The following is a 144,179-nucleotide window of genomic DNA, read 5'->3' on the forward strand; positions in this document are numbered from 1 at the left end:
GCATACATGGCAGCCCCCGGTTGCTCAGACCCACAACCGCCTGTCGGTTAGCGGGGCGCCGTAGGTCTTCCAGTGGACACGCTAAAGATCCCTGGGTATCCTGGCTTAGCACCACACGGTGCTGCTGCATGCTATACCCCTTGGTATGTGCAGACCCTGGATCGCCCTGTAACTCCTCCACAGCCTTGGGAGTGGCCACCGTCACTACCAGGGCCCCCCACCAAGGTAGACCTATGTACTTACAACCTGCTGCAGCCAAAGCTTCCCCTAGGTCCAGGCGGAAAACATCCATACCTAAACTAGAAAGGTGCACTTCATCTCCCTCCAGGCACCCTGTGGACTTGGCGTGTATAAGACCATGCCTGATGAAGCCAAGACCTCTTTGCTCTGCGCCACTGCGCATGGCTCCCGGTAGGCCTTTATACCTACAGCATACCGGTACCGGGCTTCTCCCAGGTCCAGCCAAACAAGTCTACGCCCAACCGGGCCGGCGGCCAGCGAGTACCAACAGGACGAATTCCCCAGTCCTTTTAAACTCTCCCATGGATTTGACTGAAATGACCTACACCAAAATGAGCGATGGTCCAAGGTTGCCTTTGCATGGCTACTGAACAATCCCTTTGACAAGACACTCCTGCCTGGCAGTGCCCATGCGGGAGGTGGTAAGAGATGACAAGCCCGCCTTGCTTCCTCTTTCACTCCGTTGGAGTACGCCCATCGCATTCCATCAGTCACCATCAACTGTAAGCCTTGCCCTCCCAAAAATTGCTAGTATACCAGGGAGGGACAGGTCAGGGTGACCACAGAGGAGAAAAACTTGTAAAATGCTTCTCTAATTGAATACTGGGAAAGCCAAATGTTCTCCTGCGGAATGGAGCCCAAAAGTGTTCCCCCGGTGTTTCCCTCGATCATATGGACCACACGCCCCTGTTGGAAGGCCACTTCCACCACCTGCATAGCTGCCAGCCAGTGCTGGAGGGCGGGAGAAGTTAACCGGAAACGATACTCGCATCAGGTGCATGTTTTGTCAAACTCAGGGGCGGGCTACTAAGTGAGCAACCATGCTCCGCCCTAGTATCCGGTGCTATAGACGGTCCCCGTACCCTGATGGAACAAAATGCAATTCCCTTGCTCCTTTTGAGTACGAACCCAGAAGCAATTGCTCACCATGGTTCAATACCTTCCTGCTGCTAATCATTTCCTAGCTGAATGTTGACAAATCCATGTTCTGTAATGGCACTTCTTCGCTGCCTGCACCCTTCTGTCAGTGCCTAAAAGACCTTTGTCAGGCTGCCTGGCCTAATCAAACTTGCCCTGTTCTAGAAGCACCCGCTTCCGCCGTAGAGCAAACAACTCGCCAGTAACCCCAAACTGGCCCTGATGCGAGACAAACCGAGCCAGGCACGACAGTGAGTGTACTAGCTAATAGCAGGTCTAACAGCGTCAACCGCTACAATCTTGCCTGGCGTTCCTTCATGCCCAGATATACCACGCGATGATTGCTCTCCTCCGTCCCTGACCCGACCACACCTAGAAGAACAAACACAGCGAGAGGAAGCAGCCTGTGACCTGCCCCACAACTCTACGAAATCCTCCTACCGAATGATGTGGGAGCCGTATATGGACCCCTAAGCTCCAAGGATTGGAGGGGGGGGGGACGGGCAGTCCTGACTGGAGATGTGAGTAAAGGAGGACATGCGTCCTGGGGTACCTATTGTTAGGGTGAAATGAGAGTACCTCTAGTACCTGACGCGTTTAGTACTAATACAGTAGTAACAACTCAAGTTGCCCCCCGACTTCGAACAGCAGGGAGATTAAGGAAGGCTAAGCCCAGACAGACACAGCAAGACCCACCACGTGGCTGCTGTGCCCAAAAACACCATCCTGCATCAAACCGACCCGCTGGAACGACAACAAGAGCCTAACGCTCTACACCCGCGGATGACCCAGGAGGTAACCAATCGGATAACAATCGAGTAACTAACAACGGACATTCTTTCAGCATCTGAAGGGCTAGCCATTTCAGAAGTAAACTGGGACCCCAATGCCAGGCATCAGTGCAGGCCTCGGCCCCCGTGGTGCCTGTGATCTTTGCCCACTTCCGTGTAAGCCATGGCCTGTAATGCATACTTTCTCCATGATCGCTGAAGCACCCACAAACCACCCTAGCTGTTCCTTGCCGTACATCCTACTCCGAAAATAATGCCAATGTGCGGCCAAATGCGGCCTCTCACTGCCTCACGCTACGTACTACCAAAGGACACTACCCAGAGGAGCACTCGAAGGCCAATCATAAATAATGTTGCCAGTGCTCCACAACCAGCAGTTAATAACAGCCAGATAGAGAGCGCTACCTCTCGGTCACCTACAACCTGTGGCACCAGTCCTATGTTCGACCCACGGGAAAGGAGACAGAAATAGTGCTGTTCATGTGCTGAAGGATCATGGCGAGGGCGGGCGACTCCGCGAGCTGGAGCTCGACACGCCATGTATTAAACCATAATAGCTCTAGCGGACTTACCACGTCCGAGCGCCGCGCTTACATAGGCAAACTTACATTACTTACTAATGCTCGGAGTGTTAGTGGACTCCTCTGAGTCTCTCTCTCTCTCTCTCTCTCGCTTCAATGGGGCCCGGCCCAAACTGGATGTGCGGCCACAGCAATACAGCTACCCAGAGTTGCCGGGCGGGCCGTCAGAAGACCAATTACTACCAAGAAACAGGAGGAGCCTGAAAGCACTGCACCTGAACCAGTGCTGTGCCTGAAAATTACACCGAGATTAGAACCGATGCTACCTCCCTGCTTACGAAAACATAACAGAGGGGCCTAAGAACCAAATCACCAGTCCCTCGCTACACGCCTGGTATTCCCCTCGCAGCATTTTTCAAGCAGTAACCATTCTGTAATTACAGTGGCACGCCGACCCCCCACTGCCATCACCCAGAGGGGTATGGGAACAACACTTAGGCCTAGTCCTCATTTTTTTTTTTTTTTTTTAAAAACCTTTATTGGTGCACAGTAAAAGAACAAATACGGGCCTACAACCATCAGGCCGGCCACAATACGGTTGAGCACAGAGACAAACAGTACATCCCCTGTGCGTCAAGGTCAAGATTAGCAATGATTCAGGATTCATACACTGGAGGGATCCTTGACACCAGGGGAAGGAGAAGTGAAGGTTAATTTTAAGGTTTTCAAAAAAAAATGTTTCGAGAAAGAAATCGGTAAAGGATAGAAACAAGGAGATTCGAGTCCGCGAGTCGGCTTCATACACTGGAGAGCAGCAGCATCATTAAAACAGCCATAGAAAATCTCATACAGTAAGGCGATGCAGTTAGATAACAGGATCATCACAGTAGTAAATTCGCACCCCCTAAAAGCCGCCCCCACTCAATCCACCCCACACCCGGACCCCGAATCGAAACAAGTATAGCGCAGAGACATGAAAGAAAGAGGCCCATAGAACTAAAAAGAAACAGTAAATTACCCCCCCACCCTACACCAATGCGGAGGCTATGGCCTGCCCCCCCCCCAGCATAGTGCCTGTTGCCCAATGAACCCGAAATATAGACGAGAGAGAAAGTAGGAATAGAGTAAAGAAACTAAGAGAAGAGAGAAGAAAGGAGGCGGGGAGGAGCCCACGTATCCTCGGAGCGCCCGACACCACCGGCCAACCAAGCCTCCACATACTGAAACCCCACTACACCCAAAGGCGGTCGTGTGAAGATAGCATGTAACAACAAGGAAATGAAGGCAGACAGATCGCGACGAGTGCGCACAACATATGCAAACAATTCCAGTCCCAGTCCAGCCCGTCCGTGAAACTATGATGATAGAAAGTAATCTAGCCCTGGCCCGATCGCGGGCTTACGATTAGACCCGCCCCCTCGTGAATGCCCCGCATCCCGAACAGACAAAGACAATATGGCCGCTTGGAAGAAGATGGAGAAGTAGAGTCACAAAATGGCCGCCGATCATCTATTGAGGTCCCCTTGCACACCATATAAAATCCAGACCTGGCTTGTAAAGTACATGAGTTCCACATAAAAGGAGCCGTAGGCCACCGTGAACGGTTCCTCGAGGTCGTCAGGTGTAGTTCAGCAGGAAGGTCCTGCGGGCACGATGAGGCAGGCAACAACAAAGCAGGCAGCAATGACCGGGGAAACAAAGTATCCGCCATTGAGCAGGAGAGTGATTGATCCTGAGCGCCGGGAAAGCCAAACGCAGACACCAGTGGAGCACCGCTACACCCAGTCGTTACTTCCCCGCAGGAGGACCACAGCACTGGCAGACTCACGTCTTGTTGATCACAAACGGGGCACTCACGACTCGCAGCAGACAGTGTAGAGTCGAACCGCTCACTCAGCGTTTGCAAGCCGACACACAATTGCAGACGAAAGTCCCGCAGGGCAGCCAGAACGGAGCCGTATGTCAGCGGAAGCTGCGCCCCCACAGCGGCAGCAATCCGGGACGGCACTGGGGAGCTGGAGTCTGGTAGAGGGAGGGCGAAGCGGGCAGCGGGCGAGACCGGAACATCACCCCCCAGCAGCGAGCAGGCAATCAGCGCCATGCTTTACCGCTGAACGGTACCGTGGCCAGGGGGGGGATCGTGACAAGGAGGCAATTCCCAACAGGTCTGCGCCGCAACAGGTGAAAGCCAACAGTCGCTTCCCCTCCCTCGGGCTCTCTTGCAGCCGACTAGACCATAGAAGAAGGGGGTCTGCAGCCTTCCACAGCGTGGTCCACAGAGCGGGGTAGGAGACCCGTCACGCCGGGGCTTACCCTCTAGCTCCAGCCCGTCAGGTGCAGGGTGCAGGAGGTGGCCGGGCGCCTCTCCCCCGGCTCCCCCGGCGACCGTCCGTGTCGTGAGGCGGGATCGGGACCTCGGGGCTCAGATTTGCACCAGCGGGTCCGGTGACTGCGACGCTTCCAGGGGGCCGGCCGAGGCCACAGTAGAGCAGGGGTCCAGTGCGGGGAACAAAGGCATCAAGAACTCCGGCATCCGGGCGGGCTAAGACTTCGGGAAAGCGGCGGCGCAGTCAGCGCATCGTCGCACGCGTTGGACCTCGAAAATCGGCAAGGATAGGAATCAGGATGATAGTCCGAGGCCAAGGGCCGACGGAGCCGGGCGCTCAAGCGACTGCTCCGGTCGCCATCTTGGCTCCTCCTCGGCCTAGTCCTCATTGAAAAGACAATACCGACTCTCGCACCCTGGTCCCCCGCTCCGAGGTCGGCAGCACTGTGCACGAAGCGGAGCTACCGGGGAATCGAACCTGGGGTCTCAGGCATGCACCGCATGCGCTCTACCATTGAGCTACAACCCCGCAGCATCCGGGAAAAAATTACCACAACACCTTTCCCGCCGAAGTGAGGGACCTAACTCCCCCGGGACGGCCAGCACAATGTACCCTCTCAGGTCACTTGGACCGCATTGGCAGGACTTGAACCCTGGTCTTGAGAGAACCTGTGACACCAGAGGCACGAGACTTGCCGTTGAGCTACAGCTCTTTAGAATATGTACCCCCCAACAAAACTATCCCCGGACATGGCCACGGAGAGGGGGGGGGGGGGGACCCTTCTACACTGAGCCCGCCCCAAACGAAATTGCACCTTCCCTGGCCGTGCCGAAACCGGAAAACCAGGGAGCGTGGCAGCACTGGAAACGGCAGTGGTGGCGGCCGGGGGCTTCAGCTGAAACTAAGTGACAACAGGGGACTCGGACCAATGTATTCGGAAACTGAAGATGTAAGGTCTATCGAACATACCTCCTCACCTTTGCACGAGAGGAGAGCGGCGCAACCTCGCTGCCCGCCCCACATCTTCGCACGTTCAATCCCCAGTCCTGGTCGCCCGGTGCTAGCATGTGCTTACATCATTATCTGTTTGCTTCAGGCCCTCTGCTACCCCTGGAGGATGTGGCTGTGAGGGACAATAATGCAGCTGGGTCGAGTAAAACCGCACCAAGAAAAGGCAAACCATGTGGCACCATACGGCCATCTAGTAATGGTATACTTCATTCTTTCCACATATTATTAAAAACTTGGTATACTTTCTGGGTATAGGTTGCACTTCAATATTACCATGATACCCCTAGCCATGAGTTTAGCAGCCGGGCCGTTATGCCACACCCTTTCCCTGGCGGCCTACCTAATTTGTATCAAGGGCAAACCTATTAAAGACAAGAGCCTTCAGAGTCCAGGGTCTATAGAAAGATTGCCTCATATGCTGTGGCAACTGGCGAATTTCCCCCCAAACAGTGTGCCACCCAAGGGAAACTCCAGCACCGCCCAGCAGCACTACACTCCTAGATATTGTTGGGCAATTACTCCATTATCTTTGGCTTAGTAAGGCGGTGCAAATATAAATTGAAGCTGGCCGTAATAACCGTATCACTAAGCAGGGATGACAACGGAGCGCTTTGTATAATCGTGGGTATTCCCTAATGCCCTATCCATTCTTCAATCTCCCGCTGTACTCGTTCTCTTACCGAGCGAGGTCTGCAGTATCCCCTGACCTATAACTAGGAGATGGAAAGGAAGCATGTAACACAAAGTGCACGTGCTGGCTCAGACCCAACCTACACCGGAGGTAACACAGGGGCCTTGCACCAGGTCTGCTGCTACTGAAGTTGGTGTCTTGAAGACGTCGCCATGCCTCCCGCTACGGTCTGGCCAGCTCCCCACTCCGGAAACGCCGGCTGACTTCACCGGAGCGTTCCACCCCATCTCGGCGTGAACTACATTAACCAAACATTCCTGCTTTATCCTAAGCACTCAGATGCTAGGCCGACGGTGAAGCCAACATTAACCCCGACCGTGCCCCATGCCTGTCGTACCCACCTATGGGAGCGGCCTCCTAATGCCGGAAGTTCTAATTGCATACTCCCCCCCTCATACTAAAGCGGATTCATTTCAGCGTGGCCCCATGACCGTGTAACTGCCTGAAAACCAAAACTGACTGCCATTGCCGCGGACCACCATCTAGGGAGGCGTCCTCAGTATGCCTACAATCTAAATCGCTGCACACGCCTGCTGGAGCAGCCTCAATTAGCTGGGCACGAAACCGTTGAAATAAATCCTCCCAGGGTACTTCCGCGCGGATAGCACACACACACACCTCATTGATCGCAACATGCCAGCAATCCGTGCCGCCAATACCGCTACCCCCGCCTACAGGGCTGGTGCTACCCCGTGACGTTAAGCGTGCCTGACCCAATGGTGGACTGAATACCATACCCCAGCGGCGAGACTTCCTTGCCGTGCGCTAAACCATTGGAGTAATTCGTTATATGAACGAAGTTGCAAGGGAAATCAGTTGCAACGAATTAAGTAATGCCTCTATTACAAAAGCTTTGCTGTGCACTACCTCCTGCGGCACACAAGCGCCGATCGCACCCACACATCATGGTCACTAAATGCAAGCATCAAAAGTTGTTTTGTTTCGGCACCCTTCTTGTCTGCACTAAAATCGCCATAGATTGCAGTGCTACACCCCATACAACGCCATAGGCATCACGCTATGCTCACACAACGCGTCCCCTTTCTCTCCGAAGCTCCTAATGAAAGCGACACCCCGCACCTATGATCGGTAATGGCACCGACATTCCAGGAAGATTCCCCCCACTGTCTTCGACCTACGCCCTCACGCCTACTGTGCCCCCACCGCCTTGAAAACGACACGCGGCTTCAGCTTGCTGGATGGCGTGCCCCCCGGGGCCGAAAGGGGGTCAATTGAACTTGCCCAAACTGGCAGAGTGGCAAAATATTGCGGGGGGACTAACCGCGAAAACCAAGCCGGCACCCACCAACGCGACGATGTCTGATGCACAGCGATGAATCCGACGCCAGACAACCAGGGCGAGACAAGCGGCAGTTGAAGACACCTTTGAAGCTAGCGCCCCATCCCTGAAGAGCAGCACTGTCCCATGCATGCAGTACCAGCCGCCTCACGCAATCTGCCTTAAAGACGCAAGGCCTATCACACCACGAGACTGGGGGAGGGGAGAAACCCCGCAGGGCGATCATCTCGCCCCCCCCCCCCCCAACACTGCACCAATCGAAAAGACACCAACGAAGGTGGGAATCTAGCCCATGACCAGAGCACAATGCACTATACAAAATGCCTGCTCGTTCTCCCTGAAGAAATTTAATCACACCAGATATCTTGACAATTATGTGAGGCTTGCTAATTGCCGCGGAAGGAAAGAAACGCAGCATCCGGTGCTTCAAAAGGCATAATAACTTACAAATTCGGAGCCCCCAAGAAGCCAGCACTCGGTGCGATGACCTTAAATCCGGCCCTGCCGGGGCCTCTCACGCAATCGAAGCGTTATTGGGTATTCTACCTGTGTAACCAAATAAACTCAAAGCGTACAAGCACTTGTGTAATTGTGCGAGTTAGGTCCGGTGTTATACCGTAATATTATGGCATCACTCCCTAGAATATTCGGTGAGAAGGAGTCCGCCTCCCGGACCACAGCAACCAGGAACCAGAATGAAGGGGGCCATATTACCTTCCATGAAAGGGGTAATGGTGCGCCCTTGGAGGGGCCTTGTACTAAATTAGCCATCTGCCAGGCCTTTATTGCTGTACAAAAAGGGAGCCCTCCCCTCCACTGCGCGGCCATTGTCCCTGCTGATAAACACACATCAGACGCCATTGTTCGCAGCCCATGATGCTTCACGCGATGTGGGCTGCCCCTTCAGATTAGGGCACACGTCTAGACCCAACAGCTACGCCATGCAATATTTTATTTCCAAACCACAACTGTGCGTATACAGTAATGTCAAACCACTAACAAACACACCGGCTGCCCGAGGTCCCTGAAAACACCAAAGGTGACTCCAGTCTCTGAAAGATGCCATTTGCAACAACTGCTCTTCGACGCCTCCGGAAAGCATGAAGTTAATCTAACGATATTTGCATAATTTAACACAAAAGCAATCAAAACCACAGCTGAATAAATACGTGGATGCAATGCAATTCATCAGAGGCGTCAGACAAGGCTAATTTTGATTCGAATACATTGTGTTTCAGGCCTTGAGCCCACTGCTTCAGAGATGATTTGCCCAATTGCAAGTAACAAAGGATGCCTCGTTTGAAAATAGCTACCAGCTGACCCACCTACACCCTACGCACTCTGTAATCCTCTTGGCACACGTTCTTTGCAGCAGGCACACCAACCCTCTGCACAAACCTCCCGGAAGTCAAAAACTCAACTATACAAAATCCCGCTCGCTCTCCAGGAGGATAAAGAATCACACGAATTATCTGACGTTAATGTGAGGCCCGGTAATTGTCGCGGAAGATACGCAGCCTGTGCTGAACTGCTACACCCCGCCACAAAAATCCCAGGCAGGGGCAGTGCATGCGAGACGACCATACCAATAACACAACCTCCGAGCTACAAGCTCCACGACTCACCGCACACAGAAGAGGCGCACCAGCCAGACCAGCGGGCCACCCCGTGGCACCTCGCCAGCAAACGATGGACGGCGAGCCTTGCCAAGGCGCGCGAGTCACGACCAGGCCCGGAGATACCAGCGACGAGACGACGCAAGCCCTTCAAGGCGAACGAGCGGACAAGAGGGCGAGGAGGGGGCGGGGACAGAATATGTACCCCCCCTTTGCTCCTCCCCGCCGGAAGCAGCTACCTGTCTGGGGTCTCCCTTGGTCAAACCCAGGGACACGACCTCCCACCCCTGTGCCTTCCTGTGGCACTAAAGCGGCCGCCCTCAAAGGGGCGGGCCGCTGCGCAACCCCCCCCCCCCCGGCAGCCTTACAGAGCTGATCGAGACGGCACGGCAAAACGGTCAAATAATCGGCATAAACACTGTTTGTATCTGGTCTGTAATGGTCCTAAATACGTATGCCTCAGTTGTGCCCTTCTTAGACAATACCAGAGGAATTTTCGGCTGAGGCAGTAAAAGAATCGCCAGCAGCCTCTGGCCATGCATTTGATTTTTAGAGGATTTAGAAAAGTTTGCGAACTAACCCTTTGAGCTACCGCCCGTCATTTCCATTAGGCCTAATTTCCGTACCCTCCCCTCCTCCTCACTCCGGCAGCGAAAGGTGGCCGGAGAGGGGTGTGGTTTTCAGCGGCAGAGGCACCGCCAACAAGTTATTAAATTACACTACTACCTTATGGTGCTGGGTAGGAACGCACAGAGGAAATAGTGGGCATATTTAATCCGGATATATGTCTTGGAAAGGAAAAAAGACAACTGAATTATAAAGAGGTGCAGATATTACATTTAATTGTATAAAACAGACTTCCAGGATATGAAAACTGGTCCTGGTCCCCATAGTGTTTAGTCTGAGCTTCAATCACCACGGAATATGTAAATCAATTTACTCTTGCAGTACAAGGGCGCCATCTGCTGTTCAAAAGCTTCCATCATAGATCAATTACATTTTAATCATGAGCAATGTTTCAATTTGAAACACTAACTATATCGATGACTAAGGGGTTAATTCACAAAACACTAAAACGACATTGGTATACTTCTACAAAGTCAATGACATTATTCCACAATTTTAAGGGGTATTCATATAACATTCTGGCAAATATCAGGGAAACTACAACTGTCCTAATTTCATTCTTCCAGCATGTTGTAGAGAGCCAGCCGGGCTCCCCACTACATTGTTGCCATTACATACACCAGAGGCGCAACTAGAGCCACATTTTTTTTTTGGGGGTGGGGGGTGACTTAGAAACATCTCGGGGGGGGGGGGGGGCTGAATCTTTAAGCAATAGGCAGAGTGGAGCTGCAGGGAGGGGCTCTTAGAAGGGGTGAAACAACAGCAAGGCCTTTTTAACATGCAAATGGTCTTTTAAAGACCTGTGAAGTGCTCGGGTGCGGCTGTGTGCGTGCCCGGTAAGCTGTCTCATCCTGGGCTGCCACACACGAGGGGGGGGGGAGGGAGCTGAAGCCCTTTGAGTCCAATGGGGGTGGCGCGCCTGACATACACTGCATACACCCCTCGGGGCGGGCTCGACCCGAGGGGATAAATAAACGACTTGAGACCGCTCGGGGTCTTCCCGACAGAGAATAACTGCAGAGTGTGACGCGTATTATTTGCAGCGCTATTACGGCCCTCATACCCCGGGCCCCGCCGCGCTACACATGTGACCCCTAAAGCTTGGGGTGACTAGATTTTAAGAAGCCAAAACCTGGACAGGCCAGACATAAAAGTAGGACTAATGCCATCAACCTTAAGTCTTTGTCTGGCCTGTCCCGGTTTTTGGTAGAAAAAAAACTGCACGCAAGCACGCGGTACATCAGGCAATGAATCACATCGCAGACCGATGGGGGTTAAAAGGTCGCTTTTATTTCAGCAACGACAATTCAATACAATAATACGATCAATGAATTTGCATGTAACCCCACATGAAATATCCCCACTGAAATTTCCCCATATTGATCCCCCATGAATTTTTCCCCGTATCGATCCCCCATGACTTTTTCCCCATCTGGATCCCCCATGACTTTTTCCCCATCTTGATCCCCCATGAATTTTTCCCCCATATTGATCCCCCATGAATTTTCCCCCACCTTGAACCTTGACCCCAACCCCTTAGTTTGTCCCCCTTCCTACCTCCTGCCTAATTCCTCTGTCCTCTGTTTTCCCTCTGTCCTAAGCCATTCTGCCTGCCCTAACCCTTCCTGCCTGCCTCAATCCCGTCCAAATCTGCCACCAGGAAAAAACCCTGCAAAGGTGTTTTTCCTGCCCCCCCCCCCCCCCCCACCGCTAAGGATTTAAATTGTGAAAGTTCCCCCTTTCAGCAAAGATGAAATCAAAAAATCCCAAATCAGTTCAGTATCAACAGCCAATTTAGATGAAAATGCCAGATCATAAAATCTTGTTGTCAAGACACAATAGGGGACTGTCGCCAATACAGCCCTCAACCCCAAGTTGCCATCCCAGTAGATCAAGTAACTTTCTTCAATATTCACCAAATAATTTTTTTTTTTGGTATCACCAAAAAATCAACCCCCCCCCCAAGTTTGAAAAAATCTGAAAATCAGTAACACAAATCCAGAAAGTTGTACCAAGGTATTTACCATTTATCCTAATAAACTCAAAGTTAAAAACTTAAGTTAGATCTAAGACAACACAGATCAGTCATCATGATTGCCATCTTAAGACAGGATTGTCCCACGATTCAGAAGCTTGTCATGTATGCCGGAAAAGAGATTTGACAACCTGGAAAGAAAAAAGATGTTAGCAAGACCAAAAAACTATGTCTAAAACTCATTCAAATCTCTAACATATCTTAGCAGTTTGCTATCCAACGGCCTAACCTTACGGTTGCTGCACAGAAAAACCCCCCTCTGACCGCTTCCAGAGCTATTCCTACTCTAATAGAATGGGTACCAAATTCTAAAAGATGTAAGACCTAACAAAAGCAACATTTTCTCGAGACCCCTAACAGCTGTGAACCTGTCAACGCAGACCCAACCTGATGCTGAAACAGAAAATTAGTATTTGGATAACTTTCAAATTGGTCAAATTGGAACCAAGCTGATCATGGGCATAGCGGACCGCTAAACTTCCGCAATACCACCATAGCCCCTTGTCTTCTTTGGTCTGTTTTAGATGATTCTAAAAGAATATTTAGCAAATTAGGTGTGGTTGATACATTGGAATATTTTAGCCCAGGAAAAACTGATTTTCTTAAACAACTCGGATATCCGAAAAGCTCCAAAGAATAACTATAACATGCAGACTTGAAATAATGAAGCTTCCAATGTGGAACAACAAGGTCTAGGCAGTGTTGGTACAAATGCCTCCCAGTAACAAAAAAATATGTAGGTTTGCACAGCACAGTGCCACATCCCTGTATATAAGTCCAACCTAGGAAATTTTTTTAATTCCCAAATCATCTAGAGAGGGGACATAACCCTAAAAGTACTTACCATAGAGAGAAATGCCTTAAAGCTTCCCCGCAATGGTGGTAAGGGATACATTCTTATCAATGTTGCTCAGAATAACACGCAGTATGTTGATGTTACTGAGTAAAGAGCCTGCTTGATCATTGTTACAACAAGTGGTATATGACTGGAGAAAAATCGCACAAGCCCTTATGTAAGCTAAGCATACGCTGATAACAAAAGAGAGTCCCACCAACATCTTTATCTTCATCCCGCTAGAAACCATAACTCCTGAGGAATCAAATCTTTCCTTGGTCTGCTTTGGGTGCCAAACACAAGGAATGCTATTACTGAGAACGAGATCACGCATCTCCTATAATATTGTCCAGACCAGATATATGCTGAACTGTAAACTTTTATATTAAAAGCACGCAACACAGCATGACACAGCACACAGCATGAATCTCTGCAACAAGTCAAGCAGACGTTTTGCTTTTGCCTTCTTACCAGTTACCAGATCCACTTACAGTTTGCTGTGGATATGAAAGGCACTGATTTGCTGCCAAATACTTACTCAAAACTGTCAACACTACGATCAAAGAAAGAATTCAAAGAATGAAATACTGCGATTCTCATTAATCCACGCACCCTTTCCGGCCTAAAAACCCAAAGCCAATAACTCCTAGCGCGTCATCATTTTAAATTTTTTTAAATTTATTTTACTAACCATACAACACGTTCGCCCACAGACCTGGTAGGAAAAAACGTCAAAAAACTTTAAGAAACATTATCTCAAACTCTGAATCGGATCTCGTGGACAGAGACGTTCTAAGCCTGTGATAAGGAAAAGAAACGGCAGCCATAGCAAAGCCCAACTTCTAACAGAAAGATCTCCCGGCATTTAGTACCCTGCAAGCAAAATTGAGGTGACCTAGTAACAGCTGTATTCCAAAAAAGAGTAAGTTTGGTGACATCCTAGCAGGTATCAGCAAGTGCGCAATTCCCTGCACTTTAGTAACTGGTCACCTTACATCCATTTTCACTGCAATAAACTACATACCGAAAAATATGAGGCATGTAGAAGATACTTTGACTTCTCTTTAGCCTGAGGCCCGCCTAACTCTTGCATTAAAGATTAAAAGAAATGGAGTGCCTTGACCCACTGTTGTGATCCTTGTGATCGAACAAAAAGAAAATTATCCATGTAATGGGACACTTGGGAATGAGATGATCGGAATGAGAAAATCCCTTGCAGAAAAAGAGCTTAAATCTCCGAACAGCTGACTAGAGACTGCACAACCCGTGGGCAAAACTTTGTTGACAAAGAAATGTCCTTGAAAAAGTATGTCAAGGAATTCAAAGTCTTGTGGATGAACTGGAAGTAACGTAAAAGCAGATCTAATGTCACATTTTGGCTAACTCCGCTCTTGAGCCGGCCTTCTTACCAGACCAAAAGCTACCTCCACTAAAACAAACTGCACCACAGTGTCTTCCTTGGTGATGAAATCGTTCACAGACAAAAACTTGTAGCCAGGAAAATGTTGTATCAAGTGAAAATCTCCCTAAGTCTTTCTAGGAACCATTCCCAAAGGAGAATTGATAAGGTTGTGAAGAGGCCAAGAAAAGAAAGGGGGGCCAGCCAACCTACTCTCCACAATTTCACAGTGGATTATGAGTTATGACCTGTGGGAATTGTTCGGCAGATTTTAAATTTAGAGCAAACCTGCTGTGTCTAGGACCTAATAATTTGAGCTGAAAACCTTCTTTTTAAAACTCCCCCACTCCAAATTCGAAGCTTTTTTTTTTTTTGTGAAGATAAAGAATTGAAGCTATTAACAAAGCATGGAGATATAAAGTGTTGATGGACTGAACAGTACAAAATGCCCATGTTAATGTTAACTACAATTCAAAGGCATCACTGACTATACTACAGCATAAAGACAATACCACTGCATTATATAGAAATATAAGCCTACTGCCTGACCTACGATATAAAGCTAACACCATTGACTCACCAAAGCCATTGCTGCTGATTGACCTACAGTAAGTAAACATTACAAACGCAACTGCTTTTTGACTTAAGGCTGTAATGGGGCGCCCATCCCTCAACCCGGACTAGTAGGGAAACCGGATCTTTGTTCACTAAAAACATTGCAAAAAAGGGGTGTTGACCACATTTTGAACATTCATGGCTATATTTACCTGGATCCTTTTGTCAGAAAACCTGTTAGAATTCCAGCAGGCTCCTGTAGCGAAATCTTGTGATTTTGCTGAAGTGCCCGCCCCTCTTAGGGTGGGGAGCAATAGCAAGCCCACTAGCAGTATGCATCGTAGGGAAAGGTCTCCGAGAGATACATCTATTGCACCCATTATTTGTTATCCACGTCACCCCCAAGGCTTCTCTGTAGCTAGGGCTAGACGGGCTCAAAAATCTTGTCATAATGTAGCCGGGCAAAAAAACAAAACAAATCTTGACTGAGCCTTTCTAATCGTATCCAAGTATTTAAAATTGAGAATGAACGTTCTGGAAATCTTATACCGTGAAACACTTGCAAAAAACAGAAAATTTGTGGTCCAAAAATCCATATTAATGGGAACCCTGGGTCTTTAAGGAAGCTCCCCAGCCTCCTCCCTAGAGCCTTCTTTGGATTGAATCTCCCTGTGCAGTAACATGAAACGCCACCACAAACTCTCCATCCCAAATCTTGTCTTTTGGTATGCTTGTCAAGACATGACCCCAAGAGCATCGACATCCCCGTATATGGAAAACTTTTAAGACCTATGACTCTTGTCCTTACCATCCTTCTCCTTAGCAAATTTACAAAATTAGATTCTGTAACAGTGGAGGTGCCTCATTTTGGCAACAAACCTAGCCTCCGCGGCCTTACCAGCAACTCCAGTTGCTTTACGTTTCCTAGAAACTTTTTGAGTAATGAATATCAATCAGCGGCTCACCTGCTTTACTGGGCTTGATTGATGTTGAAAGCTTTTCTTGCTGGCGCACCAGATGCCTTGGAAAAATGCTCCAACTCCTCCAAATCCCTTCAGGTTCTTGTATCTGCAAAATATTACTTGGAAAAATCTTGTTAGTAAATCCCCCCAACCCTCCCCTATTTTGAGAGAGAAAAAAGACTATTAGACAAAATCATCATCACTAGCAATCTCACCCTCTTCCAAATCAGATAATTCATCATCACCAATAGCATGAAACCCCTTGACAAGCCCCACTGCAGGCTGGTTGAGCTCCATCGCCCACGCCACCATCAAATTGTCGGCAGATCCCCGCTTTTTTAACTGCATTTTTGTGAGTGGACGAAGGCATTAGAAAAAACCCGCTCCGAGATTTTCCTTTTGCTGACGAGTAGATGAACAGGACGCTTGATACCTATTCAAAAGAGTATTTCTGCACCTATTGCGGCCCTCATACCCCGGGCCCCGCCGCGCTACACATGTGACCTCTAAAGCTTGGGGTGACTAGATTTTAAGAAGCCAAAACCTGGACAGGCCAGACATAAAAGTAGGACTAATGCCATCAACCTTAAGTCTTTGTCTGGCCTGTCCCGGTTTTTGGTAGAAAAAAAACTGCACGCAAGCACGTGGTACATCGGGCAATGAATCACATCGCAGACCGATGGGGGTTAAAAGGTCGCTTTTATTTCAGCAACGACAATTCAATACAATAATACGATCAATGAATTTGCATGTAACCCCACATGAAATATCCCCATTGAAATTTCCCTATATTGATCCCCCATGAATTTTCCCTCGTATCGATCCCCCATGACTTTTTCCCCATCTTGATCCCCCATGACTTTTTCCCCATCTTGATCCCCCATGAATTTTTCCCCCATATTGATCCCCCATGAATTTTCCCCCACCTTGAACCTCGACCCCAACCCCTTAGTTTGTCCCCCTTCCTACCTCCTGCCTCATTCCTCTGTCCTCTGTTTTCCCTCTGTCCTAAGCTATTCTGCCTGCCCTAACCCTTCCTGCCTGCCTCAATCCCGTCCAAATCTGCCACCAGGAAAAAACCCTGCAAAGGCGTTTTTCCTGTCCCCCCCACTGCTAAGGATTTAAATTGTGAAAGTTCCCCCTTTCAGCAAAGATGAAATCAAAAAATCCCAAATCAGTTCAGTATCAACAGCCAATTTAGATGAAAATGCCAGATCATAAAATCTTGTTGTCAAGACACAATAGGGGACTGTCACCAATACAGCCCTCAATCCCAAGTTGCCATCCCAGTAGAGCAAGTAACTTTCTTCAATATTCACCAAATAATTGTTTTTTTTTTGGTATCACCAAAAAATCAACCCCCCCCAGGTTTGAAAAAATCTGAAAATCAGTAAACACAAATCCAGAAAGTTGTACCAAGATATTTACCATTTATCCTAATAAACTCAAAGTTAAAAACTTAAGTTAGATCTAAGACAACACAGATCAGTCATCATGATTGCCATCTAAAGACAGGAGTGTCCCACAATTCAGAAGCTTGTCATGTATGCCGGAGAAGAGATTTGACAACCTGGAAAGAAAAAAGATGTTAGCAAGACCAAAAAACTATGTCTAAAACTCATTCAAATCCACTCACCCTTTCCGGCCTAAAAACCCAAAGCCAATACCTCCTAGCGCGTCATCATTTTTAAATTTTTTTTATTTATTTTACTAACCATACAACACGTTCGCCCAGAGACCTGGTAGGAAAAAACGTCAAAAACCTTTAAGAAACATTATCTAAAACTCTGAATCGGATCTCATGGACAGAGACGTTCTAAGCCTGTGATAAGGAAAAGAAACGGCAGCCATAGCAACGCCCAACCTCTAACAGAAAGATCTCCCGGCATTTAGTACCCTGCGAGCAAAATTGAGGTGACCTAGTAACCGCTGTATTCCAAAAAAGAGTACGTTTGGTGACATCCTAGCAGGTATCAGCAAGTGCGCAATTCCCTGCACTTTAGTAACTGGTCACCTTACCTCCATTTTCACTGCAATAAACTACATACCGAAAAATATGAGGCATGTAGAAGATACTTTGACTTCCCTTTAGCCTGAGGCCCGCCTAACTCTTACATTAAAGATTAAAAGAAATGAAGTGCCTTGACCCACTGTTGTGATCCTTGTGATCGAACAAAAAGAAAATTATCCATGTAATGGGACACTTGGGAATGAGATGATCGGAATGAGAAAATCCCTTGCAGAAAAAGAGCTTAAATCTCCAAACAGCTGACTAGAGACTGCACAACCCGTGGGCAAAACTTTGTTGACAAAGAAATGTCCTTGAAAAAGTATGTCAAGGAATTCAAAGTCTTGTGGATGAACTGGAAGTAACGTAAAAGCAGATCTAATGTCACATTTTGGCTAACTCCGCTCTTGAGCCGGCCTTCTTACCAGACCAAAAGCTACCTCCACTAAAACAAACTGCACCACAGTGTCTTCCTTGGTGATGAAATCGTTCACAGACAAAAACTTGTAGCCAGGAAAATGTTGTATCAAGTGAAAATCTCCCTAAGTCTTTCTAGGAACCATTCCCAAAGGAGAATTGATAAGGTTGTGAAGAGGCCAAGAAAAGAAAGGGGGGCCAGCCAACCTACTCTCCACAATTTCACAGTGGATTATGAGTTATGACCTGTGGGAATTGTTCGGCAGATTTTAAATTTAGAGCAAACCTGCTGTGTCTAGGACCTTAATAATTTGAGCTGAAAACCTTCTCTTTAAAACTCCCCCACTCCAAATTCGAAGCTTTTTTTTTTTTTGTGAAGATAAAGAATTGAAGCTATTAACAAAGCATGGAGATATAAAGTGTTGATGGACTGAACAGTACAAAATGCCCATGTTAATGTTAACTACAATTCAAAGGCATCACTGACTATCCTACAGCATAAAGACAATACCACTGCATTATATAGAAATATAAGCCTACTGCCTGACCTACAATATAAAGCTAACACCACTGACTCACCAAAGCCATTGCTGCTGATTGACCTACAGTAAGTAAACATTACAAACGCAACTGCTTTTTGACTTAAGGCTGTAATGGGGCGCCCATCCCTCAACCTGGACTAGTAGGGAAACCGGATCTTTGTTCACTAAAAACATTGCAAAAAAGGGGTGTTGACCACATTTTGAACATTCATGGCTATATTTACCTGGATCCTTTTGTCAGAAAACCTGTTAGAATTCCAGCAGGCTCCTGTAGCGAAATCTTGAGATTTTGCTGAAGTGCCCGCCCCTCTTAGGGTGGGGAGCAATAGCAAGCCCACTAGCAGTATGCATCGTAGGGAAAGGTCTCCGAGAGATACATCTATTGCACCCATTATTTGTTATCCACGTCACCCCCAAGGCTTCTCTGTAACTAGGGCTAGACGGGCTCAAAAATCTTGTCATAATGTAGCCGGGCAAAAAAACAAAAACAAATCTTGACTGAGCCTTTCTAATCATATCCAAGTATTTAAAATTGAGAATGAACGTTCTGGAAATCTTATACCGTGAAACACTTGCAAAAAACAGAAAATTTGTGGTCCAAAAAGCCATATTAATGGGAACCCTGGGTCTTTAAGGAAGCTCCCCAGCCTCCTCCCTAGAGCCTTCTTTGGATTGAATCTCCCTGTGCAGTAACATGAAACGCCACCACAAACTCTCCATCCCAAATCTTGTCTTTTGGTATGCTTGTCAAGACATGACCCCAAGAGCATCGACATCCCCGTATATGGAAAACTTTTAAGACCTATGACTCTTGTCCTTACCATCCTTCTCCTTAGCAAATTTACAAAATTAGATTCTGTAACAATGGAGGTGCCTCATTTTGGCAACAAACCTAGCCTCCGCGGCCTTACCAGCAACTCCAGTTGCTTTACGTTTCCTAGAAACTTTTTGAGTAATGAATATCAATCAGCGCCTCGCCTGCTTTACTGGGCTTGATTGATGTTGAAAGCTTTTCTTGCTGGCGCACCAGATGCCTTGGAAAAATGCTCCAACTCCTCCAAATCCCTTCAGGTTCTTGTATCTGCAAAATATTACTTGGAAAAATCTTGTTAGTAAATCCACCCCCCCAACCCTCCCCTATTTTGAGAGAGAAAAAAGACTATTAGACAAAATCATCATCACTAGCAATCTCACCCTCTTCCAAATCAGATAATTCATCATCACCAATAGCATGAATTCCCTTGACGAGCCCCACTGCAGGCTGGTTGAGCTCCATCGCCCACGCCACCATCAAATTGGCGGCAGATCCCCGCTTTTTTAACTGCATTTTTGTGAGTGGACGAAGGCATCAGAAAAAACCCGCTCCGAGATTTTCCTTTTGCTGACGAGTAGATGAACAGGACGCTTGATACCTGTTCAAGGCACATCACTGCACCTGATGCCCTTTTGCAGGCTTGTATTATGGTTGGCCTGCAAGACGCTAGAACTCGCAGACTAGGATGAAATAGCAATTTTCTTGTCCCTCACCGCTAACCCACATCCATTTTTTTTTTACCCTTTATGCTCGCCATTAACCCTAACTGAAAAATTCACTTACGCTGCCAGCTTCAAAGCAGTAAAAAAGATGGGGGGGGGGGGGGAATAATAGGAATATCATAATTAGTAGTTGAACTTAAGAAAGCAGTGACCAGAACAACAACAAATTTGCTATAAGTTAAAACCCCCACAGGTAGCGCCATTACCCCATTTTCTACCAAAAACACATTGTGTCAAAAACTGACCCAGCAAGCCTTGGACCAATAAACCATTCTACTCTGCGTAACAAAGCAGCTCAAAACAAAACTCCCAACGACAGTAAAAACTCAGCCATGATCCCTACACCCCATATGTAAATTACAAAATGATTAATTACATGGTATAAAGCCAATTGTATAATCACTATGTCGTAATACATTCACAAGCACTTAGAAAACCCCAAATTAACACAAGACATAACAATTTTACCTTTCCGCTAGAAAAGTTGAAAGGTTCATCGAAACAAAACCCCAGAAATAAAGATTGGGTCATCTAAAGACATTTGAAAAGCATTTCATATTACTGCTAAAATACTTTCACCATTTTAGCACAAAAAAGCTTTTAACCACTAGATGGCCCAGTTGCATTTCTCAACAGTTTACCACCAAATTGAAAACTAAATTAAAACAAGCTCCGAAAACCATTTATAACATCACAATCCAATTAAATAAACAATCTCTGAGGCACAAAAACTGCAGCGCTGTAACCTATAACCTATAACCGTCAAGCAACACCTCCTATTCATTTATAAAAACAACAAAATACTAATTCCATTAGCACAAGTTAAAGACTTGTGAGCTGCAATGGTGTGACAAACATTTACTCAATATTGCAGAAATAAGAGAGGAATATGGAAAGGAGGAATGATATAAACAGAAGTCAAGAATTTAATTTAAAGGTAGATCGTGTAGTCTGGTGACTGGACGAGAAATTCAAAATTCCTGGAGTATGGATGTTTGGGAATTGCAGAATCACAGGCTTGGTAACCACAAAATAGTGTATCATAATATGAAAATTGTACTTAATGTGTCAGAAATGTTTTTCCAGTTTGCAAAGTACAACTTTCATCCCATACCGAATCATAAAGGTGACTGCAGTCTGCTGTCAGTTGCACACTTAAATATCTCCATTACCCTCTCATCCGTCTTCCTCTCACAATCCTTACTTCACCATGCAGATAATGATCACCAAACTTGACTTTACTTTCCCAATTCAATATGGCATACAAATATGTCATATCCCGTCAAGGACTTCCTGTTTCTTTTTCTGCAACTGAATGATTGAAATCTTAACTACATGTATGAGATATGTTTTTTTTTCTTTTTATGTACTCTCCTTATTTTTTTATTAAGACCTGCTTTAGAGGCCTTTGTTCTGTACTTGTAGATCATTGGGCATATGCTGGGCATGCATGATCATGGTGCCTCTGGGGCTTCCAGGGCAGTCTTTGACAGCCTCGGAATTATTTTTTTTGTTAATTCTCTTTCATTTGTGGATGTCAACAGGGGTGCGGGGCACTCCTTACTTGATCCGCGACATTGCACAGTACAAAACAACAGTTGGATGTTGTCTGCCTGGTTTCATCACAGGATCTTTTTAGTGAGTGTGTCCTTTAACTTCTGCCTGTCCTTGGTAGGCAGCAAGCACGTTTCAGGAGAGCAGCGTCGCCTAGACAACCAGAAGGCTTCTTCAAGATATGGTTACCTGTGTAGGGCTGGTTGTTGAAACTGATGCTGTCTTGCCGCATTCAGGTCTGCAGTTCTGGTACTGGCCCTAAGATGAGCGATGTCTAGGACATTCCCTCGGTGGCTGGGCTATCTTTAGGGGTCACTGTAGCCCCAGATCTTCAGGTTCTTTTTACTGCAAATGTGGAGGCTGCGTTTTGGGCCCGTGAGGGGGCTACTACTGCTAAACTCCCTAGGTTGGATCCTTCTTCGGAGGGTGATGATCAGGACCTCATAGGAAGTTTTGTGCAGGGCGCAGTTTGGCTGCAATCATGCTGCATGTGAGTGATCATTTGGGATTTGCTTCTTCTGCTCAGGCACCAGCTGATGATGACTTTTTTTGTGTGCAATATCAGCCCTGGAGCCGGAATCTCTCTTCTTGCACGCTTCCATTCGTTGTGCGCTTACTAATGGATGGAAGGATGTTGAGGAGCAGTCTTTTCCTCGCTTTCTTTTGAAATGTTACCCTCTGGATAAGTATGAGGAGGAGTTCCCAGCCTCAGTGAAAATTGACAACGTCATGGCGGGATTGGCCGCCCAGGGTGCTTTCGTTTCAGAAGATGCATTACCATCTGCAGTTGACAAAAAAGTGGAAGGGGTTGTGAAACAAGTCTATGTGGCTTTGAACTTTGTGGTCCATTCTAATGCCTACTCCACCTAAGCCATTCTGACCTTCCTTGAGGACTTTCATTCTTTGGCGTAGAAGGTTCAGGAGGGTGCGGATTTCTCAGCCCTCTTTGCATTAATGGAGTAGCAGGTTTGTTTTCTTTCATACATCACTTTTGATAACCTGTATGCTGCAGCAGCTGCTTCAAGCGCTACCACTGCGACCCATCAGAATATCAGATGCACTTTTGTATTGCTGACGTGGCTCAGAAGGTTGTCCTTTTGAAGCTACCCTTTACTGTTGCTACGGTTTTTTGCAGTGATTTGGAAGGACAGATAAAAAAAATCAGCAGAGCATAGGGAGCTGGTCACTCATTTTTGGCTGGTCGCCAAGGGTAGAGGTTTTGGCTACAAATGGGGTTTTCCCCCTGCGGGTAAGGCTCCTCAACACCAGCTCTTTCGAGGCAAGGGTCGTGGCCGGGGTGCCCCTATGGCTGACAAATCCCGGTACCCATCAGCTGGCACATCTTTTCCCACATCCCCCAAGGCATGACTGCTCCAGATTTTGTCTTGTGGGGAGGTCATATGCGATACTTCCAAGACCTTTGGACAAGTACCATTTCAGATGCTTGGGCCTCCCATGTGGTCTGAGATCACTACAGTATAAATTTAAGCGACACTCCTCTGCGCCACTTTTTTCAAGACTCCTGCTCCTCGCTCCCCGGAAAAGTTGGATGCCCTACTCCAGGGGATTCAGTTGCTGCTACAGAAGGCTGCCATCACTCCAGTTCTTCCATGTCTATTATTTCCTACTTTTTCTGGTTCAGAAGCCATCACAGGATTTCCGCCCTGTGTTGGATCTCAAGGAGGTCAATCAGTACATTCCTCATGTGCCATTTAAGATGGTATCTCTCTAGCTGATTCTTCCTTGCATGCGAAAGGGTGATTTCCTGACCTCCATTGAGCAAATAGATGCCTACCTTCACATCCCTGTACATCCGTCTTACCAGAAGTTCCTCTGGTTCGCTATCCAGGGCAGCCACTACCAGTTTCGGGTTCTTATCTTCGGCCTTGCTTTGGCACCAAGGATGTTCACAAAGCTATTAGCACCATTGGTGGGTATTTTACATTCTGAAGGTGAATTAAATCCTACCTTCTGTACAGTATGAATGGATTTTTAAACTGACGGATCTGCTCAGCCTGCCGTAGGAAGTAAATAGCAATACAGCACAGCATGTGCTATTGTGAAGGGAAATATATGGGACAGCAAGTTCCGTCCTGCCAATACACAGACACAGTCTCTAGGAGATTGCATGGCACAGCTGACAGAACTAAAAGCCCTGATACTGACACTTCAAAATAGGGATCGGGAACTCCCCACACTCATATTGTGCGATTTGTTTTATTGTGTCCAGTCATACAATGAACATCTTCACAATAGGGGCCAGTATGTGTTTAGAGATTACAATGGTTGCAGAATAAAGCACAAGCTGCTTCGGGAACAAGTGACAAAGCTGAAAGAATGCTTGCCATGGGCTCATTTAATTCACACATTGAGTCATCAACGTGTGGGGGTACACATTGAAGGGAATTCATTGGCTGATGAAGCTGTCAAGGGGACAGTGCGAACTGCTGTCATTGCTGCAATCACTCGTTCTAGCACAAGGATAGATTGACAAATAATGATAGCTGTAAACGATACGTGCAACAGCTCAACCTTGCCAAAAGGTTTTCCACTCAAGTACTCCTACAAGTTAGATGCGCAAAACATTCTGTATGCTCAAATTCCAGGTGTGGGGGAAAGAGTAACACCAAACATGGATCTTAGATTAGGATTAATTCTAGCTGCACATGAGGGTCTGGGTTCTGCACATGCAGGGATTGCTGCTACTGATTCACTACTAAAGCAGCGTTATTGGTGGCCAGATCCTGATAAACAGACCAAGGGTTTTGTCTTCAAGTGCGACATCTGTCAGCAGATGAAAGATTCCACCATAGCATGCCCACCTCAAACATCACTACTGATATCAAACAGACCCCTCACATGTGTCTATTTGGACCACTGTGGCCCCTTACAATCTGACACAGCTTACAAGTACATCTTAGTGGCAGTGGATGCATGCTCTAGATTCCTGTGGGTTTGGCCTCAGTGCTCGGCTGACGCCCGAACTGTTATAAAGGATTTGCGAGTCTTAATAGGGACCTACGCAATTGGCACATTACATTCTGACCGTGGCCCTGTGTTTAGCTCATGGGCTTACAAAGAAGCCGCAGGAAGTTTAGATGTAGCATTGCGGTACTCCTTCCCGTATCATTCCGAGGGAAATCCGAATGTGGAGAGGAAAAAACAGGACTTTAAACAATCCTTAACTGCTAGGATATTAGGGTCGGGTGGCAGTTGGATCAATCACCTATATGGGGTCAAGAGGGCACTTAAAAACATGCCAAGAAAATCCCTGGGGACCGTACTCCATATGAAGTCCTGCTCAAGATAAGCATGTGGGTACCAGACCTCGATTGTGGCAGTACAGTGGCAGATGAAAAATCTATTGTACATCAAGGCTCGTTTGGCTGTTTTACAGGAACTCAATTAATTCCGAGCATTACAAAGCAACGTACAAGTAAAATGCACCACTACTGGAGAAGTGAAAGCTGTTCCGGTAAGACCTGCCTGGGTCCCAAAGATTAGGGAGCTGGTCAGAGAAAAGATAGTGGACAAAAAAAAATTTGGGCCATCTTACCTGTACCTGTCCTGGCTATCGAAGGAACAAGAACAGTACTTCTTCCTCCCCTTGCCGGCTGCAAAGACAAGAGATTTGTCTCAATCTGATCAACTCACACTTTGTGCCCGATACTCAACTGTAGGCCGCATGGGCTCCCGGGTAGCCACCGATCTCTTCTCACTACCATTCAGGAAGTTCAGATGGAAAGATGAATAACTTTTCAAGACTCCACTCTGCGAAGTGAAGGAGTTACCGACAATGGAATGCAACTTGTACCTGTTAAAACTGAGCAACATCAACCTACAAACGACACACAGATCTCAACTTGGCCTAGTACCGAAGTCTATGTGAACCTGTCTCGGATGGAGGTATCTGCCAGTTTCACAAAACCTGCTGAGCTACCAAAGATAGATCGGAATGCGTCTGGCTACTTCATCGATTTTGATGATTTCTCATCGGATCCAAGTGAACCCGAGTTATTGCCACCAGCGGTTCTCGCAAACAACTAATTCATGATTTCTACCTTTGGCTGAAAAAGACAAACTTTCTTTTTCCCTGGCTGCAGCTCTGGATTGCACTTGGTCTACTGTTCCTAGTTCTTTGGATTGGTATCTGACTGTCTTTTTCTTGCTCCTGAATGGACATTACCTCCTAGAAGGCACTGCAGTGCAGCATGTGAACTTGGTCCTAGAACTGCATGCATCATCACACCGTGAACAGAGGGTCCTGTCCTTAGTGAACATTACAGCAGTTCCAGTTCCTGAAGGATTAGCCTGGGACAGAGTTTCCTATTATGTGTATGGCCCTACTGAACCTTTAAGAATACCTAAATTGTTCAGAATTTCTCTTAGCAAAATCATCACCTCTAGTACTCTCTCTGATGATTGGAACATTGAAACTGTACTATGTTGTCTGATTTAGAACAATCCACTGCATTTTTAAATGATACATCTAGTTTTGGTGACATGTTTTGTTACTGACACTATCGTCAATATTTTCTGCATAAAGCAAGTATCCCATGTAATGTTTTCACTTACCATCAATGGGAAAATTGCCCAAAACCACCAAAAGGTAGTTCAACAATATTTGCACAGACGGTTGCTTATTTTTCTGGGTTACTTTTCTGGGTTTAACACTTCAGATCCAGCCTCTTAGTGCTATAGGTTTGCACCTACATCTGCAAGGAAGAATATGCTTTCTAACACTAAGCTGATATACTCTGCTTTCTTTATTTCCCAACTGTGTCTACGGGGTTTTGACTTTTGGAGGGACACTATGAACACAAAATCTGTCTGGGGGACTAAAGATTGGCAGGTTCAGGGAATTGAGGTCCTATTTAGAGCATGCCTCATACCACAGCAAATGATTTTCCTATACAGAACTATGCAACAGACTTTCTGTCTTGGCCTAGCCAAGATCAAGAATTTGAACACACCTCGGACTCCCTCACTTACACACTATGAGGGTTGGCAAAACTATACACTACACAGTGAGGATACATTAAATGCCAATCTACACAATGGTTCTTACAATTCGTCAGACCCCAATTGGAAGGAATGGTTGGTTTGGACTATCGACATAAATAGATGTCAGTCAAGATTCCAGGTATCACCGAAGGGTTTAGTATCCATAGGCCTGATCAGCACTAGGTACAATCAGAACACTCAGGGTGGTGACATCTTACAGTGCTGGGAAGTTATGCCTAGAGTGGCTAAAGACCTCGACACTGTCCCAAGTGAAACAACACTTAGCCCTTCTCTCCGATGATATGGATCTTCGGGATTTTTTGTTAGGTCCCCAGAAGCCACGTAAAAAATGCTTCTTGTATGCTATTTACAATGAGCTATGGAAAATCTTCCAACAAGAGGCTGCTGAGAGACTATGTGAAATAGATAGGGTTAACCTCGAAAAGGCTTTGGCTGTGGTCGACAATGGTATGACCACACTATCATCCAGAATGTATTAACTGGGCAACATTGTGTCTTCTGCATTAGATATAATGGAACATGATTTGTCTATTCTATGACATGGACAATTGCAATCGTGGTCCATTGTATTATTAAGCTGGACACTACAATCATTACGTTCTGGCCATATGACATGGTTATATCAACATCACGTCTTTGTTCTCTTTATACAATCTGACAGAAAGACAGATGATTATGGCACGCATAGATGCAAAATATACCATGTTGCAGATTGAAAAATTGGACCAATTACGTTTCACCGTGGCAGAGCCACTTTCCACAGAATGGTTAATCCATGGCTATATTACACTGCCAGTCATGACATTCCAATTTCAAAACTGCTTCAAATACCATCAGGTAGGAAGATATGAAGCGCTAGGGAAAGGGTATATACACAAGTACTGGGAATGTCTGTACAGTATTAAATGCAGGAATGGGGACACTGCCGTTTTTCTCAGAGGTTCAAACTGTAAAAGTGCTTTAAGGGGGTCCTTAGTTGGCAAGGACATTTCGCTTCATTGGGCCTGTAATGCTTTGGTTGCAAACTTGTCCTGTTAACTAATGGGTTCCCCAACTGCCGTACTTCATACGGTGGTCAAGCTGCTCTGTAATGGGAGCTATCTGACATTGAATGATCAAGCCTGTTGTGGGATGGTAGCAGGCATCGCAAATCTGGTCACAGTAAGTTCCAAGGTTACTTGTTGTAGGCAAGTATTGTTTCCGCCAGCCCACACAATTATGGAGGCTACGCCATGGCCTTCATTGAATGTTTCCTTTATGCAATTTGATCCTCTGAGCAGACTGAAAGCCATGCTTTTTCAGAAATATGTGGCCTTAACCTCAGCCCGAGAGACGCTTGATTTCCAGGTTGTAAAGTCTTCATTTGATATACAGGCGCTAGTCCGTATGAGCTTTGCACTCCATGTCGGAGAAATGGTTCATCACACCTTTACTATGTCTGATAGGAGGGAGATCATGCACCTATTTAAATGTATAGGTTCTGGACTATTGAGCACCTTTCAGACAATCTGCTGAGTCATTCCAGCATTCAAATACTCCGTATTCAAAAGCGTTTTTGGAGGGCTTCCGCTGGTCCCACTTGTAGTGTGCATCCTGGTTTTAGTTTTCCTGCTTCGCAATGGACATCCCTGTTCACCAAGAGATGGAATAGCACTGCTGGTGCAATGTTGTCGTGAATGCATGGTGCTCCATCTGGGCACACCTCGGCTTCGAGAACTAAGGGAGCATTGGTTCCTATCATTCAGACCAGCCTGGTTTGACTACATCTTGCCTGTATTCCGCTGCCTATTCTGCAGATACGAATGCATGTTGGACTTGTGTCTGACCCTTCCATCGGTTGTGCCACCAGACATAGAGGTACTACTGGACCCCTTAAAGGCCCATGTGTATCGGTGTCCTCAGCATAGTCCCATGATGATGATGGCATTCTTAGAGCCTCCACGGGATGCTTAAGCTCCTGTGGGAACGGACAATGGTTCTACAACAGGCTCACCGATGTCGAGTGTTTCCTCTGCAGCTGCTGTGGGAACCGGAGAAGATCACCTTTGCTCCATTGACCTGATACAAGAGGTGTTACAGGGACCGTTGTATGCGAATGCGAGCGACAATGATGTTGCGTCTCCCACCCAGGACACATAAGGTTTTGGCTCTCCGTGTGATGGGAACAATTCAGCTTTTTTTTCCAAAACAAGTCAAATTGAAATGAGAAACATTGTTGTGTTTTATTTTTCATCTGCTTCCTCTGAGGCATCATAGCTTTTGATGTGCTCATTTAATCTAATCATATATTGATTCTTTAATGGACTTATAGAGTTTTTGAAGTTTAATAGCATATTTTTTCCTTTTTTTACATATAACATGTTTTTAGATGTTTTTAGATATTGGTTTTATGACAATGTTTTTGTGCTTTTTAGCTGGCCTATTTTAGCATTAGTAGACCTTATCGACCTTCAGATGTGGAGTGGGTGTTATGTTTCCTAACCTAGGCTTAAGTAGCAAAGCGACCTTTTACCTACATTAGTCCAAACTTGCTCTGCATAATTCTGGCAATGACCATTTACTTAGTTACGTGCTGAATAAATATTGATTGGTTTCCTTGAAACTCACCTCATTTATTATGCATGAGGATTCTTAGCATCATATCTTAAAATTCCCTAATTCCCTATACATGACATACATAACATGATTAACATACTCTGTACAAAAGTAATCTCTATCGTTATCCTCTGGCGACAGGGCTACTTTGCATAGTTACGATTATTGATTTAGGCTCATCTACATAATCGTACTCACAACATATCAATTGTGGTAGAATCCCCAAGGCTACCTTTTTGGCATAAAAGAACCGCACCTTCACTAGGTAGTGAGAGGAGACGCTTCTACACTGACAATAAAATGGACATCCCTGCATGCTGAAGCTTCAACATGCAGTGGTCTGACATCCCTTGCGGAGTGTCCAACTCGTGACCAAGACGGAGTCCTTCATTCTCTCCCATCAGGTAATGGGGTTGGCTCTTCCCTAGGGGATTCTTGGCTTCACACCCACATTCATGCTAGTTAAACTTAGGTTCACTTAGGTAGGGTCCGCATCGTAGGAGAATGCGAAGAATACTGTTTTTATATGCCTGTATATATTCATTGCTTTAGCACCATGGTAGAACTGCATCTACTGTTCACTCTGTTGGTGTTTGTAATCTCTTACGTTTGCTTCTGTCTACTGATTGTTGCAGCACATATGTTTTATACTAGAATGGCGCTGGTTCAATAAATGCTTATTGAAAAACTTCCCCAATGCTTATTCTGTGTATCTCTTTGAGACTGTGTGAACACGATTGACTGAGCAAAAAGTACGGTACTGTTTCCATGATACCTGAAGGGTCAAGACTTTGTCATGTTCGATGGTTGCAAGCAACTACTCGATCCTTGGTAAGGTTAGGGGGCTTATGGTGGCACAGTGAGCTAGCTTGTATATAGGCCGACATATCCTGCGGGGGTGCCCGGAACCAGTCTAGCCACTAAGCCCTTAGATTATGTTGTCCAACAAATACGCAGATTCTATATATTTTTAGGAACTACACGACAATTGAAGGTTGTTGATTATGATATTGATCAATAATTCTTATATTAAATTGAATATGTAACATTGGCAGTATGTCTTTGTTTCCAATAATTCTGCTTTCTTCTCTTCATGGTTAGGAAATTATTAATAGTTCACAGTAATGACTTTCATTGTCATTCTTTTTGTTAAACTGCAGTAGAAGCATATACTTTTTTTCCATTGTTATGCTTCTAATTTGAATGTTTTTTACATTTGTATGGTTTGTTCCTTTTATTTGCGGTTTCCTATTTCTAGCTGTTCTTCCTTAGAGCTATAAAAAATAAATCTGGAAGTAGATTTTCTTTTTCATTTTTATTCATGTCTTTAGCATTCTTGGGCATGCTGTCAAAATAGGATGCCTGGTCTCATATTGTACATTGTTGTAATGTATTGGGTCATTCCTTTATATTTCTACAATAGTATTGTATTTTATGTTAGTTGATGAATCTAGTAAGGAATAGTGGTCTCTAAATCTCTCATTACATGTGTTGGTGTTTCTGGTGGATAAGTATTGACAAATACAAATGATGTAGAACATTTCTGTAAGGTCACTTGCAGAATAAAATAAATGACTTCTTGTGCACTGATTTCTGCTCTCTTCAAAAAATTGTTTCCAATTCATTTTAGTTGTTTGTTAATATTTGAAGTATAGTATACATCATTTGCACTTTGTGCTGTTAACTTACTAATGCCTCTTTATGATTTATTGATGTAAGATAGTATGTATGCTTCACAAACATAGACATCTAAAATAAAGAGAAGGTCAATGTTTGTTTCTCAAGCTTGTAAAAGTAAAGGACTATAATTGTTATGACAATATTTATATGGCTTTCTTTTTAGGAATGTAGTTGTTTTTCTATAATTTGTCTCATGCATGTGATATATTGATCTTTTATTCTGTTGTAATTAAGAATTGTTCATCAATTAAAGTGTTAATGTTTACATTACTTGAATTTTTTGACCATTGTACATCATTGTGCAATGGTCCAAGTATACTGGTTTAAAACATGCATTATTTTGGATAGTGAAATCTCTATGTTTTTTTCTGTAACCAGTGACAGTTTTATTATTAATGAGTGGTTTTGTGAAAGGCTTTACGTTTTCTAACTTTGGATCATGTGACTTTGAGCACATGATATATGTATTAATAAATGTTATTGTTTTATTAAGGTTTATTTTTCCATTTTAGGGAGCATGTTCAATCCATAATAATTCTTTATATGTGTGATTGTCTTTGTTGAATATTCAACAAGGTAAAAGAAGTCAATATTTTTTCCAATGGGATTACATTCATGTAGTAAAATGCAATTGAAGAATTGGCATACTAGAAAAACATAATGCCTAGCACATGTTACTGGATCTTGTTGAATTAATTTGTATTTTTCTCAAGTCACACTTTTTTCCAATTGTTCTGTAGTGTAGTCTTGCTTTTGATGTATTCTCAATAGTATTTTTAGTGAATGGTGCAATTTTGTTCCTTCTGCAGCTAAAGTTAGGAACAATGGGCCCGATTCACAGAACTAACTTAAGACAAAATCCTAAACTTACTACCATTTTTGGTATTCACAGAAGGCACATCGCACACGCCAACACAACCTCAACATAATCTCCTACGCCGACGACACCCAGCTGATCCTCTCCCTGACCAACGACCCCGCCGCCGCCAGAGCTAACCTGCACGAAGGGATGAAAGAGGTAGCCGAGTGGATGACGACCAGCCGCCTGAAACTGAACTCAGACAAGACGGAGGTCCTCATCCTGGGCTCTTCACCCTCCGCCTGGGACGACTCCTGGTGGCCTCCCGCCCTGGGCATCGCACCCAAACCGACAGACCATGCACGCAACCTGGGCTTCATCTTGGACTCCTCCCTCTCCATGACCAGGCAAGTCAACAACGTCTCCTCGGCGTGCTTCAACATCCTACGCATGCTACGGAAGATCTTCTGGTGGATCCCCACCGAGACCAGGAAGACCGTCACCCAGGCCCTCGTCACTAGCCGACTGGACTACGGCAACGCCCTCTACGCCGGTACCACCGCCAAGCTCCAGAAGAGACTCCAGCGGATCCAGAACGCCTCAGCCAGACTCATCCTCGACATCCCACGAACCAGCCACATCTCCGGACATCTGAGAGACCTTCACTGGCTCCCCGTCAACAAAAGAATCACCTTCCGCCTCCTCACCCACGCACACAAAGCCCTACACGACCAAGGCCCGAGCTACCTCAACAGCCGAATCAACTTCTACGCTCCCAAACGCCACCTTCGATCAGCCAACCACGCCCTCGCCGCCGTCCCCCGCATCCGAAGAGCGACTACAGGAGGAAGATCCTTCTCCTACCTGGCCGCCAAGACCTGGAACTCCCTCCCGACCGACCTGCGCCTGACCCAAGACCACCTCTCCTTCAGGAAGAAGCTGAAGACCTGGCTGTTCGAGCAGTAGCGGCACCCCCCCCCCACCCCCAGCGCCTTGAGACCCTACGGGTATGTAGTGCGCTCTATAAATGTCATTGATTGATTGATTGATTGATTGATTGATTGATACTCATTTTGGTATTCACAGAAGACACTTACTCATTGATGAGTTAGTGCCTTCTGTGAATACCAAAATGAGTAAGTGCCTCAGAAGGCACTTACTCATTGATGAGTAAGTGCCATCTGTGAATACCAAAATGAGTAAGTGCCTCAGAAGGCACTTACTCATTGATGAGTACGTGCCTTCTGTGAATACCAAAATGAGTAAGGGCCTTCTGCGAATACCAAAATGAGTAAGTGCCTTCTGTGAATGCCAAAATGGTAGTAAGTTTAGGATTTTGTCTTAAGTTAGTTCTGTGAATCGGGCCATAGTTGCTATTCAAGTTTGAATCGCAAAGAGATCTTTCTTGAAATTCTTCCAGTGTGGTAGAGAACTGTGGATTTCGTATCTTTTATTGTAATGGATGATACTTTGTAGATTGTATTTAGTATCGGTTGCAGTAATTCGTTTTTTTCATTGTTAAAATGCCTACGCAAGAAAAGATGCATTTTGCCTTGGACTTGCTTAATGTTTATTTTTTCAGCTTAAAGAAAATGTTAGTAATGGATTTTGCATCTCTTCGCACTTTCATAACACACATTGACATATTGCACTGTAATGTACAAGTGTATGCCTTTCTTGTTTATCAAGTGCAAATTCTTCATAAAATTTTAAAGTAAAGTCAGATATTCTGAGTCTCTGTCTTCATAGAAACCTTTTGGTGTAGTATGCTCTGCGGGTGCATAATATAAGTCACATATATTGAAGCTCTCAATATTAATTGTTTCATTTGATAACTGGTGTCTATATTTCCTGCTGTTATATTTTCTGAAGTATCAGAACTATCTGATGTTTGTGATATTTCACTATTTTTTGATAATTGTTGCATCATATAAATCCAATTTGAATTAACTGTTATTCCGTGTTCTTGAGAGAGGTTTTATATGTAATGCTAGACATTGAGTAGCATGTTTAGCTTTATTATGTCTAACATTTTGAGAGTGTATAAAGGTCTTATATGCCAATTTCTTTTTTAATGAAATAGGAAAAGTGTTTTCATCAATTATTTGTCTGGGTAACTGTTAGACCTGGCACCATTGGCGTGGGTCTCCCTTCCATTTTTTCACTGTTGCCTCCCATGTTTTGCTATGGTTTTGCTGGTCTAGATGATTTGGGCACTGTGCCACTGCTATTCAGTGCCACAGTGCAAGTGCTCCCTATGTTAAAGTGATGTAATGGATTAGTGACTCCATGATTGGCTTATTTGGTTTACTTGTCAGAACCTACTCCAGTGCATCATGTGTGCCCAGGGCCTGTAAATCAAATACTGCTGGTGGGCTTGCAGCACTGGTTGTGCTACCCACAGAAGCAGCTTATAAAGTGTGTCTAAGGCCTGCCATTGCAGAGCCTGTGTGCAGTCCAGTACTGCCATGTTGACTTAGTAAGTGTACCCACTTACCAGTCCCTAAACCTTCCCTTTTCTACATGTTAGCCACCCCTAGGGTAAGCCCAAGGACAGGGTGCATTGTCTGTGAAAGGTAGGACATGCCCTGATGTGTGTGGCATGTCCTGATAGTGAATTACAGCCAAATTTGTTTTTCACTATTGCAAGGCTACCTGTCCCCATAGGCCACAATGGGCAGTTTGATTATAACAGCTTATAATCCTAACTGACCCAGGGAACATGGTAGATAAAACGAATTTAGTATGCCTGAACTCAGAATGATAAAAGACATCTTTTAGTGAAGTTGGTTTTAACATTCTGTGTTTGAAAATACCACTTTTAGAAAGCAGGTATTGTCTTGCCTAACCATCCAGCCTGCCCCTGCTAGGTTTGTATATTTCATGTCTGGTTTGTGAGTGACAGGGGCTGGAGTGGCTCCAGGAGGCAGGGTGAGTCAGCACTAGGCTGAATAGACCTATCTGCATTGGGAGTGGTGGAAGGAGTAGCAACTGGGCCTGAATAGGGCAGTGCCGGCCTTCCTCAATGCTGGCTTCACCTCCTGTGGTGCGTCTGATAACCCTGGTCCACACTGACAAAGGAAGAAGTTGTGCACTGGCAGAATGCACCCAGAACTGGTTTGGACTAGGTACATACACTCTCTGCCTTCAGAGGCAAACGATTTGTGTGTATAAAAAGGGGGTCCCAGACCCCAGAACTTTAGATCACTTTTGGGAATCAAGACAAACCTTTGCCAAGGCGAAGAAGCAAGGAAGCTGAAGGAGGAGACTGCCCCTGTGCTGTGCTGTTGGGGTTGGCCTGCAGTGGTTACTTTATTGCCAGGGAAAGGAGAAAAGGAACTTTCTTTGTACTTTTACTATCTTGAGGAAGATCTCCAAGTGCTTGAAACTGAGTCTGCCTCCTGTTCTGAAGTCCCAGGGACACAAAGACTTCACCACTAGCTCCCACTGAATTTTCTTGCTGGGAATTCTACTTGCAGAGAAGTGCCTACTGTTGTTTGGGCCCTCTGAGAAGACTGTGTGTCGCTGGGAGCTGGAAGCGTGACGCAACGAGGAGAGGTGTGTCGCCGCCGCAGCAATTGCCGTCGCACCACCAAAGAAGAGAGCCAACGCCGCAGCTGTTCGCCATCGCATCACCGACGAAGCATGTTGCATCACCGGAAAAGCGCGTCACCGCCGCAGTGGCTGCGTCGCACCACCGTAAAAGCGTGTCACAGGGCTTGTCGCGGCTCAGAAGTTACCGAGTTCACCGCACAGTTGTTGGGCATGCACGTATCACATCCAACATTGTCGCATCGCATCAAGGGGGCCATTTTGTTGCATTGCACCAGATCGTCACATCGCATCGAGCGCCACCTTGTCGCATTGTCACCGGGACGCAGTAAGGCACGACGCATCCACTCCCCTGAGTGTAAGGAACGGCGCATCAACTTCCCTGCGACCCTTTTGCTTGTTTTGCATGACGCATCTAAGGTACTTTGAGAGTAAAGTGTCGCATTTACCATCTACATTGAACTAAGCTATTTCTACCATTTTAAAGTCTATTTTTGATTACAGTATTGAGGATTTTTGTCGTTTGGTCTTGTGTTAAGTCTAGTAAAGAATACTTATTTTTCTAAACTGGTGTGGTGTCCATTTGTAGTGTTTTCACTGTGTTACTGTATGTGTTCACAAATGCTTTACACACTGCCTCGGAGATAAGCCTGTCTGCTCGTGCCAAGCAACCAAGGGGTGAGCAGGGGTTATTTTAGAAGTGTAGCCTCTTAACCTGACTAGAAGCAAGGGTCCCTATTTGGTCAAAGGTACCTACCTCTACCAACTAGAGACCCCCATTTCTAACATTGGTGGTCAGCGGTAGGGATTTGGACTTGCATTTGTGACTCTGATACAGTGATTGGTGTACACTACTAGTGAATGCAGACCATAACGCGACCACATACATTTTGGTAGAATTTTCCTTGGAACTTCTTTTTGCTTTTTGAGAATTACCAACTGTTTTTCACCATGAGCAAAGCAGCATCCATTGCATCTGTTGACATTGATTTTGAACAAGATAGACTTGAAACTTACCTCAAAGCTTCTTGCAGGAAATTTAAAGTCTCTATGAAAGGCCTCAGAAAGAGAGAGGAATACCAGAAGATGCTGAAGGCCTGGGTAGAATCTAGGAATGCCACTGATCGTCCTGAAGTGCCTAGGGAGGAGGTAGAGAATTTAGATGGGCAGCTATAGGGGCCAGTGGGCCTGGATGGGAAGAAGGCACCTTCCAGAGCAGGCAGCAGTGTCTCTTCAAAGAACCTGTCCCCAAGAAAGTTGGAGGACAGGGAGAGAGATAGGGTGCATAGGATGGAGCTGGCCAAGCTCAAAATAGGTGGTCAGATGGAGTTGGAGAATAAGAAGTTGGCCTTGGAGGAAAAAATAATTCATTTGGAGCATGCGAGAATGTTGAGGGAATTGGAATTGAAAGCTTAGAGTTTAGAGATCTCTCCCTCTGGTGGCAGCGCTCCATAACGCCTGTAGAAACAAGAGTGTTCATTCCCAAGAATGTCATTAAGGAGTTTCATAAGAATGAAGATAGTGGGCAATGGTTCAAAGCCTATGAGGTAGCTGTGACCTCCCACCGGGTCCCTGAGAAGGATTGGGGAGCAGGGTTGTGGGGGCGGTTCCTCAGTGATGGGCAGGATACCTTATTGGAATTCCCTTCTGAGGATCAGAATTCTTCTGTACAAATGAAGGAAGCATTAATGACCAGGTATGGGTTGACCCCTGAGCTTTAGAGAGAAAGATTTAGGAATTGTAAGAAACTGGAGTCTAGCACTTGGGTAGAATATGTGACCTTTTTTGCAGAGCATTGGATGGTTGGGTGAAGGGTAGCAAAGTGAATGATTATCAGGGTCTCTATGATTTGTTGGCATGGGAGCACTTGTCTAGTAATTGTTTTCCAGAGCTACGCCAGCACCTTATTCATAGCAAGCTCACTAACCCTAGGAAGCTTGCTGAGGAGGCCGACCCCTGGGTGAGTACCCGGGTCCACAAGGGTCATGTGGGAGACTTCGTCAAAGGTGAGCAGGGTCCCCAGAAGAAGATTGGGGGGGACAAGGGTAAACAGAGGGAGTTCCAGAAAGGGCCCCAAAGTAATTCCCAAGGGAAGGGTTCCCAGCCTCCCCCTGAGAAGAAGCCAAGGCCCTCGACAGGTAAACCTGTTCATAGGGGACCCCTGAGATGTTTTACGTGTGGTGAGGTGGGCCACCCGTTCTATGATCCCCAGTGCCCACAGAAAGACAAAGCAGCACCCTCTGGTGCACCACCCCAGCTGATAGCTAGTGTAGCCCTGGGGGAGGAGATGAGTGCCCAAGGTGGGTGGGGTCCCGCAGAGATGTCCCTAGTCTCTTTAGGAGACTGTGAGGTGGGCCCCTGGACCCAGTTGCTTGATAACACTAGAAAGTACAGGCAGTGTGTGACCATCAATGGCCACAGAGTGGAGGCTCTTAGAGACACAGGAGCCAGTGTGACAGCTGTCAGTTGTCGGCTGGTGTCTGAAGAGCAGGTGGTCCCTGATGCATTTTACCCAGTTGTTGCCGCTGACAACACAGAGAGCCTCTGCAAGGTGGCTCAGGTTCCCTTTGAGTTCGGGGGGATCTCTGGTACTCTTCAAGTAGCTGTGAGGCCAGCCATCCCTGTTGACTGTCTGTTGGCTAACGATTTGGAGAGCTCATTTGAAGATGTTGGGTCTGCCTGAGTGGGCGTGTGTGACCACCCGGTCCATGGCAGCCAGTAAGGGTGTTCAAGAGGACTTGGAACCTGAAAGAGTGGCCCAGGTGCCTGCCTTAACCCCTTTGCTGCTAGGCCATTTCCCCCCCTGTGCTAATCCTTTTTTTGGCTATTTGGGGTAGTGCGCGCTTAGGCCCCTGTAACTTTTTGACCACATAAGGTATCCATGCCGAATTTTGTCCTTTTCTTCCAACTTCATGGGGTTTGTGGATTCCCCTGGAGGGGTCCTAGAAATTAGCCAAAATACAGCAACATTTTGTTTTTTTGGGGAAAAAATTGGAAAAACGGGCTGCAAATGAAAGCGTCTGGGTTTTTCTCTGCAAATGGTATCAAAAAAGGGTTTGTGGGGCTGAAATCACCACTTTCCCAGCTTTTAGGGAATGACAGAATTTTGTCAGAAAACCAACATTTTTTACACAGTTTTGGCATTTTTCTGGGACATAGCCTATTTTTGCTATTTTTTGTGCTTTCAATCTCCTTCCAGTTAATGGAAGAAATGGGTGTGAAAGCAATAATGGATCCTGGAAAGCTATACATTTTAGAAAAGTAGATAAAATTCTGAATTCTGCAAGGTGTCATTTGTGTAGATGCATCAAAGTTTCTTTATAGAACTAACAGTTAAATATAGGAAAAATTGAAAATTAGTTGAAAAAAACAACCTTTTGTGTCAATGTTTTCACCTGTAACTTCTTCTAATTATGACAGCTATTTGAAAGCAATATACCGTTACATCCGCTGGACCTTCCTGGTTGTGGGGATATATAGGACTTGTAGGTTCACCAAGAACCCGACGAACCCAGAGTCAAAAACTGAGCCGCAATTTGCAATGGTTTTTTATTATGTTCCGGGTATATAGCAATTATTGTGGGAACATGTATACATGGAAAAATCGATATGAAAGACACGTATGTATTTCTGAAATGGGAACAATTTATAGAGTTTAGAAACAGTACATATTTGCACATTTTCGAAATTGGGAATACTCATACTAGCATGAGAATTATCGATCATTTTTCAAAATGACTTCTTTTTTACACAATGTCTTTCATTTGGAAGGCAGAAATGCATCAAAAATCAATAGGTAATAACAGTTGCTTTACAAATCTGAATTACCCTAAGTCTCCCGATAAAAATGGTACCTCACTTGTGTGGGTAGGCATAGTGCCCACGACAGGAAATGGCTCAAAACCCAACGTGAACACACCACATTTTCACAATGAAAATTTACCCTTTTTTTGCGAAGTGTCTAGCTGTAGGTTTTTGAACACTAGCTCTGCCGGCACCTAGGGAAACCTAGCAAACCTATACATTTATGAAAACTAGACACCCAGGGGAATCCAGGATGGGGTGACTTCACTGCCTCCCACCAGGTTCTGTTACCTAGAATCCCTTGCAAACCTAAAAAATGTCCAAAAAAACACATTTTCTTCACATTTCTGTGGTGGAAAGTTCTGGAATCTGCGTGGATCCACAAATTTCCACCCACCCCACATTCCCCAAAGTCTTACAAGAATAATGGTACCTCACTTGTGTGGGTCGGCCTAGTGTCCGCGACAGGAAACGGTGCAAAACGCAACGTGGTCACACCTCAATTTCGCAGTGAGAAATGACCCTTTTTTGGCAAAGTGCCTAGCTGTCATTTTTTAACCATAGGTCTGCCGGGACCTAGGGTAACCTGTAGATTTTTTAAAACAAGACACCCAGGGGAATCCAGGATGGGGTGACTTAGCTGCCTCCCACCAGGTTCTGTTACCCAGAATCCCTTGCAAACCTAAAAAATTGTCCCAAAAAAACACATTTTCTCCAAATTTCTGTGGTGGAAAGTTCTGGAATCTGCGTGGATCCACAAATTTCCACCCACCCCGCGTTCCTTAAAGTCTTCCAAGAAAAATGGTACCTCACTTGTGTGGGTCGGCCTAGTGCCCGCGACAGGAAACGGTGCAAAACGCAACGTGGTCACACCTCAATTTCGCAGGGAAACGACCCTTTTTTGGCAAAGTGCCTAGCTGTAGTTTTTGAACCTTAGCTCTGCCGGCACCTAGGGAAACCTAGCAAACCTATACATTTTTGAAAACTAGACACCCAGGAGACTCCAGGATGGCGAGACTTGACTGCCTCCCAACAGGTTTTGTTACCCAGAATCCCTTGCAAACCTAAACAATTGTCCAAAAAAACACATTTTCCCCACATTTCTGTGGTGGAAAGTTCTGGAATCTGCGTGGATCCACAATTTTCCACACACCCCGCGTTCCCCAAAGTGTTCAGAGAAAAATGGTACCTCACTTGTGTGGGTCGGCCTAGTGCCCGCGACAGAAAACGGCGCAAAACGCAACGTGGACACCTCAATTTCGCAGTGAAAAATGACCCTTTTTTGGCAAAGTGCCTAGTTGCACTTTTTGAACCCTAGCTCTGCCGGCACCTACGGAAACCTAGCAAACCTATACATTTTTAAAAATTAGACACCCAGAGAAATCCAGGATGGGGTGACGTGACTGCCTCCCACCAGAGTCTGTTACCCAGAATCCCTCGCAAACCTAATAAATTGTCCAAAAAACCACAATTTCCCCACATTTCTGTGGTGGAGAGTTCTAGAATCTGCGTGAATCCACAAATTTCCACCCACCCCCATTCCCCAAAGCTTTACAAGAAAAATGGTACCTTACTTGTGTGGGTCGGCCTAGTGCACGCGACAGGAAACGGCGCAAAACGCAACATGGTCACACCTCAATTTCGCAGTGAAAAATTTGCCTTTTTTGGCAAAGTGCCTAGCTGTAGTTTTTGAACCCTAGCTCTGCCGGCACCTTGGGAAACCTAGCAAACCTATACATTTTTGAAAACTAGACACCTGAGGGAATCCAGGATGGGGTGACTTGACTTCCTCCCACCAGGGTCTGTCACCCAGAACCCCTCGCAAACCTAACAAATTGTCAAAAAACCCACATTTCCCCACATTTCTGTGGTGGAAAGTTCTGGAATCTGTGTGGATCCACAAATGTCCACCCACCCCTGTTCCACAAAGTCTTACAAGAAAAATGGTACCTCACTTGTGCGGGTCGGCCTAGTGCCCGTGACAGGAAACGGCACAAAATACAACGTGGTCACACCTCAATTTCGCAGCGAAAAATGACCCTTTTTTGGCAAAGTGCCTAGCTGTAGTTTGTGAACCCTAACTCTGCCGGCACCTAGGGAAACCTAGCAAACCTATACATTTGTGAAAACTAGACACCCAGGGGAATCCAGGATGGGGTGACTTGACTGCCTCCCACCAGGGTCCGTTACCCAGAATCCCTTGCAAACCAAACAAATTGTCCAAAAAAAACACATTTTCCCCACATTTCTGTGGTGGAAAGTTCTGGATTCTATGTGGATCCACAAATTTCCACCCACCCCGCGTTCCTCAAAGTCTTATGAGAAAAATGGTACCTCACTTGTGTGGGTCGGCCTAGTGCCCGCGACAGGAAACGGCGCAAAACGCAACGTGGTCACACCTCAATTTCGCAGTGAAAAATGACTCTTTTTTGGCAAAGTACATAGCTGCAGTTTGTGACCCCTAGCTCTGCCGGCACCTAGGGAAAGCTACCAAACCCACACATATCTGAAAATTAGACACCCGGTGGCTTCCAGGGAGGTATGGCTTGCGTGGATCCCCCAAAGTTTCCTTACCCAGAATCCCCTGCAAACCTCAATTTTAGATGAAAAAAATCACTTTTTTCACACATTTTTGTGTGGGAAAGTTGTGGCATCACCGGGCTCACACACATTTCCCACCACCCAGCGTTCCCCCAGGTCTCCCGATAAAAATGGTGCCTCACTTGTGTTGGAGGCCCAAGTACCCGCGACAGGCAGGGGCCCAAAACGTAGTGAGGCGACATCAAAATTGCCTATCTCAAAACCACCTGGTTTTGCAAGGGGGGTCACCTGGGTTTTTGGCCCCGTGTTTGGCGGCCATCTATGGAAACCTACCAAACCCACACATTTCTGAAAACTAGACACCTGGGGGCTTCCAGGGAGGTATGGCTTGCGTGGATCCCCCAATGTTTCCTTGCCCAGAATCCCCTACAAACCTCAATTTTAGCTGAAAAAATTACTTTTTTCACACATTTTTGTGTGGGAAAGTTGTGGCATCACTGGGCTCACACAAATTTCCCACCACCCAGCGTTCCCCCAGGTCTCCCGATAAAAATGGTGCCTCACTTGTGTGGGAGGCCCAAGTACCCGCGACAGGCAAGGGCCCAAAACATTTTTAGTGTTGTCTCAATACGTTTTGGGCCCCTGCCTGTCGCGGGTACTTGGGTCTCCCACACGAGTGAGGCACCATTTTTATCGGAAGGTTTTGGGAAACGTGGGGTGGGTGGAATTTTGTGGATACACGCAGATTCCAGAACTTTCCACTACAGAAATGTGAGGAAAATATGTTTTTTTTTGGCAAATGTTTAGGTTTTCAAGGGATTCTGGGTAACAGAACCTGGGGAGAGACAGTCAAGTCACCCCATCCTGGATTCCCCTGGGTGTCTAGTTTTTAAAAGTGTACAGGTTTGCTAGGTTTCCCTATGTGCCGGCTGCGCTAGGGCCCAAAATCGACAGGTAGGCATATTGCTAAAAACAAATCTGTGCCTAGTCTGCTTTCTGCTGCCCTGGTGCGATATCGGTGGGGTTGCCCTGATATGCCCCCAAGGGGGGCAGAAACACTGTGGCTATTTGTTTAGGGGGTTGGGGCATGGGCATGCACGTTTTGGGCAGCCCCACTCTAATTCAAATTTGCCCCCCAAAAAACCTGGCGTCTATGTGGGCTTTTTGCCCCCCTAGGTGAGGCACATTGGGGGCTAATGCCCCCATCTGCCCCCCAGGGGTGGGCTGAAAGTCCAATAGAAGCCAGGGAGTTTTTTGGGCAAATTTTAATTAAAGTGGGGGCTGCCCAAAATGGGCACGTCAATGCCCCCACTCTAATTAAAATGTGCCCAAAAAATCCCTGGCGTCTACTGGGATTTTTGCTCCACGGGGGAGGGGGCAGGAAGGCTGTCATTTCTGCAGGGGAGGGGGTGGGCGCATGGGCATGCCTGTTTTGGGCAGCCCCCACCCTAATTTAAATTTGCCTAAAAAAATCCCTGATGACTAATGGGCTTTTTGCCCCCCCGAGGGGGCAGATTGGGGACTAACGCCCCCATCTGCCCCCCAAGGGGACTAGAATGCCTACTAGACACCACAGATTTTTTGGGCAAATTTTAATTAGGGTGAGGGTTGCCAAAAACGGGCATGCCAATGCCCCCACCCATATAAAAATTTGCCCAAAAAAATCCCTGGCGTCAAGTGGGCTTTTTCCCCCCCCGGGGGGCAGATTGGGGGCTGCTGCCCCATCTGCCCCCCAGGGGGGCAGAAAGGCTGTAATGGTGGTGGGGGTGGGGGCATCGGCATGCTGTTTTGGACAGCCCCCACCCCTAATTAATACCCCATAAGAAAATCGCTGGAGTCTAGTGGGCTTTCTACTCTCCCGGGGGGGCAGATTGGGGGCTACTGCCCCATCTACCCCCCAGGGGGGGCAAAAATGCTGTAATGGTGGTGGGGTAGGGGCATTGGCGTGCCCGTTTCGGGCAGCCCCCATCCCCCCCAAAAATGGGGCAAAAACACAATCCCTGGTGTTTAGTGGGCTTTCTGCCCCCCTGGAAGGGCAGATTGGGGGCTACTGCCCCATCTGATCCCTGGGGGGGCAGGAAGGCTGCAATTTTTGTGGGGGAGGGGTTGGGGGCATGGACATGCCTGTTTTGGGCTTCCCCACTCTAATTCAAATTTGCCCTAAAAAAACATGGTGACTAGTGGACTTTTCGCCACCCCGGGGGTGCAGATTGGCGGCTAATGCCCTCATCTGCCCCCCAGTGGGGGCAGAAAGCCTACTAGACGCCAGGGATTTTTTTTAGGAAATTTTATTTAGGGTGGGGGGTGCTAAAAACGGGCATGCCAATGCCCCCACCCTAATAAAAATGTTCCCCAAATAATCCCTGGCATCTAGTGGGGTTTTTGCCCCCCCGGGGGGGCAGATTGGTGGCTACTGCCCCATCTGCTCCCCATGGGGGGCAGGAAGGCTGCAATTTTTGCAGGGGGGTGTGGGGGCATGGGCATGCCTGTTTTGGCCAGCCCCCACCCTAATACAAATTTGCTTAAAGAAAATCCCCGACTAATGGGCTTTTTGCCCACCCGGGGGGGAGCAGAAAGCCTACTAGACACCAGGGATTTTTTGGGGCAAATTTTAATTAGGGTGGGGGTTGCCAAAAATGGGCATTCCAATGCCCCCACCCTAATAAAAATTTGCCCCACCAAATCCCTGGCGTCTAGTCGGCATTTTGCCCCCCCCCGGGGGGCAGATTGGGGCTACTGCCCCATCTGCCCCCAGGGGGGACAGGAAGGCTGTAATTTTTGCGGGGATAGGGGTGGGGACATGGGCATGCCCATGTTGGGCTGCCCCACTCTAATTCAAATTTGCCCCCAAAAAAACCCTGGCATCTAGAGGGCATTAGGCCCCCACCCGGGCATGCTCCTGGCCACAGATGCTGTAATGGAGGAGTCTGAGCCTCTTCCTGACCTCCTGTCTGCAACAGAGGATGTGAACCTCTCTAACTCCCTGACCCCTGAGCAGCAGGAGGATTGTGCCAACTGTTGGGACAGTTTCCTGACCTGTTCTCCCTGACCCCTAGTGTCACTGATTAATGCGTCCATGATGTGGACACTGGGGACAGTCCTCCTGTTAAGCACAAAACTTACAGAGTGACTGACAGGGTGAGGGCTTGCATCAAGGAGGAGGTCTCCAAGATGTTTACATTGCGGGTGATTGAGTCCTCTAACAGCCCTTGGGCCAGCCCAGTGGTCTTGGTCCCGAAGGCTGCCGCGCCTGGTGCCACACCCGAACTCCGGTTCTGTGTGAACTACCGAGGACTCAATTCAGTCACCAGGACTGACACGCACCCCATCCCCAGAGCTGATGAGCTCAGCACGTTTGATTTAACGTCTGGGTACTGGCAGATCGCCTTAACTGATGGGACAAAAGAGAGGTCAGCATTTTCCACACCAGATGGGCACTACCAATTCCGGGTTATGCCCTTTAGGATGAAGAATGCCCCTGCCACCTTTCAGAGGTTGGTCAACCAGGTGTTGGCTGGACTGGAAGATTTCAGTGCCGCCTACCTGGATGACATTGCAGTGTTCAGCGCCAGTTGGGAAGAACATCTGCGCCACCTCGGGGAAGTGTTGATGGCACTGCAGAGAGCAGGCCTCACGATCAAGGCAAGTAAGTGCCAGATGGGGCAGGGTTCTGTGGTGTACTTGGGACACCAGGTTGGGACCGGCCAGGTGGTGCCCCTACAACCCAAGATTGAGACCATCCTGGCTTGGGAACCCCCCAAGACCCAGACAGATGTGAGAGCCTTCTTAGGACTCACTGGTACTACAGGAGATTTGTCAAGGGGTATGGCAGCATTGTTGCACCTTTGACGGAGCTGACTTCCAGGAAGCAGCCCAAGAAAGTGAACTGGACACCTGTCAGAAAGCTTTTGATGCCCTGAAGACTGCCATGTGCACAGCGCCCGAGCTTCTGGCGCCAAACTTCTCTAAAGAGTTCATTGGACAGACAGACACTTCAGAGCATGGATTGGCGGCTGTTCTTTCACAGATAAATGACGAGGGCCTAGTAGGAGGTTACTTCCACGGGAACAGAGGTGGAGTGCAATTGAGCGTGAGGCATCTGCTGTGGTCTGGGCACGGAAGAAGTTGAGACCATACTTGTTTGGGACTCACGTCCGGGTTCAGACAGACCACAGGCCCCTCAGATGGTTGATGAAGATGAGGGGTGAGAATCCAAAGCTGTTGAGGTGGTCCATTTTCCTACAGGGGATGGACTTCACGATGGAACACTGCCCTGGTACAGAACACGCCAACACTGATAGGATGTCCAGATTTTTCCACCTTAGAGAAGAGAACTCCCACGGGATGGGTAGTTCTCCCCGCATTTTAGCTGGAGGGGACACGTGTTAGACCTGGCACCATTGGCGTGGGTTTCCCTTCCATTTTTTCACTATTGCCTCCTATGTTTTGCTATGTATTTGCTGGTCTAGATGCTTTGGGCACTGTGCCACTGCTATTCAGTGTCACAGTGCAAGTGCTCCCTCTGTTAAATTGATGTAATGGATTAGTGACTTCATGATTGGCTTATTTGGTTTACTTCTCAGACCCTAGTCCAGTGCACCATGTGTGCCCAGGGCCTGTAAATCAAATACTGCTGGTGGACTTGTAGCACTGGTTGTACCACCCACAGAAGCAGCTTGTAAAGTGTGTCTCAGGCCTGCCATTGCAGAGCCTGTGTGCTGTCCAGTACTGCCATGTTGACTTGGTAAGTGCACCCACTTACCAGTCCCTAAACCTTCCCTTTTCTACATGTTAGCCACCCCTAAGGTAGGGCCAAGGGCAGGGTGCATTGTATGTGAAAGGTAGGACATGCCCTGATGTGTGTGGCATGTCCTGATAGTGAATTACAGGCAATTTCGTTTTTCACTATTGCAAGGCTATCGGTCCCCATAGGCCAGAATGGGCAGTTTGATTATAACAGCTTATAATCCTAACTGACCCAAGGAACATGGTAGATATAACAAATTTAGTATGCCTGAACTCAGAATGATAAAATACTTCTTTTAGTGAAGTTGGTTTTAACATTCTGTGTTTGAAAATACCACTTTTGGAGACCATCCAGCCTGCCTCTGCTAGGTTTGTGTATTTCATGTCTGGTTTGTGAGTGACATGGGCTGGAGTAGCTCCAGGAAGCAGGGTGAGTCAGCACTAGGCTGAATAGACCTATCTGCATTGGGAGTGGTGGAAGGAGTAGCAACTGCGCCTGAATAGGGCTGTGCCGGCCTTCCTCAATGCTGGCTTCACCTCCTGTGGTGCGTCTCATAACCTAGCCCACACTGACAAAGGAAGAAGTTGTGCGCTGGCAGAATGCACCCAGAGCTGGTTTGGACTAGGTACAGACACTCTCTGCCCTCAGAGACAAAGGATTTGTGTGTATAAAAAGGGGAACCCAGACCCCAGAACTTTAGATCACTTCTGGGAATCAAGACAAACCTTTGCCAAGGAGAAGAACCAAGGCAGCTGCAGGAGGAGACTGCCCCTGTGCTGTGCTGTTGGGGTTGGCCAGCAGTGGTTACTTTATTGCCAAGGAGAGGAGAAAAGGAACTTTGTGTATACTTTTACTATCTTGAGAAAGATCTCCAAGTGCTTGAAGCTGAGCTTACCTCCTGTTCTGAAGTCCCAGGGACACAAAGACTTCACCACCAGCTCCCCCTGAATTTCCTTGCTGGGAATTCTACTTGCAGAGAGGTGCCTACTGTTATTTGGGCCCTCTGAAAAGACTGCGGATCGATTGGAGCTGGAAGCGTGACGCAACGAGGAGAAGCGTGCCGCAGCAGTTGCCGTCACATCGCCGAAGAAGAGTGCCGCCGCTGCAGCTGTTCACAATCGCATCACCGGCAAAACGCGTCACATCACCGGAGAAGCGTGTCACCGTCGCAGTGGGCGCCGTCGCATCACCTGAGAAGTGTGTCGCAGGGCCTGTCGCGGGACAGAAGTTACCCAGTTCGCCGCACAGCTGTCAGGCGTGCACATATCACATCCAATGTTGTCACATCGCATCAAGGATGCCATTTTGTCGCATCGCTCCGGATTGTGGCATTGCATCGAGGCGCCATCTTGTCGCATCGTCACCGGGACGCAGTAAGAAATGATGCATCACCTCCCCACACAGTAAGGAAGCGAGCTTCAACTCCCCTGCGCAGCAGTAAGGAACTGACGCATCCACTCCCCTGAGTTTAAGGAACGGCACATCAACTTCCCTGCGACCCTTTTGCTTGTTTTGCGTGACATATCTAAGGTACTTTGAGAGGAAAGTGTTGCATTTACCATCTACATTGAACTAAGCTATTTCTACAATGTTAAAGTTTATTTTTGATTACAGTATTGTGGATTTTTGTCGTTTGGTCTTGTGTTAAGTCTAGTAAAGATTACTTTTTTTTCCAAACTGGTGTGGTGTCCATTTGTAGTGTTTTTACTGTGTTACTGTATGTGTTCACAAATTCTTTACACACTGCCTCGGAGATAAGCCTGTAGGCTCGTGCCAAGCTTCCAAGGGGTTGAGCAGGGGTTATTTTAGAAGTGTAGCCTCTTAACCTGACTAGAAGCAAGGGTCCCTATTTGGTCAAAGGTACCTACCTCTGCCAACTAGAGACCCCCATTTCTAACATTGGTGGTCAGTGATGGGGATTTGGACTTGCATTTGTGACTCATATACAGTGATTGGTGTACACTACTAGTGAGGGCAGACCATAACGCAACCACATACTTTTTGGTAGAATTTTCCTTGGAACTTCTTTTTGCTTTTTGAGAACTACCAACTGTTTTTCACCATGAGCAAAGCAGCATCCATTGCATCTGTTGACACTGATTTTGAACAAGATAGGATTGACACTTACCCTGTGTCTTACCTCAAAGCTGCTTGCAGGAAATTTAAAGTCTCTATGAAAGGCCTCAGCAAGAAAGAGGAATACCAGAAGGCGTTGAAGGCCTGGGTAGAATCTAGGAATGCCACTGAGCATCCTGAAGAGCCTAGGGAGGAGGTAGAGGATTTAGATGGGCAGCTAGAGGGGCCAGTGGGCCTGGATGGAAGGAAGGTGTCTTCCAGAGCAGGCAGCAGTGTCTCTTCAAAGGACCTGTCCCCAAGAGAGTTGGAGGAGAGAGAGAGAGAGATAGGGTGAATAAGATGGACCTGGCCAAGCTCAAGTGGAGTTTGAGAATAAGAAGTTGGCCTTGGAGAAAAAAATAATGCATTTGGAGCATGAGAGAATGTTGAGGGAATTGGAATTGAAAGCTAAGAGTTTAGAGATTGCTTCCTCTGGTGGCAGCGCACCATAAAGCCTGTAGAAACAAGAGTGTTCATTCCCAAGGATGTCATTAAGGAGTTTTATAAGAATGAAGATAGCAGGCAATGGTTCAAAGCCTATGAGGTAACTGTGACTTCCCACCGGGTCCCTGAGAAGGATTGGGGAGCAGGGTTGTGGGGGCGGTTCCTCAGTGATGGGCGGGATACCTTATTGGAATTGCCTTCTGAGGATCAGAATTCTTATGTACAAATGAAGGAAGCCATAATGACCAGTTATGGGTTGACCCCTGAGCTTTACAGACAAAGGTTTAGGAATTGTACGTAACTGGAGTCTAGTACTTGGGTAGAATATGTGACCTTTTTTTGCAGAGCATTGAATGGCTGGGTGAAGGGTAGCAAAGTGAATGATTATCAGGGGCTCTATGATTTGTTGGCATGGGAGCACTTGTCTAGTAATTGTTTTCCAGAGCTATGCCAGCACCTTATTGGTAGCAAGCTGACTAACCCTAGGAAGCTTGCTGAGGAGGCGGACCGCTGGGTGAGTACCTGGGTCCACAAGGGTCATGTGGGAGACTTCGCCAAAGGTGGGCAGGGTCCCCAGCAGAAGAGTGGGGGGGACAAGGGTAAACAGAGGGAGTTCCTGAAAGAGCCCCAAAGTAATTCCCAAGGGAACCAAGGGAAGGGTTCCCAGCCTCCCCCTGAGAAGAAACCAGGGCCCCGACAGGTAAACCTGTTCATAGGGGACCCCTGAGATGTTTTACGTGTGGGGAGGTGGACCACTGATTCTATAATCCCCAGTGCCTGCAGAAAGACAAAGCAGCACCCACTGGTGCACCACCCCAGCAGATAGCTAGAGTAGGTAGCCCTGGGGGAGGAGATGGGTGCCCAAGGTGGGTGGGGTCCCGCAGAGATGTCGCTAGTCTCTTTAGGACACTGTGAGGTGGTCCCCAGGACAAAGCTGCCTGATAACACTAAAAAGTACAGGCAGTGGGTGACCATCAATCGCCATAGAGTGGACGGTGCGGCAGGTCACGGTGCAAGCAGTGGCGTCGTCATTGCTGGAGCGCTGTCATCGGCTGACGAACTGGAGTCGATGGCACCGGCGTCGGTAGGCCCATGATGCGGTGCAGGATGAGGGCGGTGCATCGTGTAACTTTACGAGCTGTGCCCTCGAACCACGGTGCAAGCAGCGGCGTTGATTACGGCGTGGAGCGGCGGCGTCGGGGATACCAAGGCGTCATCGTGAAGCAAGGCGGTGCGGAGTGAGTTGCCCACAGGTCGTGGTGTGAGCAGCGGCTCGGTGGCAGCATCAGCAGGCGTCGTCGGTGAGACCAGGGTCATGGTGCGGCATTGCGGCGGTGCCCTCTGCGGTGCCTTCAGGACACGGAGTCGGCAGTGGCGTCGTAGACGGCATCGAACTTGAAATCTTTGCTGTTCCTGAGACTTCTTGAACAGGGGGCAAGCTCTACCTCAAGCACTTGGAGAAACTCACAAAAGTAGATTGCAGAAAGTTCAGTCCAGTCCTTTCACTGCCCAAGACAGAAGCAGCCACTGCAGGCCAACACAGCAAAGCACACAGCAAAGTGGTAGTTACTCCTCACAGCTTTTCCAGCTCTTCTTCTTGGCAGTCTTCTTGACCCAAAAGAGTTCTGAAATCTTGGGGTCTGGGTCCCAATATTTATACTAGGAAATCCTTTGTCCTCTGAAGGCAGAGGGTCCTGTACCTTGTTCAAACCAGTTCTGAGTGCATTCTGCCAGTGTGCACCTTCTTCCTTTGTCAGTGTGGGCCAGGGTCCTCAGACGCACTACAGGAGGTGGAGCCAGCATTGTGGAAGGCAGTCTCATCCCTATTCAGAACCAGGTGCTACTCCTCCCACCCATCTACATGCAGATAGGTCTATTCAGCCCTGTGCTGACTCACCCTGGAGTCTCCCCCAGCCCCTGTCACTCACAAACCAGATAGACAATACACAAGCTAGCAGAGGCAGGCTGGATGGTTAGGTAAGAAAATACCTACTTTATAAAAGTGTTCTAAAAGTGGTATTTTCAAACCCAGAATGTTAAAACCAGCTTCACTAAAAGATGTATTTTCAGGCATACTAAACTCGAATTTCTACCATTTTCCCTGGGTCAGTTAGGATTATAAGATGTTATAATCAAACTGCCCATTCTGGCCTATGGGGACAGGAAGCCTTGCCATAGTGAAAAACAAAATTGGCTGTAATTCACTATCAGGACATGCCACACACCTGGGCATGTTCAGGGCATGTCCTACCTTTCACATACAATGCACCCTGCCCATGAGGGGTACATTGGGCCTACCTTAGGGGTGACTAACATGTAGAAAAGGGAAGGTTTAGGGACTGGTAAATGGGTGCACTTACCAAGTCATAATGGCAGCACAAAGGCTCTGCAATGGCAGGCCAGAGTTACACTTTACGGGCTGTTCGCGTGGGTGGCGCAATCTAGTGTTGCAGCCCACCAACAGCATTTGATTTATGGGCCTTGGCACTCGCAGTGCACTTTACTAAGGACTGACACATAAATCAAATAGGCTAATCATGGAAACACCAATCCGTAACACAATTTACTACAGGAGCACTTGCACTTTACCACTGGTCAGCAGTGAGAAAAGTGCACAGAATCATTACACCAGCAAAAACAGAGTCAAAACCGGGAGGTCAGAAAGCAAAAACTCAGGGGAAACACGCCAAAGATGCCAAGTCTAACCCCCACTCTATGTGCTGTGGCTACTAAAACATAATAGAATTGGCTAACTCCTAACTGGCATATTTGATTTTCTAGTAAGTCATTGTTACACCTGGCATCCTTAGGGTGGTCTTCCCCTAATGTTTTGCCTGCTTACCGCCACTTTTTGCTGTATCTTTGTGATGGCCTTAGGACTCTGAGCACTTTACCACTGCTGACCAGTGCTAAAGTGCATGTGCTTCTCCCCTAAACATGTTGACATTGGTTTATACCTGATTGGCATATTGAGTTTACCTATAAGTCCCTTGTAAAGTGATATACCATATACCGAGGGCCTGTAATCTAAATGCAGCTAGGGGCCTGCAGCCTTGGTTGTCCCACCCACGCTAGTAGCCTTTCAAACCTATCTCAGGCCTGTCATTGCAGGGCTTGTGTGTGCAGTTTACTGCCACATCGACTTGGCATTTAAAACCATTTACCAATCCTTAAAATCCCCTTTAATTACACATAAGTCAGCCCTAAGGTAGGCCCTAGGGCAGGGTGCTGTGCAACTGAAAGGCAGGACATGTACTTGTAAGCAATTTTCTGGTAGTGATCCCCAATGCTAGCCTATGAGAGAAGTATGCCTCACAGTAGGAAAAACTGTTCCCTACTGTGAGGCATACTTCTCTCATAGGCTAGCATTGGGGATCCCTTAAAGCACAGTTTAAGCTGTAATTTCTGATCAGAGAGGAGTAGCTTCATTGTGTCTCATATCTTTGGAATGGTGGTGATAAACCCTTTTTAATGGTACAGTTGGATTTGACATTACCATTTTAGAAATGCCACTTTTAGAAAGAGAACATCTCTCAGCTCTTAACTTTGCCTGCAGCCTGTCTCCAATACACATCTGGGCTGGGTGACAGCTACACTGTGTGCATTCCCTCTATATAGGTACAAACACAGGAAGGGCTAGGTGTGACAGAGAACTCATCTGCATTCATCTGCATTCTGATAGCCTTCCTGGGCAGGAAGTGGGAGAGGTCGTTCACACTTACATTTGAATAGGCTGTGTCCTGTCCTCACACAAAGGGCTGATTACCCCCACAGATAGGTTGGCAGACAGGAGGGTTGAAAGGGATCTTTGTGCACTTCAGAGGGCTCCTTTGAAGTCACCCCCTAAATCAAAGGCACTTTTAGGCTCTGACCGCACCAAATCAGTACACTACTGTATCTGGGAAGAACTCTGCTGGAGTAAAGACTGCTGTGCTGAAAGGATTGCCACTGTGCTGTGACTGACTCTTCTGAGGAATTGATTCCATTTGAGTGAGGGGAGTTAAAGGTCTTCTGAAAGTTGCTGTGACCCCTGCCATGCCTGTGGACTCTTTGTTGTGTAATGACCTTGAGCACACTATCTGGACAGAGTTGGAGTTCAAGGCTCATGTGGAGATGTTGGGGTTACCTGGTTGATTCGTTGCCACAACAAGGTCCATGGCTGCCCTGGAAGGGAGTCAAAAAGGGCTGGAACCTAGAACAATAGCCCAGCCTGCTACTAAAAAGGGGAAGGGTGGAGGGCGTGGGATGCCCCTGAACATACTCCCAGTGAGATGGATGGGATGAGGCACCTGTGGTGACCACCCCGGAGTCCACTGAAGAGCACATTGCTCCCCTTGGTGACCTGCCTACACCTGTTGATGATCATGTAGAAGTAGGACCCACCAAGGAGATCTGTAGGGCACAGAGGGAGTGTCCATCCCTTGAGGGCATGAACCACCAGACTGAAGCCCAATTAGCAGGTGATGTCTCTGGGAGCTATTCCATTTACTGGGAGGACAACCTCCTTTTCAGTGATCCTAAGGTTTCTGGGCATGGAAAAACAAAGGCCTGGTGGCCCCCAATGTTACAGGGCCTCCCTACTGAAGCTGGCTCACTACATTCCCCTGGCAAGACACCTGGGTCAAGATAAGACCTTTGCATGGCTTGTTCCCCATTCCTTTTTGTCTAAGATCAGGGCATCTTCAGATACTTTCTCCCAGTGGAAAGACAGGGCAGAGGCTGAAAGCCCCCATTACTCCCTTGCCTGTCATTAGCACCCCCTTTGAGATGGTGGGCATCAGCATTGTTGAGCCTACGGATCCCCAGACTGCTTCAGGCAACAGATGTATCCTGGCTCTGGTGGATCATGCCACCGGTATCCAGAGGCCATCCCTTTGAGTACCAACACTGCACCAGCTGTTGCAGGGATTCTGCTCATGCACAGAACTATGCACAGGAAACCAGGACCTCAGTGAATTGTGGTGTACCAAAAACTCACCTCAGTGCCCAGAACCCCTATCCGACCAGCATCTGTGTCCCATTCGTTATCCGTATTTTCTCAGAGGTCCCAATGTATAGACAACCCAGAACAAGCAACTTAGAGTACTCTCAGGAATGGTGGGAATCAGAAATACCTGTTCGCTATTATTCTTATATCAGTCCACAACAAGAGTAATTTGAGACACGGTAAAGTTTAAAAGGTTTATTTTATAAACTACGTGTCATAAGATGCAGTACTTTGGCTAACATAAGCAGACAAATGATTATAATTCAAACCATCAGCATGTATTACAATACCATAGAAAATGAAGGGAGAAATCATATTACAAATGACAGTGGAATACAGCCACCTTCCCTTCGCTAGTAGGCTAGTATTATTATACTAAAGAAGGTCTCTAGGCTTGAATGGGGAACCCCATACCGTAAAGATCAGCTTAGGTGAATCACATCACAGGATCAGCTTTGCTCTGCGCCTGGAAATGTTCTTCTCCAGAATGTGTTTCTAACGCAGGCAAACAGTAATATTAAAGGCTCTCGACACCCAGGTATTTGCAGCTGTGTGTGTATTATGGCTAGAGAGTGGGCCGATCAACCTGAACTCAAAAACATACATTGTCTGGCGGCTCAGAATGTTTTGCACACAATGTTCAGACCAAGGTCGCAGTGCACGTCTAGGGATGTGAACAACAGACAGTTCTCATGTGAAGAAAAGGCAAGCAAGCAGTTTTCAAATAATAACATGTCTCTGCAGTGTCGTGTGCAAAAGCAGCAAAAGTGACAAGATGGCTTTTCTAACATCTAACACACTTATGCTAACATAGCAATGTATGCATCTAAATTGCTGCCTTCACTACACAGCGGTGGCCAAAGCCCTGATGGGGATTTTTGACTGAGTGGGTTTCCTATATGTAGACCATGTGGAAGGAGTGCGGAGTAACTTACAAGTTCCCCTCCCCTCACCACCCCCAAAACTATGGGCTTGCTGAGAGATTCAACAAGACCCTGAAAGGCTTGATCAGAAGTCTGCCTGAGGGCTCAAGAAAGAAGTGGGCTATCCTCTTGCCCTGCCTCTTGTTTTCCTACAGGGAGGTACCATAAGACTGCTGTGCTGAAAGGATTGTCACTTTGCTGTGACTGATTGTTCTGAGGAACTGCTTCTCTGCTTTGCGGAGCTGTTCTTATGCCTGCTGATCTCTGCCCTTTTGAGAACAATGACTGGACTCCTCTCACCTGAACCCAGAGTGACTCCAAGGGCTTGCTGGATTGCCTCCTGTTTTCTGAAATTTCAGGAACACAAATGATTTCTTACAATAGTGTTGGTGCTGCTGTGGTGCCCCCCCTACAGTCCTGGGCCTCAGAAGGGGGTTTCCCCAGCTTTTTCCCACATTGAGATCGATGCAGCGGTGACTTTGCACCGATAGGAACTGACGCATAGCCTTCAATGCCGAAGCAGCGGCCACTCAACGACAGTGATTCTACAGCTGGTGTGGTCAATGCCGATGGACAGCCCGGCTCGATATTGGTGCAGCACCTGCATCGCAAAGAGGTTTGACACTGAAGCTTCCGTCGATTACATGGATTGGCACCAACGCTTGCCTGCATCCACGGATTGACGACAACACAGTGCCTCCTCGACTCCTTGCCTCGAGCCTTTGATGTCAATGCTTTGCTCCATCCAAGGTACTTTGTTAGTGGGACCTCTCTGAGTCCTGTAGCCACCTTGCCCCGATTGCAGTTGGCCTGAACTTTGAATTTGCACCACTCCCTCGCAAGCTCAAGTAACCTTTTGACTGCTAGTGACTTCTAAGCACTGTTTTCACATTTAATCTTTAAACATTCATATCTCAAATTTTACTTATTGGATTTGTGTTGTTTTGGTCTTGTTTTACTCAAATAAATATTCTCTATTTTTCTAAACATGTGTGGAGTCTTATTGTGGTGTTTTCATTGAGTTGCTGTAATTTAAGTGTTGCACAAATACTTTACACACTGCCTCTTAAGTTAAGCCTGACTCTGTGCCAAGCCATCCACTGACTCCAGACCTGCCTCTGCAGCCTGTCTGTTGTAGCATTTAAACCTGCATGTGAACATGTCAAAATAACCAATGTTTGTCAGGAAAAATACCTTACTTTTAAATATTAATTAAGTCACCCCTCACACAAGGTAGGGTTCCTACTATTTAAAAGTAGTACATGCAATAATTTAGTGTTGGAATGTACCTAGAGTAATTAGCCCCCAAAAGCAATTTTCACTGTAAAAGGCTTGCAGCACTTCTATGAGAAAAACAAAACTCATAATAAACATTTAACTCTGCTGTCTCTGGTTTGGGACAAGCTACTGGAATAATCCAAGAACTCTTTTATTGCTAATAAAAATCCAATTCAGTGCTGAAGTCAGATTTTCAATAAATATTTAGGATAAACCTCGGGCTCCTGCCTGGATGCCCCCACAGATAAGCTGGGTCCTCACTGCCAGTCCCCCTTGGGAGAGTAACCCCCCACATGAGCCCCCGATCCCCCCGCCCAGATGTACCCACTATTGGTTATGGGGTCAGAGACACGAGATGCTGCACCACACTAAAGCCTTGCCTACATACTGAAGAAAGACACACTACTGCAACCCGGGGAGGGTCGCCCATTCCACCAGGAGCTGTCAAATAGCAATAGAAGTTTGTTGGGTGTTTTTGTTTCGTTTCCGTTTCAGAAAAATGTAAATCAAAAAAGTAGTAATGTGATTACAGGGCACAATTGCAAATAGACTATTGTGATTGTGGGATATTAAGGGTCCCTAGAATACTGTACCAGCAATATGGCCTAGGTTACATTGTAAATTTAATTCCTTTGTGGTGCCTCCTATAGCTTGCGCGCTGTGAGCTTGGAATGGCGCCAAGCTACTGTTTACAGATGAGCAACAACATACCACATTTATGCTTGTAATATGATGTCTGTATATTGATCATCCCATGCATACTACCAATAAAAAAAAATCGGAAACGATATATATATTTAGGATAACTGTAATCTTTGTCTGAATTTTGGTCGGCTAATTAGCATTGGCTTACCAGAAGCTGGCCTCTGTCTGTGCTTCCCCATAATGAGGTATGAAAACTACTCCCAGAGTAGGAACAATGGCTTAGGCTTTTGCCAGGCAGACCACAGTGTGAGGAATGCTAATCCCATCAGCTCAGAGAGGGCAGTTGGGGAGGGTTTGGTAACTTCATTAACTTGAAAGGGACCAGGGTGAGGCCTGCTCACTCATAGTTAAGTGTAAAGGAAGACCTGGGAAAGAGAAGCTTTTGTTTCCCGGGCCATCTATAGCCAGCATGGCATCAGCCCAGTAGGAGGGGGAGCTAGTCCCAGAATCAGTTTGCTGTAGTTGAGGAGGAGGGCACTGCTCATATACGAAAGCACACCCCTGATTGGCACAACAGCAGCCTTCAAAGGCAAAATGGTTCTGCTATCTTGGAATTCCTTCGGAATAGCTCACTGTAGTATAGTTTGCAGTAAGGGCTGCACCTGGGAACCTTTGTCTCATTGGTTAGGGATTGTCCTGGAATCAACCCAACCCACTGCCCAGGGAACCTTACAAAGGTGGCACACCACTCACAATTCATCAAAACACATCTGTACCTAATTAAGAACAGAAGAGAGCTGGACCAGCTGTCTGTGACCTTTGTGGAGACCTGAAGGGCTGGACTTGCTCCCACTTGTACCCCGAACTGAGAAGTGGACTCCAAGGGTCAGCTGGCTATAGGGCACACTAAGCTGGCATTTCTGCTTGAGTGCCCGGCTGAGCAATAGCAGCTGGAACCTGGCCTGAACCCTGCTAGTGGCCTCTACATCCACCACCCTGATGAACTATCTATCGCTCCCCAAATTTAAAGATCACCACTGGCCCAGCGGTGATCTCTGTACCTTCAGTGGAACTGTGTTATGGTGGTTCCCCTGAAGTTACCAAAGGTTTGGTGGACAATCACCGCCGGTTTTGATGTCCATCCATCAAACTTTTTGTTTTTCAAAACAAACTCCCACATTGTGAGTTTGTTATTGAAAATCAAAAAAAGAATGACCCCGCACCCAGAGACTTTTTACCCCAGTGTCTGGGTCATTATTTCAATTTTCATTTTTTCTGTTCATCAGCACCAGGTTTTTCTTTGCGTTGACAGACAAACAAAAAGGACATCAGACCATTAACCCTAAATAGGGCGGGCGGTCTGATGGCCTTACTTGGAAGACCTGCATAGGCCATAGGAGTAACCTTTCCCTCAATGGACACAATAGGGGCAGGACCACTGGAAAGCTGGCAGTCTGCCTGACTTTAAATAGGACAGGCAGACTGAGAGATTCTAAACTCTAAATCTAAAGAGAAAATCCCACATAAGGGTGTATAGGCAAAAAACACAAGAAAAGAGGAAATGAAAAAAACATTGATGAAGGCAATAGATCTGCATTTTAATGGTCTAGGCCATGGGGAGTTTGCACATTGGAAAGAGACACATGGGAGGGAGGCAGCAGAAGAAAAAGAGAGGGCTACAGCAACATAGACCATAAAGGGGAAATATGCTTTGGTGAGTGCGGTCAAAGAAAATGTTTTTTTTATTTAAATTTTACAGTTTGAGTAAACATAAATGAAAAATTGTTAGCAATTGTTATCTAAGTCCATGCAGAATAGACTACTGTGTCATGAATACACATTAAAGATAATCAGACGTTATTTTAAACAGTTCTGCCATTACACCTCTGACTGTCTCTGAGTCAGTCTCAGCACTCAGTAGCAAGTATTGTCGGCGCTGCACCCATATCCTTGGGGTTGTGATGCGTCTGAGATTAGCTCATTGTGGAGTTTCAGCTGTTCTCTACAATATCTTAATTCTTTCAAGCAGTGTTGTAACTTCGTCACCTGTCCATGGCTCCAATGTTGGGGTACCAGACATTTAAACAAGAGCAGTGGTAGTGCTGTAAATTTAAGGTTAGCATATGGTATTTTTGGACCCATTGAAGAAGAGCAACCTGAGGCATTTTCTGAATGAAAGATTAAATTATCTTTTCTGTAGTGTCTATCACTTTTTCCCCAAAATTCCTGAACTGTAGCACATCCTCAAGCCAGGAGTACAAATCTTGCTGCATCTAGTCTGCAGCGCTCGCATCTTGAGTTGGGTTGTAGTCACCAGTTATGTAGTGCAAGTGGAAAATGGTATACTCTATAGATGTATCTGAAATGTATTGCGTGCAGCCAGATGCTAAGTAGGTGTTTGCCCATCTGAGTGCAGCAATACGCTCACATTTGGCTGCAGACCATTCAGAATCACTCTCAACCTCCCATGCCGCACTCACATCACACCACACCTGAAGGAGGTCCATTGGCTCCCCATACACGAATGAGCACAATTCAAACTCCATACCCACACTTTCAGGGCATTATGTAACATTGGCCCAGCATACCGTAACAATTGCATCTGCATTCACAAACTTCCAGACACCTCCTCTCGTCCAGACTCCTTCTTGCAAACATCCTATGTATATGGAAAACCAAATCCAGTGGTCGAGCCTTCTCCTACATCACAACTAAAGTGTGGAGAATCCAGCTGCTATACATAAGAGCCTCCTCCTCACATCTTGAATTCCAAAAGAAGCTGAAGACCTGGCTTTGCGAGGAGTCGCGCAAGCTATAGGTTTGCTCACACCTGCAAATTATGCAGCTGAAAAAAACTAACAAAGAGAATCACACAAGGGAGAAAGAAAAATTGAGGTTCGGGAGTGGAGTTTGCAGGGGCATAGATTAACATGAGGGAGAGACTTACGTGGAACATAGAGATGTGGGTTAAGTTTTCAGGGGTGGGAACCACACAATGGGAGAGAGCAACATGGAGCTAAAGGACAGGAGGCTGGATTGGCATGTGGGAGAAGCACAAGTGGTAAAGTGCAACACTGAGAATGGGAGTGGAGCAGGTGGGTGTCAGTGGGGGAGAAGCACATAAAGAAGAAGCCAAGATGGAGACCAGGGTGTGGGGTTTGCACAGTAGAGAAGCGCACAAGGGAGAAGGTAACAAGGAATGTGGGAGTGGGAGTGGGAACGTTTGCAGGTGGAATTAAACACAAAGGCAGAGAGCAACACTGATTGCAGGGAGACAGGTAGATGCTGTTGCATGTGGGAGAAGCACAGAAGGGAAAGAGTGCTGGTAGGGACATGGAGGTTTGAAGGGTGAAGCACACAAGGGAAATAGCAATATGGTGCTGGGCAGGATGGGGTGCTTTGAGCTGGGGAAAGCATATGAAGGAGAGAGTAATTTGAAGAGCATGGAGGGGCTGGGAGCTTGTGTGGGGGAGAAGCAAACAAGGGAGAGAAGAACATGGGATGGTGATGGAGGTAGGAGTTTCGGAGTGGGGGAGAAACATACAAGAATGAGAGCGAGAGAATTCGGTTGTTGTGGAAGGAGAGAAGCATAGGAGAGGGTGAAGATGAAGAGCAGGGAGCACTGTGGGGAGTTTGGTATGGGGAAAAGCATGAGAAAGAGAGAGAGAGCACAAGAGAGCTCAGGGGTTTGCGGGGGTGTTTGTAGGGGGAAAGCAAACAAGGAATAGAGTAATATGCAACCCAAAGTGAAGCAGGGGTTGGTTTCTAGGGGGGACAGAAAGCCAACAAGGAACTTTGCATGTTATCAGTTATCTTAGTTTGTGTGCATGTTGAAGGGGTCTATACACAATGTTGAAGTCAGAATCCTAGTAGGACTGAGTCGACTTTTCATATAGCCAAGGAAGATAAAACTAGTATCCTTGAGCCTAGCATATCTAACAGAGTGAATGGCCTTAGATTTAAATGTATTTAAATGTATCTAATGCCAACAATGCTTCTGACAGTATTATACTGGAGTATATATCACATACAAAAGTATAGGAGAAGAAATGTAAGTGAGAATGCTCAGGGGGAAGAAAAACAAGGGCAAAGAAAGAGCTAAAGTAGCAGAGTAGGGTCTAAAAATCATGGAAAGACAGTGAAGCTGAAAAGTAATGTATGAGAAGCACATGAAGGAGAGAGCAGCAAAGAGCATGAGGGGGGTCCTAGAGTGGTTATGCAAAGGAGAGAATAATATGAAGAAGAGACCAAAGAGTAGCGCCAATGTTGCAGGTGTTTGCATGGGTAAGATGCACAAAAGGGAGAGAGCAACATGGAGTTGAAACTGCAGATGGATGTTTAAGCATGGGAGCGAGCAACTCGGAGCGCGGTTGTTTTGTTGGGAGAGATAGGCACACAATGAATAGCGCAATAAGGAGCACACAAGGGGATGTGGAAGGCACACAATGGACCTTTTATGTCATTAGGTAGCTCAGTTTGTTAATGTGCCTACTGAAGAGATCTGGACATAGTGTGTAAGTGGGATTCCCAGCAGGCCGCACTCTGCCTACTGTCTGCGCTAGGATGTTAAAACCAGTGTCCTTGGTTGAAGGATGTGTTACAGAAAATGACCACATCTAGGTTTACATGTATTTGATGGCAGCATTTGGAAAGAATTTCAATCAATCAATCAATCCATCAGGGATTTATGAAGCGCACTACTCACCCGTGAGGGTCTCAAGGCGCTGGGGATAGGGGGGATTCAAGCAGTTCCATCTCATCTGAACAGCCAGGTTTGAGGCTCTTCCTGAATGCTTGCAGTGTGGGGGTTCATCTGATGTCCAGGTCTTGGCCGCGATGGAGGAGAAGGCTCTTCCTCCCGTTCTGGCTCTGAGGATGCGTCGAATTTCAGCCAATAGTATGTGAAGGACCTACAGTAGTAAGCAAAAGCTCAACACGGACAAGACAGAGGTACAGATTTTTGGAAGCAAAAGCGCCCCATGGGATGCATCCTGGTGGCCCTCAAACCTACTCCTACCCCCACTGACCACGCTAGGAACCTAAGCATCATTCAGGACAATAAGCTAACCATGACTCCTGCATCTTTATCCTCCACATGCTTTGTAAGACATTCAAAAGGCTACCCCAAAGCTCAAGACGCACAATCACCCAGGCCCTCATCTCCAGCTGACTGGACTACGGCAACACTCTCAACGCAGGGATCCCATCTCACCTCCTCCGAGGACTAGAGACCATACAGAATGCCACAGCCAGGCTTGTCCTGGATCTCCCTAGACGAACCCACATCACCCCCTTCCTCAGGGAGCTCCACTGGCTCCCTGTACAGAAAAGATGGCAGTGAAAACTCTTGATCCATGCATGCAAGGCCCTACATAGCTGTGGACCAGCTATTTGAATCGATGCATGAACTTTCATCAGCCCACCAGACCTCTGTGTCCGTTGCTCTAACCCTCATACCATGCATTAGGCCTAGCAGATGTGGAGGCCGCTCCTTCTCCTTCCTAGCAGCTAAGACATGGAACGAGCTACCCTTTCATCTATGGACCTCCTGATCTCTTCCAGAGTTCTGAATGTCCCTGAAGACCTGGCTATTCGGCCGGCTAATCAACTGGACCCTGCAAATCCCTGGATACCCTCACGAGTGACAAGTAGCACTCTACAAATCTACTAATTTGATTGATTGATTGATTGATTGATTGATTGAGGAGAGGAAAAGTAACAGAGGATTGAGGAGAGGAAAATTAACAGAGAGTAGGGTTTTAAAGTAAATTGAAACACATGGTATGGCAGCAAAAAGTAATGGCGACGAAACATACAAGGGGAAGAGCAATAAGGAATATGGGGGATCTGTGTGTGTATTTTCTGAGGGAGGCTGAAAAGCACAAGGCACAGCTGTGACATATTTGGCAAGGAGTGGAAATCACTCAAAGAAGCAAGAAGCACAGAGGAGTGTGGGAATATTTTCAGGGAAATGTCACATGAGAGAGAGCAAAAAGAGTGCAATGGTGTGTTGTGGGGGCTGGAAAGCACATGACAGAGAGCAACAACGCGTGCAGAAAGCTTGTGGTGCTTTTCAGAGAAAAGCAAACAAGAGAGAAAGCAACAAAAAAGTGCGAGGGTTCAAGGGTATGTTTTGTGGAGCTAGAATAGCACACAATGTTGAGATCAACACAAAGCACAGACGGGAAGAGGAGTGAGATCAGGGGTGAAAAGCACACACAAGGGAGAGAGGAAAATGGCGGAAAGAGGGAGCGTATGGTGTTCGGTGTGAAAAAGCACACGAGAGAGAGCAAGACAGAGCACAGGGTGGGTTATATTTATTAGGGGCGTAAAAAGCACAAGGAGAGAGATCAACAATGAGCAAAGAGGGGTGCAGGGTATTTTTTGGGTTGAAAAATGAAATGGGAGAGAGAAACGAGGAGTACATAGGGGCGGATGATATGTTACAGGGTTGAAAAATACACAAGGGACACATGAATACTGAGTGCAAAGGGGGGGGTTTTGCAGGTGAAAAGCATATGGGGGAGAGAGGAACACGCAGCGCAGGGGGAAGGGGCAGGGGCCACTTTAGCGCTAGTAGCGCCTGGTGCGATAATCTACTTTTGGCACCCCCTCCATAACCTCCATCTCAGTGAATGCCCTCACTTCCACTCTTCAACAGTGCTCCTCATCTCTCCATAGCCTCTCTCTGACATACATTTCATCTTTTTATAGTGCTACTCAAAGTTCTTGGTACACGTTCTTTGCAGGAGGCACGTTAACCCTCTGCACTACTTTATGATGAGATAAAACTGCCACTGGTGCCGCCCACATTGACTACTAAGTAGTAAACTTACGTGTGTGAGGATCGCCCCATGGAAAGATAGGAGAAGAGCACGCCACACATTATTAACCATGGGCCCTGGCTGACATCTTATCACCTGGATATACAAGGCCATCCGGGAATTGGCCCCTGCCCAATCGCCCAGCTGCGGCATAAGTGGGAAGACGAATTTGATAGGCCACTTCATGACAAAGAATGGGAGTGTGCACTGGAATTCTCAAAGCAGGGGTCCCGGAACTCCTGCTTCAAAAATATACAATTCTATATGTTGTACCAAGCCTACCTGATGCCAGCACAGCTTGAGCGCCAATACCCAGAGTCACAGATTGCCTGCCCCCGCTGCCAGACCCCTAGCGCAACCTTCCTTCATATGTTCTGGGCTTGCTCTGCAGCACATACTGGAACACTATACAGACCACACTGCACAAGGTCATGGAGCTCCCCGATATTTCTTCCTGGGAAGCCTGCTCGCTGGGAATATTCAGGTCCAACCGCGTTTTCGTAGTGCTAGCCCTTCTGCTGGCCAAGCAAAGCATCACAATGCACTGGCATGTACCTGAGGGACCCCCCTGGTGGCCTGGGGAGGGGCTGTACATAAATGGGGCACTGTAGAAGAAGACGTGTTTTGATATGAGGAGGTGCGCAGGATCCGTCGCCGCCCCATCTCCCCTGAATGGGCCATGCTACTCCTGCGCTTCTGCCAATCTGTTGATCATGACACTGTGCCCCCGCAGTCACAAGGTCCCCCTGCAGCATCTCTCCAAGCAGCCTCCCTGGAGCAGTGGCGTAACGAAACTTGATGGGGCCCTCCTGCAAAGTGCATGAAGGGGGCCGCCTATGACCACACTCAGGAGCTCTGCTGATAGGGTACTGGGCTGAAGGGGCTCCCTGGAGCTCAGGGCCCCCAACACCGCAGGTGCTGCGGGGGGCTTTGTTACGCCCCTGGAGGCTGCAGACATCTTGCCTGCCTGAGACCACCCCGCACTGTGCGCAAATGCCCCTATAGCCGTAACACCCCAACGGATACACAGGTGTTCCCCCCTTGCCTAGGTTTGCAGCACCAACCACTCACTGTACACAGCTACACACACGCCTTTCCCCGCCTCCACCTCCTTCCTCAGCCACAGGCCCTGGTTTGGTGCCCTATGTTAATATCTAGATTTTCCTCTAACATTCTTCCTTTGGGTACACGTATCAGTAGACGCACCTCTCCTGGGAGCGCCCCCCCCCCCCGTGGCGCTCCATGGACATTCGTGAACTTGATTCTTGCTCAATGCATGAAAAGTTGTTTCAACGTCAGATATGTAACTGGCATATTATGTCTACACTTCTGAGAGGTGTACATGTGTGATGCTTCTCTCATTACATTCAACCCAAATGAAATGGTTTAACAAAAAAAAAGAAAGAGAGGAGAGGAGAGGAGAGGAGAGGTGCAGGTGGAGATTTAAACTCATAGGTCTGTGAATGGCATTTTCTGGTACTTTAGTAGTATTTTGCAATACTGCTAAAAATACTGCAGCTTGCAAATTTGCCCCTAGATTGGAATATTCAAGTAATACATCTCTAGTAGCTTTTAGACTCTTTCTACAGACTACACAAAAATCATTTTTGTTCGTATCTGTCTATGCCCCTTTTATACCCCATAATGACCAATCAAAAGCATACCTGGAGAATATTCTGGGAGCCATCCTCAAGGAAAGTGAGATTTTGTTCAAATTAACAGGACACTTCCTCGTTCACCAGTTTCTCGAGATTGTCTTAACCTCTTTTAAGGTTGCTAATAAAGTACTTATCAGTAGAGTACAAGACCCTTGTATGCACTATTATTATTATTTAAAGTAAAAATGAATGAAAGGGGAGTCACTTAGCTAGCAGAGCAAAATGCTTACTCCAGGAAAATTATCTCAAATGAGTAAACTTTCGGATTAGACATTTTTTTCCCAACTATGGCTCCTATTAGGAGCTTTGAGGAACTGGATTTGGAAATTCCACGTGGCTGGCATTTCTAATAACTGCTGGTTTCTCTGCATACAATTCATAGAATTGTGAGATAAATGCTTTGCAATAGGAATGATCTGTGCAGGCAAGGAAATCCAGGGCGCAATTTCCAGTGTTTAATTTGTAAAATATTAAGTGCCAGGGCTCTGACCAGGAGGCCACTGCAGCTTGCACCACCCTTCGCCCCTGTCATCGCTGCCAAAACAACTACTAACCGACAGTTCAGATTATTCCAGGTCCCCAAAGCTAAAGGAATGGCTGGGGAGGCAGGTATTAGTCATTTTTAATGTATATTGTTTTCCTAAACAACTGTTATACTGCTCATCTTTAAATTACATGAGCAGCACCACCTTGTGGCAGACCGCCCTAAGTGTGGTGTTGACAATAAGGCGCCGGTGCTGAGCACCGCAAACCAATTAAGTGCGGGTGCTCAGCACCGGAAAACTCCGCCTCAAATTAAGCACTGGCAATTTCGCACAGTATTCCCTTTTCCAAGGGGGTCTACTAACACCCACACTTACCAGCTGTTCTAAGCAGGTTGTAAATCTGTGCAAGGGCTTCAGTGCAATACAGAGAGGCAGTAAGGATGGCACAGGAGTGAAGAGGAAGAAATCGCCTATCAGAAGAGAGAATTATGTCCCTTGGCTTGGGGGTCGACCAGGGGTAGCAAAGGATCAGGGCCCACTGCAGCCCTTCCCCGATGTGATTTTAGATTTTATTATCCAGACTTTCCGACTAGTAAAATCGGGTCCTGCTTTACCCCATTCAGAAAATCCAGGTGTGGGAATACCAGACACTGTATAATTTCAGCATGCAGAATCCCACAAAGGACTTCTGTGCCACATAACTCGTAATTGGGGCAGTGCTAGTTTGTAAAAAGAATAGTTCTAGGGCACTCATCAGTAGGATACCACAGCTTGCACCACTCGTTGCCCCTTCCAGCACTGCCAATGACAATGTCAGCTCAACAACTAACCATTACACTCTTACTAGTGTGACAATTCATACTATTCCAGGCCCCCAAAGCTATAAGAGTGGCTTGGGAGTCAGGTATTAGTCATTGTAAATGTAAATTGAAATAATAAACAGCTGTTGTTGTGCGCATACCTAAATTAAGCAGACAGCCCCACCATGTGGCAGACTGTAATAAACGCCGGCGCTGGTAATTAAGTGCCGGTGCCGAGCACCGGAAAGCACCAGCTTAAATTAAGCTCTGAATTGGGGCCTATATGTTTCAATATTATCGAAATCAGCTTATAAGTCTCAGTTCTGTAGGTGACAGCATAGGTCAAAGAAGTAATTTTCCTCTACAGAGGCTCTTGTATAAAGTATAACAGATGGAACAAAGAATTTTATGTTGAACCTAATTAGATATGGTGCAAGGGAAAGATGCCTCATAATTGTTATATCTTATTAGGCTTAAACTGTCAATTATCCCAGTGAGGAGTTTCAAACTTTAAGAAGAAGAATTCTGACCGAGGTAATGATCGCTGTGGAGGTCTTCTTTATAGGAGCCTGAACCTGAAGATAGAATTTTATTTTTTTAATTACTTTTTTAACTGTTTCTATCAGTTATAAGCAACAACACCAGAGCAAGGAAACGTAAAACGTGAAAAGGGAGCAAGTAGCATGCAGCACGAGTAAGGGAACCAATAAAGCTACTCTTATCAGAATAAAAGTGTGACTTTAACATTTTTTGAGCGTTGATTTAGTGCCTGATTTAGAGTAACTTATCCGCCAAACCCTCGGTCCACTCGGCTGATTTACAGGTAGGCGAACCTTAAAGGATATGGACGATGGAGCCTACATCACAGAGATAGTGCTCCGATGGTCCGATGGACTACAAACCTTCGGAGAATAGCACATAACACGGTCCACCCTATTAAGAATGGATGGCGTTGTGCGTTTTTTGCTGGCTGTCACCACCAGGTAGAACCTAGTGTTGAGTTATATAAAAAATATGATGATTCCCAGACCATGCGAGAAAACTCAAGGTGTGGGAGATATTAGTTTTTCATTATTCAAAAACAAACTCATACTCCCACTTTGGAAGTTTGTTTTGAAAAATTAAAAACTTTGTAAAATGTTGTTGGGCTGTCATCCTGTTTGACAGAGCCGCCTGTCAAATTTTCACATCCTTGACAGGAACTGACGTGTCAGAGATTCTTGCTGATGTTAGGAGCAGGGGCAGCTCCTCTGTTTGAGCGGAGGAGTGTCACCCCACTTAAATGCCCCCCAAAACCCCAAAGATGAAAAATAAAATGGTAATTCATTACCATTTTATTTTTTATCATCCTGTCCTGAACCGAGTGTAAGGACGGGGCGAGGTCTGCTGAGAGGCAGAAGGGAGGAGTGGTGGGCAGAGGGCTGCCAGTGCACTGTTTAAAGTGTGCATGTCTCTTTGGCCAGCCGTCTTCCGACTGCCAGCCAGACATCCTCACTTTAAACCTCTCAACCCAGCTGTCTTAATATTTGATAAGATTATTGTTACCAATGAAATGCTCTTTCTTTTGAAGTGAGACACATTCATTTTATGGGCATTGGTTTTTTTTTCTGTCTGTTTTATGACCTCATAATTTTGAACCCAAATATGCTTTTGAAATGAAAATTAAATGAAATTTAAATTTATAACATGCACTAATACTCAGAGGTGTCTAGGCGCACCCAGATCAAACCCCGATCAAATCTCTATCTGTTACTTCTAGTGCAACCCTTTAGCAGCTGTAACTGTGGCTGCTCAAGGTCCAAATAACCCAGCCCACCGAGTGACACTTTCTATAAGGAAACCTTTGGCTCATTCTTGGTAGCTTGAGAAACTGCCTGTGGTGTGTATGCAACAACTACCCAAACAATGCAGTTACAATAAAAAAACTAATAATGCAATTAAAAAATATAATAAAAAGGTATGCTGTATGAAATGTAAAAAAAACAGATACAGGCCAAAAATTGTTCAAAGTTATTCTATGTTTAAGTTCAGTTTAAAAGTGCAGTTCAAATCAATTCAGTGAGTCAAACTTTCCTGTCTCACCTAGTCACAAACTCACAACAAACTGACTTTAAGACACTGAGTGTAAAGTTGGAGGTCCTGCTAAAAGAAGTCAAACAAGAAACTCAAAAGTGTTGAACGGCTTGGTGGGGAATTAAAGAACCAAGGTGGTTTACTGGTGCTGATGCTCCAATGTGAATTAACTGTAAAAGCAAAGCTGTGTCAAGTGGGGTCCTTGTACCACTTCCAGCCACAGTTCAGTGTAAGTTAGATGGTCTGGGTCTTGTAATGAAGATGGATCCTCGTAAGTTATAAAATGTAGGTTTATTTAGCTTAGTTACAGGCTACAGATAACGCCCCACCAGGAGCAGCATCCGTACTGCTCAGCCCACTTTCATCAACTGACATTCACATAGCAACCATGAAAAGTCACAACACGTCTCCCTCTCTTAAAGAAACAACTGAAAATATAAATAAACAAAGAACAAGTCCCATAAATATTCATTCTCATTAAATATCAAATCAAATGAAAAAAGATGGAAGAAAATGGTCAATCAGTCGTTTGCACATTAGACTCATAAAACAACAACAGGTAACTCCAATTCACGGCTACTATACAGAGTTCACCCATAACCTCTTGAGAAGGATACACAACATTGGGGCTTAACACTACGTCCTTAACCCCACAGGAAGGACAAACCACATCATCACTCACAAATGCATGGCAGGACCAGGGACTTCTCATACCCTCTACAGCATGCATGACAGGACCAGGGACCTCTCATACCCTCTGCTGCATCCACATAAAACACACAGCAAAACCAGGGACAGAATCACACCCTCAACTGCTCATACACTGGGGAAACCACACCTTCCAGTCAACCACATACTTTTACGGAACACACACTGTCTAGTACTAAAAACACATGGCCCGATTACAATGATGGGCTGAAAGCCTCCGACCAGATGTCGGAGGCTTTGCACCCGACATCGTAGGTTCCAGTCAAACCGCCATATTAGGATGACGGCGTTAGGAGTCAAACCTGCGGGGGATTCCGAAGCGCTTCCAACGGGCTTGATGGAGCACGGTTTTTGCGAAATAAAATCTGCTCGGATTGAACCTCTCATTTAGTGAATATTCATCTAAAATCGCTAACTGTATGATGCTAATATTGTTTGAATAAATTGTGCATGCATATGCAAGGATGGGGAGGACGTGTTAGGAGTAGGCCGCAAGCCTGTGCATAACTAATGCAGAAACTAATGACTAAAAGGCTGCAAAATATTATTTACATAATGCTTTGATTTTATGCATAACCTTAATAATACTTTGCAAAAACCCATTTAGAAATGAAGACTTGTGTGGAAACAATATTTACATTACATTTTGTCTTTCTGAAAAAGATGGAAAAGGGTTTTATTCTGAAATGAGAAAGGCCTTGGAAAGCAGTTCGAGCATTCAGAACTGTGGTGTGGGGAGAGGAATCTGACAGAGCAATGTAATATCCGGTGATGGCCAAGGTTGTGCAGAGGAAGACAAAGAATACTTTTACAGCCAAGTTCCTCTGGAAGTGGACATGAACACATTGTTACAAGGAACATGAGCGTGCTGCGGCAGAAGGAGATACTGAGGCCTGTGAATGATGTAGCTTTATGAACAATGGTGTTCTTCAAAAGTTTTGTTTTTGCCTGAGTGGTGTGACCGAGACACCACTTGTTTTAGCCAATTAGAATCGTTAGTTAGGTGGGATGGATAGAGTAGTGGGTTGGACTTGTGAGAAAATAGAGTATAACTAAACCTAGAAAGTAGGAGGAGTTGTCAGCATTTTTGTGAGAGGAGAGAGCTGTGACGCTTTTTCAAATTCTTGAGGGCTGGCTGATGAACCGCTGATCCTGACTCTTATATCTTTGCACTTTAAATCTTTTGAAGTACCTTGCTTACTCTCATGGCCAGAGGGCAGCATCTTGGGTGATAGGTAATATTCATGATTTCTGATTTGCATAATACTTTGCAAATGTTTTCTCTTCTTTTGTCTCTCTACCTATCCACTCCTTCAATGTGCTGATCTTGAGAGATTAGTATTTTGTATGTTTCTTCCTATGAATGACATGCATTTGGTCTGTATTGTATTTCTATGAGCATTTTACATTATTAGATAAAAATCATTAACTTTATCAAAGGTGTCTGTTGTTATTATGGTATTGTATTAATTCATGGAGTATTATTAATAACCAATCCCTGCCTTCTAATACCAAGATCCATAGATAGTAGAGATGAACCAAGCTATTGGTAAGTGGGATTAACTCATGCAGTGTGGAGGGAACTTATAATGAATTGGGTCCAGTTTATAAAAGGATATATTTAGGTTCTGAAATGCTGTATTAGGCTCAAGAAGCCCGTCAGAACGTTGGAAGCCTCCATAATCCCCTAATGACGGTGGAGCCAGAATTGGCTTCGGGATTATAATGGCACTTTCCGACAGCCTTTTCATGTTGGCCTTTCTGACATGGAAAGGCTGTCAGAAGGTGTCTTTGGGGACCTTAGCAGGGCCCCCTTCCCCCAGGTCCTCCACTATAGGGTCTGGGGAGCACTTATGGTCCCCTCCTAAACATCCCTACACCATGTGGCAGGCACCAAATGGTGCCTGCCACACGTTGTAGGGATGTTTGAAAACATCCATTTCCCAATGGCAGCTTCTGCTGCGGGCCTTTTCCACCCGCCACACAGGCTGCCATTCTGAAATGGATGTTTCCGACCGCATCTAAATCCGGCGGTCGAACCACCAACCTTTGGTCGATCGGTTTCAGACCATAACGTGTTGGGCAGACGCAATTCCGCTCTACATCGTAATTAGGTCCACAGTCTCACATCAGGATCAGGGATGCTCAAAACACAGTCTCACTTCAGGACCAGAGATCCACTCCCTCAAAACACGGTTTCACTACAGGACCAATCCACTTCCCCAAAACACAGTCTAACTTCAGGCACAACAGGACCAGGGGTAAGTACTGAAAACACAGGGCACTCTTCACCCCCCCTTACTGCATCCAAACAGGATCAGGGGTTAAAACTCTCCCTCAACCACATCTTCATCGCCAGTGTTGTAATATAGCTGGATCCTCGTAAGTTATAAAATCTAGGTTTATTTCGCTTAGTTACAGGTTACAGATAATGCTACACCAGGAACAGCATCCTTGCTACTCAGCCCAGTTTCACAAACTGACATTCACACCACCCAGGCACTCTTCAACATTCTGTGGCCTCTCACACACACTGGTTGAGCAGCAGGGACTTGGAACTATGGAGAGGATGCATAGCAACCATGACAAGTCACAACACTGGGGTGTGTCAAGTGTCAACATGAGGAAGAGAGTGTCGAAGGCTTTCATTTTCAAATTGCATGGATTCAAATTGCAGGTATTTTGATGTCAAATTCAGAGTATCGCTGCATGGTTACCTACACTGAACGAAGACCCTCTTCGCAATCTCTGTGAGTAGCACCATCTGCACTCCGGCTCTTCTAGGCAAGTTCTCCCCGTGCAAGGAGCACCTTCCAGAGGCATGATCTTTTCAAGTTCCCAGTACCTAAGCCTTTTGTAGCAAGTTCCTCCAGCAAGCAAGCCCTTCTCAGGACATAGGTCTAATTACAGTAAAGCACTGTTATCAGCTCAGAAGTCGCATCCTGGAAAGCTGAAGTTAGAAACAAACCTGGAGCAGGAGTCAGACATTCTTCTTTTCAAGTGAGCGGGGAGTCCTTCTGTTCCTCTTAATTTCCAAGCAGGTTCTCTCCCAGCAGTGACTAAGCATGTATTTTTAAATGGTAGACAGATTTACTATTGGAGGTGATCTATACATTAACCTAATATAACACCTGCGCTTTCCTTTTATCATAGTGTACTGCTTGTTTAGTTCTAGGAATATCTTTATGACATCAAATCTATCACATAGTTATATTCTCTGCAAGTACTAGTAAATCCAACCTCTCTTCTCGATAATCTAACACCTGGGGGTATCCAGAGCAATTGCTTGCACCACACTGACTACTTGTATAATCCATCAGTTCCTATGTGCACATTCAGGTTCATTCTTCATGTTGGAGATCAAGTTCTGGGTTCATTTGTCACGCCATTCAAAGGAGCTTCTCTCCAGGGAGATGGTTAGCTTTTTCTGAGGTTTCTCTGACTTCTGTTGTGATGATTATAGCTGGGAGTTGGCATAAAAGAACTCCAAGAAGAACTTTACAAGGAACACTTGGTGGACGATTACATATGTCACCATAAGAAGGGTTGTCCCTGGCTGAGCACATCTTTAACTGAGGCACCACCTGACATTTGGCAAAACACTCTCACGCCAAAAGTCTCCCCGCCACATACATTCTACTAGCTGGTGACAGAACACCGGCATACCAGAAAAAGAATGCAGGTCACAAGAATTTGAAAGATTCTATTCAGGAGAAAACGTACCTTTCAAAGGCTCCAGGAAACGCATCCATTCCATGCAGCGCATTCTTTTGAAGTGGGTGCAAGAAAGCAGAGAACTTATGCTGGCTAAAGTGTGCGTGTTTCCGTACATAAGGATGCATGCCATTGGAATGCCTTTTAATTGAGGATGGGCAAAATACTTCTGAACTCTCGTCACTGCTATACGAGCACAGGTAACTGGAATCCAATTATACCACACATCCTTTCAGCAGTTTAGCTGTATACTACAAGCTTGGTTGTGGTTATATATTCCAATCAAGCATTACACATGAAAAGTTGCATTATAATTTACTTAACTTGGATATACGTCTCTGGCTGCCGAGAAAAAGAAGTCTAAAACCCCACATTATAATGGGCATGAGCCACACGCGGCAAAAGACTGCCCTGCACAAGGAAAAACCTGTGCAAACTGTGGAATCCCCAACCACTTTGCGGCAGTGTGCCGGAGACGGAATCGAGGCCGTGGCACACGAGGACAAAACCCACCCTCACGGGCAGTATGATACCTGTCCACTACGGACTTCGCGCCGAAGGGAGACGCACTAAAAACAAGCCGACAATACGAAGGGCTGGAAGATTCCTCCACAGACGACGACGAAGGGGAGAAATACCTGATCTCGTTTACGCAGGAGCTCAAGCATCGCGGGAGGCTGCAGCCCACCTGTATGATTAGTATCTCTGAGTTGGAGGTGAAAACAATTATCGACACCGGGGCATCCGTCAACGTGATGGGTCTTAAGCAATACCGGCGCCTACGACCCCGTCCACCAATCACCCCGTCCCGAACCAGGATATTTGCCTATGGGAGCCAAACCCCCCCTGCCACTGAGGTGAAACATATACGTCCCAGTCAGATCCAATGACCAGGAGGTTACGACCATCATTCACGTCATAGACCGTGAAGCAGACACACTAATAAGCAGCCACACAGGGGAGGACCTTGGTTTAGTATCATTTGCCCGGAGCGTCCAAGCACACCAGGTCGATGAGATATTAGATCAGTTCCCGGAACTATTCCAAGGACTCGGACGCGTTAAATGCGACCCCATCAAACTGCACATTGATAAGTCCATCACCGTGGTCGCACTTCAACACCGGCGAATCCCTTTTCACCTGAGGCCCTTGGTGGAGAAGGAACTGGAAAACCTGGAAAGACTGGGAGTGATTGAAAAGGTCTCTGGACCGACACCCTGGGTGACGCCAATGGTTATAGCAGAAAAGCCTAAGCAGCCAGGTGCCATCCGCCTCTGCATTGATATGAGATTGCCCAACCGAGATATCAAGAGAGAGCGCCACATCACGCCAACTATGGATGACATAACTGCGGATGTCAATGGTTTGAGGTGGTTTTCCAAGATTGACCTGAATGTGGGGTACCACCAGCTGCCTTTAGCGGAGGAAAGCCGATATATTACAATGATCAGTACCCATTTAGGGTTTTGTTCTTACAAACGACTGAACTTCGGAATATCCTCAGCAGCAGAGGTGTTCCAAAACACAATTTGTGAGATGTTGTCTGGGCTGCAAGGGGTGATAAACGTCAGTGATGACATTTTGATCCACTCTATCACGGCTGCTGACCATCACCGTCACCTAAGGAATGCTCTGCGTCGCCTCAGTGAACATAGTGCGACACTCCACAGAGAGAAATGTCTATTTTTCCAACCATCGCTGGAATTTTTGGGGTATGTGTTCAATCAGCAAGGCATCCAGGTGGACCCGAAGAAGTGGCAAGCCATCCGAAGCGCTTCAGCTCAAACCACCCCCACGGAAGTGCAGAGTTTCCTTGGCATGGCTGCTTACTATGGGAAGTTCATCCCAGATCCCTCGCGGCCCGCACTGAGCCGCTAAGAGCTCTAACGAAAGCGGACGCCACCTGGCAGTGGGGACCGTGGAAGAGGAGGCCTTCCAGAGCATCAAGGATGCACTCCACCCTCGCATACTTTGACCCGGCGAGACGAACCAAACTACTGGCAGACAGCAGTCCAGTAGGGCTAGGGGCGGTACTTGCCCAGGAACAGGAGCCAGGTCGGTGGGCAGCCCTATCATTTGCCAGCAGATCCCTCACGCCCACTGAAATACGATATGCCCAGATCGAGCAAGAGGAGCTCGCCATAAAGTGGGCCTGCAACCATTTCCATCTGTACCTGACTGGCCAACCGTTCACTATGGCAACGGACCACCAGCCGCTGGTTTCCCTCTTCAAAGGGTCAGCCCCTCATCCTCCTACCCGGATTGAACGATGGGCTGTGCAGCTCCAGCCCTATCAGATGGAAGTAGTATATAGGCCTGGAGCAAAGAACCCGGCTGACTTATTGTCCAGGCACCCAACTCCTCAGGCCAAAGAGGATGACCTTGAAGGCTCGGAACAATACGTACAGATGATCTCAACGGCGGCGTGCCCCGTGGCTATGACACTCGAAATAAATTAAGAAGGCTGCGCAACATGACCCCATCTACACCCGAACTCTTCAAGCAGTTTAAGAGGGATATTGGAGGAACTACCTTCAACGGGCCTACACGAGGGCACCAGACTGGGGAGAACTGACAAAGATATGGAGGGTGAGGAGCGAACTGAGCGCCACGCCTGATGGAATACTCCTAAGAGGCTCAAGGCTATTCATACCGCAAGCTCTGAGGCAACGGACAACCCAACTAGCCCATGGGGGGCACCAAGGTGTAACCAAAATGAAGGCAAAAATGAGAGAGAAGGTCTGGTTTCCAATCAATCAATCACTTATAAAGCGCGCTACATACCCGTAGGGTCTCAAGGCGCTGGGGGGGGGGGGGGTGCCGCTACTGCTCGAACAGCCAGGTCTTCAGCTTCTTCAGCCGGCAGACGAGGCAGCAGCGAGGCAGAGGGCAGGCAAGGGGCACACGCAGCAGCTGGTGGCCGTGCGGCGCGGGGGTGTCACACAAGTGGGTCCAGAACTCGAAGCGATGGTCGAAGACTTAGTGCGCCGGTGCCCCACCTGCCAACTAACCAGTGCCCCTGAGAGGCCAAGCCCTGTGATCACAGAAGAGGCCTGCACCATTCATTGGTCGAAAGTTAGCATGGATTATGGGAGCTTCCCTGGAGGGAAACACACTCTTGTCCTCGTGGATGGATTTTCTAAATATCCTGTAGTGGAAATAGTCACATCGACCGCTTTCGCACATGTGGCCCCTGTCTTGGAAAAGGTGTTTGCCACGTTTGGTTTCCCCACGGAGATCCGGAGTGACAGTGGACCCCCATTCCATGGGGCTGAGTTTGCGAAATTCCTCGATCAGTGAGGGATAGATCACCGCCCCGTCACACCCCAATGGCCCCAAGCCCACGGTGACGTAGAACGTTTCATGAGGACATTAAACAAAATGCTACGTATTGCCCGTGTGGAACAAGCAGATCCGGAGAGGCGCCTCCATGAGTTCCTCAGGGAATACCGAAGCACATCACATTGCACCACGCTTTGGAGCCTCTGATCCCTCATGTTCAGAGGACCACGGAGAGACTTGATCCCTAAGTGTCCAGGGAGGACACCCCCACCCCAAGACATCAAGGAAACCCAGGCAAGGCGGGAGCGGCAGAATCACTGGGCAAGTGTCTGACGCCACTCTGCCCCCCGGTCACTCCACCCGGGTGCCACTGTCCTACTAAAAGACCGCCGGCCTGGGGGAAAGTTCCGGACCATCCACGAACCAGACACCTGGACAGTTGTTGCCAGCAACGGAACTATGGTGACCGCCCAAAGAGGGAGTGAGGAAATATCTCATAACATTTCCTGGTTAAAAGAAGTCCCAGCAGAGTCTGCAGAGTCTGACCCTCGACATCCGCCGAACCCGGGCGGGGACCTGCCTGACCGAGGAGAGGACAATGATGACACCCCGGGGTCTGCTTCCCCCGGACCCATGTCTCCTGACTCCCCTCCAAGTAGAACGATGCAGGCCGGGCCGTCCATTTGAGGCCAGCAACATCGTTACTGCCTCCGGCCTAACCCTCGTTCTAACTGGCGCCTTCAGGATTTCGCGTGATGAGACACATAAGAATGCTGTGTATGAACTGGTTATATTTCTGAGACTTTTTCCCCAAAGTTTTGTTTTCAAGATCCGAGTTGAAGAGGGATGTAACAGTTAGCAGTCCTGTGTTCCGGCTCGTTGGCCGGAACAGTGACCACGTCATCCGAAGGCCAGGCGTAGCCTGCGGGGATTTAATAAAAGGGGAGAGCCCGCACGTGGGTCATCTCCCGATACCATTAGCTACATCTTTGGTGTCCCTTATTGCGGTAGTGTGTTAGGCCTCACCTGGATTTAGTCCTTCCTGGACTCCACAGTTTGGACAAGTCATCCCGCACTGCCATTTCCTCTGTCTGTGCTCTTGGCAGCTGAGGAGGGGACCCGTGCAGACCACTACCTTTCAAGAGGGACAATAATGTCAACTTAGCAACCAAAAACACCTTAGTAAAAGTCAAGATATGACACAGCAAAACACTCTCCCCTTAGATCTGTTGCCTGTTTTTAGATTGCTTGCAGTGCACTGGCCTCAATACATAATTTCCATGTGGAAGTTGAGCTCCCATATACAAATGGATCAAATTTCGAGTGTAAATTCACTGCGGTTATTCACATATTTATGAACACCCACAAACTCAGCAGTTTGTACCCACAAACTCAGCAGTTTGCTGAAACTGTCAAATGTCTCCATGATCCATTCTCGCCACGGGTGGAGTCAGAAAGGTCCTCCTAGCAAGAGGAGTCAATCCATTGCCAGGGTGGGAATGAGAAGCAAATACTTGTATAATTGAGGGGGGCACAGGAACAGTGGTTTCCCAAAGGGGAAAAAGATCTTCCGTCTGGCACAACTGCACCCATGCAAAGGTATAATGTTGTTATGGAATCCGACCCATTAACTAGGCAGGCCATCCGGCATGTGCCGCAAACCTACGAAGGTGTAGATTTGCTACAGTATTGTTGGGATCATATAAAGCAGAGGCTTTTACCTGATCCTCTGTGGAAAGTAAACAGAGTTTGGGCAAGAAAACATCTCTTCTGAACTCCTTCAAGTCATGAAAGCCTTTCAAATGAAGACCCCACTCTAACAAGACGAACAGCAACACTGGTTTACGTCTGTCTTCGCAGTGAAGCTGTTGCCAGACCTTATGTGGTCAGTAAAAGAGCAAAAGGGAGCAGGTTCGACTCCAACCACGTATTGATTTCCCCCTCCACAAACCTTAGCATGGGCAGAAGAGGATTCAAAGAACCGCCTTGAGAAGGGCAGAGTGGTGGAAAGTAATATAGCATAAGGAGGAATAGGACGATGCCTGAGATATACAGGATTTCAGAAAGATGTTCGCAGAAAAAGGCTGCAAGTGTCTAACAGAGAGAGACTGTGGAGGAAAGTGGTGTGAAGGAGAGAGGCATGCCTGACACCCCACCAACCCCTGCCTCTTCCACAGACCTTACCATTGCTTAATTCAGTCTCATATTTTCAGAATGTAAACATTTTCACATTTTTATTATTCACAGCGAAATCGTTGTTGTGAATCATGTAACTCTATTGCAAAAACAAAAACACTGGCAAAGCCAATACGTTTGGCTTGTTTTGGTTAATGTTTGTTGTTGTGTTATATGTCTCGATGCATAAATTGAAAACTCACAGAGAGGCACTGGTTAGATGGGTCGTTGTGTGACGAACAGGATTTTAGTGTACATGCTTTAAGTCAAACCTATAATTACATAGGCCAAGCATGTTATAAACGTTTGCTTCATACGCAGGTTTGGCCACACCCTTTATAGACACCCAACACTTGTGGTTTATCCCAGTGAAAGCACTGCGTAAGACTTGGGGAATCAACAAAAAAGCCTCCAGCTTACCATGTATAATAATGTCATATTTTATAAACAAGTAAACAGCTATCCTTCATGAGATGAGCCCCAAGTTCAAGTTTTAATTTATTTGATTTAGCTCTGTACTGAGAACAACAATTGTCAAGCAAAACATTTGTTATAACAATATACGTAAAAACATTCGATACAAATTCTAAAATGTTTTTAAAAATGTAAACAAGATATGACACAAGTTCATCTGGAGGAGATTTGAAAAGCGAGATCAGACTATGCACAGAAGCGCTATCATATCTAAATTGGCTTGTTTTTAAGTAGCTCCTTCTAGCCTCCACCAAAGTCGAGTTCGGGCATACCGACAATACATGCTTCAGATCTTGCACTCCACCACTGCAGAGACTGCATATACCGGTAGCATTTTCTCTATGAGTCCATTTAAAAGTCAATGAAATAAAAGGGAGTATTCCAAGCAGCAATAAAATGATACAACCCCAGATTCCATGCCTTAAGGAAAAACGAACATATTGTTGAACCTGTTTGTTTTCAATTGATTCTGCGTAATGTTTATAATTATGCAATTTAGAACAGTGCAAAATGTCCAGTTCGAAGCTGATCCTCGGCATCAGATGTTTCAGGAAAAGCTTCATTTGGGCGGGAGTCCATGATTTCAAGAGAACAGTTGTGCATTTTGATAATTTAAAAACAATAATCAGGTTTTGGCTAAACATATATTTTGTGGATTCCGGCTCGGATGTCTCCATTTTTAGTAAAAATCTTAAGGTGCCTTGACCTGCGTGTAAAAGATTGTAAGCACATCTTAAAATATTGGTGATGGCTCTGGCATGGGAGCTGACTAGAGGGTACTCCAAACGCAGTGCTTGTACAGGGACAGCTTGTTGGAACTTAGCAAATTTGCAGAGGATTGTCCCTTCTTTAGTTTGTATTTGATGCCACTGGGTAATTGGAATGTATTCCAGGGCGTAGGATAAGATAGGGGGGATCATGGAACTGTAAACCTGTGGTAAGGAAAAGAAGTGCCTTGACCGGAAGAAGAATCTAATCATGAGATGAGCCCCACAAACAGAGAACGCCCTGCCCTCTAGGGTGTACTTGGCCCTGTACCTTTCGATGGTCAGGTATGAACTAAAAACACATTCCTCGTATCCAACGTCTTTCACCAACAAGCTCTGAGTGCCCAGTGTCCCTCCTATGACAGTCTGTCCGCATGCAATACTGAAGCTCAAGACCTCCTGGATTGAAAAAACCATTTGAACATTGCGATGGACCTGACACATTTTCTCCAAATCCTGAAGATGGCGCTCGTGTCCTGTTGTTTTCAACTTGTTACACGCACTTACAAGAAAAGCAAGAAGATCCAGCTGAAAGTCCAATGTGAGCAGATATCGCAGTTTCACTCCACCCCCAATTATTTCGAGAAATCCCCGGGCCTCCGCGCCATCGGGGAACGAAACAAGTGTTCGCTGCCCCAGAGGTATAAATCAGAAAACAAAGATATATCAAAAAGTACCATACATGTTCTTATTGATTTTGCCACATTCTTATTGATTTTTCTCTCTACATTAATATGCTAAGACATTGTAATTTTGCGACCTTGAATTGTGGTGTTTCGTATTCCTTGTTTCAACGGAACCCGCTAAATGCCTCATCGGCGAATGCTGCTGACAGTCCTTAGAAGTTGAGTCGTGTGGATTAAAATGAATGCCAGCCGGACAAACACGATCTTCAGTAGTGTTTGTATCTCTCCCTGCCACCAAACATTAAATGTTGCACTTGAAGGCAGCAGCAGTGCAATGTGCTATTGCACACAATGGATCGGCACAACACAACAAGGAGCCGTACAACCCACAAAAGGCAGGCACAGCAGAGGCACCATCAGTGCAAACGTTCCATCGCACACAGAAGAGGCACAGCAGAGGCAGCAGCAGTGCAAACGCTCCATCACACCCAGAAGAGACACAGCAGAGGCAGCAGCAGTGCAAACGTTCCATCGCACACGGAAGAGGCACAGCAGAGGCAGCAGCAGTGCAAACGTTCCATCGCACACAGAAGAGGCACAGCAGAGGCAGCAGCAGTGCACTCTTCCTGCACACACAGAAGAGGCACAGCAGAGGCAGCATCAGTGCAAACGTTCCATCGCACACAGAAGAGGCACAGCAGAGGCAGCAGCAGTGCAAACGTTCCATCGCACACGGAAGAGGCACAGCAGAGGCAGCAGCAGTGCAAACGTTCCATCGCACACAGAAGAGGCACAGCAGAGGCACCATCAGTGCAAACGTTCCATCGCACACAGAAGAGACACAGCAGAGGCAGCATCAGTGCAAACGTTCCATCGCACACAGAAGAGGCACAGCAGAGGCAGCATCAGTGCAAACGTTCCATCGCACACAGAAGAGGCACAGCAGAGGTAGCAGCAGTGCAAACGTTCCATCGCACACAGAAGAGGCACAGCAGAGGCAGCATCAGTGCAAACATTCCATCACACACAGAAGAGGCACAGCAGAGGCAGCAGTGCAAACGTTCCATCACACACAGAAGAGGCACAGCAGAGGCAGCAGCAGTGCACTCTTCCTGCACACACAGAAGAGGCACAGCAGAGGCAGCATCAGTGCAAACGTTCCATCGCACACAGAAGAGGCACAGCAGAGGCAGCAGCAGTGCAAACGTTCCATCGCACACGGAAGAGGCACAGCAGAGGCAGCAGCAGTGCAAACGTTCCATCGCACACAGAAGAGGCACAGCAGAGGCACCATCAGTGCAAACGTTCCATCGCACACAGAAGAGACACAGCAGAGGCAGCATCAGTGCAAACGTTCCATCGCACACAGAAGAGGCACAGCAGAGGCAGCATCAGTGCAAACGTTCCATCGCACACAGAAGAGGCACAGCAGAGGTAGCAGCAGTGCAAACGTTCCATCGCACACAGAAGAGGCACAGCAGAGGCAGCATCAGTGCAAACATTCCATCACACACAGAAGAGGCACAGCAGAGGCAGCAGTGCAAACGTTCCATCACACACAGAAGAGGCACAGCAGAGGTAGCAGCAGTGCACTCTTCCTGCACACACAGAAGAGGCACAGCAGAGGTAGCAGCAGTGCAAACGTTCCATCGCACACAGAAGAGGCACAGCAGAGGCAGCATCAGTGCAAACGTTCCATCGCACACAGAAGAGGCACAGCAGAGGCAGCAGCAGTGCAAACGTTCCATCGCACACAGAAGAGACACAGCAGAGGCAGCATCAGTGCAAACGTTCCATCGCACACAGAAGAGGCACAGCAGAGGCACCATCAGTGCAAGCGTTCCATCACACACAGAAGAGGCACAGCAGAGGCAGCATCAGTGCAAACGTTCCATCGCACACAGAAGAGGCACAGCAGAGGCAGCATCAGTGCAAACGTTCCATCGCACACAGAAGAGGCACAGCAGAGGTAGCAGCAGTGCAAACGTTCCATCGCACACAGAAGAGACACAGCAGAGGCAGCATCAGTGCAAACGTTCCATCGCACACAGAAGAGGCACAGCAGAGGCAGCATCAGTGCAAACGTTCCCTCACACACAGAAGAGGCACAGCAGAGGCACCATCAGTGCAAACGTTCCATCGCACACAGAAGAGACACAGCAGAGGCAGCATCAGTGCAAACGTTCCATCGCACACAGACGAGGCACAGCAGAGGCACCATCAGTGCAAATGTTCCATCGCACACAGAAGAGACACAGCAGAGGCAGCATCAGTGCAAACGTTCCATCGCACACAGAAGAGGCACAGCAGAGGCACCATCAGTGCAAACGTTCCATCGCACACAGAAGAGGCACAGCAGAGGCAGCATCAGTGCAAACGTTCCATCGCACACAGAAGAGGCACAGCAGAGGTAGCAGCAGTGCAAACGTTCCATCGCACACAGAAGAGACACAGCAGAGGCAGCATCAGTGCAAACGTTCCATCGCACACAGAAGAGGCACAGCAGAGGCAGCATCAGTGCAAACGTTCCCTCACACACAGAAGAGGCACAGCAGAGGCACCATCAGTGCAAACGTTCCATCGCACACAGAAGAGACACAGCAGAGGCAGCATCAGTGCAAACGTTCCATCGCACACAGAAGAGGCACAGCAGAGGCACCATCAGTGCAAACGTTCCATCGCACACAGAAGAGACACAGCAGAGGCAGCATCAGTGCAAACGTTCCATCGCACACAGAAGAGGCACAGCAGAGGCACCATCAGTGCAAACGTTCCATCGCACACAGAAGAGGCACAGCAGAGGCAGCATCAGTGCAAACGTTCCATCGCACACAGAAGAGGCACAGCAGAGGTAGCAGCAGTGCAAACGTTCCATCGCACACAGAAGAGGCACAGCAGAGGCAGCAGCAGTGCAAACGTTCCATCGCACACAGAAGAGGCACAGCAGAGGCAGCATCAGTGCAAACGTTCCATCGCACACAGAAGAGGCACAGCAGAGGCAGTATCAGTGCAAACGTTCCATCACACAGAGAAGAGGCACAGCAGAGGTAGCTGCAGTGCAAACGTTCCATCACACACAGAAGAGGCACAGCAGAGGCAGCAGCAGTGCAAACGTTCCATCACACACAGAAGAGGCACAGCAGAGGCAGCATCAGTGCAAACGTTCCATCGCACACAGAAGAGGCACAGCAGAGGCAGCATCAGTGCAAACGTTCCATCACACACAGAAGAGGCACAGCAGAGGCAGCATCAGTGCAAACGTTCCATCACACAGAGAAGAGGCACAGCAGAGGCAGCATCAGTGCAAAGGTTCCAAAACACACAGAAGAGGCACAGCAGAGGCAGCAGCAGTGCAAACGTTCCATCACACACAGAAGCACAGCAGAGGTAGCAGCAGTGCACTCTTCCTGCACACACAGAAGAGGCACAGCAGAGGCAGCATCAGTGCAAACTATCCACCGCACACAGAAGAGGCACAGCAGAGGCAGTATCAGTGCAAACGTTCCATCACACAGAGAAGAGGCACAGCAGAGGCAGCATCAGTGCAAACGTTCCATCACACACAGAAGAGGCACAGCAGAGGCAGCAGCAGTGCAAACGTTCCATCACACACAGAAGCACAGCAGAGGTAGCAGCAGTGCACTCTTCCTGCACACACAGAAGAGGCACAGCAGAGGCAGCATCAGTGCAAACGATCCATCGCACACAGAAGAGGCACAGCAGAGGCAGTATCAGTGCAAACGTTCCATCACACAGAGAAGAGGCACAGCAGAGGTAGCTGCAGTGCAAACGTTCCATCACACACAGAAGAGGCACAGCAGAGGCAGCATCAGTGCAAACGTTCCCTCACACACAGAAGAGGCACAGCAGAGGCAGCATCAGTGCAAACGTTCCATCACACACAGAAGAGGCACAGCAGAGGCAGCAGCAGTGCAAACGTTCCATCACACACAGAAGAGGCACAGCAGAGGCAGCAGCAGTGCAAACGTTCCATCACACACAGAAGAGGCACAGCAGAGGCAGCAGCAGTGCAAACGTTCCATCACACACAGAAGAGGCACAGCAGAGGTAGCAGCAGTGCACTCTTCCTGCACACACAGAAGAGGCACAGCAGAGGTAGCAGCAGTGCAAACGTTCCATCACACAGAAGAGGCACAGCAGAAGTAGCAGCAGTGCACTCTTCCTGCACACACAGACGAGGCACAGCAGAGGCAGCAGCAGTGCAAACGTTCCATCACACACAGAAGAGGCATAGCAGAGGCAGCATCAGTGCAAACGTTTCATTGCACACAGAAGAGGCACAGCAGAGGTAGCAGCAGTGCAAACATTCCATCGCACACAGAAGAGGCACAGCAGACGTAGCAGCAGTGCAAACGTTCCATCACACACAGAAGAGGCACAGCAGAGGTAGCAGCAGTGCAAACGTTCCATCACACACAGAAGAGGCACAGCAGAGGCAGCAGCAGTGCAAACGTTCCATCACACACAGAAGCACAGCAGAGGTAGCAGCAGTGCACTCTTCCTGCACACACAGAAGAGGCACAGCAGAGGCAGCATCAGTGCAAACGATCCATCGCACACAGAAGAGGCACAGCAGAGGCAGTATCAGTGCAAACGTTCCATCACACAGAGAAGAGGCACAGCAGAGGTAGCTGCAGTGCAAACGTTCCATCACACACAGAAGAGGCACAGCAGAGGCAGCATCAGTGCAAACGTTCCCTCACACACAGAAGAGGCACAGCAGAGGCAGCATCAGTGCAAACATTCCATCACACACAGAAGAGGCACAGCAGAGGCAGCAGCAGTGCAAACGTTCCATCACACACAGAAGAGGCACAGCAGAGGCAGCAGCAGTGCAAACGTTCCATCACACACAGAAGAGGCACAGCAGAGGCAGCAGCAGTGCAAACGTTCCATCACACACAGAAGAGGCACAGCAGAGGTAGCAGCAGTGCACTCTTCCTGCACACACAGAAGAGGCACAGCAGAGGTAGCAGCAGTGCAAACGTTCCATCACACAGAAGAGGCACAGCAGAAGTAGCAGCAGTGCACTCTTCCTGCACACACAGATGAGGCACAGCAGAGGCAGCAGCAGTGCAAACGTTCCATCACACACAGAAGAGGCATAGCAGAGGCAGCATCAGTGCAAACGTTTCATTGCACACAGAAGAGGCACAGCAGAGGTAGCAGCAGTGCAAACATTCCATCGCACACAGAAGAGGCACAGCAGACGTAGCAGCAGTGCACACGTTCCATCACACACAGAAGAGGCACAGCAGAGGTAGCAGCAGTGCAAACGTTCCATCACACACAGAAGAGGCACAGCTGAGGTAGCAGCAGTGCAAACATTCCATCACACACAGAAGAGGCACAGCAGAGGCAGCAGTGCAAACGTTCCATCACACACAGAAGAGGCACAGCAGAGGTAGCAGCAGTGCACTCTTCCTGCACACACAGAAGAGGCACAGCAGAGGTAGCAGCAGTGCAAATGTTCCATCACACACAGAAGAGGCACAGCAGAGGCAGCAGCAGTGCACTCTTCCTGCACACACAGAAGAGGCACAGCAGAGGTAGCAGCAGGGCAAACGTTCCATCACACACAGAAGAGGCACAGCAGAGGCAGCAGCAGTGCAAACGTTCCATCGCACACAGAAGAGGCACAGCAGAGGTAGCAGCAGTGCAAACGTTCCATCACACACAGAAGAGGCACAGCAGAGGCAGCAGCAGTGCAAACGTTCCATCACACACAGAAGAGGCACAGCAGAGGCAGCAGCAGTGCAAACGTTCCATCACACACAGAAGAGGCACAGCAGAGGCAGCATCAGTGCAAACGTTCCATCACACACAGAAGAGGCACAGCAGAGGCAGCATCAGTGCAAACGTTCCATCACACACAGAAGAGGCACAGCAGAGGCAGCAGCAGTGCAAACGTTCCATCACACACAGAAGAGGCACAGCAGAGGCAGCAGCAGTGCAAACGTTCCATCACACACAGAAGAGGCACAGCAGAGGTAGCAGCAGTGCACTCTTCCTGCACACACAGAAGAGGCACAGCAGAGGTAGCAGCAGTGCAAACGTTCCATCACACAGAAGAGGCACAGCAAAAGTAGCAGCAGTGCACTCTTCCTGCACACACAGACGAGGCACAGCAGAGGCAGCAGCAGTGCAAACGTTCCATCACACACAGAAGAGGCATAGCAGAGGCAGCATCAGTGCAAACGTTTCATTGCACACAGAAGAGGCACAGCAGAGGTAGCAGCAGTGCAAACATTCCATCGCACACAGAAGAGGCACAGCAGATGTAGCAGCAGTGCAAACGTTCCATCACACACAGAAGAGGCACAGCAGAGGTAGCAGCAGTGCAAACGTTCCATCACACACAGAAGAGGCACAGCAGAGGTAGCAGCAGTGCAAACATTCCATCACACACAGAAGAGGCACAGCAGAGGCAGCAGTGCAAACGTTCCATCACACACAGAAGAGGCACAGCAGAGGTAGCAGCAGTGCACTCTTCCTGCACACACAGAAGAGGCACAGCAGAGGTAGCAGCAGTGCAAACGTTCCATCACACACAGAAGAGGCACAGCAGAGGCAGCAGCAGTGCACTCTTCCTGCACACACAGAAGAGGCACAGCAGAGGTAGCAGCAGTGCAAACATTCCATCGCACACAGAAGAGGCACAGCAGACGTAGCAGCAGTGCAAACGTTCCATCACACACAGAAGAGGCACAGCAGAGGTAGCAGCAGTGCAAACGTTCCATCACACACAGAAGAGGCACAGCAGAGGTAGCAGCAGTGCAAACATTCCATCACACACAGAAGAGGCACAGCAGAGGCAGCAATGCAAACGTTCCATCACACACAGAAGAGGCACAGCAGAGGTAGCAGCAGTGCACTCTTCCTGCACACACAGAAGAGGCACAGCAGAGGTAGCAGCAGTGCACTCTTCCTGCACACACAGCAGAGGTAGCAGCAGTGCAAACGTTCTATCACACACAGAAGAGGCACAGCAGAGGCAGCATCAGTGCAAACGTTCCATCACACACAGAAGAGGCACAGGAGAGGCAGCAGCAGTGCACTCTTCCTGCACACACAGAAGAGGCACAGCAGAGGTAGCAGCAGTGCAAACGTTCCATCACACACAGAAGAGGCACAGCAGAAGCAGCATCAGTGCAAACGTTCCATCACACACAGAAGAGGCACAGCAGAGGCAGCAGCAGTGCAAACGCTCCATCACACCCAGAAGAGGCACAGCAGAGGTAGCAGAAGTGCACTCTTCCTGCACACACAGAAGAGGCACAGCAGAGGTAGCAGCAGTGCAAACGTTCCATCACACACAGAAGAGGCACAGCAGAGGCAGCATCCGTGCAAACGTTCCATCAAACACAGAAGAGGTACAGCAGAGGCAGCATCAGTGCAAACGTTCCATCATACACAGAAGAGGCACAGCAGAAGCAGCATCAGTGGAAACGTTTCATCACACACAGAAGAGGCACAGCAGAGGCAGCAGCAGTGCAAACGTTCCATCACACACAGAAGAGGCACAGCAGAGGTAGCAGCAGTGCACTCTTCCTGCACACACAGAAGAGGCACAGCAGAGGTAGCAGCAGTGCAAACGTTCCATCACACACAGAAGAGGCACAGCAGAGGCAGCATCCGTGCAAACGTTCCATCACACACAGAAGAGGTACAGCAGAGGCAGCATCAGTGCAAACGTTCCATCACACACAGAAGAGGCACAGCAGAGGCAGCAGCAGTGCAAACGTTCCATCACACACAGAAGAGGCACAGCAGAGGCAGCAGCAGTGCAAATGTTCCATCACACACAGAAGAGGCACAGCAGAGGTAGCAGCAGTGCACTCTTCCTGCACACACAGAAGAGGCACAGCAGAGGTAGCAGCAGTGCAAACGTTCCATCACACACAGAAGAGGCACAGCAGAGGTAGCAGCAGTGCACTCTTCCTGCACACACAGAAGAGGCACAGCAGAGGTAGCAGCAGTGCAAACGTTCCATCACACAGAAGAGGCACAGCAGAGGTAGCAGCAGTGCACTCTTCCTGCACACACAGAAGAGGCACAGCAGAGGCAGCATCAGTGCAAACGTTCCATCGCACACAGAAGAGGCACAGCAGAGGTAGCAGTAGTGCAGAGGTAGCAGCAGTGCAAACGTTCCATGGCACACAGAAGAGGCACACCAGAGGCAGCAGCAGTGCAAACGTTCCATCACACACAGAAGAGGCACAGCAGAGGTAGCAGCAGTGCACTCTTCCTACACACACAGAAGAGGCACAGCAGAGGCAGCATCAGTGCAAACGTTCCATCACACACAGAAGAGGCACAGCAGAGGTAGCAGCAGTGCAAACGTTCCATCGCACACAGAAGAGGCACAGCAGAGGTAGCAGCAGTGCACTCTTCCTGCACACACACGATGGGAACCAACGATACAAACATACCTCGCATACCGAACACGTATAGCATGAGCAGCCCAACGCCGAGCCTCGTGCAGGGCCTACTGTGGTGACATCCTAACCTCAAATGTCTATGTGCAATGCTTGTGGGTGCCTGGGGGTCTGCTAGGGTTCCGTTATTGCCCTGACGGTGTGTGCTAGAAAGAGGTTAGCAGTACAGGTCTCACCGAGGCGCTTCTGCCCAAAGAATGTCTGCTGGAGAGATGGAGGGTCAGAAGCTTGCTGCTGGGACCTCTATAACCACCCAAAATCTCATCTACCAGCCCTTCTATTGCCCCTGCATGACATCTAGCTCCTGCACTCATTGCCCCTCAGCATGCTGTTAGGTAACCCTAGCTTTCCATTACAGGTTGTCTGAAGGCTTCAGGGCCACTTGGCTCACATTACCTCTGCCAGCACTGAAAGCCCATCACCGTAACCTCATAGATCTCCTGCCAGCCCATACAGACCCTTTTGCCAACCATAAAAGATTGTACCCTAGAACGCAGCGATGTGGGGACTATTCATCAGCCACCCTCAGAGAACGCCTGCCATTTCTGAGACACTACAGCCAGACTGAGACAGTCCTTGGACAGGGGCATAACTAGGGCTACCACCTGGCCAGTTTTCTACCGGCACCACCGGTATCTTAATGTCTCTGCCAGTACACAAATAAGCAAAATCACCTAGAGCCAGTACTTTTAGCCCTCATCTGTACATGCTTCAAACAGCAAATCTAAATATAAAGCACTTTTAAATGTGTTCTGAAGCTGTGGTAATGAACCCTGACTAATAATTTAAGTAAACAAAGGCAGAAAAGTCATGTTATAAAATTAATATATATGATTTTGCTCAAAGTTCTATTTAGTATCATGTCCCGGCCTTTGCAGACTCTTAAAACAACACATTGTAGGTGTTTTTCCATTGGAAAGGTGGCAACCCAAGGCATAACGCAGGACCCTGCAACCCATCACCACTGGTGGGCTCCGCCCTCCAGGGGGCCACCATTCAACATAAGGTCTGTGCATTCCTGTGAAGTCTGAAAGTCCCAGGGACCCCTCGTCACATTCTGCCAGGGCCTTCGTTTAAGTTATACCACTGTCCTAAGTAAAAATAATTGATCATTAGAAAGCAACACCTGGCTTCCAAAGACCTTTAACTAGTGCTCATAGACACTCAGCCTGACTCTGTCAACTAGCAGAGTCCTTGACACCTTTTCACTGTGCTCTAGAGATGATCACGAGACCTAAAGTGGACCTCAGCCATATCTAGGATCCTCTCTGCGAACCCTCAGATTTCCTCAACACGCCTCTGCTAGCCCCCAGGATCTCACTGAGACCCACCCTAAGAGTCCCCCAGTCACCCCTCTGTGGTCCTCAGTGCTCTTAACAAACCCTCCACTTACACACCGAGCCCCTTTCCCAGCCCCTGAAGGACATTGGGCTCTCTGATAGCCTGAACTCATCTCCTTAAGCCCACTGAGCCCCATGCACCTGCAATCACTCGACAGCCTGGCACATCACACAACTTCAACTCCTATGGAACTAACTTTCGCTCAAGCAAGAGGTACACTCTAAGCCAAGCACAATTATACATAGTGCATGCATATATATTTGCACATGCATGTTTACACTTTTTTAACATACAATATATTATTAAAGTATTGCAACTTAGAAACTGTGTTAATGTCCCTTTTGTACATCACTGCCCATAACCAGAAGGTCACAGATTTGGTGATGCTCTGTCACTATTACATAACACATATTTTAATCTACATACATATAGTCTGATTCACACATTAAGAATGGCCATATTTAACGATATTCACGTTAAGTTAGCCATAGTTAATGTAGGCCTCAAAATAAATGATTAACGCTAACATGGAAATATACTTTTAGCTGTTGTGCTCTCTCTTTCTCTTGTGTCAGAAGCTAAGCTGCAGTAGTTAATGAAAATGTTACATAAGGTTTTGGTTTCTGTGAGAATCGTTTATTTCCAAGAAGGGTTTAAAGGAGATGAAGAAGAGCTGCCTGAAACTCAACTCTGAGAAAACAGAAGTCCTCATCCTTGGCTCCACCCCAGCCGCCTGGGAGGATACCTGGTGGCCCCCCACCCTCAGAAACCCCCCACCCTGACGGACCACGCACGAAACCTCAGCGTCATACTCGACTCATCGCTCACGATGAACCGCCAGATCAACGCCATATCCTCGGCCTGCTTCAATACCATTCGCATACTTCGCAAAATGTTCAGATGGATCCCACTCGAATCCAGAAAAAAGGTCACGCACGTCCTCATCAGCAGCAGTATGGACTACGGCAACGCTCTCTATGCCGGAATCAACAAGAAATTACAACGCAAGCTCCAGACCATCCAGAACGCCGTAGCCAGACTGATCCTAAACATCCCACAGCCACCACCACATCACTCAACACCTCTGCGATCTCCACTGGCTCCCCATCGAAAGAAGAATAACCTTCAAGCTCCGCACTCATGCCTACAAGGCCCTCCACAACATCGGACCAGCATACCTAAATGACCGCCTCCCCTTCCACGCATCCAAGAGACACCTCCGATCAGCTGACCTCTCTCTGGCCACCATTCTGATTATCTACAAGACCAGAGCGGGAGGAAAGTCCTTCTCCTACCTCACAGTCAAGGCCTGGAACAACTTCCCCTCCACCTCTGGCAAACCCCCACACTGCCCCAGTTCAGGAAGGACCTCAAGACCTGGCTCTTCGGATGGTCCCAGCACTTAACGGAGCTGCATCTCCCCCCCCCCCAACCACCTAGCACCTTGAGAACGTAGCAGGTAGGTAGTTGCACTTTGCAAACCCCTGATTGATTGATTGATTTATCTGTGTGCATTACATAGGAAGTAAATAGTAAATGTCCACACCTGTGCTTGGGACATGCTGACCACAATGTATCATCCTGCTATGAGATATTTCTTGAAGGTCATGCAGCTGAAGCCTTCCACTGTTCGATAGCTGAGAAGAATGGTGAAGCCATCTTAATGTGAAATTTACAATCCCGATTGCTCTCCTTTTCCTGACAACTGAGGGGAGTGTTGCATCTTGTCGAGAATTGTATGATTTAATTGGGCGTTACTAAGCTAGTTAGAGTCAGCTGTTGCTTTCCAGTCTCTTGAGACTAGATGTTTTGTTTCTGCGCCTGCTCAAGGAGTTAGACTCCACAGAAAATCTATTATCACTTACTGACTGAATCTTTATTTGATTTTGGCTTTTAAAGTCTTTACTTTCTGGCACCTTCTTCTTGACTTTCATAAATTTCCCTAAATGGCATATTAGAAAATCTTCCCTTTCTGGAAAACTGATTTACTCAATTTTGCTTTAGGACAACTTTCAGCATTTTTTTTGTATTTGCTGATTTCAAATTGATTTTAATTATATAAAAAAGACAAATATGAGCTGAACTTTTATCTCTGATAACATTTGATTATTTGAGTTTGCAACTTTACTAATTTGCTAATAATTAATGGGACCTAATGTGCTCCACTGTGATTGATGCATTGTTAATTTGTGATGTTAAATCTCAGCCTTGGACTAAAGGTCCATCGGCTTGAGTGCAGCATATATTTGAGTATGCACCAACAATCTGCACGGTGCATGTTCCATCCTAGCTGCAACAGCTTTACAACTTATTAAGATAGCTTAGTGGATCCATTAATTGATTTTAGTTCTCTTCAAAAGTTGAGGGCCAGATGTAGTGAACTCTGGACCCAAAATACTAGTCACAATTTGCAACCAGCATTTTGCCGACCAGAGTGGTATTTTGCGAACCGCCCTATATATCAATAGGTTGGTTTACAAATTATCTGTTCTTAGTGAGCCGTAAAATCACTTACCTCACGAATATTAATGAGGTAGGTTGTAATTTGTGACCCACTAGGAATCACAGCCATCACAGGGATGGTGGCCTGCTGGGGTCAGCAGACCATTATGTCTGTGATTGCTTTTAAATAAAGCATGTTTTTAACATTCTCAAAGGGGAAGCAGTCCCTTGGGGACCCTACCAGTTTGCAAACTAATTACAACTACACTTCTGTAGCCTGTAAAGTATTAATGATTTGTGACCGCATTCCAGTCTCAAAACAATAATACATACCATACAAATTGGGTATTTGCAAGGGACGTCCTAGCCACGCCCCATCTAAATACTAAATCAGAATTTGGTTGCAAAGCTGAACTGTGATTCATTACATTAAAAAAATCATTTTTGTGATCACAAATGGACCGATTCTGTGAATCGGGCCATTTGTGACCACAAAAATACTTTGTACATCTGGCCCCTAGTTCTTTATATCCTCCCCTCAGATGCCTGTACTCAGCTGTACTTTATTAATTTTATTTTAGCCACTTCCTTCTGCCTGGCTTGACTGATGATGGGCGAGGCCAGCAGTGTCAATTCCTGGGCTCCTCTCAGAGTCAGTTGCCATACAGGAGCCATAAAATGGCAGCTGTGGCTAAACTAAGGCACGCCGGTCTGCTCCTGTCAACAGCAGACCACGCGCTACCCGACAGCCCAATCAGGGGCATTACACAGGCCGCCGCATCCCCTGCAGTGCGGGGGTGCCCCGAGCTGCAGGGAGCTCCCTCAGCACTATACTCAGGCCTGAGAGGTCCGGATTAAATCTGGAGAGGGGCCCTCTCTGTACCTTGCAGGGGGGCCCCTTCAACTTTCGTTACGCCACTGGGTCAATCATGCACCACCATACAGGTTAGACAATACTTGCCCTATTTTCAGGGGACAATCATTTAGACCTTAGAAATAAAGCGACATTTTACAGAGAAAAACTTATTTCACTCAATACCTCTAAAGCATTGCGACTCTAGGGGCATATCATCAACAACCGGCGATAATTATCGCTGAGCGCAACCAACATAACACACATTTGCGCTTAAACAAAATTGTAGGCAGGTTTATGTAACACAATGCCATCTGTAAAAAGTAGAACCTTTATAAAGGCGTGGATTAGGAATGAAGATCTCCAAGTACTGTTTCTGACTGTGACATGTCTCCCAGCAGACTGTGGCCCTATTCTGGAGGGCACGGTTATAAAACGCTATGATCGGGTGGTGAAGAGAGGTGGAGGAGTCACAGTAATTTATACTGTTTTTTGGCAATCACTGAAAATCCTTGCAGCCAGTTCTCTGAAGCCCAAACTCTATTTCTAGTATTAGACAAAAAAAACAGGAGGCCTCCTAATTTACAGTCCCCCATACTTAGCATGGAGTGTTTTGCAAGGCTAGTCGAGCGCCTCCTCCAAGCTCGATTACATCACATGTATTTACCAGTACTCTGTGACTTCAGTATCTGGGCCAAGCTTCCCAAAGACCTACACTCACAAGAAGTTTAGAAAAAAATGAATTTACCACAAATTATAGGCCCAACACGTGAAGAAGGCCATTTATTACTCCTACTAGACAAGGAAATCTATGTAAGACAACTGTTCGAATACAGTTTCTTAGTCAGAAAAGCTCAAAGGATATTATATGCAATGAATGTTAACTGCCAATAGTTCTCCCAAGGAAATGTTCCTCGCGATTGATATGCTGACTAATCCCTCTCTCATGAGCAAAAGAATTTGGCCCTCTCGAAAATTAGTAGAAATGCTATCTAATTTTTAACTCCATAAAATAAAAATGGTGGATTCTGAACCTCAATTCAATTCAGCTTTATTCGGAGCAAGTTAATGTCCATAAAAGCAAACACAGTCATAATCACAAATACAAACATGAACACTTATAGCAGACATAATCACATTTCATATACAATATTAATCATTAAAAACATAATACATCTTAAAATTACATATCTACATCTAAAAAACACATACTTTTCCTCAGGTTAATGCATTTGTTTAAAAAGGAAGCTGTATAAAAGCAGATATCAGCAGATTGTAAGTTAAAAATCAATTTCATAGCCTGCTCAACCGTCCGTGTACCATATTTTACAAACATGGGCTTTAACAGAATAACACGGAAGTTGGAATACAGTTTACAAAATAATATAAAGTGCATTGTGCTCTGCTTGGAAAAACCGTCACATCTACAAGGACCTATAGGGTATTTTCTCATTACAGGATGTGCCACCAGGTGATGCACTATTCCAAATCTCAGTCTGGTTAGTACAAATTTGTGTGTAGGTCTGGTGACTAAAGTTAGATAGACGGGGAATCCATCCATGGACAAATATCTGTTATAGAACATAACAGTGGACAGAGAACCTGCAATTACTCTTCTTTTCCTCTCGGCAAAGGCTAGGAAAGTCACTTTCATCTCAGTCTTGGGGATTAATAAGACAGCATTTGGATCAGTTACAATATTCAGGTTAAAAATATCCGAAAAGCACATAATAATGTATTTAATCCAGGGAATTGCCTTTACTTTATCTAATCGCATACAGTCCTGGATTATAGACCTAGTGAAAGATTTTTCTTCATTCAAATATATTGATCTCCACAACATTAAAGGTCTCAGTGACAAAAGATCGGATAAATAATTGACATTTAGTTCATAATGACATAATGCATTAGAGGTCGAAGTGGGTAAACACAACACCTTTTTTAGGAAAGAATTCTGTTCCAGTTGCACCTCGTGTGTGCTACTGTAACCCCAAATTCCAGCCCCATATAATGCAATCGAAACACATCTAGCCTGATACATTTTTACCATGTCTCTGGTCCTACGATCCCCAATTTTCTGTGCAAATCTAAAAATTCCATGTGCATTTCTAGCCATTTTATTGCGAATATTATTAAATTCATGTGTCCACTTTTTATCTTCAGCGAAGGTTATACCCAAGTAACAGAATTTGTCCACCTGCTGCACTTTTATTTTATCTATAAAAAACCCTTTCGCTGCATGTTTAATTTTCTTTGGGCCACAGATCATTGTATAAGTTTTGCTTTTATTGATAACTAATTTTTTATCTTTAATAAAAGATACAAAACTATCCATTAATCGTTGTAACCCTATCGGAGTTCTTGACAATAATACAGCATCATCGGCGTATAATAACACCGGAACGGGGGTACCGTTAATCACTGGAACATCTGCTGGTACTTTTTTTAAAATAGCATCAACATTATTTATAAATAAAATGAATAAAAGAGGAGCTAAAACACAACCCTGCCTTATACCGCGTTTAACGCTAAAGTTCCTAGTGCATTCACCCTTCCTACCGAAACGTACACATGTTTTTAATCTCTCGTACATTCTGGCAAGAAAATAAATTATGGCCTTTGGCGCCCCTAATTCTAACAGGGTCCTCCACAGAATAGAGTGGTCGACCATGTCGAAGGCGCTGCTTAGATCAGCAAAGCACATGTAAATATGGCCATATTTGGCTTCGCTGTATTTCCCGATCAATAATTCTAAATTAATGCATTGATCGAGTGTACCCCTACCTTTCCTAAAGCCATATTGGCTATCTGTCAGAATATGGTCCTGTTCTACCCATTCTTCCAGTCTAACCAACATAATCCTACTCATTACTTTTACTGAGGCGTCCAATAGTGAGACTGGTCGATAATTTTTCGCATCGGACCTAGATCCCTTCTTGTATATAGGTACAATTATAGACTCCTCCCAAGTTTGTGGAGGGCCTATACATACCGCGGCATTAAAAACAACAGCCAACAACGGGCCCCATACTTCCGGCGTCTCCTTATATACATCACTTGGGACCCCATCCGGGCCTTGGGCCTTTCCTCCCTTACTTGCTCTTATCCCACTTTCCACTTCTTCCACAGTAATATCAAGTGGTATGATAGGCCATCTTTCTGGCCCAACATTACTATTTTTATTTGAATCAAAGATACTAGAAAAATGGGTAATCCATCCTTCACAGGAAACATTTGCTGTTAACTCCGGGGTATTTGTTTCCTTGAGGAACCGAGAATTAATTGTTGACCAAAATAAAACAGAATTCGATAATTCTGCGGCCTGATTAAGAGATTCCCACGCCTGTAGCTGCAAATCCTTCTTCCTATCTTTAATAGCCTTTTTGTATTCTAGCCTCAGAGTAGTTATTAATTTTTTATCCCTAGGTCTTATTGCTAGGGCTTGCTTAAGGTCGGTCAGGGCATCCGAACAAATTTTATCAAACCAAACGAAGCCAGGCTTCTTACTGCCCCTACTACCACTTGTGAACTTGTCGTTAATGGCATTGTTGATATCTTTAAAACTAGACAAGACCCGCTCATGATCTAATCTATTATCTAAAATAAAGACAATGTCTGCTAAATTCTTCACGATAATAGACTTGGTTAATTCAGATGCTTTAGCACCTATCCACCTCAGCCTTACCCCATTAACCCTGTGTGCTTCAATATTTTCAACTGTAACCCCTACCTCTACATCATTCTCCTCCCACAAAGTCATGGGGACAATAATACAGTTGTGATCACTAGTATCCATTATTTCAATTTCAAGTGGGCCAAAACAATCGGCAATACTGGACGAAACCAACACATGATCAATTACAGAATTCGCACGCCAATTCCTAAATGTGGGGATAGGTGCACCATTACTATCCCTGCAACAATCCAAAATTTCCAGGTCAAGGCCCCCCATTAGTGCATTCACTTTTTCCCCATACATATCATGGGCAAAATGTGGAGCCTCCCATCCAGCATTATTTGTAACCCCACAAGCTGTAGTGGATAGTAATTCACATAATGAAACATTGAAATCCCCACACCAAATGATATCAAATACTTCATGAGAAATCGAACTTAAGTTCTCAATATCATTGTTCAGATCAGTAACAATTCTGCCCCTGCTACTATCAAAAATGTTATTATAATAATTGATCAGAAGGATATTACGACTTTTACCTTCTTGGATCCAAATCATCTGTATTAAATTTCTTACCGGCACATATTTTATCACCGTCATCTGTCGATGAACCGATACAAGGGTGAGTAGACCTCCCTTAGCTCTACCTGGTCCATCTCCATATGCTGGCAGGTTATATGAAATGAATCCCTCATAATCAATATTATCTTTGCACCAGGTTTCCTGAAAGCATAGGATATCATACCTGTTAATAAAGGAGTTCCAACCCGGGTCCCTACTTTTGGATTTCAGACCAGCTACGTTCCAGCACACCAACCTGGAACATATACCTGCTCTGACCATATTCCCTCTAGGGATACCTTGTATAACATCCTCCATAATGGCAGCCTCAGCAATTTGGCCCAAATCGCCAGAATTCATACAACCATCTGGTATGGTCTCAACTTCATCCTGCTCAGGCATCAGTCTGGGGGTCAGTGTTGTTATACCAGAACTTACAGATATGCAGTCAACTCTGTGATCCTCCAAGTTCGCTTCCTCTTCCCTTCCCGCACATATCTCCGTCTCCTTTATACGTCAATCGTTAGAGTCCAGAGTACTAAGTGCAAGAAATCTATTCTGGGTTGGGATATCAAAATGGGGTTTGCAAACAGGTGGGAAAGTAGCATTTCTATTGTTGACCCTCCCATTAGCATTGAGGTGATTATAAAAGTATCCTAGCGCTCTTGCGCATACATTGCCATCTAAGATTGGGAGAGATGCCGCTCTCAGGAGGACGGTAGAGACGTGCTGCGGATATTTAAAGTTAATAATTACACAGTCCCCTTTTAGCCTTTTCTTATCACTCCCAATCCAGTTGGCTCTTCTGGTTGTCAGAATACAGTCAGAAAGATTCAGTGGGAAACCACATTGCCTATTTAACCACGACAAACATTTGTTTTTTAAAGAATCGTGGGTCTCTTGGGGAGCCTTGTTATCTAGCGGTGGCACATTTGTAAGCACCACCACATAGGGAGCACACTCAGGTGGTAGGTTAACAGCACCCTTCATTTTATTTCCCTCCCAGCTGTTTGTATTATCTAAAACAGGCAAATTACTTCCTGATTGGTTTGTGCCTATTTGTGGTACTACCGGAGTAGCACTACCAATCGCTTTGGTCCCTGTGGCTTCCTTAGTAGGGTCTCCCTGTCCTTGATTCTTACTTTGGGTATTAGTAGTGGTGTCGGCTACCGCCTCCATAACCGGAGTAGCAGCAGACACTTCTCCCAGTTTGCCCAATGCCTGATTTAGCAGACCGCTCAATCTGGCAACTTCTTCCGTTAGCTCCTTTATTTTGAAAACCAGCGGATCTATTGTGTCCCTAATCTTTGTACTAATAATCTCCTTGATGTTACTAACAATATTATCCTCTGTTCCCGTCTTATTCACTGATCTCAAGGCGGAATTCTCAATATCTTTATATGACTGATCTGCAGATTTCTTCCCATTATATGATGTCCCCTTTTTAGACTGGGTTTTCCTGCATGTTCTTACTGAACGTTTTTTTAGGGGAGGTGAACATTGTTCCACCCTGTCATGGCAGTCATCTGTTATTAACTCATTGGGGCTATCTTGTACAGGATCAAGGTGCCCCAGCTCCGTTAACTCAACCACCTCCGGGGTGGTAGTATCAAAAAGATTGTTTACATCCTCCATACCGGAGGTTAATAAACCTCGTGAGGGACTGGCTCCGGGAGGGGTACCAGCTTTCCCCAATGACTGTCGTCTTTCACAATTTATCTTATTAACCTTCTGAACCAAATAATTATCCATTGTACGTGGCCCTGAAGAGGCTTTAGATCTAGCCATATTATAAACAGTCTCACCCTCGTTACAAGCCTGAATTGATAGAACGTTATGTCCGTTAGTAATTACTAAAATGACAATTTTTAAAACACACTAGCAATGATTGGCAAATCCTCAATATCACCCCCGCTGCTTCTTCCAGTTCTTGTGACCAGGACCAGCGTCTTTGGCCCAGTCCAGTCTCCTCAGGCCTCTGAGGGCCACAGAGGGCCCGCCCTTTGCCCGGGCTTAGCCCGGCGCCGCCCGCGCGCGTCCCGCGACGCGGAGGGAGCCTCAGCCTTTTGAGCGCCTCCGGGCGCGAAGACAAGCGGAAGGCGGAAGTGGCCGCTAGGCAGCCTGGGAGCTGTAGTCTCCCCCTGTCACGGCGCGATAGCGTTGGGCGCCGACAGAGGGGACAAACAGCGTGGGCACCCCAGGAGCGGCTCAGCAACAAACAAATCACCAGCGGGGCCTCCGGTAAGTAGCAGCGTCACAAATTGCACCCCCGCTCCACCGAGGGAGCCTCAGCCTTTTGAGCGCCTCCGGGCGCGAAGACAAGCGGAAGGCGGAAGTGGCCGCTAGGCAGCCTGGGAGCTGTAGTCTCCCCCTGTCACGGCGCGATAGCGTTGGGCGCCGACAGAGGGGACAAACAGCGTGGGCACCCCAGGAGCGGCTCAGCAACAAACAAATCACCAGCGGGGCCTCCGGTAAGTAGCAGCGTCACAAATTGCACCCCCGCTCCACCGAGGGAGCCTCAGCCTTTTGAGCGCCTCCGGGCGCGAAGACAAGCGGAAGGCGGAAGTGGCCGCTAGGCAGCCTGGGAGCTGTAGTCTCCCCCTGTCACGGCGCGATAGCGTTGGGCGCCGACAGAGGGGACAAACAGCGTGGGCACCCCAGGAGCGGCTCAGCAACAAACAAATCACCAGCGGGGCCTCCGGTAAGTAGCAGCGTCACAAATTGCACCCCCGCTCCACCGAGGGAGCCTCAGCCTTTTGAGCGCCTCCGGGCGCGAAGACAAGCGGAAGGCGGAAGTGGCCGCTAGGCAGCCTGGGAGCTGTAGTCTCCCCCTGTCACGGCGCGATAGCGTTGGGCGCCGACAGAGGGGACAAACAGCGTGGGCACCCCAGGAGCGGCTCAGCAACAAACAAATCACCAGCGGGGCCTCCGGTAAGTAGCAGCGTCACAAATTGCACCCCCGCTCCACCGAGGGAGCCTCAGCCTTTTGAGCGCCTCCGGGCGCGAAGACAAGCGGAAGGCGGAAGTGGCCGCTAGGCAGCCTGGGAGCTGTAGTCTCCCCCTGTCACGGCGCGATAGCGTTGGGCGCCGACAGAGGGGACAAACAGCGTGGGCACCCCAGGAGCGGCTCAGCAACAAACAAATCACCAGCGGGGCCTCCGGTAAGTAGCAGCGTCACAAATTGCACCCCCGCTCCACCGAGGGAGCCTCAGCCTTTTGAGCGCCTCCGGGCGCGAAGACAAGCAGAAGGCGGAAGTGGCCGCTAGGCAGCCTGGGAGCTGTAGTCTCCCCCTGTCACGGCGCGATAGCGTTGGGCGCCGACAGAGGGGACAAACAGCGTGGGCACCCCAGGAGCGGCTCAGCAACAAACAAATCACCAGCGGGGCCTCCGGTAAGTAGCAGCGTCACAAATTGCACCCCCGCTCCACCGAGGGAGCCTCAGCCTTTTGAGCGCCTCCGGGCGCGAAGACAAGCGGAAGGCGGAAGTGGCCGCTAGGCAGCCTGGGAGCTGTAGTCTCCCCCTGTCACGGCGCGATAGCGTTGGGCGCCGACAGAGGGGACAAACAGCGTGGGCACCCCAGGAGCGGCTCAGCAACAAACAAATCACTAGCGGGGCCTCCGGTAAGTAGCAGCGTCACAAATTGCACCCCCGCTCCACCGAGGGAGCCTCAGCCTTTTGAGCGCCTCCGGGCGCGAAGACAAGCGGAAGGCGGAAGTGGCCGCTAGGCAGCCTGGGAGCTGTAGTCTCCCCCTGTCACGGCGCGATAGCGTTGGGCGCCGACAGAGGGGACAAACAGCGTGGGCACCCCAGGAGCGGCTCAGCAACAAACAAATCACCAGCGGGGCCTCCGGTAAGTAGCAGCGTCACAAATTGCACCCCCGCTCCACCGAGGGAGCCTCAGCCTTTTGAGCGCCTCCGGGCGCGAAGACAAGCGGAAGGCGGAAGTGGCCGCTAGGCAGCCTGGGAGCTGTAGTCTCCCCCTGTCACGGCGCGATAGCGTTGGGCGCCGACAGAGGGGACAAACAGCGTGGGCACCCCAGGAGCGGCTCAGCAACAAACAAATCACCAGCGGGGCCTCCGGTAAGTAGCAGCGTCACAAATTGCACCCTAATTCGCCCTGGTTTGATGAAGAAACAAAAATATCTAGATTTTTTGCTGTTTTTCAGATTGGTTAAGTTCTTTTAATTGATTTTTGCGCCCATGTTTTATGTTTATGTTTTTTAATAACAAATAAACTTATACTTACCTAATAGCTGATCTGAAACCTTCCACGCAGTTTAATGGTTTTTAAGCTAGAGTAACAAAGACTGTCAAACCATTCCTATTGGGCTTTCCGAAGAACTTAGGGCCTATTTACGAGTTTGGCCCTCTACAGGACCACCAAACATGCGGTGGTGTGTTGGCTACCTCCGCACCAGTGGTCAGACCGCCTTTGAACTGCAACGCCGCAGGACCACCACGCTGCCGACCCGCCAGACCAAAAAATGGCTCATAATCTGGTGGTCGAGTTTGCTGGTCTTGGAGCGGGGCGCTGATATGGCAGCCCGCTCCAAGACCACCCAACTCATAATCAGGCCCTTAATCCCCGGCTCCTTCAGGAAATCACTTAAATTCAAGTTGACCCTTTTGTCAGCAAAATAATAATTTCCTCTCATTCTACAGGGATTGATCCTGAACCGCATAAATGAACGTTGTGATTTATTTAGTGAAACAAGCATTGGTAAAGCCAAGAGAACTGGCTTTAGCATATGGAAGGACGCAAACAGCATTTGTGCATTCCTGTTGTGACCAATGATTGTTTATTTGCGTATATGTAACACTCCAGTAGGCAAAAGGCGAGTGCTGCCTAAAACATAAAAAAGACCTGCTGCAGTGAAAAAACAAAACAAAAAGGATCTAATGTATGATGATACTTTTGAGATGTGAAGTACTCCCTCCCGCATTTGAAAACAAAGACTCCACAGAAGGTGGAATGATGCACCAAACAGCATGAGGTGAGAAAGAAATACTTCTCTGGGCAGGGCCAAATCTCAATCTATGTACCTTTAAAAAATTGGTAACAATCGATCATGCAGTCACTCTGTTCTGCCAAGCCAGACCTAAAAAGTGTCAATTCACCCCATCGACCCTTCTAATCATAGGCTTATTTCAGTGATGCCCTACTAATACAAACTCTTGGAGAATATGATTAATTCACAATTGAAGAATTCCCTGACATTTAACCAGCCACTATACTAAATGGAAACTGGATTTAGAACAGGTAGGGATAACAGAGCTAGTTGTCCCATCAATAGCAGATGATGGTTGACAAATGTGGTTTGGGAGTCTTAGGGGCATATTTATGGGAGGCTTGTGTTGTGTGGCACCACCTGGTACATGCGTTCTGCAGCACACATAGAAAGAGAAAAAAGCCTCTCAGGATTGTTTTTGTGCAGGAAGGTGCCCCTTTCTGCACATAAAAAATCCTGCTTGCAACACAGGCACCCTTGCAGCATGGTGCAAGGGAGCCTGCATTGGTGCTAGGCTGCCAAAATGGTGCCAGCGTAAGGGAAATGGACTGGAATGCGCCATATTGGATAGATACGGTGCGTTCCTGACATGCTGCGCTGCCCTGCACCACATAAATCATAACTATGCCCCTTCATTCTTTTGGATCTCTGCCGCTTTCAGCATCATCAACTATTCACTCCTGCTTCACTGTCTGCCTCATATGCCATCTGAAGATACCTTGTGACGTGGCTTAACTCCTTTTTTGCAGAGCGAGCCCAAACAGTCTAACAGGGGGATTTCTGCTCGTCACCCAGACTGCGATAGTGGAGCTTTGCTCAGGGTGCAATAATCTCACCCTTGCTAGTTACCTTTACATATGCCAATTAGCTGCAAAAGTTTCAAATTAAATGATACTTTCACAGAGATGATATGCAACAAATATTTAATTTGCAAGATGATACTAACAACCATGGGCCAGATGTATCAAAGGTTTTTACCCATTCTGTGTCTATGGGAAAATGTGTTCATACATATGGCCCCATGTCTCTAACCTGGCATTAGCGCTTAAAATTGCATGAAGCAGGATTGGACAGGAACCTTTTAATGTCAACACTTTAGAAACATAATTTTTAACTATTTACAATAAATTGTGCAAATAGGACCATGTGCTATGACCGCCTTCAATGGGCAATTGCCCTAAGGCAGTCCAAGTAGTACCTAATCAGAGGCACAATATTGGCTCCAAGTTATTTCTGAACATCCCGCTATCAAGAGTAACAAACCATATTTCCCACTTGAAAACTCTGCAGAAAATATTTACTCTTCTATTGATCTGTCACAGGATTGTCATTGCCAACGCGTAATCCAGTGCAGGTTGTTTTATGGCAATTCAGTCTGTCTGGGATGGCCCAAGAGAAGTTTGACTTATGTTCAGAGAATACAGAATAAAGTTGCCAGGTTCTGTTTAATCTAAATAAATTTGACCAGCTCTCTAAATATCTCAAACAACTACATTGGCTCCTGGTTGACAGGTGGATCCAGTTTAAATCAGCCTGCCTACTCCTTAAAGTGGTCTATGGCAGTTGTTTCAAACTTTTTCTCCAATAAACGTGTAAAATATGCTCCTGCACTATTTTAAATCATTGAGCGAAAGAGAATTCTCTGTAAAAAGACGCTAAACATCCTGTGATTCTGGGCAAATCACTTAATCTCCCCCTGTCTAACAAAAATTTATGTATCCACATGTATTGCAACTGGTGCTCATGCAAAGCACTCTGATACCCGATTCGGGTCAAGTTTGCGCTATATAAAACTCTGTAAAATAAAAAAAATAAAAAAGCTTACTAGGTAGGGCAGAAAAGACTTTCAGGTCCAAGGTGGCACCCTAAGGAATTCCTTATGCCTTCCTTTCAAGGCCCAACCAAACACACTGCTTGCTGCTTCTCTAGTCCCATCAGTAACTCCTCTATTCTAAGTCCTCTAGGCAGTTCTGCAGCTGTGTCTCTGGTCCAAGTGGTAATTTCTCGTTCTTACTCCTCTACGCAGTGCTGCGAGCTGCTTCTCTGGTCCTGTTAGTAATTCCTCATTTTTAGTCCTCTAGGCAGTGCGACTAGCAGAGTTTCTGGTCCCATCTGTAATTCCTCATTCTAAGTCCTCTAGACAGTGCTGCAGTTGCTTCTCTGGTCTCATCAGTGATTCCCACATTTTAAGCCCTCTACGCAGTGCTGCAGCTGTGTCTCTGTTCTCAGTGGTAATTCCTCATTCTTAGACCTCTAGGCAGTGCTGCCAGCGTATTCTCTGGTCCAGTCAGTAATTTGTCATTCTTAGTCCTCTAGGCAGTGCTGCAGCTGTGTCTCTGGTCCCACCGGTAACTCCCCCATTCTAAGTCTTCTAGGCAGGGCTGCAGCTATGTCTCTGTTCGCAGTGGTAATTCCTCATTCTAAGCCCTTCAGACAGTGCTCCTTGCCGTCTTCTCTGGTCTCATCATAATGCCCCCATTCTAAATCCTTTAAACAGTGCTATTAGCTGCTTCTCTGGTCCCAGTGGGAATTCCTCATTTTATGTCCCCCAGACAGTGCTGCAGCTGCATCGCTGCTCAAAATGGTGATTCCTCATTCTTAGTCCTCTAGACAATGCTGGTAGCTGCGTCTCTGGTCCAGTCGGTAACTCCCCCATTCTAAGTCCCCTAGGCAGTGTTGCAGCTGCATCTCTGTTCCCAGTGGTAATTCCTCATTCTAGGTCCTCTAGGCAGTGCTGCAAGCTGCTTCTCTGGTCCCGTCGGTAACTCCCTCATTCTCAGTACTCTAGACAGTGTTGCAGCTGAGTCTCTGTTCTCAGTGGTAATTCCTTATTCCCAGTCCTCCAGACAGTGCTGCTTGCTGCTTCTCTGGTCTCATTGGTTATGCCCCGTTCTGAACCCTCTAAACAGTGCTAATAGCCGCTTCTCTGGTCCCAGTGGTAATTCCCCATTCTTAGTCCTCTAGACAGTGCTGCTAGCTGCCCCTATGGTCCCGTCGGTAACTCCCCCATTCTGAGTCCCCTAGACAGTGCTGCAGCTGCATCTCCTTTCCCAGTGGAAATTCCTTATTCTTAATCATCTAGACAGTGCTGCTAGCTGTGTCTCTGGTTCCGTCGGTAACTCCCCCATTCTGTGTCCTCTAGGCAGTGCTGCAGCTGTGTCTCTGTTCCCAGTGGTAATTCCTCATTCGCAGTCCTCCAAACAGTGCAGCTGCATCTCTGCTCAGAGTGGTAATTCTTCATTCTTAGGGGCAGATTTAAGTGGGACTTGCGCCCCTTTTACGCCGCCGTTGCGTCACTTTTGTGATGCAGCGGCGGCGTAAACCCTGCCCCACGTTGCGCCCGATTTACATCGTGACGCATCTATGGAGATGCGTCACGGTGTAAAGCCCTGCGCCACGTGAAACCTGCGTCAGGTTTCATGTGGGCGTTGCGACACAGGGGGGCGTTCCGTCGCAGGAACGCCCCTGAAAAGTGACTCAGTGAAATCTATAAGATTTCACTGAGTCACTTTCCCAACGCTGATGCGTCAAAACCCTGCGCCTGCTTGAAGCAGGCGTAAGGCTTGACGCACCATGTTAGGGATAGGGTAGGTTGGAACAGTGCTGGAGTTGCGTCGCGCTTGCGACACGACTTCAGCACTGCGCCAACCTTACGCCGGCAGATACGTCACGCATCTGCTTGTCCTTGTGCCACGATGCACCACATTGTAAATGCGGCGCATCTGAGGTGGCGCAAGGGCAAACTTGCGTGACGCATCTTCCCTGGCGCATCCCTGCTGATTTGCAGGGATGCGCCAGGGAACAGAAAACTGCCCCTCAGTCCTCTAGAAAGTGCTGCTACCAGTTTCCCTGTTCACATCGGTAACGTCCCAATTCTGAGTTCTCTGTTTCCAGTGGCAAATCCCCATTCTAAGTACTCTAGACAGTGCTGCAGCTGTCTCACTGTTCACACATCCAATACACTCCAAACCAAAACACATAGATACGACATTGACATTTACAACGGCAATAGCTCTAACCCTCATAAATGCAAGACCTATTGCATTGCAAATGCTTGTTCCCATTTGTCAGCATTCATAATCTTATTGATATTTCCTATTTTGCAAACAGTGCAACTATGAGAAGGCAATCAAAAACATGTTTGTCTTCTTTGTAACACATAAAGGTAATATTGTGACTTTTTAAGTCTTGTAGACAACTAAATTATTTTGTAAAATATAGTCGTAAAGTTTTGAGCACTTACATGTATTGCTAATAGAGCTAATGAGTGAAGTGTAGTTATAAAATAATTCATGGTTTGTGTTTGTGATTTGTGGGGCTCGCTGATGATTTGGGATCAATTCCACTACCATGTAGAAGCACTTGAAGCAGTGCTAAAGAACTACTAGTTAACGTACTCATAAATGCCTTTGTGATCGGCCCCCATGAGTGTCATTTTTGATGGCACTGCATGTTGCTTTTTTGTGTGATTTGTGTTTTAGCAATAACCTTCATGTGCATGAGCTACATTTGGTGATTTTGTGCATCTGCAGTTTTGTGTCTGTTAGAGAATGTGAAGCCTGTGTGCAAACGTGTGCAGCATCTCATTAATGTTCTGTTCATCGGAGCACGTTGACCTTGGCTGGGCTTTATGTAAATCTAGCAATATGCCACAGAATTATGGGAGAATCATTTCCAGAGCAGCACTCGTGGTGTTTTTGAACAGGCGTGCTTTGGCAATGGGATCAGGGCGACCCAGGATGCGCCTAGACACATTTCGCAAAGAGAGGAATGGCAGAATGTGATACTCAGAAGGGGGAGAAGAAGCGTGCATACAGTTGTGATGGATATGTTAATTTGGGATCAGATGACGTCTTTTCAATAGATGGCTACAATGCGCAAGCCTTCCGAGATATACTTGGTTGCATCTGCAATAAACTAGAATCGTGTTAAAACACGAGAACAGCAGCCATATCTCTTGTGAAACTCTCATTGTCACTCTTTTGTGCAAATAGACATTTTCAAGGAACTGTAAATTCACATTAAGTTTCCTACAACTGTTTCTGGGCTTAATGCCATAAAAACAGAATTCTATCAATTTCATAATTTCCCCTTTTGATAGGCACAAATAACTGCACACATGTAAGAATGGTTCCAACAAATATTCCACAACAGAAAAATGACAAACTGTCAAAACTGTGGTCCACCTGCCAAATGTATATGCTGGAGGATCTTAGATTTTATCACGGTAGCAAGGGTGGCTCCTCTGTTTGAGCCCTCTAAAGCCCCACAGATCAAAAATAAAATAATAATTGATTACCATTTTATTTTTCAACCCCTGCCCCAAGCCGAAGGTCAGGTTGGGGGCAGCGCCACTGCTAAGTGACAGCAGCAAGGAGGAGGGCGGGCTGGTATTGCACTATTTAAAGTGTGCATGTCTTTTCGGCCGGGCGTCATGGGACGGCCAGCCTCACATGCACAATTTAAACATCTCTAACTCAGCTGTCTTAAAACATCTGGGTTAGAGCAAGCTGAAGCCTCCTTTGCGCTGTGGAGCGCAGAGTGAGGCCGCTCCCTCTAATCCCAGCTCTGCTCTCATGCTGGTGAGAGCAGCGCCAGGATTGGCCAAGAGAGTTCGAGCATCCGGTTCCTGTGTCGGCAAAATAAGAGATCTGGAGCGAGGACAAGAATGCGTTTGGTAAGTTTTATTTTATTCTGTCATATTATTTCACACGCACGCCTTCCCGTAGATGCCAGCCGCCATTGCACGGTTGAGACTACTCTGCCCAACCGTGATTAAAACCCTCTGACTGGCCAGCGGAGGAAGGGCCCTGGAGGCAGATATTTCATTCCATCCACCTAGTTTAGGCTGAATTAGAGGTCGGTTTTCACTGCCTGTCACCATCAGGAAAACCCTGGCAATAAGGTGCAATGAAAACTGTTAAATGCTCCCCTCGCCATGGGAGAGGGCTCCCATGGCAAGAGAAGCATTATATTTTTTATTTTCAAAAAGAAGATTCACTTTGGCATTTAAAAAAATAAAAAGAATTAAACAGTTTGGTGCAGTGCTCTGTCATGTCGACAGAGCCCTGCACCAAACTGTCAATAGCATTGACAGGAACTGTTATGACGGAGGTTCCAGTCAATGCTTCAAAAATTACCTCCAGCGTGGTGGTCATTTCTAAATTTGGCAGGTGGAGTAGTTTTGGCCTGGCGGGCATTAAGTCCTCCGCCAGGCCAGCGGAGACTATTCCATCTGCCAAATTATAAATTGGGCCCAAAGTCATTAAATGTCCAGGTGATATGTATTGCATTCATGATTCATCCTGGACTCCTCCCTATCGATGACCAGACAAGTCAACGCCGTCTCCTCATCTTGCTTCCACAACCTTCGCATGCTCCGCAAGATCTTCCGATGGATCCCGACCGAGACCAGGAAGACTGTCACCCAGGCCCTCGTCACCAGCAGACTAGACTACGGAAACACCCTCTACGCCGGTACAACAGCCAAGCTTCAGAAAAGACTTCAGCGTATCCAGAACGCCTCCGCCCGTCTCATCCTGGACGCCCCCCGACGCAGCCACATCTCGAGCCACCTAAGAGACCTGCACTGGCTCCCTGTCAACAAGAGGATCACGTTCAGGCTCCTCACCCACGCACACAAATCCCTCCACGACCTGGGCCCAAGGTACCTCAACGACCGCCTGACCTTCTACACGCCCACCCGACAGCTACGATCCGCGTACCTCGCCCTCGCCGTCGTCCCTCGCATCCAGAGAGCCACCGCCGGAGGAAGATCCTTCTCCTACCTGGCAGCCAAGACATGGAACTCCCTGCCCGTCCACCTGCGGCTGACCCAGGACCACCTCGCCTTCAGGAAACAGCTCAAGACCTGGCTGTTCGAGCAGTAGCAGACCCCCTCCCCCAAGCGCCTTGAGACCCTTCCGGGTGAGTAGTGCGCGATATAAATTCCTTGATTGATTGATTGATTGATTGATACATTGACTTGCAAATTTCCTTGGGTATTCCATCATTTCTATAGATGAGGCAGCAGCAGTATTCTCCGATTCAACTAATGAGCCAGGTCCACTGGAGAACCACTCACAGGATGTGCAGATGTAAAGAATCTTTTCAGGTAGCAAGAATGAACGTGCTCTATCACCAACGCATTTCGGCTTGCGCATGCGTACATATATATGTATGCATATGTGATATTATTACTAATTCTCTTATTTTGCAATCTTAGTCTAATTTCCCTGTTGTGCCTATAACATGGGAAATTCCCAAGCTATTTTCTTATTTTCTCATTACCTTAGACATGTATATTTTATGCACTGTCCTCCCATATACAACTTGCGATGTGAGAAGACTAGTTCTCACACTTTGACCCACTGCAGCTTTGTAAACAAATCTTTGTTTTTCAGCTTGAAGATTAACATCAGATGCCAAAGAACATTATGATGAACTGAAAACTCCCTGACCATGAACATGGGATGTTGGTAACATAAGGGCAGCAATCTATCCCGCTACTCAGGATACATTATAAGGGATTTAGGTACATTTTTAAAGATCAGCAGAGACTATAATGCAGGCTTCTACTAGCCCCTAATTAAAATATTAGGCGTATTATTTTTGTTTACATTCCTAAGAATCACTTGTGCTAATGCTTTACATATCATCACAGTAGCTGCCTGTACGTTTCTATGCTCTAGGGTAGTGTTTAATAAAGATTTGTAACAATATTATTGTGCTATTTCTTGACATCTCTGAAACAAACGTGGGTGGCTTTACATAAACAAATAACCCTGCAAGAGTGTTGGGCTTGCCTGGAGCAGTCTCAGGACAGAACCTTTCCCACGGAGAGTCAGTTATACCCCTTTCCCTTCTCCACACTCTGCGGGCCCCAAATGATCTGTACATGTTTTGAGGGCTATGAAAGATCTAACGGGGCTTGTGGGGTCAAAACCCTATAGATTTGAAACAGTGGCAGCCAATATGAAGGTCGCTGCTCTGGCCCCTGTGGCTAAAATGTTGAGAATTCAGAGAAACCTGTACCAATGAGAAAGACGTCTGACCAGTACACAAACACAACTATTTTGGATAGGAAAAATATATCACCTCTTCTTACAAAGTTTCATTAACCTTAGCTGTTAGAATGGAAGTCCTGATTCGTTAGTTGGTTCATACCGCTTAAACATGTCTGCCATGGAACGCGCGAGCGCGCGAATTCAAGATGGCGGCCACCCGGTGAGCTCCTCCGCGTTTTCGCCCATTTTTGGTGATATAACGACGAAAGTCTGTCAAAATTTTGTTTAAAAAGAGGTCGCTGCGGTAATAATAGGCTTACCTGTACTGGGAAGCGGTTTCAAGCCTATCTGGTTGTGGGAAGTGGTGTTTCTGGCTCCCTGGTTCCTGCTCCGAGCTCTTATGGGAAAAGGGTTAACACCGGGCACAGTGTCGGATAAATACTACTTGCAAATTGACTCCCAATAAACATGCATATCACTCATTCTATTAACAACCATCTAATAATGTTCTACAAATGCAAATTGTGAAATAGATAGGCATACAGGCTAATGAATATGTGATGTATCTCTTTTATTGTTACAAAATATAAATATCTATTTTTTTCGTTTTCTGTTTTTCAATTTCTTTTTTTCACAATAAATTCTTTTTTTCAACAATACATATGGACAACAATATATCTGCAAGTCATCATCTGTGCAAATTGATTCCTATGTTTACAGTATAAACTATGATAGATTCATAACTGATTGATCATAAGAGGTGTCCTTAGCCTGCTAGTATTAATCATGTTAATAATTCATTATTTCTGCTATGATTGTTTTTCCTCACACACACTATATACAAGAACTAAAATCCAAAAAACCAGTGAAAAACTTTTTTTTGTTTGTCTCAACTTTATACTCAATTGTTGAACAATGAGCACATAGGCGGTCGATTGACACAACGCGTTTCGGCTAGGCCTTCGTCAGGAGTCCTCTCTGAGTTTAACACTGTATGTAAGAAATAATAACAACAAGAAAAAACATATGTATCAATTAAAACCCGTTTTACGAATTGTTTAAGGGAGTCAATGTAGCAATGATAATTCATTAACATAAACAATGATGAGCTAATTCATTTGAACTGTAAAATCCCCTCCAACGTCTCTCAGCTCTGCACTGATCTCAACACTCTTGATAAAGAAATTCAGTTACCCAGATTCTTAGTGTTGCAAAAATGGGGAGAAACAATACCATTTAACTTTAGCTATACTTAGCAATAAACAATCTGATAGAAACCTGAGAAGTATCGGAATAGGGTACTAACAAGTGTTCTTTTTTATTGCACAGGGCGAGTTTCTCTACTCTTACACAAATGGGGTGAAACAATACCTGTTTGCCTAAGCTATACCAACCATGACCAATCTGATGGAGACCTGGGATGTGCTGGAATTGGGTAGTAACAAGTGTTCTTTTTTGTTACCCAGGACGAGTTTCTATACTCTTACAAGGGGAGTTGTTGGGAGATATTTTTCTAGGTATGTGCCAGTTAAATTGAAGTTAAGATTACTGAATCTCTAATCTTGCTTTTATATAATTATGAGAGATGAGAAAACCATACTGACCCTTGTTATTCCAATAGACTATTTTCGTGTGTAGCTCGAAGTAATCGGTTGAACCCAGTTTGTATCCTTATTTAGGGGGACGAATGGTATACGATGGTTCTAAGGAGAGACAGAGATGTGTCACTTAGACTGGGGGATGGGAGATGACTGATTATACTCTATTTATTGCGATATGTCGGTATAATCTATGGCACGCTTAGCTAGAGTACTTACTTGCTTGAAAAGTGTAGCACCGATTAAACAACTGATTTCTTGCCAAACATGGATGTCAATGGTGCGCACCTTTGTTTTTCTATCTTCGCAAATAAGAGTAGACCTAAGGAAATGGATATATAAGCGAGTGTACTATAGATGCTTACTTTTATCTGCTGTTTATTATATAGACGAAAAGGCTCTGATACTATAACTAATTCGTGTTACCTTTGATAAGATCTGTAGTTTACCCATTTGTTATCTGTCTAAGTAACCGAATAACTACACAGATATCATTGTAATTCATTCATGTGTATTTGATACACATACCTTGATTTTGTTATTCTGTTCTCTATGTCGTTGTCGTCTGTCTTTGTTACTTCTGTTGTTTCCCCTTCATATCGCGCTCTATTTAATCGTCCTGTTGAATAACATAAGTAGTTGTCTATCAGTTTTAAAGAAATTTCACCAAAGAAAGTAAAAACTCTCTTTGGAAAAACTCTCCATTGTATATGAATCTTCAACTAATACTGGTTAGCTTCCCTGTCTGCGATAGATATTCGACTACCAGAGAGCATGTGTCATTAAGTTTAATACTGCTAATGTGATACAATCAACCAGAGTTCGTATCAGCAAGTGCACAAACCGCATGCCTGTAGGTTTGAGTCTAACTCTGAATAAACTGTTAGCACTCCGTATTATCTTTCCTTACCCGGTCGGGTCTCGAATGGGTAGATATCTCCTCTCTGTTTGGCTCAGCGTCCTCTTCTGGTTCGTCAGTGATCATATTCACCGCCATATTGGGTCTATTTACATACGCCCGGTTTACGTACGTTGTTCGGACGTCCTCGGTCATGCGCATGGAGATAGGACTGGTGGTTTGGTCGAAATAACACGACCTGCGCCATGTTTGAATGGTTATTTTATAACTTTATTGTTCCTGTCTAATTTATGGATAGAAGTCTCACTATCACTGTGATTTATTCAATTTGAATGATTACAAAAAATACCAAAATTATTTATTTGTTTTAGAAACTTATGAAAGTGTTATATTTTATATGTACCCTTTGATATTAGGGGACATATGTTGCAGACAGTGATAAATTTTGTCTTTTCGTTGAGACTTATGACGTTAAAGAGAGAGACCATTCTTTCCGTGACAGTAAGATGTTATTGCTAGGATCTCATGAGCTAAAGTGGTTACTCGTTTCTCAACTACAATCCTATATACACTGACCTCTTTATTATGCTTGTGAACCACTATGTGTTAGATCAGTATAGTCAATTTTATTGCTTATTCTTTTCTGTTTCTTAACCCTGAGTTAAAGACTGGTATAAGTTTGACTGACTTGACTGTCATCATAAATATCAATTATCCATTATTTTTAATTGCTTGATCCCAAGGTATTTCTTGGTTCAAACCTGATGTAGCTGTATTAAGGATGAACATCCAATAGACCTCTCTCATTTTTCTGATCTTATCCATCTGTTCTCCTACGCGGGGCCAAATCTTTTCCAGTATATACCACTTGATGTCTTCTGGTGTGTGTCCCAGATCTAGGAAGTGTTGCACCATGGGTGCCGATGTTTTCTGAGTTCTAATTGCTGATTTGTGCTCGGTAAGTCTGACATTGAACGCTCTCCCTGTTTCTCCCACATATCCCTTGTGGCATGGACAAATGATCAAATAAATGACATTTGTTGATTTACAGTTGTTTAATGTTTTGGGTGTAATATTGACACCATTGAAAGTAAATGTCACTGCTTCGATGGCCATGGAGCAAGATTTGCACATAGTGCATTTTAAATTCCCCACCACTTTTTTAGAACCTTCCAAATCAATTTGGTGGAAATTTGTCTCATTTTTCATTCTTGAATGTACTATGTGGTCTCTCAAGCTTTTGTTACGCTTGTATGCAAATAGAGGTTTAGGTATTATTTCCTCTCTCTTGGATTTCTCCACATTTAATATGTGCCAACTAGAGCATATCGCTTGTCGAATTCTGGAGTTCAGCATGGAATGGCGTGTAGCAAAAACTAAAGGTGGATTTGATGTAGTTTTGATATTTGTGAGTAGGTGTTGCCTATCATAGTAACGTGCCCGTTTGTAGGCCTCCCTTACGATTTTGTTCGGATATCCTCTAGCATGAAATTTTTTCTTCATGACCTCTGATTTCTCATCAAAGTCAGTGATGTTCGTACAGTTTCGCCTAAGGCGTAAAAACTCACCGAACGGGATATTGTCCTTTTGGCTCTTGGGGTGATAACTATCATAATGCAATAGTGTGTTCCTTGCTGTTGTCTTAGTGTATAGCGCAACCGTTAATACTCCTTGTTGATGCTTGATGAGGATATCTAGATATTCTACTTGTTCTGAGCTGATGTTGTGAGTGAAGCTGATAATTTCATCCTGCTCCGAGCTCTGCACTGAGGTACTGCCTGGTTAGTCTGTCAGGGGGGCGGAGCATACTTCAGGAAAGGGCCTGGCTTGGGCCTAGCCACACCCCTAGTCCAGTTTAGCTGCTGCACCAGTATTTTTGAGGATTGCTTTGCATCTTTTTGCTCTTTTTACTCATAAACTGTTCATTTTTATTCAAATGTCATTATTTATTCTCAAAAATGGATAATAAAAATCCTCTCAACAATAAAAGAAGACAGCAGATTTCACCGCCCCCAATAAAATCAAAAGTGGTGGAGTCATCCGAACCTTCGCTTTCTTTAATTTTAGAGGAAATTCAGGCTCTTCGTGTTAATACAGAAACTATTGCGACTGAAATTAAAAATGTACGAAAAGAAATGGCGAGTATGTCAATGAAAATATCAGACAACTCAATTAAAATACAGGACAATAAAGTTAAAGTCGACGCTTTTACTCCACTTGTGGCGAAAATATCACCTCTGTGCTCACATCTTTTGGACATGGAAAATCGCAATAGACAATACAACCTTCGCATATTTAATTTACCAGAAGAGGTTGAGGGAACTAACTGTCGACTATACTTAGAGAACTTAATTCCTGGTCTTTTAAATGTCAAATTTCCAGAAAAATTTGAAATTGATAAGGCTCATAGAATTTCTTCGCGTCGCAATCCTCAGCATACCAAGCCTAGACAAATGATATTTAAAGTTCTTCTTCACCATCATTTGGTTATGATCAGAAAAGCAGCTAGAGAAATTCCTACATTGATGGTCAATGGTCACAAAATCTTTATTCATCAAGATTTTGCCAAGGAAACTATTGCAATACGTAAGGGATTTACTGATCTTCGCCCACAATTAAGAAGCCTTGGATACCAATATGGCCTTTTTGACCCTTCAACTATGCGCATTTGGAAAGATAATTTTTCAAAATCCTTTCAGCGTCCTGAAGATCTGCGACAATTTCTGGATCAACAATTACAGCAAACTATGGACACTCAGGGTCCTACCACTTGATTCTTTCCTGTATGATCTTCTTTGACAGATTTATATAACTCATAATATTTTGGGCTCCAGCGGTTCTGGCGATGCTTGTAGAGCGTGTGTGCGTCTCAATGTTCATATTTATGTATTTTGTTTGTCTTTTTTGCTATGTTTTATTTCTTCCATTCCCTTTTGTGTGTTCTGGAGCTACTTTCTTCTTAACATTTGTGTCTTTTTCTGACCTTCTTCTTTCTAACCCTTCTCTCTTTTTATTTTGTCATGGCTAATATTAAAGTAGTGTCATTGAATGTTAAAGGTTTACGCCATCCTGTGAAACGTACAAAAATTTTGGATTATTTGGGTTGTTGCAAAGCTGATTTTTGTTTTTTACAAGAAACTCATATAGATGATAAAATTTTAGACTATATGAAGAAAAAATGGGTTGACAATATTGTTTCTTCTCCTGCTAATGGCAAGAAAAATGGTGTAGCTATATTATTTGCGAAAAAAGCGCATTGCCAAATTTTGAGCAAAATTACAGATACGGATGGGAGATATTTAATTGTTAAGGTTAAAGTTCATGATTCTATCTTATTTCTATTAAATGTTTATGGCCCTACTGCAGATGACCCTGTTTTTTGGTCTACTCTTTCAACGGAGGTTGTAAAAATTGGTAATGTACCTTTAATTGTTGCAGGTGATTTTAATGTCATATCTGATCCTTTATTAGATAGATTATCTCGTACTAAATTCCACCCCCCTAAGGTTTATTTTGCTTTTAAATTATTTCTTCAAACCACTAAGTTAGTTGATATTTGGCATCTACACTTCCCTACAGAAAAATGTTTTACTTTTTTTTCTAACCCACATAGTTCTCATTCTAGGATCGATTACATATTAGTTTCGAAACAGCTGATCAACTGTGTTAGTACCCCTAAGATTGGCAACATTGACGTCTCTGACCATGCTATGGTTACTTGTATTCTAAATTTAAATTCAACCTTTACTAACCAGCCTAGATGGAGAATGAATTCTGGTATAGCTCTTAATGAACATAATAAACCAAAGCTCCTCTCTGCCATTCATGATTTTTTTCAATTTAACCCTGAAGGTACTACTTCAATGGTTAATAGATGGGATGCTTTTAAAGCTTATATTAGAGGGGTTACTATTTCTATTATGGCTCACGAAAATAAGATTTTTAATGCCAATATTGAAAAGCTAGAAAAGCAAATAGCGGAAAATGAATGACTTTTTATTTCGTCTAATGATCCTCAATATAGAGTTAAGTTGCAAAAGCTTCGATATGAATTTAATACAATTCTTAGTAAAAGAGCTGGCGTTCAGATTTCTAAGGCCAAAGCTAAATTTAGTTTTAATGCAAACAGATCTGGAAGATTGTTAGCGAATTACTTACGTATCAAAAAAGATAAAACTCAAATCATTTCTATTCACGGATCCAATGGTAAAATTGCTCTATCTCATAAAGATATTGTGAATGAATTTTTGGATTTTTACTCTAAGTTATATGATAAACCTGATTTTCATAATGATTCTTTAGTTGATTCTTTTTTATCTTCATGTGGTCTACCTAAAATTTCTCCATCAGATAAAATGGGGCTTGACTCTCCAATTACTAAGGATGAAATTTTAGCCGCTATAAAATCTCTTAAAAAAAATAAATCTCCGGGTCCTGATGGTATCCCGGCGGAGTTTTATAAAGAGTTTCAATCCCATCTTTTACCCTTATTATTTCAACTTTTCACAACATTTGGTTTTACGGGAATTACTTCAGGATCCTTTACTGAAGCTTTAATTATCGTTCTTCCCAAACCCGATAAAGACCCCACCCTTGTATCTAATTATCGCCCTATCTCTTTAATTAATCAAGATTGTAAATTATATGCCAAAATATTAGCCACACGATTATCCCCTGTACTAGATTCTATTATACATTCAGATCAATCTGGTTTTATGAAAAATAGACACTCCTCAAATAATACAAGAACTTTATTACATGTCATTGAACAGGGTCATACGTTAACTACTCCTTCAGGAATTATGGCTCTGGTTGCTGAAAAAGCCTTTGATAAACTGCATTGGCAATTTTTATTCCATGCTTTATCATCATTTAACTTTGGCGATAATTTTATTCGTATGATTTCAGCTCTATGTTGTGCTCCTACTGCTCATCTATATATTAATCTCCAAGTTTCAAATCAATTTTCCCTCTTTAGAGGTACCAGACAAGGATGACCCCTTTCCCCGCTATTGTTTTTAATTGGCATAGAACCTTTCCTTACCTCTATAAGAAAATGTGATAATATTAAAGGAATTATTATTAATGAGATTATTATTAAAACTTTAGCGTATGCTGATGATGTACTTTTATTTATTAGTGACCCCTTATCCTCATTTCCTTCTTTATTAGAGATTATAACAAAATATTCTATGGTGTCTGGCTACAAATTAAACACTAATAAAACTGAATTTTTCCCTTTAAACATTTATTGTACTCCTGATATGATACCTATGAATGAAATTGTTTGGCTAAAGAATAAATTAAAATATCTTGGTATTTTATTTTCCTCATCCATAAAATCTACAATGACTTTAAACTGTAATTTTGTCTTAGATTATATTAAAGATAAAACGTCTAAATGGGCATCACTGCACCTTTCATGGTGGGGTAGAATGGAATCTATTAAAATGAATATTGCTCCAAAAATATTTTATACTCTTTCCATGATTCCTTCTCAATTCCCATTAAAATTTTATAAAGATATTGATAAACTTCTCCAAATTTCTTTGGAATAACAAATCACCTCGCATTAGTTATAAAAAATTAAAAATGTCTAAATGTAATGCTGGATTTGGTATCCCAGATTTTTTTCTTTATCACAAAGCTTTTATTTTAAAACAAAGTGCCATATGGTTTATTCATTCCCCTTTACATAATCCACCTTCTTGGCTCCAAATTGAAAAATCTATTGTGAAGCCGTTTCCATTACCAACTCTGTTAACTATGTCTAACAACTCATCATTTTTTCATAAATCTATCATTCTCAAATCCACTAAAATGGTTTTTAATGATCTAGATTCCATTTTTCTATACCCCATGTATAACACTGTTGAATTATCATTATGGTATAGCAATATCATTAAATTAAATAGGAACATTAGTTTTTGGTTTTCGTGGATTAAGGCGGGTGTTTTTTATCTTAAAGACATTTATTCCAACAATACTTTTATACCGTTTGAGGATCTACAAAAAAGGTTTGGTTTATCTCAATCTGATCTTATTAAATATGAATATTTAACTAATTCAATTTTAGATTCCTTTCCGCAAGCTATTCCGACTAATGTTACAGCTGACCTATCCGTGTATATTCAAACTATATCGTTGACAGCTCATGGTGTTTCTATTTTATATAAAAAATTATCTAACACTCTAGGAAGTAACATAACTATGATTGCAACCTTCTGGAATAATGAACTTTCACTTACATTGTCTAATGATTCATGGGAAATTATATGGATTAGAAATATTTCTGGTTGGTTACCTGTCTCACTTTATCAAACCAATTCCTAGATTTTATTTAATTCTTTATGGACTCCATTACGTTTATTCCAGGCTAAATTCCTTCAATCTGACACTTGTTGGCATTGTAAATTACACCCTGGTTCGTTACGACATATGCTTTTTGATTGTCCTTTAATTTCAAAATTCTGGACAGAAGTTTGGGATATTATTAAGAAGTTGTTAAATATACATAAAGACTTATCATATAAAATGTTAATTTGCAAATCAGTTACATTATCACAAACTCTAAGTAATCTTGAATGTAGGCTTTTTGATTTTTTGATTTCTGCTGCGTTAAAATCTATTACCTTTTGTTGGAAAGATGTTTCTAAGTTATCAGTTCATGCTTGGTGGTCTTGGGTTATCTTTACAAGAAGAGGTGCTCAGTTATCTTTGTCTGGGGTTAATCATAATCCTATTTCCTATCACTCTTTTTGGATTCCTGTTGATATCTATTTTGCATCTTAAGGGTATATTTTTGTATTGTACCACTTTTTACGGTTTTTATATTAATCAATATGTCATAGTAGCTCTATTTATTGCTTAAACAATAATGTGTTATTAGATGTTTCCCTCCCCCCACTCCTTTTAGGTTTATAAGAATATGACTATTTTCTTTTCTATTGAAATGAATTTGATAATGATTTTGTACGAATTGTATTAGATATTTTAGTTTATTAGTACTCTTTTTTGTATGTCTATGTTGTTGCTGTTCATTATAAAATTTCAATAAAATATTTTGAACACGAAACATGACTGCCATACATATAAGATACTGGATACAGCTGTTCACTCCCCACCTTACCGGATGAGGTGGGCCAGTAAGGAGACGTGATTTCCCGCTCATGGTAGCAGTAATTTGCTATCATACCACTGGGATCTTTTTTTTTTCCTGGGTCACATTTGATGCTGCTGATGGTAACTCAGATTTCTTTACTCCATGCACTCTGAGCCTACACATTCATGGTTCAATCTCTACTGGTATTTGGAGATGCCATTAACAATTCTAAAGCACGTGCAGTGGCTTCAGGGTCAGTTACCACATGCTACAGGTCCTGATAGGAAGAACCTGCTTTATGCTGCTGGGGCAGAGCAGGCCAGGGTTGAGGGTATACACCCCTCAATCGGATACAGTCTGTCAGAACCTGCTGGACACCCAAGCTGTGTTAGAGGATTGGAGGTCATTAGGCAACTGAGATAGCACGTCTTACAAACTACACTTCGGGTACCTCTGCAACAACCATGAATCCACAACCCTTAAAGACTGCAATGTGCAAGTGCACACATACGCAGGTAGACAGTCCCTTTTTTATTTCAAACAAAACACAGTATGTAGATGCGGTTTATCCATTCACAGGTGCTCACGGCAAACACTGTATTAACACCATGTGCCTTCCTATATAGATGGCACCCCCACACACAATACACAATCTGGGGAGTATATTTGCTTTATTCCACACTGTTACACATGGTAGCTATAACACCAAATGTTCTAAAACAACTTCAGGACCTACTCTAGGCATCCCCTTTCATATATGATGACATGTAATTTGATTGGAATCTCAGATTAATCTAGGTAATATACAAAGTGACACACTCAAAGTGATTTGTCAAATCAGTACAGAGAATGTCATGAGTGTTAATAGCTTGCCAGAAGTTACAGGCATGGAGGCAACACGCTTCTTGTGCAGCCGGGTGGCATGTGGATGAACACGGTGCTCAGCGCATACTTGGACGCCCTTGCCCACAGACTGCACTGTCGTTTCCACACTTGATGTCAGTCAGACCAGGTGTTCTGAGTTGTATGGAACTTGAGGCAGGAAGCATAGCAGCAGAGCAGCAGAGTACAGCATGGAACAAAGAATGTCAAACGATGGCTTCTTTATATGCCTAATCAGCTCCATGATTTTCAGGAAAGAGGTGTGGACAAGTCTTATAATCTGACATTTCCAAGATGGTGTTGTAACCAAGGAAACCGAGATGCCCAATCTAAGATGGGAGAAGGAATTTTCCTGTGATACCACTTCCTGTTTTAATTATGTAAGGGAACATATTGTTTCTTTTGGGAGCGGTTACTCCTGATTTTTAAAGATTTATTTTCAAGAGAATTTGCAAAATGGCAATTGTACCATCTTCTTCACCTGCGGAGGGGCCTTTGCTTTCTTGTGCCTAGGAAGGAGCAAGACCTTTGACCTTATACCGATAATAGATTTTTAAATCACATCATGATGAAGGATAAGTACCCTTTACCTATTATAAAGGATGTTTCGGAATCAGTTCATTGAGCACGACTTTTTATAAAAGTTGATTTATAATTTGCTTACTATTTGTTACAAATGAAGGAATATGACAAATGGAAAATGGCATATTGTACCTCATTTAAGCATTTTTAATATTGTGTAAAGGCATTTGAGTTGTGTAATGCTTCTGCCATTTCCCCAAGATTTATGGATTACATTTTCTCTGTTGACCTCAATTAATTTGCATTGCTCTATTGGCATTATAGTCTGTTGTTTTCTAAGACTTTTTCTAAACATCAAGAACATGTTGAGTGTAGGTCTGCCAAGACTTCTGCAACATAATTTTTATTGTAAACCTGAGAAGTGTGAGTCTGAGAAAGAAGACGTTGAATATTTTGGATGTAGATTGAACGGTTCTGGCATTTCCATGGATCCTTAGAAAGTTTCAGCTTTTTTGGATTGACCCTGACATTTTTTATGTAAATGAGTCTCAAAGTTCCCTATGATTTGTACATTTTTATTATCGAATATTATGAATTTTGCAGAGATACCTAACAACACAGATACGTTTTGTTACAAGAGCAAGAAGAAAATGAACAAAAACATCTTTTTTCTTATTCATCTCATATTTTACTAGAATTTAAATTGAACTATTAAGTTCTTGAAAGAGAACTTTTAGGTAGGAAAATGGCCTGTATTGAATGAAGACATAAAAGAACTGTTTGAAATTCAAACCAATCATTGAAATTTGCAGTGTTTGCAAAATATTCAACACAGTACTAGTTGTCAAGCCAGATGGCTGTTTTGCTTTGCACAGTATGAATTCACCATTACTTCTATTCCTAGTTGAAAGATGGTGCTTTGTCATATCATTATCCAGAGACATCACTCGCTCACTTATGATTAACCTGTGATTGCTTTTCAACTGTGGTTGGAATACTTCAATCTCTTTTAAACAAAGTTAGGATGGCTCGAGAATAGATGGATTAACTCAAATTGCTTCATGATTCAAGATTTATTTTGGATCCAGAAGAACTAGAGGAGAACTCATTTAGTTCAACAAAATTAAGTTAATAATATTAAATATAATAATATTTTAGCCAGCAAGCTATATTTGTTCTAACTAAAGAACTACTGTTGAATTTGATAACAATGTGTTGTGACTAAGCCATGTCTGGACACAGACAAGTTAATACTATGTTGATTGTAATATTATGATCTTTTTTATAGCTATCTTTTCATTCTGGTGTTCAAGAATATGTTCTTGCTTTTGCAGTTGGTGTACCACCTAAATCATTACCCGGTAGGCCCTTTAGCTATTTAAAGTTGTTACCTGTGGCATTGGCTAAGCACTGAAATATTTGTGTAAAAAAAGAGCTTGCAGGTGAAATCCAAAAGCAGATCCACATGCAAGCAGGGGTGTAGCTTAGTTTTTTTCCCCGGGTGTTACACCTCCTCTAATAAATATATTTTATAGTAAATAGTTTGGTACAGGTGCTTTAAGTCGGCTAAGGTGAGATGTTTGTCAGATTTCACTTGGGATTTTTACATACACACATAGAAGAAAACACAAGTACACCTAAGCTCGTCTCTGTTTTAAAGGTCTTTGGTTATTTTACAAAATGTAGAGTTTTAAGTACCACTCACAGTCTGCACTCCTCTCCCTTCCTACTGTTCCTTAAGCCCTTCTCCTGCCCTGCTCATCATAATATGTGTTTAACCACCATGATTGTTGGGAAATCTGAAGTTCACACCCCTCCAATCTTACTGACAAAGCTATGCCCCTGCATAAAAGGAGCAAAAATCATAGATGAAAATGAAAGCAAGGGGTGAAAATCGCAATGAAAAATAATGGAATTAATGCATCACGAAACATCATTCTCCAGGAAAAGCCTCCTTATAAAGGGTTTCAACAAGAACCACCATTACAACTAAAGGTCAAGATTTATGTTGGACTTGGAACTTCAGCTAATATCTTCTCCTATATAATATCACTGTCTTGGAAGGGGTGGACTATTGGCTTGTTCACTCCCTCATTCTGGAATTTATGTCTGCTACCCGGAAAATGAAGAAGTCGAAGTTTGATATCATTGTACAACTGCCACACTCGGTGACCCCCCCTCTGCCATTCATGCCCCATGCCACAAACAGCTTGTGGAACATAGAATGTCGGGTGGGAAGAGCAGCAGTGGAGCAGCACAGTACAACGCAGAGCGAAGAATGGCAAAGTTTGGCTTCTATATGCCCTGCTAATGTCATGCATTTTAGAAAAGGAGCAGTGGACAAACTTTTTAATCTGCCCTTTCCAAGGTGGTGGCCACTCCAAGGAAATCTATCCTATATACCCAATCCAAGAAGAATTAAGGTTTTTACTCTGATGTCAGTTCCTGTTGAAATCTTATAAGAGAGCATCTACACGTGAGAGATGCAGTGTACTGCTGTAGTTCCCTTACTTTTTGTTGCATTCAACACCGATGTGCTACTTTTTTTATCACTGATTTTGGCCCTTTGTAGCTGAAGACTCTGCTGGGTTACTTGGGGATTCTTCTTGCTTGGCTCTTTCACTTTCCTGATGTTAGGAGGAGCTTGGTGCCTTACTGTTCACCTCAAGGTTAATCTTCAGAGACAATCAAGAGCTACAAGGTTGTCAAGGAGAGTTTTGGACCCTAAGTGTTTTTCTCCTATTTAGGACTCACTTAAGGAGACACTTGGCACCTTCCACGTGTAGTAGGAGGTCAAGGTGGCACTATGGTTGCTGGGAGAATGCTACCTTTCCTTGGGCAATAAAGAAGGTGATTCTACCGACCTTCTGAGTGTCCTATCTTTGTGATATGACTGGGCAAAAATGTGTGGCTATGCCTCAAGCAAAGGGCAATAGAGTGGCCTACAAAGACTTCACATGTCTACATGTCCATTGAAAGAGACACCCTGGGTACTGGAACACCAAACCCACAGCTTAATCCAAAAGCCGAAGTAGAAGGTATCCATAGAGAGAAGCAACAAGATAAGAGAAACCCTGGAAAGATGAATGGAAAACAGGGGAAGACCTCTCACTAGGTAATCCAAACCCCAATACAAATCAGAGTGTGCAGAGGGTATTAGTTTTGTTTGTTTTGAAAATTCTTTATTGAAATATTCCATCATATACAGACATAAGAGAATGAAAAAAGAAAGGTAGGTAGGAAAGCATAGAAATATAATCATTAAGTCTTAGACATCAACCATGTTCCCACAGTGTAGTAAACTGATCATTACAGGAACCCAATATAACATCAAATATAATCTCTTGCATAGTCTGATGACAACACATGACATGCATAAATGCCATCAAAGAATGTCATGCTCCCCGGCCCATATATACTACACTTGCATTTAACCAGGCTCCAAATTTGCAATTCTGGTGCAAGTGCAAGCCCAACCCAACTAGCAGCTCAGTTATAACATGCCAGTTTGCTTTGGGGCTCATGATGTCGGGGGAGGATACTAATTTGCAATATGGTGAGTCCCATTCTAGTACACAATGGCGCCATAAGTAGATAGTGCTCAAGATATGCCTCAGCAGTGAGCTTGGTGGTAGCAATTCTGAATATATGTCCAATTTCTTACCATTCTATCAGGGAGCTCATTCCATTTTTAGGTCGAGCTACAGCACGCATGCGCTGTCTGCAAGACCTGCTGTAATCAATAATCAGACTTTTTTCCTTCCTGCTACTTACCATTGGTTCACTCCAATGTCATTCTTCTTTGCTGCCTCCTAAATCATTAGCTTTGCCGATACCTCACTTCCCTTCAGGCTGAGGTGCACCGGTAAAGTCAGTTTCCATTTCGCTTTGGTTTTTCAGCTGTTGGGTGTGAGAACTCTTTTTTTTTTAATTTTGGCTTTACATCGTCGCTCGTCAGTGCTTGTTTGGATTGACATGTTTTTTGTAAAGCCAATGCCGAGACTCGAACAGGGACTAGGTCGGAAGCTCTATAAGCTACGCCATCAGTAGCTTCAAAAGGAACCTTTTTTTTTTAGTAAATGCAGTTTTCTGAGCCACTTTTTTCTTTTTTGTTAAAGCAGTCTGCCTCGATATCATTACATCAAAGGTTTCAGCATGGCGTTTGCAGCACCCCCCCTGCACACCTCTGTTCATCCCTGCGCTACTTCTTTTCAGTCCCACACACTGAAAGCAGCAGCAGCAGGAATTCCGGTAACTTGCCTTCGTCCAAAGCCCTTCTTAAAAACACATAAACGGAGAGGGAAATCCTGTGGCCATTAATTTAAGCCGCAGTGTTTATTCAGCAGCTGGGGAGATGGACATCCAGGTTCCAACTGGTGGGATGAAAAGGTTCATTGACGCAGATGAGACGTACACAGGGTTCACTAACAAAATGTGCAGGCGAAAGAAAGAATAGCAGTAGAGACTTCCGTCCTTCATGCACGCAGAACAGCTGCTACGCTTCTAGCAGTACTGCATGCTTTGCACACCTGCATCAGCAACATAAGCTATGTAGCGCACTTTCATAGGAAAGCTATGGGCTAGAAGTCACTTCCACCAATTGAAGCTAGGAGGCCTGCTTTTGGTAGCATTTGTGCTATATGTCTAATAGTCGTAATGTAATATACTAAGTTTTAGAAGTACACTTGCTAAAAACCATGACTTCAACAAATTGCTCTTACCCTCTCCTTACTCGATTTGTTCCTCTGTGAAACGGATCCAAAAAAAAAGAAACACCTTGTCTGAAAATGTTATCTTCTTCTGCGATTTTTCTATTCCAAAGTGCAGCCTCAGAACGGAGACAAAAAGGTTAAAAATACAAAAAATGGCCAGATTGGTTTTATTCACAACCAAACACATTTTTAGTGCCCCGTTACAGAGTTTGCCAGTAAAGCGCTACTTTCGTTTGATCACCTTTCTTTAAACAGAGTTCACTTCTCCCGCTCTGCCACTGCCCCTCCCCCTCTCTCTTATTCCCTCCTTGTCTCTGTCTTGCTCCTCCTCACTTGCTGAAAACCATTACTTTAACCAATGGCTCTTACCCCCTCTTTCCTCTCCTTGATTTGTTCCTCTGTGAAATGGATCTAAATAACACCACTTTGGTATCTCCTGCTGCTCCATGTGTTGTGCAGAGGCATGTGAAGACGCTGGGGCAGAGGAGGGCTTTCAGTGACCTCATACCTCATATTTATTTACATATTCAGTAGCCGGTTAGGTAGCCTCAAATGCAAATCTCTCGTAAGTCACAATTTTTGTGAACGCAATCTGTGCAACATTAGGAGCCTTGGGGAATAAACAACCAGTGGGTGTGGTAAATGCATATTTGTACACACAACACTGACCAAGTGCACAACAGTGCTTCACTGATTGCACAAGACTAGAAAGCGACAGCGTCCTTGGTATGTCACCACTCGGTGGCTGCTGTTTCTCATTTATTCTGTTATGTGGCATCTATTTGCTCCCTCAGACACACGTCACCTGCTCAGAGGTATGTGGGGTACTGATATTCCGCAGTCCCCAGTTTTTAAAAGATAGTAAGTGTAAACCCAAGGTCCACCTGGTACCACAGCATGTGTTCACATGTTCCAAATAACAAACATCATTGGCCCACATTTATTTTCACCAACATTGCGTAACCTACTAAGGGTACAATAGATATCTTTGAAGTTATCTCTTCAATCCTGTGAAGTTTATGTTGTTTTTAATATTCTAAATTAAGGATGCAACAAAGGTACTGCTATAAGCTTGAAAGCAGACATGATGTTATTTGAGCAGGTTTGCTATTATTGCCTTGTCTATGTGAGCACAGTGGTTAATATTGGTGTGTGTGTGTATCAGCACTGCGCTGTGGAATGCACAGTGAATATTTTAATGTGTCCATTGTATAGGCACTGCTGTTAACGTAGAATGCATTGGGGATATTTTGTGTGTTAGGCTTTCTGCTCTTTATGGGAGTAAGAAAGAGATTTATCCGCAGTTTTCCTCATTTTACTTTATAAAATGTGTACCGTGGCTCTCTGTTCAGGAATGTGGTCTTTTTAATCCATACTGCATACATTCAGGTCCCTTCCAGCCCTGTACTCATATTCTTAACTTTTTAGGCAAAAACACTCAATAAAATCTCAGTAATAAGTGTCAAAGCATTAACTTAACAATGTGTTCCTGCTTACATTTCACATGCTTTACTTAATCTTTCATTCCCTGTGAGTGTTTGCTATTTCCAGGATGTTGTTACTTATTTTTCCAGCCAGCATATTGGGCCTGATTCACAAACGTAATCTGAGACAAAATCCATATTTGCGACTTTCGGTATTCACAAAAGGCATTTAGGAGTAGTAAAGTTAGGATTCATAACTTTACTACTCCTAAAGGCATTTAGGAGTAATAAAGTTAGGATTCCTAACTTTACAACTCCTAAACTGAGCCAAAATCCTAACTTTACGACTTTCGGTATTCAGAAAAGGCATTTAGGAGTAGTAAAGTTAGGAATCCTAACTTTACTACTCCTAAATGCCTTTAGGATTGGTGAAGTTAGGAATCCTAACTTTACTACTCCTAAAAGCCTTTTATCAAAAGTCGTAAAGTTAGGATTTTGTCTCAGATACTTTTGTGAATCGGGCCCCCTACTCTTGTCTCCTTTCCCTCATTACCCATTTTCCGTTTTGTTGTTCTCCAGCGCCACAAGGTCATACCAATGGCAATAGTGCTAAGCAAATATCATCACTCCACTGCATATAAAAAAACTAAAGTAAAAAACATTGTCCTTTTCAACACCAAGAGCTCTAGCTTTCATAAATGCGAGACCTATTGCATTGCAAATGATTGTTATGTCTGGGACTGTGTCCCCTACCCCAGCAGTGCACCACCTCCCTCTTTGCCAGCAAAAGCACCAGCGCATTGAATCGCCTGTAGGGGTCCGAAATATCTTTTACATAACCCAGCAAGGCAATTTTGGGAGCTATTTGTAGCACCCCCCGTCAATCATGTTTGAGAGCGTAGATAGTACCTCATGCCAGTATGAAAAAAACTCTGTCATAGGGCCAAGCTAAATGCAAAAGATCAGCATCAACGGTTCCATATCTGCTATATCTCAAGTCCTCATGAATCTCAAATTTCAACAGCGATAGAGGAGTGTAGTACACTCTCTACTTTATAGCTTTGGGTTTGTGAGTTCCCAGGAGTTTGGGTGATAGTGCAAGGGTAGATGTGGTGAATAGAGTATCTTAAACCCCACTTTGTCTTTGAGTCGATTTCATGCCCTAATGGTCCATGAAATGGTATCGGAATGACCTGGACCGTGGAGGAGTACTGACCAGCAGGGACTGGGAGGAGGTTGGAAGAGTCGCATTCGCCTCCACCGCTATGTGCGGCACATGGATGGCAGGATGAAGCCAACAATGGGTACATCTAGCTTGCATATACAAATAAGATAATTGTAAGTCAGGAGCATCAAAGCACCCTTGACTAAACCCAGGCATCATTGTGTCCCACCTTATCCTGGCCTGTTTTCAACCCATACTACTCAGAGATGCTGGGCACCAAGTGAACTAAAAGAAGTTCTGGATAGTGAAATGGGTATGTTCACAAACAGATATAAAAATCTAGTAAGCACTACTTTTTTAGTAATGAGATACGATCCGCTAAAGATAACGGGAGCAAGATCCAACAGGTTATCTTTCCCATGGCTGTCCCATAATTCTCTTTAATGACCACATCCATATCTTTATTTATCTGCACTCCCAGGTATTTGAAAGAATCCAGGCCCATATCTATAGGGAAATCTGTCTCAAATTGGATGGTATTAGCTGTCAATAAAAAGATCTGTGATTTTTGCCGGTTAATGGTTACCACCAAGAGTTTCCCAAATATAATGTATTCTCACATTCTGGCGTTTAGACACTCACTTGGAAACTTAATGTAGAGCATCATATCATCTGCGTACATTGATAGAAGTATGAGTCTACTGGTGTAGCCAAGAGTGTGATGTGAGTAATGTTGCCAAAGTTTTGCAACCAAAGATTCCAAGGCTAGGGCAAATAAAATTGGGGATAGAGGGCAGCCTTGTTATGTGTCACAGGATATAGGTATGCCAGGTAATGTGATTCCATTCATCTGCACTCAGGCCACAGGAGAAGTATACAGCAGTTTGATCCACTCAAGGAGTATCTAAAGTACTCCAATGCATCGTAATGTAAGTAAACAAATAATCCCATTCCATAGAGTCAAATGCCTTAGTGGCATCTATAAAATTGCTGCAGCATCTAGGGAAGGATCAATGTCATAGCACGGTAAATAGTTTGTGTAAATTGTGTAGCAAGAATCTGATTGGGATGAAAGCTGATTGATCAGGCCTCACCATATTTAGCAGCAGTAAGGACAGCCAATTGGCAAGCAGTTTCACAAGGATCTTAATACAGTCATTAATGAGGGGTAACAGCCAATAGGACTCACACTTGTGCACCAGCTCTCATTGTTTCAATAGTGCTATTAAAAAATCCTTTCTCATGGGAGGGGGGGGGGGGGAATTGGTTCTCTGGCCTCTTCATATACCTCTAGTAACTGCGGGGTGAGGATATCTACATATTGTTTACAGCATTCCGACAGCAGGCCATCAGAGCCAGAGGGTTTTATTTGTACAAAGTTTACTTGATTTCATCCATTGTGAATGGATAGGAGAGAAAAAGTTGGTGTGCATTGTCCAACCAAATTAGGGTGGTGTCCTCTAGGAAGCCAAATTACGATCGCAAATGCTGAAATTTGCAGAATTTCAGCGTTTTCGATCGCAATTTGGGCAGTGTGCTATGTAGCAGACAAAAACCCACTTGCAAAATAAGTAATCGCAAAATGTACGATTCCCGGTTTTGCAAATGCATTTAAGGAATCCCAAATTGCGATTCCTTAAATGCAATGTAGGAAGCACCCAAGTTGTGCAATTTTGGCTTAAGGAATTGCAAATTACCACCAACTTCAGGTTGGTGGTAATTTGCGATTTCTTTGAAAAATGCACTTTTTTGCAATTTTTCAAAGTGCCATGTGTCGCACATAAATGCCCTTAGCGCATGTATGTGCGCCACATGTGCACACATGCTTATTTCAGGGGTGCAACAGGGTGTCTTATTGACACCCTTGCAACCTTGAAATTGCATTCTCAATTTGCGATTCTCTAATTGGGAATCGCAAATTGAGAATGTCTTCCCATTCATTCCTATGGGCCTTCTAGCCCATAGGAATGAATGGGTAGGTATTCCTTATTTGCGAATCTCAATTTGCGATTCGCAAATTAGAAATATGTAGGATTCACAAAATATTTTGCAAATCCTACCTACATTGCGTTTTGCGATTCTCTAATTGTGATTCCCTAAAAATCGCAATTTGAGAATCGCAAAAAACGTTTTACCTACATATGGCCCTAAGTATTCAGAAATTAGGTGTGTCTGGGCAGTAGTTTTGGAGGAATAAAAGTTTTTGAAGTACAACATAAAAGTAGACATGAGCCCATCACTAGTTGGCTGTCACAACTGCCTTCGTCGTCTATTTAACCTCAGAACCAACCCTATAAGCACGGAACTCACCAGCATCATCCATACCTCCATCTCCACAGCAGCCTTCCCGGACAAATAGAAACACGCAGAGCTCAAACCCCTCCTAAAGTAACCCTCCTCCAACCCCAGTGATCTAGAAGATTATCAACCGATTTTCCTGCTCCCCTACCCGGCCAGAGTACTCGAAAAAGCCATCAACCAACAGCTCACCGAATACCTGGAACAAATCCACCTACTCAACGCCTGACAATCAGGATTCCGTGCCAACCACAGCACTGAGACTGCGCTGATCACTGCCACAGATGACATCAGAACTCTCCTCAACCGTGGAGAAACTGTGGCCCTGATCCTCCCCAATCTCTCTGCTGCTTTCGATATTGGCTCCCTCCACACCCAACATCTGCATGCAGCAAACCATCCTCAAGTGGATCGCCTCTTTGCTTAGAGAATGCACACGGAGCACCCACCTGACTATCTTCACCCCGAACCCCAGGACATCATGTGCAGCATACCCCAAGGATCATCCCTCAGCCCCACCCTGTTCAATGCCTACATGACCCCCCTTTCTAACATCATCAGATCCCACGGCTTCAACAAAATCTCCTACGCAGATGGCACTCAACTAATCATCTCACTCACTGAGGACTTCTCAATGCCAAGAGAGAAAAATGCCTCAAACTCAACTCCGACAAGACAGAAGTGCTAATTTCTTGGAAGAACAATTCCATCTGTGGCCATAGCTGGTGGCTAGAAGAACTCAGACCTGCTCCCACACCAACAGACCATGTACGCAACCTAGGCATCATGACGACAGAGAACTGACCATGAAATGACAAGTCAACACGGTTGCCTCATCCTGTTTCCACTCCCTTCGCAAGCTCTGCAGAATCTTCAGATGGATCCCAGTCAAGAGCAGAAAGATCGTCACTCAGGCCCTCGTCACCAGCTGCCTCGACTACTGCAATGCTCTCTATGCCGGCATCTCCACCAGGCTCCTCAGAAAACTCCAGACCATACAGAACACAGCAGCCAGACTCATCTTGCACCTCCTCAAATGGACCCACATCACCCCACACCTCAGAAACCTCCACTGGTTCCGATCAAGAAGAGATGCGATTTTAAGATCCTCATGCACGCTGAAAATGATCTACACGATCAAGGACTGTCCTATATCAACCATCGACTGAACTTCCATCAAACCACAAGGCATCTGCGCTCCTCCTCACTTGCCCACGCACCCCCTCCCCACTTCCATCACAGCGGGTCACAGTACTTCTCTTACATGACCGCCAAGACCTGGAACGACCTACCCCTCCACCTCCGAACAGCACCCTGCCTGTCAGACTTCAGAAAGAAACTCAAGACCTGGCTTTTCGACAGAGACGCAGCCAACTCAGCCCCCACACATTCCTAGGGGTGACAGTGCTGTGCTATACAAATGTTGATTGATTGATTGATTGATTGATTGATTGATACTCAAAATATCATTAGAGGCCAAAGGTTATTTATTTTTTATTTTTGGTTTGTTGTTTTTTATAAGCAATAACAGCATCATCCACATAATATATAATGACAAACAACTCCTCCCCAATGCCCCCTTCCATCTGAGTAGGCACTCATTTGTCCAGTCAACTGCGCATTGGTTGTGCAATAGTTATTCATAGTATTTCTTTTACCTCACACCTCCACCAATGTATGTTTCATACCGCATTAGTGTACTGGGCCAGTTTCATTCCGCATTCTCAACATCGCTTCCTTCATTGTTCCAATTTTGCTCACCAGGGTTAATTTATTTCTGAAGCTAAGGATCACCCCGGCCTCTCACCCTCCTGAATTGCCTGGGCACTGTTTTATTCCCCTGCAATTTTGTTTATCTCTCTGCCACCGCTGCATATTCCATGATTTTACTTCTGAAATGTGCTAAACTAATGTCAGACCTGCCTTGTGTCAGTATGTTCAAGGGTCTTAACATCCCTCTCTAGAGAACTCAAATGAGTTTGGAGGGCTCTAAGGATACCATCATGTTTGGATATTCAAATGCCTCTCACTGTCACTGTAAAAACCTCCAGACCATACCAATGCCCTCCACCGAACCTATATTTCTCTGGAAAAATCTAGCATTTCTGACCGAAGTCCCTCACAGAAGGATCCATCCATCATACTCTCTGCTCCCAGCCTCCTAATGACGCAGAGTGGGGCTGCCCTCAGGGGAGTGAGATGCAGTATCACTGGAAAATGAGCTGACAGCATGCAAGCCAGGGTATCACACCTGGAGTCACCAGCCAGAAATCATGCCTGGACCATGAGCCGTGCATAGCTGAATAAAAATGGCTTCCATGTTGTATGGTTGTGTGTCTCCAAATATCATTCAATGTGTGATCTGTCCCTGTACCATTAGGCCATGCCATAGTGGTCAAAAACCTTTCAGTTGTTGCTTTTGATCTGTCAGGATAAGCTTGCAACATGCAATTAAAACCGCCAACCCATAGCAGGGTTTGTGGGTTTGAGTTTAGCACTGCCCCCACAGTGTGACGAAAACCCCCGGGTTATCCACGTTAGGGCCATAGCAATTCACAATGGTAAGATGCAGGTCTCTGTACCTCCCCCAGAGAGAACCTTGGGGCATATTATCAATGGGGCGATAAAAAATTATCTCCGCTTTTGCGTCTGTTTTCAGACGAAAACCGGCGATAATTTTATCGCCCTATTAGCAAGGACACTCTAAGGTGTGAATCCATGCTTCTTCGCCCTTTCCCCTAACGCCCAGCTTTGCATCTCTAATGAGATGCAAAGTGGGCGTTCCTCACAAGAATAACGGGAGAAATCTCGCTAAGCGACATTTCTCCTATTATCAGGCCTCAAGCTAAAAAGCATAGCGACAAGAAAAGTAGCGATAACCTCTGTTATCGCTACTTTCCTTATGCCTGCTTCCTATAGAAGGTGGATATCATGGCTAAGTGTGTGTAGGTTCCCTGGGCCTGAGTGAGCGTCAAGTAAGCCGCTCAGGCCAATCATGGCGCTACTCTCATTCTGGAATCACCAGCATGAGAGCAGTGCTGTGATTACCCCCTGAGAGCCTATGCAGCATGACCCGCGTCGGGAGAGGAGCAGCGAGGCGGCTGGCACAGAGGCAGGTAAGTTTTGTTTTTTTAAGTTTTCCCCTCAGCCACACTCCCAGCATTCACATTGCCTCACCACTCCAAAATTGGAGCCGCCACCACTGCCGGTGACAATGGTAAAGCATGAGCCATGGGGATACAAGCAGGTGTCATAGGTCGGAAGGTGCTCAAAGCAAGGGTCCCAGTAACACAGTGCAAGCTATAGCCTCTTCTGTTGACCTCCACAAGCCAGCAGTCATCACTAGTGTTAACTGTGCAGGCTAGAACAGTGCAGGCATACTCCATGGTGCTTAAGAGAAGTCCTGCCTTCCCCCCACAAGTTGCAATTGCATATAGGATAGGGGGGCATGAGCAGACTCCAGGCCCACAGCACGCTCTCTGCAGTCACAAAGCACCAGGATGCCACTCTGCAAATGTTGGTCTGGTGGCGGTCCAGTCTCACAGAAGGTCCAAGCTGTATGACAAGAGTATCCCTGTACTGTACTGGAGTTGCTGTTTCACTCACAGCCGGGCATGAATGTCACCATGTTGAGGCTGCCATCTTGGATTGGGGTGCCCCATGGAGCCTAGCAGCCCAAACTCCCAGCCTGGGGGGTAAGGAGTGAAATGCCTACACCAGTGCCCTACACCACTGCATTACTGGGGGAAAGCGGTGGGTCCAATGATCCTCGTGCCCCCTATTTTCTCCACTCTTCATCCACTGTGAGGGAAGCCTCTCTGTTCCCTCCCGGAGCTCGACCATCAGAATCCCAGCGGGCCACCAACCAGCCTCTCCCTCATCAGTATCGTTCCACTATGATATGGGAGCCCTGCTGAGTGAGTCCCAATCAGCGATGTCCTCCAGGACTGTTCGGTAGTTGGAGTCCCACGCTCAGAGAGCATTCACAGGGGCCATTGCTGCCATGTTTGCTTGTCTCACCTCATCCCAGCCGGGTACTCGGACAATCTGATTGCCAGCCTCTATCACGGCTGCATCATGGTCATCCAATAACATCCGCAAAGGTGATGCGTCTTTCTTTTCTTGTTTGCTGGGTTTCACAGCATGGATTATGGAAGATTATTGGCCTCGACCGCAGGAGCCTCACAGAAGTCATACCATCTTGCTCTCTGGCTTGCTAGTGCCCAACCTCTGGAGGTTATTAGTTAAGGGATCATAAAGTGATTAGACAACCAGAAAGGTGTAGCCATTCTGATAAATGATATTCCCGAAATCCACACAATCACAGGACATAGCAGGTATCAGACTGATGCTCTCAGGCTGAACAGACTCCTACAAGAGTGACCATCCTCCCAGGGAGAAGCTTTGGACATGAAATAAGACTGTAATCAGGCCCAAGAATTCACAGGTAAGAAGGAAGAGAAGGGTTCTGATCAGAAAACCCACTGGCAACTAAAAATATTCACATCTCAGAAAAAGGGAATACCCTTAATGCAAAGGACTTGGGTGATATCACTGCTAGACAGTCCATCAGGAAGGGCCATAGCCCTCCACAGTCTATGGAAGCTTCTCAAGGTGAGTCTGACCACTGACCACAGTCAGGTTGAGACTCCAGATGGTGACATAAATACATCTGACCGAATTTACATAACCCAAATTCAAACAGGAGACCTAAACCCATCATGATGATATCTGATCTGGTTTATCGAAGGCTTTAGCCAAGGAGGGCTGGCCTTTCAGATCCTTGTGGATGTGTCCCGAGGTAAGGAAGTCATAGCCAAAGCTTTCTTCCCAGTCACTTCCACAGTAGATCTTGATGTGTATGCTTCTGAGTGGGTTCAAAAACAAGTCCATAATCTATCTAAAAATCAAACAGGTTTGGATAAAGAAGCAACTCCATGCATCACTCCCTTGGAAAATTAGACATAGGATCTGCCACTTTATCCACCTAAACCAGAGGGGGGGCTAGGTAAAAAAGATTTAAATGAGCTTCAGTTCAAGGGATGGCAATATCTTTCCACTCTTCTACGAATACACCAATAATTCTGGCAGTTAAATCTAATGGTATCCACCTATCAGTACGGACTATATGACTGTGAACACTAAGGGCCAGATGTACGACGGTTTTTACCGTGCCCAAACGAGTCTTAGACCCGTTTGCGCATGCTAAAAACCATGGGCCATTGTACAAACAGTATTTTGCGAGTCGCAAATAAATTGCGACTCACAAAATACTGTTTTGCAACTCGGTATTTGGAAGGGGCGTTCCCTTCCAAATAGCGACTCCATAACCATGTATGAATGTTTTGCGACCGCAATTGCGGTCGCATTACACTCGCAAATTACAACCTACTTTGCTTATGCATTCGCAAATGGGAAGGGGTCCCCAGGGAACCCCTTCCCTTTTGCAAATGCATGCAAAATTATTTTTTAAGGGCAGGCAGTGGTCACTGAGCCCACTGCCTGCCCTTAAGAAATGAAACAAACATTTTTCATTTTTATTTTTTTAAATGCATCCCGTTTTCCTTTAAGGAAAACAAGCAGCATTTGAAAAAAAAAGCGGCTTTATTTAAAAGCAGTCCCAGACATGGAGGTCTGCTGGGCCCAGCAGGCCACCATCCCTGTGAGGGCCAGCCATTCCCAATGGGGTGGCAAAATGCCAGTGGCTCATTAATATTCATGAGCCTCCCATTTTGCAACTCCATTGGGAATCGCAAACAGTGTCCAAGACACTGTTGTACATGCCAAATAGCGAGTCGCAAATTGTGAGTCGCAAAAGCAACGCAATTTGCGAGTCGCTATTTGGCAGGTCGCACATCTGGCCCCAAATTGTATGATGTGTTGAATGAACACATCCTCTGGCTCATGGCCAATCTTGCCCTGTAGATTGTTCACATCAGTAATTATTGAACTGTTTCAAAAGAGCCCACGAGTGGTCTCATATGTCTGTGTCAATATACATACAGCACGGATGAAGAGCCCCTGCATGCGGTAAATAACAACGTTAATATTTTGGCTGAAGCAGGATATAAAATCAATTTCAGAAGATCTAAAATCGCATTTACTAACTTAACTTTCTTCGAACATGAGTAACTCATTGAACAAAAATGGGCTATCACCCAAGCTTCATATTGCAACCATACCAAGTTTGCAAACTTCAAGCCGTAATGGGATTTTTGACTTTTAAATGTTCATGTTGACCACACTGTGCACAAGTGATCACACCTATCAATTTCACCTACATTTAGAGAAACACATTTGACAGAAGAACGCACCAGACCGTGAAAAGTATTGCAGACCACCATGCTAGGAGCTCCTTACTTGTAAATCAGAAACTTTGATTTAGCGATGCAGGTGGCGCCCAGCATACCAGGTCTCAGATATCCTCACAGTGATGGGCAGACAAGCCGGCAGCATGCACCCAGTGCCACTTTCCTTGATCTAACACAACATGTCCCTCTTTTTGGGTTCATTTAGCTTTCATTCCAGTGGTTCTTCCAACGCTCTTCACCTTGGCATGTTGCGATTTCAGTTATTTGCACCGCCTGTGGCCTGCGACAGATTTGCAGAAACCTCAACCCTTCTATAAACCGTGGACGCCACGCACTTTGCAAACTTGCTGCTCAATACTTTGGTGTCTTCGACACTATTGGGTTGCTACAACGTTTACAAAATCTGGCACAGGAGCTTCTTATATTTTCAGACTATCTAATGATGTCAACTCGATATTTTGAACAAAAACACCCAGTTTGGAATCCCGCCTTTCCTCCTGAGAGGTGTTATTACGTCTACTCTTGCCACGTAGATATCATGCCAGCTCATGGTCCCAAGACATATAGGAGTCATTCTACTCTGAGATGTCTCTCAGCAGTACACATTGGCTTTAGTCAAGCTGCACCCTGAGGGAGTTGTATGGTGACTCATTTTCAGTTGCCGAAATCCCCCATCTCAGATCATGCTTCTTTCTGTTCCTTTGAATAACAATGTGTCTTTCCCTCTCCTCCAACATTTACTGACATCTGCCTATCCTGGTATTACAACAGCTACACAGGAGGCGGTCAATCCACATTTTGGGTAACTCTTATCAAAAATATTCACCAATATCTCCACCTCTTACAAACATTGGGGGAGGTTTTCGAAAAAGTCACGCAACGCAGCGCAGCCCCCTGCAAGGCTGCGCTGTGTTGCCCGACAGGAAGGGAGCAGGAGAGCACCATGGGGGAGATTTTCAAACCTTTTGCGCTGTTCAGCATCACAAAAGTGACGCTAACCAGCGCAAAGTTTGTTGTTGTTGCTATTTTCTTTCCAGCGCAAAACTTGTTTTGCGCTGGAAAGCATCCTCTGAGCACCGCAAAGCACTGCTTTGCGTTACTTTGCGCCGAGGGGACGTTACATGCACGTTCCCATGCAACCACCCATGCCTTTTGATGCTAAAACCATATCTACAAAGATTTGTAAAGATGGTTTTGCGCCAAAAGTTAACACCACTTCAAAGGAGGCACTAATAGGAGAAATGCTTTCATTTCTCCGTGCTTTTACGACTTTCCATGCGTGCTGCACTGTGCAGTGCGTATGCAAAGTGGAAAAAGCATTGCATCATGCCTAGCATCGTATTTTGTATAGGAAGGGTGCCCTTCCTGTATAAAACCTATGCTACACTCATGCACACACCCTAGCGCTATGGTGCTAAGGTGTGTGGCTGGCGCACAGCAGCTGAAATCAGCGCCAGCGCTAGGGAAAGGGGAGGAGAGAGCCCTATCTTTGTAGATCTGAGGGCTTATTTACAAGCCCCTTCCGCCACTGGTGCGTCACTTTTAATATGGGAAAAGTGATGTACTGGTGGCCCAATGGGCTTGTAAAAAAGCCCCCATGGTTGTTCTCTGAAAGATTGGCCATTTGCGCCTTCGAAGACTCTTTAAATGGAATTTGTTTTGGTGCCTTCCAGCTGGATTACAATTACTGTTTGATAAAGATCAGCATTTTTGCCTCTGTCTGTTTTTTCATGTGTTGTTTATTGTTTTTGCACTGTTCATATCTTTGACTGGCCATGTTTAAACTGGTCCACCCACCTCTTGGGTGAGTATTGGAGGGCATTCTTCTTCATATACATTCTCTGACTTGAGTAGAGGAGGGTTTAGAAAAGTTTATTTTATTGTGTTTTGAGCCTCAACGTACATCACTCGTCCCTTATCTTGTTGTGTTTGCTCGGTTCGCCTAAGTGGGAAGGGTATGCCCAGACGTGGGTCCCTTGCTGGCTGTGCCCCTCATAAGCCTGGCTTATGAGGGGCATTACCCCGAAACCGGTCCTAGGATGCTTGTTTCCGTCCTAGGGAGGCAGTTTGGGCTGGACTGTTCCCATGAGGAACAGGGTCATGACTGATTTGTATATGGCTGGGTCCAAACTAGGGTGGCGAAGTGAGCAAAAGAACGATGGATTAAACCCAGATCTCTTGACTGGGAATGAGTGGTTGAAAAGTTTCCGTGCTCCATCCATCATCTTATTGTGTTTGTTTAGCTAATATAACACACCTAACAGTAAGGTTTTATTTAGAGGGTATTATGTGGCTTTAGCCTTAATTTTTAGATAAAGGTTTTGAAAGATGTTTAAGATGTGCTTTCAGAAAAGCCATGCATATGTAAGAGGTTATTACTAATGCTCTTACTAAGGAATGATGTCTATATTGTAGCTATGACACTGAACAAATCCAAGCTATTTTCTCATTACCTCTGGTGCACATATAAAACATGTTGCATTGCTATGTTTAACCTCGGCACATGAGAAAGTCAGCTCATAGAGAAGACAGTTTGGCTGGAGCAAGGGGGGTGGGGTTGAAGGCACTAAAACAATGGCCCCGGAGTATGATGGTCATCCTGGGGACAGTGGTCATTTTGGAGACTTGAAGGGAGGAGTCAGTACAAGCCAAGGACTTCTTGCAGTAGATCTGGAGATGGAGGGAGGTGGATTTACGGCAGAGAAGGGAATGGTGTCTCCAACTACAGAGGAAAGAAGGAGCAGTTCTCAGGATAATGAAGGAGCGGCAGAGCATGCCAGGAAGTGATGGGGTTATCAGCTGCATGAAGGAAGTGGTAATGGACGTAAGTTGCCGAACAGCTAGCAGCATGTAAGAGCCATGGGTGTTGGTGTAGTACTTGGAATAACTAGCAGGACCTGAGTTTTAATAAGGCCTGCATGATGAGCATTAGAGTTGGGAGAGGCTACTTCAGACAAATCTACCCCACTCCACTCCACACAATCTACCCCACTCCAATCTACCCCATCCCAATGTACCCACCTCAATCTATCCCACCCCACTCCAAGCTACCCCACTCCAATCTACCCCACTTCAATCTACCCTACTCCATTCTACCCCAATCCTCTCCACTACAATCCAGTCTACCCCACTCCACTACAATCTACTTCATCCCGATTTAACCACCCCACCGCAATCTACCACACACCACTCTAATAACCCTACTTCAATCTACCCCACTTTAATCTACCTCACTTTAACCTACCTCACTCTAACCCAATCTACCCCACTCTACTCCACCCCAATCTACCCCACTCCACTCCAATCTACCCCACTCAATCTAACCCAATCAACCCTACCCCACTCCACTCCAACCTACTGCACTCTACTCAAATCTACCCCAGTCCACCCCACTACACTCCTATCCACTTTATTCTACCCATCCACCCCACTCAAATGTACCCCAATCCAACCCACTCCACTTCAATTTACCCCACTCCACTTTACTCTACTCCAATCTACCCCAGTCCTATTTTCCCCATCCATTCCAAATTACCCCGCTCCACTCCAAACTCCAGTGCAATCTATGCAACTCCTCTCCACTCTATGCTACCTCCTTTCAACTCTCCAGTCTACACCACTCCAATCTACCAAAGTCTACCCTACTCCACTTCAGTCTACCACACTCCAAGCCACCCTATCTACCCCATTTCACTCCAATCTACCCCAATTTTATCTATCACACCGCACTCCAGTCTACCCAAATCTACTCCACTCAAAACTACTGCACACCACTGAAATCTATTCCACTCCTCTCCAATCCAATCCACTCCACCCCAATCCACCCCACTCCTATCTACCCTACCCCACTCCAACCTACCCTACTATAATCTACCCCTCATCAATCTACCCCACCCCAATCTACCACACTCCACTGAAACCTACCCAACTCCACTCCAATCTAAGCTAGTCCACCCCAATCAACCCCACTTCAATCTACCCCACCCCACTCCAATCTACCCTACTATAATCTATCCCAACCTACTGCAATCTACCCCACCCCATTCTACCCCACTCCAATCTACCTCACTTCACTACAGTCTGCCCCACTCCAAAGTACCCGACTCCATTCCAATCTACCCTACTCCAAACCACTCAAGCTACACCACACCACTTCACCCTAATCTATCTCATTCCACTCTTCCCAGGTCAATCTCACTTCACTCCAATCTCGATTTTACTCCAATCTATCCAACTTCACTACACCCCACCCCACTCCACTCCAATCTACCCCACTCAGCTCTACTCTACCCCAATCTACCACGCTCCATTTTACTCTATGCAACCTCCCCTACTCCACTTCACTCCATACTACCACATGCCTCTCAAATCTACCCCACTCCTGTCTAATCTAAGCCACTCCACCTCAATCCGCCCCACTCCACCCAACTCCAATCTACTCTGCTCCACTCCACCCCAAACTACCCAACTACAATCTACCCCATACAATCCACCCACTCCAATCTACCCCACTCAAAGCTACCACACCCATACCAATCTACCCCACACCACTCTAACCAACTCCACTCCAACCTACTCCACTCCAATCTACCCCAATCTACCCCGCTCGGCCCCAATCTACCCCACTATGAACTATCCCACTCCTATTCATTTCACTCCAATCTACCCCCCTCCACTCCAATCTACCCCACGTCACTCCAATCTACTCTACCATAATTCACACAAACTATCCCACTTCAGTCTACTCCACTCCACACCAATCTACCCCAATCCACTCCTCTCCACTCCTATCTACCCCACTCCAATCTACCCCACTCCACTCCAATCTACTGCACTCCATTCTTCCCCAATCTAACCCACTCCAATCTACTCCAATATGTCCACTCCAATTGACCCCACTCCACACCATTCTACCCCACTCCAATCTGCCCCACTCCACTACAATATACCCCACTCCCCCAATCTACTCCACTCCACCCCAATCTACCCCGCTCCCCCACTCCAATCTGCTCCACTCCAGTCTATCCCAATCTACTCCACTCCACTCCACCCCACTCCAATCTACCCTATTCTACCCCACTCCACCCTACCCCAATCTACCCCATCCCATCCCAATCTACCCCACACCATTCCAATCTACCCTACTCCCATCTACTCTAATCTGCCCCAATCTAGATGACTCTAAACTACCCCAATCTACCCCACTCCATTTAATTCGACTTTACTATAATCCTCCCAATCTATCCCACTCCAATCTACCCCATCCACCCCAGTGCATTCTTCCCCTATATACCCCACTCCAGTCTACCACAATACATCCCACTCCACTCTACCACAATCTACCCTGATCTACCCTGGTCCTATCTACCCCACTCTAATCTACTCCATCTACTACACTAAGCATAAGTACCTTTGTGAATTGGGCCCTTAGTTGTTGATATATGGCCACTTGAAGAGCCTAAACATTCCTACAAATGACTGCTTTTTGGCGAACATATTTTTACTCCTCTCTGTGGTCTCTAGTTTGTCGTAGCGAGACCTCAGCTGGGGTCTCTCCATGAGCATGGCTGTTGATTGACGAAAACATTAGGGGTAGCATGAATCAACAGTGGCATCATGCAGTTATTGACCTGTAATGACATTACAGGCAATTACATCACATAATGCCGGCCATGGTGGTATTACATGAAGTTATGCCATGTGAGTTAGTAGCCTGATGACATCACAGGAGGTGTCATGTCATCACTTGGAAATAATTTTTTTTAAAGAATAAAAATAAATAAGTTCAAATTAATAAAATAAGACAGCTGCTAAAGCAAGTATAAGCCTGTTTTAGTTACGACGCATAATATTCACTAGGATTCTATAATATATAATTTATATAATGATATGAAAGGCATGCCGCTATCACATGCCCATGGTAAGGCTTCAAATGGCAGACAGCTTAATTACAGCCTCAAATGCCAAACAAAGGCCCAAATGCTCAGTCACTATTAAAGCTGGAAGCTTTCATCAGGCACACAGATAAAGGAAAGCATGGGATGTAGTGTTGCAGGCTTCCCTCATACTCACAGAATGGGCACAGAAGAAGTAGCAGAGTGCAAGCCTCCCATACCACACACAACAGATACAAAACGAGCATCAGTGCGGACACTCATGCTGGAGCTTAGGCTGAGCTACTGAGATGAACTGCCTGGGTTTCCACCTGCAGTAAAAGGTAGGGCACAAGTTTCAGCTGGCAATCCTCAGGGCAAGGCACAAAGGCAGCAAAACTGTCTGAAACCCCTCAAAGTAGGCGAGTTCTTTTGAGAACACAACTCATTCATACTTTTAACATTGTCAAAGCCTTAGT

The sequence above is a fragment of the Triturus cristatus genome, chromosome 5_1 (genome assembly GCF_964204655.1).
Source record: "Triturus cristatus chromosome 5_1, aTriCri1.1, whole genome shotgun sequence".
Taxonomy (NCBI): domain Eukaryota; kingdom Metazoa; phylum Chordata; class Amphibia; order Caudata; family Salamandridae; genus Triturus; species Triturus cristatus.